Consider the following 144,179-nt stretch of genomic DNA (forward strand, 5'->3'; position numbering starts at 1 on the left):
ATAAATTATAATTAAACAAGCAAATCAAAGTTCATATATTCAAATAAGTGAATTGCAACAAACTTAGTAGAATTAACAACAATCAACTCAGCAAAATTAATTCAGAAAATAATTAACCTAGACAATAATAAACTCGGAGAATTAATAACAATCAACAATAAATCAATAATTAACTTAAAAATTAACAAATTAAAATTATTTCAAAAATTCAAAGAATTAACAACAATCAACAATAATTAACTCAGAAAAAATTAACTCAGACAACAATTGTAAAGCCCGTAAAATTAACGAATAATTAGTCAATAAATTAATTTCTAATAAAATAAATTAGAAATGTGAATTTTATAGTATAATAAGATAGATCTAATTAAAATAAGAATTTTGACACTAATTTTAAAGAATTTGGTCCAAGATTGGGCCAACAGGCCGAACCGATCGAACTGGGCCCAAACCGGGCCCGTGAGCCCAACCCACTCACTTAAACAAATGAGTTCAGTTTGGATGCAAAACGCAGAACTCAGCCAAGGAGGGGGAAGAACACTCTTTCATAGCCAAACCCTCACTCACATAATCAAACCCACATAACTCTTCACTCCGAGCTCCGATCGCCGCACCGTTTACGGCCACGCGACTGCAGCGTCGAGCTCTACAAAACCCGGTCAATAATTAGGTAAGAAAAACACTTCTATGTTCTAATTTCTTCCTTCCCAATTTCAAAATTTATGAACAATTATGTTGAAAATTATTTAATTCTGGTGTTTAGCCTCGAATTAGCTTGAGGAAAATACTTAATCTTGCTTCATTGGTGCTTGAATAAGGTGAGAATCCTAGAACCCTAAGGTGAATGCTTGGTAATTGTATTGGTATTATTGAAAATCTTGGATTGAAGTAATTTACATTGAAGTGAGGGGTTAGTTGTGGTAGAATGTGAGTTGTGGTGACTTTGCTTGGTATGTTTGGTGTAGGGTTTAAATTGTATTCATGTGAACAATGAGTTGTGTTTTGTGAAAATAGAGGTTTGAAAGATTTTGTGAAAATTTGATTTTTAGCCGAGATTTGACGAGTCATAACTCGGCTTCTGGAACCCTAAATTGTTTCAAACTTATTTCATATGAAAATTGGGTCCGTGAAGTTTATGTCGTTTGAAGAACGAATGAAAAATGTTTTAAAACGAGAAAGTTATGTGTGTCGAAAGTTCGGTATGTAAAACTAAAATTCCGCAGACTTAGCCATTTTTGACTAATCTGTAATGCATGCGTACACGAACCCTCCATACGCGGATGGGCGTTTCTGTTTGGCATGTATGCGTACGCATCATGGGCAAAAAGAGACCCTTGCGTACGCGAGCATGGGGCTTCATACGCGGACGGTTGATTCTGTCCAGCGTACATGCATACGCGAACGAGGTAATGCGTACGCGTGATGGATAAAATGCACTCCCACATGTATACGTGGCTCCTGTTTTAGCAAACATAAATTTTTTATTTTAAAGCTTAATTTCGAACCTCTAAACATCTATTTTTACTCTTTTATCCCCTAGATCTTAGGGTTACGCCTAGTAATGGATGAAGCTAGGAAAATGTGGTAACTTGGAAATGAAGAAAGCTTGAGAAGTGACGAATTAGGTATGAGGAGATAGGGTGAACATATAGTACGACCCCTATAGATGGTGGAAGATGAGGATCCCCTACTTTGTTCTTCCTGGTATTATAAAATCGCCCCCAACGAGATGGTGGGAGGTTAAGATCCCCTCCTTTATTCCTCTTGGGCATATAAAAACATACCTCCTGAGTAGACACAAGGGTTGTAGTTTCACCCCACTTGCTCTAGGTTGGTTAGTATAGAGGCTCCCCGGGGAGATGCAATAGTGTGGTTTGCCCCACTTGCTCCGGGTTATGATAAATGATGTATGAAAAGTGAAAAGACATGATGCATAAGTGATATTATGGCTATGATGAATGATAATGAAATTTTTATGAACAGATATGAATGCTTAAATGGCTTATACACTTATTTTATCTGAGATACGAGTTTTCCTGGGTAGAGTATCGTGGCTTGCCACCACGTGTTTCAGGTTGAGACTCGATACTCTGTTGACCCTACGATGTAAGAGGTGACCGGGCACTTATAAATTCCTGGGAAGGTTAACCCCCATTGAGCAATTTTATATATATGAGAAAAATCTATGCATAGACTCTTGGGAATGCACGTTGGGGGACAGTCCAGGGTTTAGCAGTCGGACTTGTCGGGTTGGGTTGATAACCGATAGATGAGACTCATCAGCCATATGACAGGCATGCATCATATGCATATTGTTTGAATTGCTTGCTTGTGCATTAATTATGATTTCCTAAGTGATTATAATACGCTATTTGTTTTATTTGCTATCTGTATTACTTGTATTTTACCTGTGTTTGCCATTGTCTGCTTCTTTGTCTTTGTAATTTCACCGGAGATGGAAGAACGGAGGAAAGGCGGATTGGTTTAGGGTTCTAGTTAAGTTTTAGTTAGGTTTAGGAATTCCTAGAGGACCACTCATTCATGGTTTCTGTTTTAGTTCTTTATGCTTTTTTATCTAAGTGTTGGCATTCTAGGATTGCCTCTGGATTTCCCAAGACCTTATGTCTTATGTACGTGGCACCATTACCATGTTAAGAACCTCCGGTTCTCATCCCATACAATATTGTTATTTTTTAGATGCAGGTCAAGAGACACCTCGCTAGGCGTCTGTAGCTCTGCAACGAAGTGGATCATTTTGGGGACTTTATTTTGGTGTTTAGTTTATATATATGATTATATCTATAGAACTCTCCTGATAACTCGTTTTATTGTTGTGCCTCTTAGAGGTGTATGGAGAAGTAGGACCTCTTTTGTGTATTTTGGGTTATGGGATTTGTATATATAATTATATATGTATGTAAATATTCTCCGTCCATCCTTAGCTTCACAGGCTGAGTTAAGAGCTTGTTATCTTGTACCCTTGACCATCTGTTCTTACTTTCTGTATATATATGTTCATGAACCTTAGCTTTCTTTGTACGCAAGTAATCTTTTCCCAAGCATTACGCTTTTAATTTTGCAATTTTGTTTTATCTATTTTTCAAGGCTCCTAGTATACTACATTCTTTCTACTATTATACGTATTTATATTTTATTTTTAGAGGTCGTAGCGCCTTTGCACATCTGTTTTACATCCTAGGTGTAAAGCTCTATGTGGTAGAGTGTTACAACAATAAACTCAAAAAATTAACAACAATCAATAATATGTTAATAATTAACTTTAAAATTTAATAAGCTAACATTAGTTTAGAGAATTAACAACAATTAACACTAATTAACTCATAAAACAATTACCTCAGACAACAATCAACACAGAAAATTAACAACAATCAACAATAAGTCAATAATTAACTTAAAAAATTAACAAGCTAAAATTAATTCAGACACAATAAAAAAAATTTTAAAATGGCATTTATATTACGGCAATTTTAAAGAACCGCCATAATATTCGAGTATTATGGCATTTTATGATGTTGCCATAATTAATTTTCCTAACATGGCACTTCTTTTGTGATTTTGGTGGTTTTCAACTGCCATATCAAAGCCATTATCAAAAAGAAAAGGCCAAAAACCAAGGGAAACCCTAACGCTTATATGGTAAAAATGAAACCCGAAAAAATAAATTTGCTCCAGCGATCTTCTCAGCAGCATTCTCCAACGATTGAAACCCGAAACGACAATCTGTGTGATGATTTCTCCAGCGACGGCTCTGGTGACGATCTTCTCAGCGGCTTTCTCCGACGATCTTCTAAGTGGCATTCTCTAAAATGAAGGTATGACATCTTGCGTTCTTCGACGATCTCCACCAAATATGATCTTTTTCAGTGACATCTCCTCCAGCAACAACTTCTCTAGAGGTGATCTCCTTCTGCATTCGCCTCTTGTAATGATATCTTCCAACGACGATCTTCTCTGACGACATCTCCCCTAGTGACGATCTTCTCCGAACGACACCTTATCCAGCGGTGATCTTCTTCGGCAACATCTCCTCCAGTCGCAATCTTTTTCGACGACTTCTCCTCTAGTGACGATATCCTTTGGCTTCTTCCTTCCCGTCCTCTGTGTCTTCTTCTTTAAAATCCTCAGTGCCTCCTTTTCGCTCTATATTGGCATGTCAATTTTCTATTTTTTTACATTCTACGGTTTAAAAGTGCGTTTATCTGCTTTTTGATATAGTAATGATCTCTTCTTTAATATGAATATCGCTAAGTTGAACCAGAAGTATATTATTTAGATTTTCTTTATTTAAAAAAATAAATGTATTCTCGTTGTTGTGCGAATGAATTCTTATATTATGTTTGATAAAATGATAGGGTTCAGTTATAGCTATTACTATAGTTATTATTATACTAAGCAAGGACCTAGATTTTACTTGGAAAAACACACTTGTTCGCAAGCTCACGTAAACTCTGCTCGAAGACTTGTACATGCATTGAACTTGTTATGTTAACAATTTCATCACAAATATAGTTGTTTCATCACAAATATAGTTGTTATTATGCTCAACTTGTAAAATAAGAGAAATTCTCCACATACAAGCGTTTTTTATACAAGTCTTTACAAGTGCACCTTCTTCTTCTTTTTGCGCACATTCTTCTTCCTCTTCCTCTTCTTCTTCTTCTTTTCTTTCATTTCTTGCCTTCTCTTTCTCCTTCTTCAACCATTACTGCACATTTTTACTGCACCTTCTTCTTCTTCTTGCTGCATGTTCTTCTTCCTCTTCCTCTTCTTCTTCTTCTTTTCTTTCGTTTCTTGTCTTCTCTTTCTCCTTCTTCAACCATTACTCACTGCACCTTCTTCTTACTGCACGTTCTTCTCCTCCTTCTTCTCCTTCTTCTTCTTCTTCTTCTTCTTCTTCTTCTTCTTCTTCTTCTTCTTCTTCTTCTTCTTCTTCTTCTTCTTCTTCTTCTTCTTCTTCTTTTCTTTCGTTTCTTGCCTTCTCTTTCTCCTTCTTCATTTACGTGCTTTTCTCTCTGTTTTCTTTCTTCATTATTCTCGATTTTCATTATTTTTTTACATCAAGCTCTGAAATCATTTTTGAAGAAGAAGAAGAAGTAGTAGAAGATGAGGAGGAGAAAGAGAAAGAGTTCTGAATTATGCATAAGGTGTACTTCAACGAATTTTGGGTGTATTTCTTAAATCCTTTGGGTGTAGTTTTTGTAATCCTTTGGGTGTATTTCTGTAATCCTTTGGGTGTATTTTTATAATCGTTTGGGTGAATTCCTGTAATCATTTGGGTGTATTTCTGTAATCTTTTAGGTGTATTTCTGTAATTATTTGAGTGTATTTCTGTAATCGTTTGGGTGTATTTCTAAAGTTTCATTATCTTCAAATTTGGCAAGAAACTCGTTTTCATAGAGGAAGAAGAAGAGTCATTTATAATGCATGGTGAGTAGCGCGCTTTGAAAACAGAAAGTGGTTGAATAACGTGCGTTTATTTACTCTTAAATGTGGGAGTGTAATGCGTGTTTTTTGTTGGGCTTGTACCAACTTGTAAGACTTGTAAGCCAAAAAAAACTTATATGTGTAGCAGACCTCATAAAATAATGATGATGCACTTGATTTTTCTATATTTTTTAATTCACATTTATATTGTTTTGATAAGTTTTTTTATATAGGGCATGTGTCTTCAAATTTAATTATAAGTTCTTTTTTAATCTTATGGCAAGATTCTACTACTAGTAATGTCTTTCCTCCCTACTACTTCCATTTTGTAATTACTTTAAGGATCATATGGTATAAAATAAATAATATGATGGTTAGTGTTACTAATTTTTCATTGAGTTTGAAAGCAATCCTATAAAGTATATAAAAAAAAGTAGATGCTAGTCAAATTAAAGACATTATATATAAAATAAGTTTAAGCAAAGCAAATAGTTATCAACTGTATTAAGAATAGATGTTTGTTAGTTAACTATATGACCATCATTAGTTAAAATATCATGCTTATTTTTCTCATTTCTGTCCATTATTGTGGTGTGTCAACCTTTCTAAATCTTAGCAGGACTAAATTATGGTGTTTGCTACGGTACGATGATAAATTTATACGTATCGATACGTTTAAAATATAGACAAATAATAATAAGACATGTGAAATTTATTTTCCACGTCAGCATTTTATTTTTCTTTTTTAAATATATAGTATATCACTACTTTTACTAAAACACCCTTTTAATTAAATAAAAATAAAAAATATTTATTTATTTAATTTTATAAAAAGACTTAAACATCTTTTCTTTATTTGATTAGACAAAAATATCCTTTTAAATTATTCAAATTTTAAAATTCAATTAATCCTAATTTTATAGTTTCAAATAATTAAAACAACAAAACAAAAACATATTAAAAAAATAAAAAATTAAAATTATTTTTCATATGTGTTAAATATATTAAAAAAAAAACTAAAATTGTTCTTCATCTAGGTTTAGAAACCTTCTCGTCTCTCTGCTCCCCAATCTCTCTCAGCTGTCTCATTGTGCTTCGCACGACGTAATGGTTTTGGATTAAACTATGTCGTTTTGGTTCCTGCACGGATGACCTTCCTTCCCCTTACCTTCAATCTTCATTCCAAACCCCTATCTTAACAGCTTCTCCCCAAATCAAAAAAGAAAGTTGAAACAGGAAACCCTAGCTTCTCCACCACTGCCGCAAGGACTGCCGCCGTCCGTCGCTCTCAGGCACTACCATCGTCGTCTGGTTGTCCGTGCTTCTTCCTCCTTCAAGAATCGCAGCTTTTTCTTCCTCGAGCTCGGCGCGTCAATTTCTGGTATTCATCTGCTCTATCGCGCTCCTGCCGCCGTCTGTCGGGCGCTCAGTCACCATCGTCTTTGTCTGGTCGTCGCAGATTCTTCTAACCCACCACCGTCTTCTGAGTTGTGTTCGTCGCCTGGCCTCTGTCTCTGTCACGATTCTGCCTCCCTCTTCTCAGACTGCTCAGAAGAAAAACCCATCTCCATTCCAGTTTCCTTCCTTCGAGTTCCGAGAGCAGAAGCTCAACCAAGAAAAAAACCTTAGACTTCGACGGTCAGTTCACTGCTAACTTCTTCTGCATTTTTTATTTATGCCATGTTTAATGATTATTTGATTACTGAATATTTGAATGTTCTGTGTTTTAATTTTTTATTGAATGATTATTTGATTACTAATGAGCTCTAGTTCTGTTCTGTTGCTATTTTTTTGTGTTGTGATATTTTTTGAATGAGCTTCTACTGTGGTGCTGTTTTGTGTGTTGCTGTGTTGCTTTTTTATGTGTTCTTTATTTTTTATTGACATGCATCTGAGTGATATCACCACTGTAACTTAACTACTTGCTCTGTTGATGTGCTTTTGATTTCTGAATGTCATGCCACTTGTTATGTTGCTGCTGCTGTTTTAGTGTTTTTTAACTTTTGAATCTGCTGTTTTTGAATTTTTGTTGATAGATTTATTGATTTTAGGATTTAGGGTGATTATATGTTGCTGTATTCTAATCTTAGTTGCTGATTGTTGTTGATTTCTGGCTCTGTTTAGTATGTTGTGCTGATTGTTCTTGATTTTTGGCTCTGTGAGTGTTGTTCTATTTTTGGTCTGTATTTGATCTTGCTCAAATTTCATGATTTTGTTACTGTCTCCTGAAAGTTGGGTTTCTTTTTCTAATATGCTTAACATCAGAAAGATTTGAAAAAATTTGTTACTCTTTGTTAAGAATGTGCTGAAACTTTGTTAAAAATTTGGCTGAAAATTTTGTTATAAGATAGATAGATAGATAGATAGCTTTTGATATGAATATCCAGTGGTTCCTCTTAATCTTGTATGTTTATTACCAGATCTTTCGGTATCATTTTGTCAAGATTACATTGCTTCAGTATATGAATTAATTTAGTACTATATTTTTTATAACGGTTGCATGCTATGTTCGAATAAGATAGAGGTTTCTTAGTGTTGCAGTTGCTGATTGTAGATTTACTTGCACTTTCTGATTATATGTTGTTTATGTGTAGGTTGCGGTATTGTACTTTCATGATAAATTTACATGGGTGAAAGGACTCGGTCTCTGCACTATTCTGTTTGGTGTCAGTTTATTCAACTAGTACAAGTAAGTCATCAACAAACTTGTCTTCCAAAATTCTTTTTCCTTTAATTCTATTATGCTTGTTTATATGTTTTTCGGTCTATTTTTCTATTTTAGATATCTGAAGCTTCAGAAGGCCATTTTGGTGAAGGCGACGTGGCAGTGCTTCACACAACAGATTCTGATGGCAAATATGTTATTCTTGAGGAGATGGATGAGCAGGATATCTGAAACCTTCATAGCAACATCTTCAAAGTAAGTCCCTCAGTTGGACTGTTGTTAAGTGATGCATGAAGCTGTAATAACTTATTTATCTACAGATATATATAAATTGACTTTTCCTTTTTAATCATAAGATCATTAGTGCTTGTCTTGGTCATCTCAGGGCTTGAATGTTGATGTTATCAACTACTACTACTATATGGCACTCATTAATACTTTGTCAATGGAGAAATGTACCACATTTATTGTGCACCTTTCTTGTACACCTTTCGTTTATGATATAAAAGAGGAATTTTTTTATCTTTTCTCACTTTTTATCAATCACTTTTAATAGGTATATAAGAGAAGTGTATACTAACTACTAAGTAGTGCATATAAGATCTCTCAATTGCTATATTTGTGTAGCTCCTACGACTCGCCTGTTGACCAACTTCATGTCATGTTTTCAGCAGTTATTATACTTATTCATCCTTATACTTTTTATGGCAGGGTTGGAGAAGGGACCTTCTCAGTTTCTTAGTTGATTACACCAACAAAAACGGAGACATGGATATTATTTGAACTTGTATCTGTGTGTTGTTGTCACATATCTTTTAAGGTTGCTATACCTTGATATACATTGAGATGGCGTATCCACTTTTGAAAATTCTTTTTTGTTCTAATCAAATCTCTGTTCCCCAAAAAAAGTGGATTTGTTATAGATAAATCTTTTGTTTTTTGGTTTTACTTTTGTATAGGGGAATGCTTATCCCCAATTTGTATTTTCCTTCTCCTCATCTTAATGAAATTGTTTTTATCTATTAGATCCCCAGTTGGATTTACTTTTATTTATTTATGTTTCTACTAGAGGGACAAAATTGAAGAAGCTTTAAGGCTGGCAGATTTATCAGCTGAGAAGCCTCATTTTTCACATTGTCTAGAGTGGCTTCTTTTTACGGTATTTGAAGCAGATATATCCAGGTACTTCTCAGAAAGGTTAATAATGGTATCTGTCTAATTTGTGAATTTCAACCTGTGGTTGTGCTTATGATTATATGGATCAAACAATGCATGTGCTCTCGTGAACCATATTGTTACTTCAAACAAACTTTATGCCAAATTTTATTAGGGGAATCTCTTGTTCTTGCTGCTTCATTGAACCGACTCTTTGCATATAACAACTCTGTTAAGCTGCACTTAAGAGTGGCATGAGCTCATTACAAGTGAAATGAGGTTCTTCTCTCATTTAAAATGACAAAATGGGTGACATTTGGGCAAAATGTTGGGAAAAATTCTTAAAGCGTAATTTTATACACTTCCTAGATCAAGATTTTAGTTTTCTTTCCAAACCAAACACAAAATTAGATGCAGAAGTGTACATCATCAATGGGATCTCTTCACGGTTCTATATTCACAATATGAAACTGAATATTTATCTGATGTTGAAACAACCTGGTATTTGCCTGTAGTTTCTTTGTCATTTTCCTTTGAAATTTCATGGTGCTTAAACTTGATATTTTAGTGTTAGAATCACATTTGTATATGAGTTTATTACCATTAGTAAGAGTTAGCTAGGAGTACTTGGTTACAATGGTTTAGTCATTTGATTAGTATAAATAGAAGTGATAGGATACAGAGAAGGGTTTCAAATTCTCTGAGTAATTGTGATTGTTTTGAGAATTGAGAGGTCTCTTTAATATCCTCTCTATCATTTTAATTCAGCAACAAATACAACTTTCTGCGTCCATTTCTAATGTTTATTCTGGCTGTTTATTTTTCATGCTGATTACCCCAGGCCTAATGCAAACAAGAACCAGCTCTCAGTTCCCAAACATGCCAAAAGATCGCTTTTGGAGAAAACATGTGATCTTATCAGGAATTTTTCGGAGTACCTTGATGTTGTTGTAAGTGTTGCAAGAAAAACTGATGGTTGTCATTGGACAGATTTGCTTTGAGCATTGGGATGGCTGAGAAGCGAAATTTGTGGTGAATAGGGAGAGGAAGTATCTAGGGTTTAAAGACAATCGACTGAAAACTGCATAATGAAATTTCAGGGTTTGCATATGAAGTTTAGGAAGGAGAATGTTCCAATTTTGCATAATTGACATTTGACAGTGACACTTTTAAGGATAATGATATACCCAGTCGTACTGCACTTTTAAGGATCACACTCACATGTATTTTTATGGACTAAATAGCGAGCTTATTATCGACAGTATTTATTTATTTATGTACTTTAAATCGTCTAACAGTTTTTGGATGGAAGTTCAAAACACAACAATAATAAAAGGTTGAGTCCTTACATATTGGACTAAAATCCTCCCTACTTGTAAAGCTCACAAGATCACAACGTTTTCTTAATTTTCAATGTATAACAAGGCACCAAAGCCATGATAATGATACATTAAAATAACATAAACAGTAATGGCAACTGAACATGCTTCAAATATACAACCAAATTTCTAGGAGGCTACTCAGTTCAATAGAATGAGACGCATGATCAAAATATGTATCTCAACTCTAGAAGCAGACAAGACCCCAAATAGTATGAAAATAACTATAACTATAACCATAACCATCATATGGCAATTTTTTGCCTTATTTGAAGATCCACTGATGAGCAACATACTAATTGTATCCAATATGGTCTGCTCTTGGCTTTCCTCTTTTCTCTCTTCATTTCCGTAGGATATCTTGCCGGTAAGTTCCATTCTTTTGCAGCATCGTTTATCAGAGCTTGAGCTGAAGGCGATTCTTCAGTTCTATCAACACTTGTAGGAAGGATATTAGAATTAGTATTTTCTTCTTCCTTTTCAAGTAAAGTCTGAGCATCACTAGAATTAGAAAACTGAACATGAGCAGACTCTAACTATACATCACGTATTGAAGCATTTGTTATTACAACAGAATTTGAACCAAGTGGGGAATCATCTTGGCCAAGCACAGAAGGGAAAAACGCAAAGTTCTGAAATATTAAAAACGAATTGGAACACTCAGCTCACCACCTTTTATCTTATGTCTTTCATAATCAAGAAGTGCATGCAGTAGTACATCAGAAATATTAAAAACGAATAACACATTTGAAAAAGAGCATGCCTACATTTATATGCACAATATCTGGTAAATCTTTCAGAAATCTTGAAAATGGAATAGCTAATAACAAAATAAGCATATATGTCTAAGGTATTAAATAGATTATATAGAAATTTGGACAATGCCACTACTTAAGAGCCAAAATTTTCTCTAATAAGGCCATAACTTGAACACTCATCATCTTGACATCTTACAGATCATCCGGTATGCTAACATGAAAATTTCCAGGAAAGTGACATTATCTAAAATAAACCAAATGTTAATAATAGTAATGTCCACACAAATAGCCTAAACAGAGGCTTCAAAGAAACACTAAGCATGCATAGACATTTCAACAATTTGAAAACATAATTTATTTCATAAAATATTTTTTTTCAAAAGATGAAGTCTAACATTAATCTAAAACCACCTTCTCATAAAACCCAGGGAAAGTCCATGAAACTGTGGTACATGTCCTGCATGTGTTAAAAACAGAACATTATAATCAGTCATAAGCAAGCAATTCATCCAAAAAGCTATAAGAATTTGGTAGCCCTTCTCCCCACACATACCCTCCAACCCCCTAAAACAACCAAAAAAATATCACTTATTATATAATGAAAATAATAGCTTGAAAAGTATACTTTCCCATGCATAAGAAAATCGAGAAACCATTCATAATACATGAAAACAGTTAATTGGTCTCATCATCATAACCAATACACACTACCATTACCATGACATTACTTAGAAAATTAGAACGAATGCATATCACAGATTTGAAATCTAATAACACAGAGATACAAAGTACTATAACTTGTCCATTTGAAGAGACTCTTCAATGAGCCATGAACACAATCAAGACAAGATAGGGGACGTTGGTTCTTACTTAGGAGGTTTGAAAGATTCTCCCACTTGCCGCCATAGCTTACACGAGGTTACCTATTCATAAATATAAGCCAGTTAGGAGTATGTCCTGGCAGCAATGAAAACAACTGATTCAAATACACTCAATTTTCAAAATGCACATATAACTTCATAGGTGAAATAGCAGCCATATTTGCACCATGACCAATTGTTCATCCAGTTAATTAATTATTCGACAGCAGATTTCACAATCGTTGATGGAGAATTCAGCAGGTTAGTAATTTCATTTTCTTCAGTTTGCAACATGAACATCATAAGAATTAGCATATCTGTGGAAGCATAGACATTTACAATCTTGCATGTTCCATGTATAATTTGAATTGTGTAAATTGTCATAGTACTCAAGCAATCTTAAACACCTAGGTATTTGATTACAGAGTATCTGAGAATAAACATATACTAGATTAATCATAGACGTTTAAATATCTAGGTAGTCTCTCCCACTAGTTTGTATATGTATATGAGTTTATGACGAACCCAAAAGCAAGTTTTTAATGCATTTTGCTACAAGGCCCTTCAGTTGACTAACATTAAGTGTAATCAAATACACAAACCAGTTTACCTAATTCTTCACAAAGCAACATGCAAAAATGAACAGCGAGGAATTGATGTTTACCTGCTCTAAAACTGACAGAGATCAGCTTGCCTTCTTTATACAAAAATTCTCTCAGTCCAGTAACTTGAATCCTCTATAGAACCTCTAACCACATCTCTTCAATACCTTTATGGTTTTTACTCAATATCTATTTATTCAATATCTGCCTTTCATTCGTTCTACTCTTGTTGGCCATATGGGAATAAGTTTGTTGAGTGGTAGAACCAGACACACTGGGAGAGGCGCCAGAAAGGGAGAGGTGCTGGACGACAACGGCTGGACGGGGCTCGACGATGGAGGGCGAAGGGGTATTTAAAGAACTTCCATAGAGGAGAAAGACGCCGCATTTTCAGAGTTGAGTGGTTTAGGGTTTAGGGTTTAGGTTCTTTAAATTTCGTGGGTGGCTAGCTACAGAGATCAATGCAGTCAATTATTGCTAGAGTTTTGCAGTTTTGGTGTGTTTCAGAGAGGAGGGGGCACGAATGATATTAGGAGAAGATGAAGAACAGATTAATTTTTTATTTTTTTGATATGTTTTGCTTTGCTTCAGAGAGGGGATGAATGATTAGGGGAATTGGAGAATACCAAGAACGATTGATTTTTGTTTTTTTATATGTTTTTGTTTTGTTGTTTAAATTAATTGAAACTATAAAATTAGAATTAATTGAATTCTAAAATTTGATTAATTTAAAAGGATATTTTTGTCTAATCAAATAAAATAAGAATGTTTAAGACTTTTTATAAAATTAAATAAAAAATATATTTTTATTTTTATTTAATTAAAGGGTATATATGTAAAAGTGGTGATATAATATATATTTAAAAAAGAAAAAATTAAATGTTGATGTGGAAAATAAATTCCACGTGACTTGTTACTACTTGTCCATATTTTAAACGTATTGGTACGTATGAATTTATCATCGTACCATAGCAAACACCTTAAATTATTTATTTGAAACTCAGATTCTATGCTCTTGTAAGAATTAAAATATTTTTAGTCTTTTTTTAGTGTCTTCTTTTTTATTTGCTTGATAATCTTCAATTGCCAATTATAAAATTGCAGAAATGATGCATACGACACATCAATGGCAACATGAATTTGATTCACAAATATTTAGTAATAATTCACTCTATGTTTTTGTTATTTTGCTTCTTACAAATTTTAATAATTTAATTACTTCCAATTTAGTGTTTCAATAACTCTCTTTCATTCTTTGTATATTGAAGAATTACTACTCAATTACTATCATGAAATAATTTACATATCTGATTTATTACTTCTCCACTTTTGCCCATTTTCTTGAATTTTATGATTATGCTTTAATTTTATACATTACTATTTTGGTTCAGTTTAAGCGCTGCGCGAGGATGTGATTTGTTGTCATTTAGTTAAGGGTTACATTTCTAGTAGAATGGATGTTAAAACTTTCGACGGTATGTACTTCTCTCTATCTCTTTCTTTTTGTGTTCGCTTTCTTGCTCGAAAATTTGTGGTAACGGTGAAAATGTAATCTAAATTTTGATAATGACAATGTTTGATGATGAAAACCAAGCACAGGAAAATAGCTTCATATATGTGAGTGTTATTTCTTCTTTTTACAGCTTCAATTTGAAAATTATAGCTTAAATCTTTCAAATCGCTACATGCTTAGTTATACTCGCTTCTGCTTTTGCTCGATATAAGTAGGAATTTTGCTTTTCTTCTATTTTAAAATTGATTTAATATCATTTTAAAAATCGATTACGTATTTTAAACAATAATTCAAGAAAGTCACCAAAAAAAAACAATAATTCAAAAAATAGGGTAAAATCACATGAGTATGGAGTAGCTTACCATTTTCACTATCTCATTTTTGTTTATCATGCCATATATATAGTGTTTACATCAAGGAGTAGAAGAGTATCAAGAAAGTTCACTTTTGTTAAAAGTATAATTAATATAATAAAGTTCATCAATTAATTATTAACTTGAGTTGATAATAATAATTACTAGTCTCTATGTTCCTGTCACAAATGTATGTATTTTTTATTAACAAAGTGGTTAATTTTTCGTATCATAAAATTTATCGATAATAGAATTTGTGTCAAATTTTTCAGAAATTTTCTTTTTAATATAACTAAAAGACAATTAGCAAGAAATTCATCTTTTATTTTGTTTCTGAGTTATTCTTCACAACATTTATAGTTGAAATAGATCTCTCAATTGTAGTAATTGTATTGAAACATAGAGAATTAATACCAAATAAATCAAAAAAGACACTCACAAGAAGAAAAAAAAATCTACTTGATGAGATTTGAAAAATTTTGTTTAATTTAAAAATATTAGTAATAATATATTTTTAGATTTTTTTAATATTGTTACTTATTTTTTAAATATTAAAAATTATTAATATTTAAGTTAAATTAGAATTTCATTTATATTAAACTAAATACTAAATAAAATTTTTAAAAAATTAAATCATACTTAATAACTTATTACTATTAATCTTTTTTTAAAAAAGTTGCCCTATGTCTGTCCCTGCATATATGTCAACTTTGGTTAATAGTTTGCCCATATTTTGTAATTTAACGGCTGGTGGAGTGGAGCATTTGGATATAGACTATGAATTGGAATCTTAGTTGCTTCAGAATTTTCCAATGTTCTGGTGCCATCTTTTACTTAAAAAGCAAAATTTGATTCTATGATTTGAAATTATTTTTGCTCATGCTCCAACATTTGGTTTAGTTTCTATAATTGTTTGTGCCAAATTGATTCAATGCTTTTCATATTTTTTATGATGTTTTTCAAATTGATTCAATGATATTATGAATCTCTGACCTTTGAGTATCAATCAATAGAGAAGCTATTGTCTACAGCAACTGGCACCTCAGCAAAGGTGACATCTTATGCCTTTTTCTCTCATTTTTTCCGGTAAATAACTTCACGGTATTAAGCAACACATGGAAAAACGGGTAATAACCATCGAAAACTGTATTTGGTGGATTAAACCATCAATTATGACGAACCGAAAGAAATTATTATTATTATGATTTGTCCTCTTTATGAGCCGTAATATAGTTCAATTTTGAAAAAAAGGAAAATACATTCCTATGACAGAAGCAAATCGGGAAAGGGAATAGGGTTGATTCAGCTTAAATAAATACTGAATTGGCAACAAGGAGAGAGATCTTGGAAGATCTGTAATGGGAAAAGGAAATGGAATAGTAGGCAGAATATTGAATGGACTTGGATGATAGTGGCCTACATGTATTCCTTATTCTTCTTTTTCTTGAATGGACCCTTTTTTTGGTTGCATCCTTTCTTTCTTCATCGTGTAGGTACACTAAAATGGATACATACATGCTTGACAAAATTACCTGAGGTGAGTGACATTAGATAAGTTAGTGGCACTGGCGGCGAATTGGCGAAATAGCCCGAGAGAACAACTGCAATTCTCCCAGAGGGAATCTCCTCCACATGAAAGCTTACTGGGAAATATCCTGCGAATAGACTTTCTAACTGCTATTAAACTAATCAATGTTCCTTTTTTGTGTGTTTCTGTTTCATTTTAAATTTTGTTCCTTTTACTTCATCTTCCTCTCAAAAGGCATTACTATGTTATACAACTGATTTCATAAAACTGCTTTGTGCTATGGTTTCTGCTTTTATTTATTTATTTATTAGTGGTTTTGTCCGCAATAATATTATAGGAATATAAATTTTTTGAAACTACATTGGTTTTGTTTTGATATTATAGACTATAACAGAAATTAAAAAAATTATATAATCAAACTACTTTTACAAAAAAAATCATATGAAAAAAAAGTTTCTATCAATTAAATTATATGTAATAAATATTTGAAAAAAATAAAAATATAGATTAAAAAGATAAGTAGTAAAAATTTAAAACTAAATTAAAAAACTAAAAAAATTATGCATATAATAATAATAATAACATATTTTTATGTGAATAATATTAAAAAATTATTTTTTAATTATATTTAATTATAAATTTAATATATTTTTTATAATTTTATGAATTTATTTGAATTATATTGTTTTATTAATTTTATTTTTTGTAGAACAAAAATATAAAAAAAAAAGAATGAGAGAGAAAAGAGAGAGAACCATCAAGAAAAAGGAGACAGAGGGTTTATTAAGTTTGGAGAAAAGATTTTATTATAATTGTAATGAAAGAATATTTTGCAACACATTTTGATTTATCAAATTAGTAATATAAAATATAAACTATAAGTTATATACAGAATAGGAAGGGTAAATAAGAGGATGGAAGAAGGGAGTTTATTAATTTTGAAAAAAATATTCATTTTAATTTTAATGAGTGTTATGTGATATATTTTAGTTGTTAAATTAGTAATATAATATAGTTATATTTTAATTTTAATTTTATCTTTAATTTAATTTTAAATACAATTAGAGAATATCATATTGCACATTTTGATTGTCAAATTTGTAATTAGTCATTGATAATGATATATAAAAGAGATAAAATAGGTATAAGAATAAGAGAGATAGAATGGGTGCAAAAATGAGAGAGATAGAAAAAAGAGAGAGAGGGAGAAGAGGAGAAAATTTTTTAATTTTGGAAAAAAAATTGATTTTAATTGCAATGAAAGAGTAAAATGTAGTATATTTTGATTGTAAGATTAGTAATACATAATATAGTTATATTTTAATTTTAATTTTGATATTTTAATTTAATTTTAATTATAATTAGTGAATATTATGTTGTACATTTTGATTGTCAAATTTGTAATTAATCATTCATAATGATATATAAAAGAAATAATGTGGGTATAAAAATAAGAGAGATAGAGCAGGTAAGGAATGAGAGTAGAGCTAGAAAGAGAGAGAGAGGAGGAGATGAGAAAATTTTTTAATTTTAAAAAGAAAGATTTAATTTTAATTGTAATAAAAAAAGTGACATATAATACATTTTAATTATAAAATTAGTAAGATATAATAAATATTATACGAGATGGTATTACTTCTCAATTTCCTAAAATTACTTATAACAAGTCAACAATGCATTAGAGACGCTTGGCCCAACTTATCCAAAATTTATTATATGTGGGACTTTGAGTTGAAAGCTTCAGAATGAGTGCAATCACATTTTCAATCATTTTCCGTTGAAAACTCCAAAATTATAATAATAGATTAGATTATTGCGATGATTAATGATCGAATGAAAATTAATTATTTTAATTTAAATGTTGGAGATAATTAAGTTTGGATAATAAAGTTGGAGTGTCGGAGCAAAAAATAAAAATATTGGAACAAATTTTTAGAATGAAACTCATACAAGAGGCTAAGAAATTAAGACAGATTTGTTTTAAAACTAATTGCAAAAGGAGAAAATTTTTGGCCTCCAAATCCTATTTATCATTATTTAACTAAGCAATTTATTTTGTATATTCATATTTTAAGTAGTAAAAATAACACTAATTAAATGGTTTAAATACATTTTAGATATTAACATAGTTTAGGCAAATAAATAGTAAATTTGACTGATTAATGCTTATTATAATGCTTGTATTTTGGTTAGTTTAGTAAGACAAATTTTTTTATAAGAATTATTACTTTTAATTTTTAACACTAAAAAATTGTATATTATATTTAATACTTTATTTATGAGTTATATAATATTTTATTTATGGATTGTGATTTTTTGTTATTGTGACATTTTAATCAAAAAAATATTTAATGCAACAAAACGATAGTAAAAACTGTCCTTTTAAACGATAAAAAAATGTCACTTTTACTCGGTAAAAACGACAGTTTCAAATGCCGTTTTAATCAATAAAAAATTTACTGTCAGAGTAAAAATGGGAGTTCAAAAATGTCGTTTTAACTAACTAAAAATATCATTTTAACCTAGTAAAAACAACGATTTTAAATACATTTTAACTAATCAAAACGCCACTTTGTCAGGGTAAAAAATGGTGGTTCAAAAATATCGTTTTTCATTTTAACCAACCAAAAACGTCATTTTTACCTTGGAAATGACGATGATGGTTTTAACCACCGTTTTAAATAATCAGAAAATTAACTTGACAATAATAAACTCAAAAAATTAACAATCATCCAAAATACCATCAACTCAAAACAAATCCTAAATTACACCTTACTTAACCTAATATTATTTAATTTTTAATTACACTAAATTAATATAACAAATCCTAATCACAGACTTCATTAAAAGTTTTAGTCAATAATTTAATAAAATACCTAACAAAATCCTAAACAAAAAATCTAAAAAATACAAAAACTATAAGAAAATTACGTCTGATGTTAGATGCAAAATGGTGGAAGCGTGGTGGTGACTGGAGGCAGTAGTGAAACCTACAGTAGTGGAGTTAGGATTTAGTAACATAACAAATAACCAAAAGAAAAAATAGAAAACAACCTTACCTTAGCGCGATGGACCTCAGCCACGGTGATGGCGATAACCTCCGATTGATGGCAAGGGACACCAACAGCGGTGGCACAATGGAGGCTCCATGGAGATTCCAGTAGCAGTAATGACGACGATCTACGATGACAATGTTGTTTACCGATGGTGGCGACAACTCTAGGTGATGGTGGCGCATCCTTTACTGTCGGATTTATCAATAGAAAAATCTGACGGTAAAGTGTTCGTCATTGTCTAAATGATGTGTTTTGCTAAATCTTATTCACAGTAAATTTGGCGCTAAATTTAGCGATGAAATTTTAAATTCGACGATAACTTATTCGAGAGACAAATTTTTATTCTATCCGTCGGAAAATCTGCCACTAAATTCGATGGTAACGTTCATTACTAAATTCGATGGTACTTAGCATTTTTTTTATAACGAAAAAGAAAAAAGAAGGTAAGGATTTCGGTGAGTTTTTTTTTAATTATGAAAGAAAAAATTTTGGAATAATAGTTGATTATAATTAGCTGATACTCTAATTGATTATTACTTAACTAGCATAATTGTTTTGAGATTTATCTTTTATTTTCAACGCTTTTAAAAATGGTTTTCTAAAATATAAACTTAAGTCCTTTATAAAATCAAGATATGTATTTTGATGTCGTAAATCCAAAAACTTGATTATTTTTTAAACTTACTTCAAATGTAAAAAAAAAATTCCAAGCTCAATTCATCTCATTCTTGTTCGTTTTCTGGCCATTTCAATTAAGATATTCACTTTCATTACTAAAAAACTAGTTATTACAGACGGATATTTCTGACGGATTTTATTCTACGGAAATACAGAGAAAATTTCAGAGGGATTTTTTGTCGGAAAACAAAAAAAATGGATTAGCATAAATTACAGACAGAAAAGAGAATCCGTCTATAATTCCATTGAAAAAATTAATTTTTTTCCGTAAAAAATAGTTACAGAAGAAAAATCCGTTTGTAATTAAATAGACAAAACGCTGCGTTTTATTAAATTATTACAAACGAAAATCCGTCTGAAATTTAAATTTTCCGTCAGAAATATTAGATTAACCCTAGCTCAGATCTTACCCTCTCTCGATCCATTCACACTCCACACAAGTTTAGCAGGAGCTTCTTCCTCTCTCCATCCACACTCTCTCCATTGCTCCGTCCCGCTCTCCCCATCGCAGGAACTTCTTTCACCACCGCCGCTCTCCCATCGCTCCGTCCACGAAGAAGCTCCATCGCTTACGAGCTTCATTTTCCTGCTTCTGTTTGAGTTGTGTTTCAGTCCCCTCCATTTAGATCTGCGCTTCTGAATTTTAGATCGCGTTCCGGTAATCTCTATTTCTCTTTTTTTCTGTATTCTCTCTTCGAGTTCTTCATTCACTTGCCCTCACTGCACATTCTTCTCGTCTCACGATCTGATCTCATGGCTCCTAACACTGTTACAGATTTTGTTTTCTTGTCAGATTCAATTTGAGACAATAATCACTTCCGTCATTTAAAAGATCGAATGCAGACATGGTAATCCTTTTGTTTCCTCACAATCCCGCACTTCGATATTTATTTTAGGCTTCTCTTCAGCTACAATTTTGATATGTGCATGTAATTTGAATCTGTGATACATTTACTTGGGCTTCGTGTTGTGTAATTGTACACACTTGCCTTATAATTGAGATCTATTCATGGTGAGGTTTGTATTTGAATGTTCTTCAAGATTACTGTTGGATCTTCTGATTTAGCTTATGATACCCAGTGTTATTTCTCTTTCTCCTCAAATTTAGCTATGATAGGTTGCTGTAAATTCTATTTCGTACAAAATTGGTGATGAATTAGATTATATGCAAGTTACTTTCCCATTGAGCGTAGCCAAAATTGTGAGGTTGGGGCAGTGCTGGATTCCTTTGCAAAATGATGCATTTAACTGGGTTGGGGAATACTTCAGTCTTTCTTTCTATTTGCTTGAATTATCTTATACAACTTTGAATTTATGTTCTAAATTTTTTTTACCTATATAGGTTGTACTTGCTGCATCCATTGTGGGCAAATCTGGTAAAGGTGAGACGTCTTGAATTGATGCTCAGTTAAATGGTGCCTAAATCAAAATGGATTAGAAATTGCTGTTGCACTGACAAGGGCTTCTTTCTTTTGGATGCAATTCTGATTTCTAGGCAGTTTATTGATAATGTTGCGCAGATATGTGTACTAGAGGTATATTGTATTCGCATCTAGTTGTAATTGCTTTGCCTAGTTCAATTTATGTATCCTTATTTATCTTAAATTTTCTCTCCTTTATTAATTATTTAGTAGTTCTGTGAAGATAGTTTACCTCTCCAAATTTATGTGAAGACAGAAAGTTATGAGAAGATAGCTTACCTCTCCAAATTTTTGGATATGAATTGTAGCATTTCTCAAGGTGATAAACTCTTTTCTTGTTAAATGTGTATGGATTTGTCTCTTTTCATCATTATCCGTATATATATTGCCAACTTCTCTTCGTATCCCTCACTCACTTACTATATCCCTTGCTTCATCAATTCTCTCTCTCATCACTCATCATCATCTCCATGGCTTGTTGCAACTACTTCTTCAACCCTCAACAAATAGATGAATATCCTTTCCCACTTCCCATTCAATTTTCCTTATATGATTATGATTATTACTATTATTTCAGGTAATCTAATTAGATTAACTTGTTACAACACTCTATATATACTTTTTTTGTGAATTATTTGCCACTGAGTTGCATTTATTTATGTTCAATCTATATTTCAGTAGAAACAGTAATGAACATCCACCACTGGAATGTTGGGCACACGAGTTTTCAATACAAGATATGGAGTGTTACCCTTCACTTCCTTTTTATGAAACTCTCTCCATTGAACCAATTTCAACTATTAAAGGTATATATATCATGATGATGACTGATGAATTTCTTAAAGTTTTTATTTGCTTATTAGATTCTTATATTACTATAGCTACATATATTATACCTTGTCCTTAAATACATGTAGACTATGACTTTTATGATATTAATAAATGGTTTTCTATCTGGAACGAAGTGGATGCCGGCTTTGATTGTTCGGAAAAAGTAGTTTCGTCATCATCATTAAGAAAGGCTTTGATTGTTAAATGTGTATGGATTTGTCTCTGTATTTCGCTGACAAATCAGAGGTACCGTTTTGTTTTTTCACAAGTTTTCTTCTTCAAATTGAACTCAAGTTTGGTTTTTTTGAAGCTTTTCATTGGGTGTCTTCTTGATGTTTGATAAAATGCCTGAACTAAAAATGAGAGTTTTTTTCAGGTGAAAACTGATGGAGCAAACTTGGTGGACGAAATTGTGATCACATTAATGTAGTATTTTTTGTTGTTGTATGGAATCATTATTATGGCACTTATGTGTGGACACAACTCCGTTCAACTAACCAGCAAGTGTACTGGGTCGTCCAAGTAATACCTTACGTGAGTAAGGGTCGATCCCACAGAGATTGTTGGTATGAAGCAAGCTATGGTCACCTTGCAAATCTCAGTTAGGCAGATTAAATTGGTTTATGGGTTTTCGAAAATAGAAATAAGAAAATAAATTATAAAAGGGATAGAATACTCATGCAGATTCATTGGTGGGAATTTCATATTAGCGAATGGAGATACTGTATGGCTCAAGGACGCCTGCTCTCCCATTGCTTCAACTCAATCCTTCTTACTCCTCTCCATGGCAAGCTGTATGTAGGGCATCACCGTTGTCAATGGCTACATCCCATCCTCTCAGTGAAAACGTTCCTATGCTCTGTCACAGCACGGCTAATCATCTGTCGGTTCTCAATCAGGTTGGAATAGAATCCCTTGATTCTTTTGCGCTTGTCATCACGCCCAGCCTTCAGGAGTTTGAAGCTCGTCACAGTCATTCAATCATAGAATCCTACTCAGAATACCACAGACAAGGTTTAGACCTTCCGGATCCTCATGAATGCCGCCATCTATCTAACTTATACCACGAAGATTCTGTTGGGGAATCTAAGAGATACACATTCAAGCTCTTGTTGCATGTAGAACGGAAGTGGTTGTCAATCACGTGCGTTCATAAGTGAGAATGATAATGAGGGTTACTTATCATCACATTCATCATGTTCTTGGGTACGAATGAATATCTTGGAATAAGAATAAAAGAGAATTGAATAAAAGACAATGGAATTGCATTAATACTTGAGGTACAGCAGAGCTCCACACCCTTAATCTATGGTGTGCAGAAACTCCACCGTTGAAAATACATAAGTAAAAGAGGTTTAGGCATGGCCGAATGGCCAGCCCCCATGTGGTCACAAGACCGAATGATCAAAGACCCCTAATACAATAGATAAATGTTCTATTTATAATAAACTAGCTCCTAGGGTTTACATGAGTAAGTAATTGATGCATAAATCCACTTCCGGGGCCCACTTGGTGTATGTTTGGGCTGAGATTGATTAATCCACGAGCTGAGGCTTCTCTTGGAGTTGAACTCCGAGTTATGACGTGTTTTGGGCGTTCAACTCCGGATCATGACGTTTTTCTGGCGTTTAACTCCAGACAGCAGCATGTACTTGGCGTTCAACGCCAAGTTACGTCGTCATTCTTCGAATAAAGTATGGACTATTATATATTGCTGGAAAGCTCTGGATGTCTACTTTCCAACATCGTTGAGAGCGCGCCAATTGGAGTTCTGTAGCTCAAGAAAATCCATTTCGAGTGCAGGGAGGTCAGATTCCAACAGCATCAGCAGTCCTTTTGTCAGCCTTTTTCAGAGTTTTGCTCAAGTCCCTCAATTTCAGCCAGAATTTACCTGAAATCATAGAAAAACACACAAACTCATAGTAAAGTCCAGAAATGTGAATTTAACATAAAAACTAGTGAAAACATCCCTAAAAGTAGCTTTAAACTTACTAAAAACTACCTAAAAACAATGCCAAAAAGCGTATAAATTATCCGCTCATCACAACACCAAACTTAAATTGTTGCTTGTCCCCAAGCAACTGAAAATCAAATAGGATAAAAGAAGAGAATATACTATAAATTCTAAAATATCAATGAATATTAATTTAATTAGATGAGCGGGACTTGTAGCTTTTTGCTTCTGAACAGTTTTGGCATCTCACTTTTTCCTTTGTAGTTCAGAGAGATTGGCGTCTCTGGGAACTTAGAATTTTGGATAGTGTTATTGACTTTCCTAGTTAAGCATGTTGATTCTTGAATACAGCTACTTATGAGTCTTGGCCGTGGCCCTAAGCATTTTGTTTTCCAGTATTACCACCGGATACATAAATGCCACAGACACATAACTGGGTGAACCTTTTCAGATTGTGACTTAGCTTTGCTAAAGTCCCCAGTTAGAGGTGTCCAGAGCTCTTAAGCACACTCTTTTGCTTTGGATCACGACTTTAACCACTCAGTCTCAAGCTTTTCACTTGGACCTTCATGACACAAGCATATGGTTAGGGACAACTTGCTTTAGCCGCTTAGGCCTGGATTTTATTTCCTTGGGCCCTCCTATCCATTGATGCTCAAAGCCTTGGATCCTTTTTACCCTTGCCTTTTGGTTTTAAGGGCTATTGGCTTTTTCTGCTTGCTTTTTCTTTTTCTTTCTATTTTTTTTTTCGCCACTTTTTTTTTTCGCAAGCTTTCTTTTTCACTGCTTTTTCTTGCTTCAAGAATCAATTTCATGATTTTTCAGATCATCAATAACATTTCTCTTTGTTCATCATTCTTTCAAGAGCCAACAATTTTAACACTCATAAACAACAATATCAAAAGACATATGCACTGTTCAATCATTCATTCAGAAAACAAAATGTATTGTCACCACATCAATATAATTAAATTAAATTCAAGGATAAATTCGAATTTCATGTACTTCTTGTTCTTTTGAATTAAAACATTTTTCATTTAAGAGAGGTGAAGGATTCATGGAATTATTCATAATCTTTAAGGCATAGTTACTACATACTAATGATCATGAAGTAGATAAACAAAAAAAAAACGAAAAGTAGGAAAAAAAATTTAGAACAAGGAATGAGTCCACCTGAGTGAGGGTGGCGCCTTCTTGAAGATCCAATGGTGCTTTTTGAGCTCCTTTATGCCTCTTCCTTGCTTCTGTTGCATGATCCCTAGCGATTTTGGTGTTTTTATCATTATTTGCTCCCAATAGTTGTGTGGAGGACAATTTATCCCCTGAGGTATCTCAGGGATCTCTTGATTTGCAGCCACATGTTCTACCACTGAGCTATGACGGCTTATATTAGTCTTTCCATCTCCCATGACTCAGAGGTGGAAGCTTTTGTCTTTTTCCTTGTTCCTGCTCATATAGGGAAGAAGAGAACAAGAAAAGAAAGTGGAATCATCTATGTCACAGTATAGAGATTCCTTTATGTTAGTAGAAGAAGAAAGGGGTAGAAGAATGAAGAAGAGCTCGGATTTTTAGATGAAGAGGGGTGAAGAGTAGTGTTAGTAAATAAATAATTGAATAGAAGAAGAGAAGAGAAGAGAATTTTCGAAAATAATTTTTGAAAAAGAGGTTAGTAATTTTCGAAAATCAAAGACAAAATATAATTAAAATTAAAATTTAAAACAAAAAGAATTTTTGAAAAAGAGAGGGAGAATTTTCGAAATTTAGAGAGGGATAGGTAGTTAGTTGGTTTTGAAAAAGATAAGAAACAAACAAAAAGTTAGTTAGTTGATTTGAAAAAGATTTGAAATCAAATTTTGAAAAAGATAAGAAGATAAGAAGTTAGATAAGATATTTTGAAATCAAATTTTGAAAAAGATAAAGTTTTTGAAAAAGATAAGATAAAAAGATAAAAAGATTTTTAAGAAAAAGATATTTTGAAAAAGATTTAATTTTTAAAAGTACTTAACTAACAAGAAACTACATGATAAGATTCTAGAACTTAAAGATTGAACCTTTCTTAACAAGAAAGTAACAAACTTCAAATTTTTGAACCAATCACATTACTTGTTAGTTAATTTTCGAAAATTAGATATAAAAGATAAGAAAAAGATTTTGAAAATATTTTGAAAAATAATTTTTGAAATTTTCGAAAATTATATAAAAATGAAAAAGATATGATTTTTGAAAAAGATTTTGAAAAGATAAGATTTTTAAAATTGAAATTTTGACTTGACTTGTAAGAAACAACTAATTTAAAAAAATTTTTGACCAAGTCAACCCAAAATTTCGAAAATTTGGAGGAAAATAAGGAAAAGATATTTTTTTGATTTTTTGAATATTTTAATTATGAGAAAGAAAAACAACAAAAATACTCAATGCATGAAATTTTTAGATCAAAACAATGAATGCATGCAAGAATGCTATGAATGTCAAGATGAACACCAAGAACACTTTGAAGATCATGATGAACATCAAGAACATTATTTTGAAAAATCTTTGATGCAAAGAAAACATGCAAGACACCAAACTTAGAAATCTTTAATGCATGGAAAATATGAATGCAAAAGTGCACAAGAAAAACAAGGAAAGACACAAAATAAGAAAACATCAAGATCAAACAAGAGGACTTATCAAGAACAACTTGAAGATCATGAAGAACACTATGAATGCATGAGATTTTCGAAAAAATGCAAGAAAAATTTTAAAAGCATGCAATTGACACCAAACTTAAAAATTGACTCAAGACTCAAACAAGAAACGCAAAATATTTTTGATTTTTATGATTTTCTAATTTTTTTTTGTATTTTTATTAATTTTTTCGAAAATATTTTTTTGGAAAAACGAAAAATAAAAGAAAAATTTTTGAAAAAGATTTTTGGAAAGAAAATTACCTAATCTGAGCAACAAGATGAACCGTCAGTTGTCCAAACTCGAACAATCCCCGGCAACGGCGCCAAAAACTTGGTGGACGAAATTGTGATCACATTAATGTAGTATTTTTTGTTGTTGTATGGAATCATTATTATGGCACTTATGTGTGGACACAACTCCGTTCAACTAACCAGCAAGTGTACTGGGTCGTCCAAGTAATACCTTACGTGAGTAAGGGTCGATCCCACAGAGATTGTTGGTATGAAGCAAGCTATGGTCACCTTGCAAATCTCAGTTAGGCAGATTAAATTGGTTTATGGGTTTTCGAAAATAGAAATAAGAAAATAAATTATAAAAGGGATAGAATACTCATGCAGATTCATTGGTGGGAATTTCATATTAGCGAATGGAGATACTGTATGGCTCAAGGACGCCTGCTCTCCCATTGCTTCAACTCAATCCTTCTTACTCCTCTCCATGGCAAGCTGTATGTAGGGCATCACCGTTGTCAATGGCTACATCCCATCCTCTCAGTGAAAACGTTCCTATGCTCTGTCACAGCACGGCTAATCATCTGTCGGTTCTCAATCAGGTTGGAATAGAATCCCTTGATTCTTTTGCGCTTGTCATCACGCCCAGCCTTCAGGAGTTTGAAGCTCGTCACAGTCATTCAATCATAGAATCCTACTCAGAATACCACAGACAAGGTTTAGACCTTCCGGATCCTCATGAATGCCGCCATCTATCTAACTTATACCACGAAGATTCTGTTGGGGAATCTAAGAGATACACATTCAAGCTCTTGTTGCATGTAGAACGGAAGTGGTTGTCAATCACGTGCGTTCATAAGTGAGAATGATAATGAGGGTTACTTATCATCACATTCATCATGTTCTTGGGTACGAATGAATATCTTGGAATAAGAATAAAAGAGAATTGAATAAAAGACAATGGAATTGCATTAATACTTGAGGTACAGCAGAGCTCCACACCCTTAATCTATGGTGTGCAGAAACTCCACCGTTGAAAATACATAAGTAAAAGAGGTTTAGGCATGGCCGAATGGCCAGCCCCCATGTGGTCACAAGACCGAATGATCAAAGACCCCTAATACAATAGATAAATGTTCTATTTATAATAAACTAGCTCCTAGGGTTTACATGAGTAAGTAATTGATGCATAAATCCACTTCCGGGGCCCACTTGGTGTATGTTTGGGCTGAGATTGATTAATCCACGAGCTGAGGCTTCTCTTGGAGTTGAACTCCGAGTTATGACGTGTTTTGGGCGTTCAACTCCGGATCATGACGTTTTTCTGGCGTTTAACTCCAGACAGCAGCATGTACTTGGCGTTCAACGCCAAGTTACGTCGTCATTCTTCGAATAAAGTATGGACTATTATATATTGCTGGAAAGCTCTGGATGTCTACTTTCCAAAATCGTTGAGAGCGCGTCAATTGGAGTTCTGTAGCTCAAGAAAATCCATTTCGAGTGCAGGGAGGTCAGATTCCAACAGCATCAGCAGTCCTTTTGTCAGCCTTTTTCAGAGTTTTGCTCAAGTCCCTCAATTTCAGCCAGAATTTACCTGAAATCATAGAAAAACACACAAACTCATAGTAAAGTCCAGAAATGTGAATTTAACATAAAAACTAGTGAAAACATCCCTAAAAGTAGCTTTAAACTTACTAAAAACTACCTAAAAACAATGCCAAAAAGCGTATAAATTATCCGCTCATCAAAACTCTAAGGGAAGAAGATGCAGCTAACTAGGTTTACAGGGGTGAAGGAGCTGTTAATCTTATTCTTGCTTACAATGGATCAAATCCTTCTTTTGTGAGTTATTTTTTCTTCACTAATTGGGGTTTAACTACATGGATTGAATGATACAATTGCATGCCATGATAATAAATGCTAATGTTGGTACGCTTAATAATATACAGATTTACTAATATTTTAATTTGTGGTTCTTTGGAGTAAGGAGCACCATGTAAAAACTAGTGCCTGAGCTTTTGTAGTCTTCTATAACCGTGACTTCATTGTCGTGAGTTTTTTGACATTTTCTAATTGTAGTTAGTCTTTTTGAATTATGGTCCATTTTTTCTTTCCTTATAAATATCCAAGACTGGGACATGAAAAACTAAAACAAATTGCTTGTTGTGATTCACTATCTAGTTGTTGGGTATCCACAACCATAAAGTAGCTTCACCGTTGCTGAACTATATATATATATATATATATATATATATATATATATATATATATATATATATATATATATATATATAGTAACACCATCCCATCCATTTTACACTACCCAATCCTCATTTATCTTTCTTCACTTCACTCAAACTCATACCATAGCCACAACTAATTACTTTCAAAATGGCAAAATCTTCCTTCTTACTTCCATGCTTGATTCTCTTATTCCTCGTAGCCGCTGAAACTGGTATTCTCTTCTCTCTATTTTTTATTTTCTTTTTCATTGTATCTGTTATATAATTTTTTCTTTCTTTCTTCTATTCATCCATTTATATTGGTTATTGTTCAGAGTATGGGCAGCACCTCTTAGTCTATGAGTTTCATAGAAATGGATCACTGCATGAGTTTCATATGAGTTTTAACACATGCATTAGTTAGTTTATTCCTGTCTAATGAAATAAAAGCTTTTGCTTATTCTCGAGTTAACTTTTCCGCAATTAGTATATTCACAATATATACACATTGTGTTACAAATGGGAAAGTTCTGTTATCATGTTTGACACTTCATGACCTTATTTGATACGAGAATTTTTCTCCGCATTGAATCGAATCAAATCCTAACAAGTGGTAATAGGATCTATTTCATTTCATACATTATGCGAAAGAATAGGTTAAGGAACTATAGAAACCACAAGAGAAACTATAACTACATATACTTAATTCACTTGAATGACAATTGGTTCTGTTGTGGAAAATAGTTGTAAGTGTTTGGGGTCTAGTAGCATTATGGCTACAGGTAATGCCTCTCTTGACCAACATGTGAACTTAGTTAGTCGTGCTGAGACTGATTAATTTAAATTGGTAGAAACTCGCTTAATTTTTGAATCAAAGCAAGATAATTATATGTGGTATAAAAGCCAGCAACATCTTATTGGATTGGTTTACCTGCATGAAAATTCAAAAACTAGGATAATTCAAAGAGGTATAAAAGCCAGCAACATCTTATTGGATACTAAACTTCGCGCCAAAATTATATGTGGTAATAAATCTTGTTTCTTTTTATTTTCTTATGATTATGGAATGTCATAAAATACTAAAGAATTTTTCATTGAGGTGCAGAAGTGTGGCAGCATTCCAATTAAGTCATGAAACAGTATCTATGCACAGATACAAACTATGAAATAGTGTATACTAATCCGAATAGTTCCAATTTAATCCTTTTCTCTTCCAAATTGATGGTTTCAGTGGCTAAGATAAGGGGGGTTGAATCTTAGCCCCTTTTCACTTCAGAACACTTGTTTGTCTTTGAAACAACTTCTGGAGATTTTTGTCTCGTCCCTAGTCACGAGATTTTTCTTTTTGTCTCGTCACTTGGCACGAGAAATTTTGCGGTTTTATCTCATGTGCAGCAGAAACAGAAAATAGAGTAAAGGAGAAGGAAAATAACACCCAGATATATCCTGGTTCAGCTGCTAAGTGCAGTGCAGCCTACATCCAGTCTCCATCATAACAATGATGGAATTTCACTATAATCATCTTTGATTACATACACCAATTCTCCCTAGGAACTACCCTTCCTATCTGGGACAAGTCCAGTATTCTAAACCCAATCCTGAACTTGACTTGGTCACTGCCAAGCTTTCAACTGTAAAGTGCTAACCTAACTTACAATGGGATTCCCACAGAATCATGAAACACAACACATATGTACAAAGGAACTCTAAGGACATCTATGACTTTTTCTTTTAATTTTGCACTCTTTGCCTTTTTCTGCTCTATGGCTTTTTTCATACAAACCTCACTGTTTGCCCTTTTTTTCCATGAGACTCAAGACATAACAAAATTAAACAGAAAAATACAAAACAGAATACATTGAGGGAGAAGAAAATTTGTTAGCTTAGGTAGCTCTGAGATTTCGGTGCCTTGCACTCTCACTCTTCTTCCTTGAATCAAGTCGTGGCTGTTCTCCCTTTTTATAGAAGGGGGAAGCCTCCACAGTTGAAACCAAAAACCAAGCCAACTTCTTCTTCTTCAAGAAGCAGAACCGGTTCGGCCAGAGAGAGAGAGAAAAGATAACCCATGCAAAACCCAACATGCAATTATCTCTAGTCCTTCCTTGGTCATCAATCTTCATCAATCCGAGCCCTTCATCTTTTTTTGCTCTCCAAGATGAACTCCTGGCCCTTGATGCTTCATGATGATGATAGCTTCATCTGCTCCTATCTCTGCCTCTTCCATCACGTAGCCACTGTAGCTACCTCCTGTGGTGGTTGAGTAAGATCAGAGACAAGCCATCTCTCTAAATATCTTCTCCTTGCTGGCCAAGATCTTCTCTACCATTTTTGGTATGAAGAAGTCAAGATCTCTTCACAAAATCTTACCACAAGTGAATGAGAATCTTAGCCACAGCATACTTTATGTTTTCTTTTTCTTGCCATCATGGTGATGGTCTTGTTACTTGCTTCTCCTTCTTTTCGGTGTCTAGCCATAGCCTCCATGCTTTCTCTGATACAACCGAAGAAGAAGAGAGATGAGAGAGTAGATAGAGTAAAAGAAAAACAATTGAATAAAGTTGAATTAATTAAAGGAGAGTTGCTTTTACTTTCCTCTATACTGAGTAGCGTGTAGCATTAATGCAATCAATCAAATCAATTACACTTTCTCTCTCATGGTTCCCAATGTAAGCTAAATTCAAATTAATTGAATTTTGAAATTCATCACTACTTGAAATGTGGGATCCATTGGAAGCACTGGAACTTTGCTTTCTTTGCTTAATGGATTCGGACCAAGCTTTGGTCTATTTAGCAAAGATTATAATTGGGCTTGTAGTAACAATAATTCAATCTGGCCCAACAAAGCAAAACAATTTAGCCATTCATTCATAAGATAATTTTGCACAAGGCTGAAGGTTGATTTTATTGGGCTTGGGATTTTTCCTATACTCTTCGGCCCAATTGGCATCACCATTCAACCATAAGGAACAAAATAATTTGTAACAATACTGAATATTTTTAATCAAATTGGGCTTGCTGTATATTTCTTTTATTTTCGGCCCATTAGCAAAATCTGCACCAACAAAATTATTAATTAATACATACGAATTAAAATCAAGTTGACAATTTTGTAATTTAATTAAATTAATAATGTTTGATCATCATCAAATTAAATTAAAGTTTTCCAAACTCATCAATCTCCCCCTTGATGACAAACATTATTAAAATTGAAATGGAAAGAAATTACAGATTAGAGTATAGAATACTCCCTTTGAATATCTGAATTTCTCCCCCTTTCCAATTATCACATGGCTCCCCCTAAATATATGCTATTTTACCAAGGGAAGCTTTATGCCTGTAACAATTTATCAAGCCTAAGGCAACAATGTTATTCAACATATATGATTTTGTAATGTTGAATGGCTTGATTTATGAGCAGAATTGAATGATAATCAAAACTCATTTGTTATCAATAATTTGATTTTCTGCTCGAACTCATACAAAACAATTTGATGCAAACAAAAATTGATGTTTCCTGAAGTTGCTTTTCAAGCTATTTTGAAAATATTTTCCAATTAATAAATCAGAGCAAATTAATCATAGCAAGGAAAATATTTCTGATCAAGCATGATCATCTCAAATCATAGCAACTATCAAGCTTTATATATCACAAATTAAAGGAACTGCCAAAAAATAATTACTAATCCATGATGCAGCAAACAAATCCACAAAAGTAAATTAAATGCATCAAATGTATCAGGCAGATCATCATAGCAAATAATTGAAATAAGGGTGATCATGAATCCACAAAGGATTTCATCCCCTGTTTTCTCTCAATTTCAATTTTTCGATCATTCCTCCCCCTTTTGTCATCAAAGGGGTCTTGCAAAAAAATGAAAACAACACACAAAAGGCAGAATAATTGTTTTTCACCAAAATACAATGGTCCAGTCAGCACACATGCATTTGAACAAATGACAATCAAAATTCAACTCAAAATTAATCCACTAATACAAAGTGCTCAAAATAGAGCCAGATCAAAGCATAAAACAGAGCAAAACAGGTCTGGAAAACAGTGCAACGAATCAATGAAACATAACAGTTTCAATTCAACCTTTTTTTCTCCTCTCCCTTTTTGTCATCAAGGAGGGACCTTGCAAAAAATCAGAGAAAAGCAATGCAGTCCATACTAATTCAAGACAAGTGAAAATAGTTCCTAGAATCAAGGGATGAGGGAAGAATAAAGCTTTGATTTGACAACTTTCCAAAAGTATAATTTAAAAAAATGAGGAACGGGTCAGAGTGAGATCAAAGAGATTTGGTGGGGCCCAAAATAATTAACTTTAGTTCAGTCTCCCCCTGTATCATAGCCCATTCAACACATCTTGAAAATTTTCTCTTGCTTTCCTACGAGACAAAACCAAACAGAATCAAAAAGTTCATAAATTTTCAACAGAACTTAATTCTATCATTCCCAAGCTTTTTCTTAAAGAGCAGAATCTGTCTTCACAAAGGGGTTTTGTAAAATTGTCAGCAAGTTAGTCTTCAGATTTTACAAATTGAATATCAATAGTACCCTTTTTGCACATGTTCTCTAATGAAATGATATTTAATTTCAATGTGCTTGGTTCTTGAGTGCAGAACAGGATTTTTTGAAATGTTTATAGCACTCATATTATCACAAAATAAGGGTATACTATTGATCTTTAATTTGTAATCTTCCAACTGCGTTTTTAACCAAATTAATTGAGAACAACATGCAAATGCAGAAATATATTCAGCTTCAGCTGTGGATAGGGCCACGGTTGCTTGTTTTTTGCTTGACCACATGTTGAGTGATCTCCCAAGGAAGCAACACATGACGCATGTGCTCCTTCTATCCACCCTATCTCCCGCATAATCTGCATCACAAAATCCTACTGCACAAAAATCATCAGATTTTGGATACCATAAGCCATAATCACTAGTTTCCTTAATGTATCTAATGATGCGCTTAACGGCTGAAAGATGAAATTCTTTTGGGTGAGATTGAAACCTTGAGCATACACCCACACTTTGAACAATATCCAGTCTAAAGGAGGTTAAATACATGAGTGAGCCAATCATTCCTCTATACCTTGTTTCATCCACATCTTTCTCATTATCATCCTTTTCAAGTTTAGTGTTAGGATGCATTGGTGTTCCCATAGGTTTAGAATTTTCTAGGCCAAATTTCTTGATTAGTTCTAGTGCATATTTTTCTTGGTGAATAAAAGTACCACTAGGAGTTTGTTTAATTTGGAGGCCAAGAAAGAAAGTTAGCTCTCCCATTAAACTCATTTCAAACTCACTAGTCATGAGTTTTCCAAACTCTTCACACAAGGACTCATTGGCCGATCCAAACACAATGTCATCCACATAAACTTGAACTAGGAGAATATCATCATTAGATGCTTTAATAAATAAAGTAGTATCCGTGGTATCCCTTTGAAATTGATTTTCCAATAAGAAGGCACTAAGCCTTTCATACCAAGCTCTTGGAGCTTGTCTAAGACCATAAAAAGCCTTAGAGAGTTTGAAAATATGGTTTGGAAATTCTTTATCTTCAAAACCGGGGGGTTGTGCCACAAACACTTCTCTATCAATAAAATCATTAAGGAAAGCACATTTTACATCCATTTGAAACATTTTAAAACCTTTATGGGCAGCATAGGCAAGAAGTAACCTAATTGCTTCCATTCTAGCTACCGAAGCAAAAGACTCATCAAAATCTATACCCTCTTCTTGATCGTAACCTTGGGCCACTAATCTAGCCTTGTTACGAACAACTTGTCCATCCTCACTAAGTTTATTTTTAAAAACTCACTTAGTACCCGTTACCTTCTTACCATCCGGATGAGGTACTAGTGTCCAAACCTCATTCTTGTCGAATTGAGCAAGCTCTTCTTGCATGGCTTTGACCCATGATGGATCTTCAAGAGCTTGTTTCACATTATTGGGCTCCATTTGTGACAAGAGTGCAAGATTGCTTGGTTCGGATAACCCCTCATGGACTTCCATTCTCAAGGCTTCCGGAGTGGTGTTGAACTTTGATGAGCTCATGTGGGTCTCACTGTTTCAATTTCTCATGCTGGCTCAGGAGATAAAATGGAAATATCTCCTCCAATCTGACGAGACAAAACTGGACTGGTAGATTCTTCATTTTGAGCAGACTTGGGATTTTCACCACTGGTTTCCTTGACAACTTCTTCATAATCTGTGTCATCATCTATCGCAGTACTGGGAATTGAATTAGAATCACAAAAAGTCACATGTATGGATTCCTCTATGGTCATATGTTCTTTGAGATAAATCCTATAGGCCTTGCTAGTGGTGGAATACCCAACAAACATTTCCTCATATGATTTTGGATCAAATTTACCAATATTTTCTTTGTTGTTTAGCACAAAACATTTGCATCCAAAAACATGAAAATACTTAAGATTTGGAGGGGTTCATTTCCATAGCTCATAAGAAGTTTTCTTTAACCCTTTTCTAATAATGGTCCTATTCAAAATGTAGCATGCTGTATTTACAGCTTCAGCCCATAAGAATTTTGGAACCTCATTTTCACATAACATAGCCCTAGTCATCTCTTGAAGGCTTCTATTCCTTCTTTCAACAACCCCATTTTGTTGTGGTGTTCTAGGGCATGAAAAATGATGAGCAATTCCAAAGTCATCACAGAATTTTTCAAAGTCTTTGTTTTCAAATTCCTTTCCGTGATCACTTCTCAAATGAGCCACTTTTAAATCTTTCTCATTTTGAATTTTCTTGCAAAGGGTTGAGAAAGCATGAAAAGCATCATTTTTTTTAGCAAGAAAAAGTACCCAACCAAATCTAGAGTAATCATCCACTACCACTAGACCATAGTGTTTACCTCCTAAACTTTGAGTTCTTTTTGGACCAAAAAGATCAATGTGTAACATCTCTAAAGGCCTTTTAGTTGAAATTCCATCTTTTGGTTTAAAAGAAGATTTTACTTGTTTGCCTAATTGACAAGCATCACAAGTAAGATCCTTATCAAATTTGATATTTGGAATTCCTCACACCAAATTTTTCTTGACTAGCTTAGAAATTTGGTACATGCTAGCATGACCCAACTTTCTATGCCATAGCCATTTTTCAGATTCAAGAGAAGTAAAACATGTTACATTTTGCTCTTTCAACTCCTCAAGAGTCAATCCATACACATTATTGCATCTTTTAGCCTCAAATAAAATATCCTCAGTTTTTTCACAAACAACCAAACACACAAACTTTCTAAAAACAACTTCAAAACCTAGATCACACAATTGGCTTACACTAAGTAAATTATGTTTCAAACCATTTACAAGAAGAACATCATTTATATAAGATGAAAAGCTTTTACCAACTTTTCCAACGGTCACTATCTTTTCTTTTCCATCATCATCGAAAGTGACAAGTCCTCCATCATACTCATCGAGCTTTATGAAGAAGGTTGTCTTTCCAGTTATGTGCCTAGAACATCCGCTGTCCATGTACCACATATTCTACTTCTGTTTGGATGCTAGGCACACCTACAAAACAAGCTCAAGTGACCTTAGGTATCCAAATCTTCTTGGATCCTTTCACGTTAAACCATCTCTTATGTCCTAATCCATTATAATCAAAAACAACTTTGTAAACCTTATCACCAATCATCCTTTCACCAAAAAACATTGAATGGTGGCCATTTCAGTTGCATAGTCTACAAAACCTTGGAGTTGTTGTTTTGTTAAAGTAGGTTGGGTTTTGGAACCTTGTGTCATTAGAAGATGAAGCAATATTTCGAAAATAGGATTTTTCAACAGATTTGAAAATCTTTTGAAACCCCAAGCCAGCTTTATCAAAAAGTGGTTTTTGACTAGCCAAAATTTGATTTAAATTTTCAGAACTTTGAATGAACTTGGCTAGGTCATTTTCAAGGTTTTTGATCTTTTTCAACAACTCTTCATTCTCTTTAAAACAGTTTACATATGCAACAACAGAATGGTTACTCTCACAGCTTTTAAGTTGAGCTTTTAACTGCTTATTTTCTTCAACAAGTTCAGTAGCAGTTTCGGCCTCCCTTAGCTTTTCTTTGAGAAAATCATTTTCAGCTTTAAGGATGGTGATTTGTTGTTCAAGATCTTGGTTATCAAGCAAGAAACATCTTATTTTTTTAGAAAGGTGGTCTATCATAAGATGAAGATCTTCAGTGTTTGGATTATGAAAGACTACCTGTTCAATGTTATCTGCCATGAGACATGGTTGTGACTTGGTCTCGGATTCTTCATCACAGTCTGAGTCATTTTCCAAGTCCTCCCATGATGCCATCAGCCCCTTTTTCTTTCTTCTTTTTGGCTTTTCTTCTTTCTTCAACTTAGGGCAATCTGACTTGAAATGCCCGGTTTCTTTACAGTTGTAGCATATAACCTTGCTGAGATCCTTTCTTTGTTTCCTAAAGCTGCTTCCTTTACCTCTCTCCTTGGATTTCATCATTTTCCTGAATTTCTTGGCAAACAACACAAACTCATTTTCAGAAGAATTATCACTGGATTCATCATCCAGGGGGTTAGTCACAGATGTAAAAGCAATTTCTTTCTTTTTTGAATCTTTTTTTAAATAAGTATTTTCAAAAGCAAGTAAGTTTCCTCTCAAATCATCATATGTCATGGAATCTAAACTACTGCTCTCAGAAATGATTAATCATTTTGTTTCCCATTCTTTTGTAAGGCATCTTAGAACTCTCCTCACAAGCACAGAATCAGAATGTGTTATTCCCATAGCATCCAAGCCAACAATGATGATGTTGAACCGTTCAAACAGTTCATCGATAGATTCTCCTTCATTCATTGCAAACATTTTATACTATCTATTCAACATGTCTATCCGGGTCTTCTTCACTATTGTGGTTCCTTCATGGGTAATTTAAAGTTTATCCCAGATTTTCTTTGCCGTTGTGCATCGTGATAACCGTCGGTATTCCACGAAGCTGATAGCACAGTTGAGTAAGTTGACAACCTTGGCATTAAGTTCCACCTTCTTTCTGTCTTCTTCGGTCCAGCTTGCTTCGGGTTTGAGAGAGACTATTCCTTCAGCACTTGTGGTGGTTGGGAATTGAGGACCTTCCAGGATAATCTTCCACAATCTGTAATCCACTGCTTGTATAAAGATCTTCATTCTCTCTTTCCAATAGGTATAGTTTTTCCCATTGAAAAGAGTAGGTCTATTGCTTGACTGTCCTTCTGTAAGGTTGTAGGACACCATATTTGAGCCACTGCTTTCTGCCATCTGGATCTTTTTTCTAAGCTACAAAGCTTGATCTCTTTAAGACCAAGCTCTGATACCAATTGATGGTTTCAGTGGCTAAGAGAAGGGGGTTGAATCTTAGCCCCTTTTCACTTCAGAACACTTGCTTGTCTTTGAAACAACTTCTAGAGATTTTTGTCTCGTCCCTAGTCATGAGACTTTTCTTTTTGTCCCATCACTTGGTACTAGAAATTTTGCGGTTTTATCTCCTGTGCAGCAGAAATGGAAAATGGAGTAGAGGAGAAGGAAAATAACACCGAGATATATCCTGGTTTAGCTGCTAAGTGCAGTGCAGCTTACATCCAGTCTCCATCACAACAATGATGGAATTTCACTATAATCATCTTTGATTACATACACCAATTCTCCCTAGGAACTACCCTTCCTATTTGGGACAAGTTCAGTATTCTAAACCCAATCCTGAACTTGACTTGGTCACTGCCAAGCTTTCAACTGTAAAGTGCTAACCCAACTTACAAGGGGATTCCCACAGAATCATGAAACACAACACATATGTACAAAGGAACTCTAAGGACATCTATGGCTTTTTCTTTTAATTTTGCACTCTGTGTCTTTTTTCGATCTATGGCTTTTTTTCATACAAACCTCACTGTTTGCCTTTTTTCCATGAGACTCAAGACATGACAAAATTAAACAGAAAAATACAAAAATAGAATACATTGAAGGAGAAGAAAATTTGTTAGCTTAGGTAGCTCTGAGATTTCTGTGCCTTGCACTCTCACTCTTCTTCCTTGATTCAAGCCGTGGTTGTTCTCCCTTTTTATAGAAGGGGGAAGCCTCCACATTTGAAACCAAAAATCAAGCCAACTTCTTCTTCTTCAAGAAGCAGAATCGGTTCAGCCAGAGAGAGAAAAAAGATAACCCATGCAAAACCCAACATGCAATTACCTCTAGTCCTTCCTTGGTCACCAATCTTCATCAATCCGAGCCCTTCATCTTTTCTTGCTCTCCAAGATAAACTCCTGGCCCTTGATGCTTCTTGATGTTGATAGCTTCATCTGCTCCTATCTCTGCCTCTTCCATCACGTAGCCACTGTAGCTACCTCCTGTGGTGGTTAAGCAAGATCAGAGACAAGCCATCTCTCCAAAGATCTTCTCCTTGCTGGCCGAGATCTTCTCTACTATTTTTGGTATGAAGAAGTCAAGATCTCTTCACAAAATCTTACCACAAGTGAATGAGAATCTTAGCCACAGCATACTTTATGTTTTCTTTTTCTTGCTATCATGGTGATGGTCCCTTTACTTGCTTCTCCTTCTTTTCGGTATCTAGCCATAGCCTCCATGCTTTCTCTGATATGAACGAAGAAGAAGAGAGATGAGAGAGTAGATAGAGTAAAAGAAAAATAATTAAATAAAGTTGAATTAATTAAAGGAGAGTTGCTTTTACTTCCCTCTATACTGAGTAGCATGTAGCATTAATGCAATCAATCAAATCAATTACACTTTCTCTTTCATGGTTCCCAATGTAAGCTAAATTCAAATTAATTGAATTTTGAAATCCATCACTACTTGAAATGTGGGATCCATTGGAAGCACTGGAACTTTCCTTTCTTTGCTTAATGAATTCGGACCAAGCTTTGGTCTATGTAGCAAAGATTATAATTGGGCTTGTAGCAATAATAATTCAATCTAGCCCAGCAAAGCAAAACAATTTAGCCACTCATTCATAAGATAAGTTTGCACAAGGCTGAAGCTTGATTTTATTGGGCTTGAAATTTTTTCTTTACTCTTCGGCCCAATTGGCATAACCATTCAGCCATAAGGAACAAAATAATTTGTAACAATACTTAATATTTTTAATCAAATTGGGCTTGCTGTATATTTCTTTTATTTTCGGCCCATTAGCAAAATCTGCACCAACAGAATTATTAATTAATACATATGAATTAAAATCAAGTTGACAATTTTGTAATTTAATTAAATTAATAATGTTTGATCATCATCAAATTAAATTAGAGTTTTCCAAACTCATCACAAATAATTTAGGCGGAGAGAAAGCACATATGTTGGAAGACTTGTTCATAGCTCACATTGTTGGAATGGACACAATGGCTCGTAGATTCAAGAATGCTGCTAAGTTAATTAAGGTACCATTGCTTACACCTATTTATGAATATTTTTCTAATTTAGATCTAGAGACTCCATGTCAAAATTTCACTCATAAATTATACTAATTTTTTCTTTTTAATTTCCATTATATGATACTGGACCAAAGGATGGTTCCCTTGCTCAGTTTGTTAAAAGCGATACCAGATTTTTGACACTAACCTAGGTGCTCAGATAGATGTTCAAATTTTTATTCTACTTTTTGTTGGTTCATTTTTTTGAAATTTGGTGAAGGAAAACATAAATGGATTTGATAAGCTTTAACCTGTGATAAAGGGCTTTTAGTTTCCAATTTTCAAGTTAGTGTTGAGCATCATAATCAGCCCTTAACATGATTTTGATATCTGCAGAAAAGAGCAACTCAACAGGTATTGTCATTGTAGTGATTTAATGCTTAATTAACTACAAATATGTCATCAATGGTCATGTTTGAATCTAATCATTATTTCCTACACGTTAATACTACGGAAGTTACTTGTATATTATATATGCACATTGTGATAATAAGAAACATATTATGATGGTCTTCATCTTACTTAACGGCAAAAAAGTGTAAAGGTGTTCATATATAGGCGTTTTGAGGTTATCAATAAAGTTACATAGTCTTAAGTGGATTCTCTTAAGTGAATTCAGGTGTAGGTTATCAAGTGTAAAAGGGAACTGTAGAAATAAATGGTCATGGTTTATAATTGCTGTTGTTTATACATAAATATTTCTTTTTTATAGTCTAACAATATTTATTACTGATGTTCATATACCTTCTTAAAAGGATTCTGTTGATCTTAAATCAAAGAAGGCAAAGGTCCTTGTTGAGGTAAATCTATATTGCACCCTTCAATTAAAAGGCAAATTCAGTTGCCAAATATTAGTATAGTTGTGATGTGTGTGTTAAGAACATTTAGAAGGATGAATTTTTAAAACTCTGCTTTGTGATAGCTTTTATATCAGCAAACTCTATAAATAAAGAAGAGAGCTGTGTCAATACATACTGTGTTTTCTTCCCTTTGCTGATTAAAATAAATAGAATATATAGAATATTATCTCAGTATTTCCATTAATCAATGTCACAAGGATTTGGTTTTTAAGATTTCGCGAGTTGCCTTATAAGGCATGAAAGTAATTAGGTACCTTGAAATATATTCTTTTTCTAGTTAAATAAGTCATTAGATTTTCTTTGTGCCAGAATTTCTTGTGCCAAAAAGGGAAGCATTAGTGAGAATTTCTTTGTGCCAGAATTTTTTGTATATCAAGAATGATGTTGTATCATCAAACTTAACTCCTTGAGGCACCAAATTTAAGAGAACAATGGTTTTCTCTAGTTGATGATTTGCTGCATTAGCTCCAACAATGCGAACCTAGTTGCGACTCAACAAAAGACTAGTTGCAATTTCCTCAGCTAGCTTGAAAACCAAAGGGAAGAACTTGTATATTGCAATGCTGATGTGGAGTTTAACTTGAAGTGGCCACACACAACCACAAAGAGATCTAGGAGGTGTATTTGTCAATTGCTCTGAGAAAGTCACCATCATGCAATCTAAAAGGAATAGGATCAATATAAAATCTTGTTTGTTTAAATTGTTGAAAATGAAGGAACTAGTAGTGTCAATGAGTAATGTAAATAGTTATAGTTCTGTCAATGATTTATTTTTTTGGGTATCTTTTTATTGAGATAGTGAGATATTGGCCAATGATGTTGAAAAATAACATCCAATTTTATAGGTATCATGTAATGAATATTATGTTTATCTATATGATTTTTGGTCTCTTTTTTTTTCAATTTACAGTGTGTTTGATGGAGGAAATTTAAAAAATAAACCTAAAGTATTCATTTTGCAATGGAAAAATTTAAAAAATTTTCTATTTTACTTAATCATAGTGTGAGATGATTTTCCAAGGTTCAAATTATAGACGGAAAATCCGTCGAAAAATCCGTCTGTAATTACAGACGAAAAATCTGTCTGTGATTACAGACGAAAAATCTGTCGAAAAGTTCGTCGCCTTTGGAAAATGGATAGAAAATTTACAGAGGGAAAATCCGTCGGTAACTGGTAAAAATTCGTCTGTAATTTTTCGACGGAAAAAAATTTGTCGGTAAATAATTTTCAACGAGGCTTTTACAGAGGGACAAAATCCGTCGGTAACCAAAAATTCGTCTGTAATAAAGACTAAATCTGTCTATAAATTTATCTATATTAATCCATTTTCTAGTTGTGTTTACGAAAAGCCAAAAAGGATTATTAGTGGTGTAAATGGGTTATAATCTCATCATCAAAGATGGCACTCCTTTCCTTAGTTGAGTTGACATTGTCGTGGCTTCCACTACTTTATACCATTCTCGGGAATGAAATGAAATGTATCATGATAATGATAACTATATATAACAATAACTTTTTGTTGTTAGGTATTTATCTTCTGTTTTTGCATTTTTATTCTATTTTATGACAAAAATTATGGTAGGGATCATATTCATTTGTATATCCATGATAGGAAAGTTTGCGAGTTTTCCAGTTAAGAACGATTAACACACTCAAAGGAAGGACACTTTATAAAATTATATATGAACTAAAATAATTATGCTAATTGATTATAATCAAACCTTACATTATATTAATTTGCATGTCATGAGAGCAAATATACCCCTTTTAGAAAAGAATACCTTTTACACACAAAAAAAGTTAACCCAATGACCTAAATCAACTAAACCCACAACAATACAATTTAGATTAGTTCCATTTGATTCATATTTATAAGAGTAAGTATTTTCTTATTTCCGACCATTTATCCAAAAAACAAAGTATTTTTTACAATTTAAAAAATTTTTAATCGATCTCCAACCATTCAAATAATTAGTCTAACTGACCCTGATACATCAGTAGGTCACTGTTTAATTTAGATGATCAATGACCGATTAAAAATATTTGAATTATAGAGGTATATTTTGTTCTTCTCAAACAAATGGTTAGAGATAAAAAAAATTATATATTATTTATAATTAAGAAAAAAATGAAATAAAATAAAATAAAATAAAATAAACCAATCACCAAATTTAATCGATTAATTTTGATTTATTTATGGTCAGTTGCAATTCAAATCAACTCAATGACACCCCTAATATTACAATCTCATCATAGTATACCTTTCAGGTAGCTCTATCTAACTACTGTTGCAGGGTTCTTCGTTCTCTTCGATTATAGTCCATTTGTTAACACGATTTCGAGCTATCTCTACCTGCAAATCCGAATTATATATATAGGAAACTCATTTTAATATATAGGTAAGCATTCAAAACAAACTTTACAATAATCTTGGACCTAACAAATTTAAAATGTTAAATTAATTACGTACTTGCTTGTCCCAATCTGTTTTCATTGTGATTGTAATAAGCATTATCGTTTGCACAACTGTTCCAAACAGCATTCCGATCCAAATACCCTGCAAAACAGCCAGATTTATTTGTATATATATGATATGATACATAAATAACTTCCTTTTGCACTCTTCTTCACTGCATGAAATTAATTACTATTGATTGTGGACCATAAAACTTGTATACTTATTTAATATTAAATATTTTTTTAAAAATTATGTGTTCAATAACATTTTCTATTTTTCTTCATCTGAAAGACTCAAATTCCTTGCCATTTAAAAACCCTAATATGTTTCAAAGTCAACGTATTTAACAACAAGCATATTTATATTTAGATACATTAATTTTTGAGTTTTTTTTTTTAAAAGTCATGTTTTTTATGATGACTAAAAATGGAGGTAGTAAATTGTAATAAGGTTACTCATTGTATAGAAATAAACACCTGCCTTAAATTAATTATTGCAAAATATAATAGATCATTTTTCTTTACCTTGATTTTCAAATGGAGAAAATTACCAAGCAGCACTCCAACAGGAATACCAATTAGGTAATAGCAACCTATGTTTACATATGCTACAACACTCTGCCACCCAGCTCCAACAGAAACTCCTGTTTCATAATTTTTAATATTCAGTCTCTCAAGCATGAAAAAAGAAAAGCCATTTGAATCATTTTTCTTTGAGTGAGTTTTATAAGTTGGGATTTCAGAGAAGAAAGGGGGAAGAGAACGAGTTAATGCGTATCAAATTTATTTTAGGTTTAATTATTCGGTTGATTTTTAAAATTTTTAAATTTTTTTAATTGAATTTATACATTGCATAATATTTTAAATCAAGTCCCAATTAGTTATTTTCTTTTAAAAACAACACAATAATATTAATATATTTATTTTTATAATATTCTACCAGTTATCCGTCATCAAACACAAAAACAAATATTTTATAAGAATATTTTATATTATTTAAAAAAATTAACAATGGCTTAATTCAAAATATTTAATTAATATATAATTCAATTACAAACTTTTAAAAATAAAAAGTTAATTAAAAATTGATTAAATTATAAAACAAATAAAATAAGTTTTTTCTTTGTAAATCTTAACTAAATAAATTAAAAATAATTAATGCTAAAAAAATCCTAAATAAATATAGGTCTGGATTTATATAATTCATCATAAACAACTGAGTTGGCATCAAACGAAACTGAGACTTTGAGAGAATCTATTATCACTGGCTACACACATGTCAACAGGAAAGTAGATGTGATTTTTCACGGATTGAAAGACAAGGATTTTTGTCTTAGAATAAAACAGAAATTGACTAAAATGAATTTTAAAATATATTAAGAATATAATAATAGAAATATTTAAAACATTTAATATATCTGATAGATTAAAAATGTGTAGAACTTTTTTTTTTTAATGTTAAACATTTTTTATAATATTTTTAAAATATATTATTAAGACAAATGTTAGCAAGTAGACTAGTATAAATAATTTGTGTACTATTGTCCCTTTCTCAATATTCAATAATAGAGGGTTCACCATTGTAGTGTGTTTGTCTTTTGGTCATCAGTGTAGTATTGAATAATGTTTACTCTTTCATCGGTTTAAGGCATTACTAAACATTTTTTTAAGAAATGTAATATCACTATTAAAATTTATTTTTAATTAATAATTGGTCCATAAATATATTTTTATATTAAATTATAAGTTTTAAATAAAAAATTTTAATAATATAAAAATAAAATATTAATAAAAAATATTAGTCTTCTAATCTTTTTCCTTTTCTTTTCCTACGTGTTTTTTTTAGGTGAACAAAGTAGCGTTAAATTTTTTTTTAATTAGGAGTGAAATTAGAATTCGAAATCTCTAATTTAAGAAGATGAAAAAATTATGTCATTTGAGTAATAGTTTGTTGGCAAAATAATGTTACTTTATTTGATGCTTTTCTTTTGGTCTGATATTTGAAAACTCAGTTGTATTTCTTTTAACAAACAACTTTTAGTCAAGCCCTTACCACGACGCTATAGGCCCTAATTAAAGGCCGAAGAAAGATTGTTGACCATAAAAAAAAAGCACAAAGGAAGATCATCAGAAAAAAAAATAGTTGAAAAGAAAAAAGAAATAATGATGATAATGATAACAATACCCAAAAAAAAAAAAGACCATGATAATAAATTAATAATATCACAAATCACAATAATTCTAAGATAAATGTAAGGCTGAATCATTCTATAAATTCTTGATCATAATTTTACTAAATTTTAGTTAGAGCTTTACCGTTTAAAAGTTAATAATTAAATATGTGTGTTAAATAAAAAATGAGAGTTAAAAATGTTAGACATATGTGAATATTAATTATTACCGGAGAGCACAGGTTGGAGACTGTTCAAGAAGATAGAGAAAGCGAGTAAAGGTGATAATTCCCCAACTGCTTCAGCCACCATTGGATTTGGAGTGAAAACGTATGCAACTCTTTCTCTCAGCAAAAGGAATACAAAGAATAGCACAATGCCAATGCAAAATGATGTCACTGCTGTCACTACAATGGAGAATTTTGCACCCTCTGAACTCCCTCTTCCAAGTTCATTTGCCACCCTCACACTGCAAATTACATCATATTAATATCATTTTGTCTTAAAATAATTGTTTAAAAAATATATGATATTAATATTTAGATTTTAATTTTATTGTTAATTTGGCAATGGAAGTTTTTGTAATAATATGACAAGGAAGTACCCAGCTGCAGCAAAGAAACCAAGGGCTATCACCATTTCCCATCCATTGATGTTGAGGCTGCAAAATAATTCCGAAGATTTAATTATTTCAATATGAAGAAGCAGGTTGAGCATATATAATAAAAATTAATGTCCCATACCATATGGATAGTGCATCAATGTAAACCTCAGCATTTTTCATGTTCCCTGTTAGAAGGATCAAGACTGCATTGTACCATATCTCAAGGCTGCAACATTATTGAAACGGAACCATAGCTTTAAGCTTAATCTCCCTTGAATTTTCTTACTTATTTGGTAAAATGTAATGCAACATTAGATACTAAAACTTTCCTCTGCTTTTTGACTTTGTAAACATGATTTAATTTTATTCCTCCTTGTTTGAAATTAGCACTTAGGTTCTTTTCACGTTTTTATCCATATCCGTTCCTAAATATACACCGGGTCCATTTTTTAGACTCTAACTCGGTCTTAAACCCGATGAAACCTAAACATTTTCGGGTCATAATTATATCGGATAAAAATCAGATCTTTAAAACATTAACAATAATTTATAAAAAAACTTATTTATAAAAAAAATTATTTATGATGCATTTATTCATAAAGAAGAAAGTTATTATCGAAAAGTTGATATCCATATTTGAATTTGAATTTGTCCATAAATTCTAATTTGATGCTTCTTTGATCTATTTTCTAATTCAACAAGTGTGACTAAAAATAAAACAATAAGCTTATAATTAATATAACATAATATTAAAATTAATTTAAAACATATATATATATATATATATATCTTTTTTAGTTCTCTTAAGATGCACATGAGTCGAGTGAAGATGGGTTCACTTTGACTCAGATCCGGTCTGAAATAATAATTGGATCTATTTTTAAAATTTTTACTCAATTTTAGATTCGATAAAATCATACAAAATTAGTCCTTAAAATATTCGAGACCGGATCGAATCTTGAATCTTTAGGCGGGGCCATGAACACCCCCCTAGATTTGAGTGATGCATACTATATAATATATATATCCTGACCACATGATATTACTACTCAATGTGTGTCACTTAGTATGTTATTGTTAACACCTTCCGCACATGTACCATATATTACTACTCACATGACCTGGCTCCTTTAACATGTGTCATATTAATCAAATCCATAACAACAGATTAAAATAATCAACAGAATATCATTTCAGAGAGTTTGTCTTTAAAAAAATAAAAAAAAAGTGAAATCTGAATGACAAAATAATAATTTCAAAATGTTAAATATTAAATTGTATGCATACAAAGTCAATACAAAACTAGTACATATGGGCTTTAGTTGATATAGCCATCAATGGATATATATGAGTAATGATAGAAAATCAGCAGTTTTTAGTAAATATCATTCAATTTTTTTAACATTATTTTATTTTAAATTTTAGACCCTGAATCATAAATTGTTAATTATAATTCTTAAATTATAAACCTAAATCTTAAAATTGGCTAATGTTGATTAATTTAAAGTTGGTTTTTCATTTTTTTTTCTTAATATATATATAGATATAGATATAGATATTATTTGAGTTTTGCTAACCAATGCTTGTATTGATTCAAAAAAATAAAAAAATGAAAACTTAATTTAAAAAAGTTAAGCAAGAGCCTTAGAATTTTAATCCATTGGGGACATAACAATATTAATTGAGTAATGATTAGGAATACTAAACTTTCTTTGTTTAGAAGTTAGGAGGATAATTAGGAGAATAAATTAGGACTCTCAATCATTTTTCATGTTAATTCATTAGACTTTATATTTTATGTCATTCATAATCTTTGATGAAAGAAGAGAGGATGGGGAATTAGATTAATGAATTTCTTAAACCGATCCAGACCGAACTAAACCGACAGACTGAACCGAAATAACTGAAAACCGAATAAATCAAAAACCGAAAAAATTTTATTTTGCTATTTTTTGCGGTTCGGTTCGGTTTTCGGTTTTGACCATGAAAACCCTAACCGAACCGAACCGAACCGAACCGGTTTGGCAAAACACTAAAAATTACTAACCCCATCCTCCCAGACCCTCACCCCCAGACGAATGAAACGAGTGCTGCTGCAGTGCTGCGCGAGTGTGCATCCAGCGCCCTAACCCCCAAATCCCCAATCCAAACCTAGCTCAGTAGCTCTCTCTTCTCCAAATCTCCCCTCTGCGTGACCCACGTCCTTGAGTCTCCACACCTGCGAGGCTGCGACACCTACGTTCCTCCCAAGTCTCACCACCGCGAAGCCTTCCTCCAAATCCCAACGCCGAAGCCTTCCTCTTCGCGGACAGAGCAGAGATCCTCCCAAGTCCCACCACCGCGAAGCCTTCCTCTTCAAGCCAGCACGCCACCCTCTGACCCAGCAGGCCAGCAACACGCCACCACCCACTGACTCAACAGGGCAGAGCACCACGCTAGTGAGACGCCACGAACTAGTAGCGTTTCTCTCCTTCTATGTATCTGAAGCTAATTAGACATATTGGGTTTATAATTATGAAATAGTTAGGGTTTTATTTTGTTAATTATAATTTCTGTGATTCTGAGTTGCTGGATTTGTTTAGGGTTTTGTTAGTTTCTTGTTAATAACTTTGATTCTATGCTTCTGAGTTGCTGGGTTCAAATTTGCTTGTTTTGCTTAGTTCAAATTCTATGATTCTCTGATTCTGTGATTCTGATTCTGTGATTATGTGATTCTGAATTGATTTTTGGTTTTCTGCATTTATTTTGCTTGTTTTGAAATTTTGTTAATCATACTGATGAGTTACTACGTAATTTCACTAATTTTTGTTCAATAATCATTGATTTATTGTTGCTGTTTGTTGATTTCAATGTTATGATTTTGTGAAATAGTATGGTAGTATTTTTTGAATTGATTAAAAAAACCGAACAAACCGAACCAAACCAAACCGATTTTAATTGGTTTGGTTTAGTTTGGATGGCCTCAATAAAAAAACCGAACCAAACCGAACCGCAGTTTAATTAGACGATCGGATCGGATGACTTTTCTCTCAAAAACCGAACCAAACCGCACTGCGGACACCCCTAATTGTTAACACCTTCCGCACATGTACCATAAATTACTACTCACATGACCTGGCTCCTTTAACATGTGTCATATTAATCAAATCCATAACAACAGATTAAAATAATCAACAGAATATCATTTCAGAGAGTTTGTCTTTAAAAAAATAAAAAAAAAGGTGAAATCTGAATGACAAAATAATAATTTCAAAATGTTAAATATTAAATTGTATGCATACAAAGTCAATACAAAACTAGTACATATGGGCTTTAGTTGATATAGCCATCAATGGATATATATGAGTAATGATAGAAAATCAGCAGTTTTTAGTAAATATCATTCAATTTTTTTAACATTATTTTATTTTAAATTTTAGACCCTAAATCATAAATTGTTAATTATAATTCTTAAATTATAAACCTAAATCTTAAAATTGGCTAATGTTGATTAATTTAAAGTTGGTTTTTCATTTTTTTTTCTTAATATATATATAGATATAGATATAGATATTATTTGAGTTTTGCTAACCAATGCTTGTATTGGTTCAAAAAAATAAAAAAATGAAAACTTAATTTAAAAAAGTTAAGCAAGAGCCTTAGAATTTTAATCCATTGGGGACATAACAATATTAATTGAGTAATGATTAGGAATACTAAACTTTCTTTGTTTAGAAGTTAGGAGGATAATTAGGAGAATAAATTAGGACTCTCAATCATTTTTCATGTTAATTCATTAGACTTTATATTTTATGTCATTCATAATCTTTGATGAAAGAAGAGAGGATGGGGAATTAGGTTAATGAATTTCTTAAACCGATCCAGACCGAACTAAACCGACAGACTGAACCGAAATAACTGAAAACCGAATAAACCAAAAACCGAAAAAATTTTATTTTGCTGTTTTTTGCGGTTCGGTTCGGTTTTCGGTTATGACCATGAAAACCCTAACCGAACCGAACCGAACCAAACCGGTTTGGCAAAACACTAAAAATTACTAACCCCATCCTCCCAGACCCTCACCCCCAGACGAATGAAACGAGTGCTGCTGCAGTGCTGCGCGAGTGTGCATCCAGCGCCCTAACCCCCAAATCCCCAATCCAAACCTAGCTCAGTAGCTCTCTCTTCTCCAAATCTCCCCTCTGCGTGACCCACGTCCTTGAGTCTCCACACCTGCGAGGCTGCGACACCTACGTTCCTCCCAAGTCTCACCACCGCGAAGCCTTCCTCCAAATCCCAACGCCGAAGCCTTCCTCTTCGCGGACAGAGCAGAGATCCTCCCAAGTCCCACCACCGCGAAGCCTTCCTCTTCAAGCCAGCACGCCACCCTCTGACCCAGCAGGCCAGCAACACGCCACCACCCACTGACTCAACAGGGCAGAGCACCACGCTAGTGAGACGCCACGAACTAGTAGCGTTTCTCTCCTTCTATGTATCTGAAGCTAATTAGACATATTGGGTTTATAATTATGAAATAGTTAGGGTTTTATTTTGTTAATTATAATTTCTGTGATTCTGAGTTGCTGGATTTGTTTAGGGTTTTGTTAGTTTCTTGTTAATAACTTTGATTCTATGCTTCTGAGTTGCTGGGTTCAAATTTGCTTGTTTTGCTTAGTTCAAATTCTATGATTCTCTGATTCTGTGATTCTGATTCTGTGATTATGTGATTCTGAATTGATTTTTGGTTTTCTGCATTTATTTTGCTTGTTTTGAAATTTTGTTAATCATACTGATGAGTTACTACGTAATTTCACTAATTTTTGTTCAATAATCATTGATTCATTGTTGCTGTTTGTTGATTTCAATGTTATGATTTTGTGAAATAGTATGGTAGTATTTTTTGAATTGATTAAAAAAACCGAACAAACCGAACCAAACCAAACCGATTTTAATTGGTTTGGTTTAGTTTGGATGGCCTCAATAAAAAAACCGAACCAAACCGAACCGCAGTTTAATTAGACGATCGGATCGGATGACTTTTCTCTCAAAAATCGAACCAAACCGCATCGCGGACACCCCTAATTGTTAACACCTTCCGCACATGTACCATATATTACTACTCACATGACCTGGCTCCTTTAACATGTGTCATATTAATCAAATCCATAACAACAGATTAAAATAATCAACAGAATATCATTTCAGAGAGTTTGTCTTTAAAAAAATAAAAAAAAAGGTGAAATCTGAATGACAAAAATAATAATTTCAAAATGTTAAATATTAAAGTGTATGCATACAAAGTCAATACAAAACTAGTACATATGGGCTTTAGTTGATATAGCCATCAATGGATATATATGAGTAATGATAGAAAATCAGCAGTTTTTAGTAAATATCATTCAATTTTTTTAACATTATTTTATTTTAAATTTTAGACCCTAAATCATAAATTGTTAATTATAATTCTTAAATTATAAACCTAAATCTTAAAATTGGCTAATGTTGATTAATTTAAAGTTGGTTTTTCATTTTTTTTCTTAATATATATATAGATATAGATATTATTTGAGTTTTGCTAACCAATGCTTGTATTGGTTCAAAAAAATAAAAAAATGAAAACTTAATTTAAAAAAGTTAAGCAAGAGCCTTAGAATTTTAATCCATTGGGGACATAACAATATTAATTGAGTAATGATTAGGAATACTAAACTTTCTTTGTTTAGAAGTTAGGAGGATAATTAGGAGAATAAATTAGGACTCTCAATCATTTTTCATGTTAATTCATTAGACTTTATATTTTATGTCATTCATAATCTTTGATGAAAGAAGAGAGGATGGGGAATTAGGTTAATGAATTTCTTAAACCGATCCAGACCGAACTAAACCGACAGACTGAATCGAAATAACTGAAAACCGAATAAACCAAAAACCGAAAAAATTTTATTTTGCTGTTTTTTGGGATTCGGTTCGGTTTTCGGTTTTGACCATGAAAACCCTAACCGAACCGAACCGAACCGAACCGGTTTGGCAAAACACTAAAAATTACTAACCCCATCCTCCCAGACCCTCACCCCCAGACGAATGAAACGAGTGCTGCTGCAGTACTGCGCGAGTGTGCATCCAGCGCCCTAACCCCCAAATCCCCAATCCAAACCTAGCTCAGTAGCTCTCTCTTCTCCAAATCTCCCCTCTGCGTGACCCACGTCCTTGAGTCTCGACACCTGCGAGGCTGCGACACCTACGTTCCTCCCAAGTCTCACCACCGCGAAGCCTTCCTCCGAATCCCAACGCCGAAGCCTTCCTCTTCGCGGACAGAGCAGAGATCCTCCCAAGTACCACCACCGCGAAGCCTTCCTCTTCAAGCCAGCACGCCACCCTCTGACCCAGCAGGCCAGCAACACGCCACCACCTACTGACTCAACAGGGCAGAGCACCACGCTAGTGAGACGCCACGAACTAGTAGCGTTTCTCTCCTTCTATGTATCTGAAGCTAATTAGACATATTGGGTTTATAATTATGAAATAGTTAGGGTTTTATTTTGTTAATTATAATTTCTGTGATTCTGAGTTGCTGGATTTGTTTACGGTTTTGTTAGTTTCTTATTAATAACTTTGATTCTATGCTTCTGAGTTGCTGGGTTCAAATTTGCTTGTTTTGCTTAGTTCAAATTCTATGATTCTCTGATTCTGTGATTCTGATTCTGTGATTATGTGATTCTGAATTGATCTTTGGTTTTCTGCATTTATTTTGCTTGTTTTGAAATTTTGTTAATCATACTGATGAATTACTACGTAATTTCACTAATTTTTTTTCAATAATCATTGATTCATTGTTGCTGTTTGTTGATTTCAATGTTATGATTTTGTGAAATAGTATGGTAGTATTTTTTGAATTGATTAAAAAAACCGAACAAACCGAACCAAACCAAACCGATTTTAATTGGTTTGGTTTAGTTCGGATGGCCTCAATAAAAAAACCGAACCAAACCGAACCGCAGTTTAATTAGACGATCGGATCGGATGACTTTTCTCTCAAAAACCGAACCAAACCGCACCGCGGACACCCCTAATTGTTAACACCTTCCGCACATGTACCATATATTACTACTCACATGACCTGGCTCCTTTAACATGTGTCATAATAATCAAATCCATAACAACAGATTAAAATAATCAACAGAATATCATTTCAGAGAGTTTGTCTTTAAAAAAATAAAAAAAAAGGTGAAATCTGAATGACAAAATAATAATTTCAAAATGTTAAATATTAAATTGTATGCATACAAAGTCAATACAAAACTAGTACATATGGGCTTTAGTTGATATAGCCATCAATGGATATATATGAGTAATGATAGAAAATCAGCAGTTTTTAGTAAATATCATTCAATTTTTTTAACATTATTTTATTTTAAATTTTAGACCCTGAATCATAAATTGTTAATTATAATTCTTAAATTATAAACCTAAATCTTAAAATTGGCTAATGTTGATTAATTTAAAGTTGGTTTTTCATTTTTTTTTCTTAATATATATATAGATATAGATATAGATATTATTTGAGTTTTGCTAACCAATGCTTGTATTGGTTCAAAAAAATAAAAAAATGAAAACTTAATTTAAAAAAGTTAAGCAAGAGCCTTAGAATTTTAATCCATTGGGGACATAACAATATTAATTGAGTAATGATTAGGAATACTAAACTTTCTTTGTTTAGAAGTTAGGAGGATAATTAGGAGAATAAATTAGGACTCTCAATCATTTTTCATGTTAATTCATTAGACTTTATATTTTATGTCATTCATAATCTTTGATGAAAGAAGAGAGGATGGGGAATTAGGTTAATGAATTTCTTAAACCGATCCAGACCGAACTAAACCGACAGACTGAACCGAAATAACTGAAAACCGAATAAACCAAAAACCGAAAAAATTTTATTTTGCTGTTTTTTGCGGTTCGGTTCGGTTTTCGGTTTTGACCATGAAAACCCTAACCGAACCGAACCGAACCGAACCGGTTTGGCAAAACACTAAAAATTACTAACCCCATCCTCCCAGACCCTCACCCCCAGACGAATGAAACGAGTGCTGCTGCAGTGCTGCGCGAGTGTGCATCCAGCGCCCTAACCCCCAAATCCCCAATCCAAACCTAGCTCAGTAGCTCTCTCTTCTCCAAATCTCCCCTCTGCGTGACCCACGTCCTTGAGTCTCCACACCTGCGAGGCTGCGACACCCACGTTCCTCCCAAGTCTGACCACCGCGAAGCCTTCCTCCGAATCCCAACGCCGAAGCCTTCCTCTTCGCGGACAGAGCAGAGATCCTCCCAAGTCCCACCACCGCGAAGCCTTCCTCTTCAAGCCAGCACACCACCCTCTGACCCAGCAGGCCAGCAACACGCCACCACCCACTGACTCAACAGGGCAGAGCACCACGCTAGTGAGACGCCACGAACTAGTAGCGTTTCTCTCCTTCTATGTATCTGAAGCTAATTAGACATATTGGGTTTATAATTATGAAATAGTTAGGGTTTTATTTTGTTAATTATAATTTCTGTGATTCTGAGTTGCTGGATTTGTTTAGGGTTTTGTTAGTTTCTTGTTAATAACTTTGATTCTATGCTTCTGAGTTGCTGGGTTCAAATTTGCTTGTTTTGCTTAGTTCAAATTCTATGATTCTCTGATTCTGTGATTCTGATTCTGTGATTATGTGATTCTGAATTGATTTTTGGTTTTCTGCATTTATTTTGCTTGTTTTGAAATTTTGTTAATCATACTGATGAGTTACTACGTAATTTCACTAATTTTTGTTCAATAATCATTGATTCATTGTTGCTGTTTGTTGATTTCAATGTTATGATTTTGTGAAATAGTATGGTAGTATTTTTTGAATTGATTAAAAAAACCGAACAAACCGAACCAAACCAAACCGATTTTAATTGGTTTGGTTTGGTTCGGATGGCCTCAATAAAAAAACCGAACCAAACCGAACCGCAGTTTAATTAGACGATCGGATCGGATGACTTTTCTCTCAAAAACCGAACCAAACCGCACCGCGGACACTCCTAATTGTTAACACCTTCCGCACATGTACCATATATTACTACTCACATGACCTGGCTCCTTTAACATGTCAAATCCATAACAACAGATTAAAATAATCAACAGAATATCATTTCAGAGAGTTTGTCTTTAAAAAAATAAAAAAAAAAGGTTAAATCTGAATGACAAAAATAATAATTTCAAAATGTTAAATATTAAAGTGTATGTATACAAAGTCAATACAAAACTAGTACATATGGGCTTTATTTGATATAGCCATCAATGGATATATATGAGTAATGATAGAAAATCAGCAGTTTTTAGTAAATATCATTCAATTTTTTTAACATTATTTTATTTTAAATTTTAGACCCTAAATCATAAATTGTTAATTATAAATCTTAAATTATAAACCTAAATCTTAAAATTGGCTAATGTTGATTAATTTAAAGTTAGTTTTTCATTTTTTTTCTTAATATATATATAGATATAGATATAGATATTATTTGAGTTTTGCTAACCAATGCTTGTATTGGTCCAAAAAAATAAAAAAATGAAAACTTAATTTAAAAAAGTTAAGCAAGAGCCTTAGAATTTTAATCCATTGGGGACATAACAATATTAATTGAGTAATGATTAGGAATACTAAACTTTCTTTGTTTAGAAGTTAGGAGGATAATTACGAGAATAAATTAGGACTCTCAATCATTTTTCATGTTAATTTATTAGACTTTATATTTTATGTCATTCATAATCTTTGATGAAAGAAGAGAGGATTGGGGAATTAGGTTAATGAATTTCTTACCACATCATAGCCCCAGAAGAGAGAGAAAGCTTGACAAGAGGCCGAAGATCCTTAAATGCCAAAAATGAGAAACCTTTCCAAGTTTGAGGACAATTCCTCATGATGTAAACAAGCTGGCCCTAATTAGGTATCCAATATGCCAAAACTGTTGAAATCATTGCACCATTAAGCCCAAGCTTATACCTCACAGTCAAAAGCCATGATAGAAAAATATGAGTTGAGATTGAAAGTGCTGCAAGGTATGCAATGATCTTGTTCTTGCTCTGTGCTTGGAGGAACATTTGGCATGTGAATTTTTTTTTGGTGTCTAAACAAGGAAAGAAACAAAGCAAAAACTATCCTAAATCCGAGCGGATGATTCGTTGAAGATCAACACAAGGCTCAGACCAAATAACATGATTAGAGTTATTCTTGGCACTATATTTAGCCATCCAATCCGCAGCTCTATTTGCTTCTCGGGACACCCATTCAACGTGAACAAGCCAAGGACGAGATAAAAGCTCCTGAATCTTGTGAACCAAATCTGTTACTTCAGATGAATACCCACTTGTAAGCTCATGCATGATGGGCAGAATGTCAAGGCAATCCGTTTCACATATAATATCCCTCAAACCGCAATCCCAAGCTAAAACCAGCCCCCTCCAAGCAGCAAATAATTCACATCTGATTATAGACCAAGGGGGAATGCTTCCAGAGCAGCCCGAGATCCAATCTCCCTTAGAATCTCTAATAATACACCCAAATCCCGCTAAATTTGAATCCATATACAAGCTTGCATCACAATTAACTTTAAAACTATTACCTACCGGTGGTTCCCAACACAGGCAATTTCGGAGAGACCTAAAGGCATTGCTTCGATTCCTGTAAACCTGTAAGTCCTTGGCGGTAATTCTGGCCAAGGCAACAACCTTGTGGTCTGTCCAAGGGTTGTCAGTATTGAATATGTCATTGCACCTATGTCTCCATACCCACCAAAGTCCTGCACCAAAGGACGCCTCATTGTTAGCCAAGGCCTTCCGAAACCACTCTTCAAGAGCAGTACCAGTCGTCGAGTCCAGGATACTAGGATCCAACATATACCAAATTGCCTTTGATCGTTCACAGTCTCTAAGGCAATGCTCCATAGTCTCCTGCGCCTTGTTACATCTCTTACACATATCTGAAGAAGCTAAATGCCACTTGAATCGAAAGGTCTCAGTTGGTAGAGCATCATGTAAGCCAAGCCACATAGTAAATTTGAACTTCTCTGGAATGTTTGTGTTCCACAACCAGTTCCAATTACTATTGGCATTCCAATTTAATGCTTTCTTTAATAACCATCTGTAACCCTCCCTTGCACTATACTTTTTTGATGCTGCAGGCCACCACTCCCACTGTGGCTCCAACTCAGTCGAACTAGGATATCTCAGACCACAAATAAACTGCTTAATCTCATGCGGAATAGGCGTGGTAAGACTATCAACCTCCCAAGACACCCCTTTCCACAAGTCAGCCACCATGAAATCTGATTCAGAAATATGTACATAAGGAACAAGGTTGCAAAGTTTACCAAAAGGAGTCCACTCATCATACCAAACTGATTTGTGGACATCTCCAATATTCCAATGAAGCCCTTCCTTGAGATGCTCATAGGCACTAACAATGTTCTTCCAGGTAGCCGATGAAGAATTTCTACTGTTTCCGTTCATACCAGATTGATTCCTGAGATATTTATGCTTCAAAACCTGCACCCATAACTTCTCACTATTGTTTAGACAATCCCATACCAACTTTCCCAAAAGCGCCATGTTAGCACAGGAAGTATCCCTAATACCCAATCCTCCTGCCTTTTTAGGAGTTATGGCGACCTCCCACCTGACCAGAGGCAGCCCTTTTCCAGTCGCTTGGCCTTTCCACAAGAACTGTCTCATTAAGGAATCAATTTTATTACATGCATACTTCGGGAGAAGAGAAATTTGCATTTCATAAACTGGGATAGAGGTCATAACCGATTTAACAAGACAAAGCCTCCCTGCCTTATTTAGTAGGCGTCCTTTCCAACTGGAGAGCTTTCTCGAAATTTTTTCAATAACCTCCTGAGCCGTCTTCCTGGAAGCTCTGGCATGACCGATGTTAATTCCCAGATATTTACCCAAATCATTGCAGAAACGGATGTTAGAGACCCCTGAGAGAACCTCTTTTCTCCTCTCCGACACCCTCTTGGAACACTGGGCCTTTGACTTATGAAGATTTACCTTTAAACCTGACGCTCTAGAAAACAAGTCCAAACAATGCATGACCTCTATTACTTGAGCTTTTGATGCCTGACAGAAAAGCAAAAGATCATCTGCAAACATCAAATGAGAGAGTCGTGGTCCGTTCCTAGAAACCGCAACTGGGTTCCACAAACCTTGGGAAACTCTATGAGAGATAAAGCAAGCAAGCATTTCCATACAGAGTACAAATAGATAAGGAGACATAGGATCTCCTTGCCTCAACCCTCTCTTTGGATTGAAATTTTGGAGCCTGTTCCCATTCCACAAAACTGCCAATGAAGAGGAAGTCACACAATTCAATATAAGATTAATGGTAGCCTTTGGAAACCCAAACCGGACCAAAGTAGCTTCCAAAAAACGCCAGTCTACCCTGTCATAAGCTTTTTCCAAATCAATCTTGAATGCCATGGTCCCTTTTCGAGACTTGGTGTTCCTCATGAAGTGCATAATCTCCTGAGCAATGATAATATTCTCTGTGGTTCCTCTTCCTGGAATGAACCCTCCTTGCAAAGGACCAATGATCTCCGACAGGAAAGGTCTGAACCTGTTAACTAGAACCTTTGTGACAATTTTATAAATTACATTACATAAGCTAATAGGCCGAAACTCCCGTAAGGAAGAGGGAACTTCCACTTTAGGAATTAGAACAATTAGAGTATCGAAAATAGCCGCATTCATTGGCTCACCCTCAAAAGCTCGCTTGACCAGTCCACACACATCGTTGCTAAGAGAGTCCCAGAACTCTTTGTAGAAAATTGCTTGAAATCCATCTGGCCCTGGGGCTTTAAACGAACTCATGGTCATCACAGCTCTTTTAACCTCTTCAGACGTCACCGGTTCCACTAACTTTTGACAAGCCTCAGTACTAAGAGACGGACAAGGAAAAGGCCCCATGGCGTCCAGGTCAATATCCTCCCTTGTAGAAAAGAGCTTTTGAAAGAAAGAATTTGCCGCCATTTCTAGAGTCGTAGTCTCCGTGGCCCAAGACCCATCCTCCAAAAATAACCCATGGATTTTGTTCCTCTTTCTCCTGATAACTGTCTGCAGATGAAAAAATTTTGTATTTCTGTCTCCACATCTCACCCATTGTTCTCTAGATTTTTGATACCACAACAGCTCTTCTTGAAGAAGGACAGCATTCAGTTCCTGATGCAAAACTTGCTCTTTTATCCTAAGCTGTTGATCCTCCCGACTCTCTAGAGTAATCTGGACGTCATTCAAAAGCCTCTCCAACTCCCTTTTCTTAACAAAAATATTACCAAAAACCTTTTTATTGAAGCTAGTTGCCTCTTTTTGAACCTCCAACAAACATTTGACTACATCCGGAGCTCCTCTATTCCAAGCTGTATCAACAACATTCCTAAAAAGAGGATGAGTCATCCACGCAGCCTGGAATCTGAACGGACGATGGCCCTTGGTAGCCCTCTTTGCCATCTTGCACCTAGTGAATAATGGGCAATGATCAGAGTGAAGGCGCGCCAGCACCTCAGTATAAGCCTCCGGAAACATTAGTCGCCAGTCCTGGTTGATGACTGCTCTATCAAGCTTCTTAGCCACCTGCACCCCACCTTTCACCTTCCTGTACCAAGTGAATCTTCTCCCAATAGCCCCCATATCAAACAGCCCACAATCCTCTAATATTTCCGCAAATTGTTCTGCTCTGGCAAGTCTAAACTGCCCCCCTCTAACTTCACTCTGCCACAGAACATCATTAAAGTCCCCTAACACAATCCAAGGTCCGTGGATCATATTAGCAATCCTTGTCAAGTCACCCCACAGTTCTTTACGCCGATGTATATGCGGATTAGCATACACCGCACTGCAGTAACTAGATGTATTGCCCATAGTGATTTCAAAACTGATACATTGATCAACTACATCCAATACTCTCACAGAAATATTTGAATTTGAACATAAAACCCAGATACCCCCACTATGACCATTAGCCTCAACAATACCAACACCCTGGTAACCTAGATTATTCCAAAAAGATTTCATCCTCTCGAAAGCAATATGGGTTTCAAACAGAATGAAAAAAGTAGGGTGAAATTTATTCACTAACTCCTTACTATGAACCCGGGCCAATTTATTAGAGGCACCTCTAATATTCCAAAATAGAAAGCTTAAATCTAAATAATCCATAAAACAATTTGTATTGTAAAATGACCAACCTCAGCTGAAGTCCCTAACGAGATGATGAAGATCCACCATTATATCCCCCTGAGACTTGCTTGTCCTTGTCCAGTTGTTGCCCAGTTTGTCTGTGTCCCTCCACTAACAACCCTTCCAATTCACCGATTTGCTGCTTGCTGGTGTCGCCAAGGCAGTCCGGAGTCGACGGCGAATTCTATTTGGCATGTGAATGAAACTAAGAATGAAAATACCACAAGAATTGACCATAGTGAAATGCTTCCTGCCACCTCAGCAATGGTTTTTTCTTGGCCTAGAAACTTTAAGAGTGGTGCTGTGAAGATGAAAATTGGAAGAAGGAGTAGTGAGGTCATGAACAAGATTATCCATGATCTTTGGAGATATATTCCAAGCATCTCATATTTTTTGGCTCCATATGCTTGCCCACATAGAGTTTCCAATGCACTTGCCATACCTAGCTACAATTTTTCATACACAAAAGCTTATACAAATCTGATACATTATAAGAACACTCACAACAAAATTGACTGGTATTTTATTTTTTATTTTTTGTAGAAAACTATTATTATACTATAGAAAATAAATTCTAAAGAATAACTCTAATTGCGCTTTCAAAAAGCTCTAATTATATTCTAATTTTTTGTCATACTGCAGCATAGAAATAGAAACCAAATAGAATAACTATTCATTGGAGTTATTCTTAAAGATGTCAGATTCGAAAATAATGAAAGAAAAGAAAAATGATGTCTTTGTGTTTGTGTGAACGGTAACATCTCTAACATGCCTCTTCGCTCCAAAGCTCTTTTAGGATATAACTAAATTTTGCATAGTTTTTTTTTTATCTTGTACTAAAATTCTATTGTTTCTTCAGGATCAATGATAGAATTTTAGATCTTTTAGATCATCGAAGTTCTGATATCATATAAAAAACATTACTTATCTTAAAAGTGATAGAAGAAAATGAAAAAAATAGGTCTTACCAAAACACCATTTGCAAATTTGACTAGTAAAGTCATGACAAGTGCATAGGCAGCAAGGTCAGTGGATCCAATATGACCAATGAAGGATTGACTAACCACAGTTATACCAAATGTTGAGAACCTTGACATTATGGCTGGCCCTGCCACTACCCACATCTTCTTGCTCTCTTTCCATACCCTTTTCCCAACTGATGAATCCTTTTGCAAAAGCTTCTCGTTTATTTCCTCCTTTCCCATCTTCTTTTTCTGCCAATGTTTTAAATTTTCAATCAGCAATTCATGTCTTTGCATGCAGTAGTGCCTTAATTATTTCACAGATGTTGTTGATCAAGATAACTTAGTTATTGTTCATTTAGAGCCTCATTTTATCGAATACCTTTGATTCCAAAAATGCAAAATTTAGATCCTATTTATTTAACTATTTATCACTCAATTTTTTGTGCATTATATTTGGAAATAGTGCTTTGTATATCAAAATTAAATTTTTAATGTATTTAGTTGTAACTTACGCAAATTTTATTAGGGACATGCTATGGTGTCTAAAGATATAATAGTTACAATATTATAGAATTTTAGCGATATTTAAAAAGTGTTACTAAAATTAAAGTAATGTTTATGCCTCCTAATTTAAAAATAAAAAATATTATTGAATTTAAAAATATGACTTTTATTTTAACAATATTTTATAAATATTGTTAAAATTGATTAGCAATTATAATCCCCGTAACCATAAACATCATAAACTCTATTTTTTTTTATTAATGTGTATTCACATAATCAGTTGGAATAACAGATGCTTTTTCTCTTTTAATTAACTAATAATCTCACATTCCAACTTCGAATATAATACAAAAATACTCGAATAGAATTGCAATGAAAATGACAAGAGAAGAAAAATTCAAGGAAAGAATCTAACACCTGTGTTTAGAACTATCGGTTTGTCCTAGAATCATAATTTCTTTTACTTTATACATATGCGGACCACAATACCAAAAACAGAGTTTTGTTATGAATGTTATATTACACTCTGCTTCTAATTGCTATGCATGGCTAGTAGTATTAGCTAGTTTGTCTTTTAACCAGATTCCACTGTTCCATTATTAGAGAAAATTTTGTCCATTATTAATGTTAGAAAACCATAGAAACGACACCGCATTTATTATTGTTGCCACTAGTACTGGGAATACCTCCAAAGTTTGTCGTAATTATTCAATTTGAGAAATTACATGTACAACATTTTTCGGAATACCTTTTACTTTGAAATTAAAAATTTGTTTCTTTTATGACCTGAATAAGGAACGACCTGTACTATTTTAAGAGTGATGTAATACAACAAGGTAGTTTAATTTTAGAGGAAAAATGTCATCATTTTCTTCTCTTTTGAATGATAACTAAATAAAATAATTATTATATTTAAATGAATAAACTTAAGAGTGAATTCAATTTTACTGTATAAGATGATAGTACACATGTACCTCCACATCCATATCCAGTGAATGTGTACTTACATAAAAAAATAAAGAATCTTATGCAATATCAGAGTTAGTGTAATAATATATATGTATGTAGATATTTAATCTAATATATTGTTGTATTTGTAAAATTTGAGAAAATTATCCGTAATCAGTCGTCACATATTTTTTTCAAAAAAAAAAAGAAGGAAGGTTTACTGGTTTAGGAACAATTTAACAGAGCTATTTGAAGAATTTAACCACATACATTACAATAATACAATTTGAAGCATGTTGTATATATGAACACACAGGATATATACAAACATAAATTCGTTTCATTGAACAAAGTACATCATAAAATTCCAATTCCCCTCTTCCCTGATTCTAACCATAAAAGAAATTAAAACATAAATAGAAGAAATAATTTAGTAGCAACATGTAACGAACTATATATGAAAAATTAATGATGGTATTGGCAACTGGTTATTATATAAATTATTTCATTTTCTTAATTCTCGCCAACCTTTTTTTTTATTTTTGAAGGTTAATTCTCGCCAACTTTGTAATCGCATACTTGTGTAACCACCAGCAGAAAAGTAAGTATAAAAGCATATGATTATATATATATTTTCATATACAGGGATGAATGAACTACATACAATCATCATCAAGTTCCAAGTTTCATACCATATAATAATAATATTGAAGAGGGAACTAGAAGGAACTTACCCGGAGGAGTTGCAAAATGAAGTCAAAGTAACGATGGCAGAGGATGAGAATTTTGGCCTTATCACTTGCTCAGCCTTATGACATGTATATAATATGTTCAGACATTCAATAATTCATGTAATTAATTATGTATCTTCTCCTATTTTTGTTGCAAATACTTTGCATCGTTTTGTGGAAGTGTATTAATTGAGGGCGGGTTCAGTAAACTTTATTAAAAAGATGTTTGTGATTTTTAAAATTACAGATACTTTATTTTATTTAATTTTTAGTAATGAAGAAACCCATCAGCATGTGATTTTGGTTTTTTTTTTTTAATATTTAAAGATATTTTGTAAAATCAATTTATACTTTACAAAATTAAAAATTACTTTTATCTTTATGTTTATATCTATTATAGTATTTTATTATAAGATTCAGAGACAATTTTACCAAATGTTGTTGTCATTGTGCTTTTCAGGGGTGTTCGTGGTGCAGTTTGGATTGGTTTTGAGTCAAAAACTCATTCGATTCAAACACTAATTTTACTTGCGATGCGGTTTGGATTGGATGACTTAAAAAAAATAGATCCGATCTGATCCAATTTTAAGCGGTTTGGATTGGATTGGATTTGCGATTTTGTAAACTAAAAAAATTAAATACATATAACGAGTAGTAACATCAAATTTTAAATATTCAACAATGACATAACAAGTCTCAATAATATTTTAAAAAGCCAACGATAACATAATAATAGAAAGAAAATTATAAGTTAGTTAAAATAAATAAATAAATAATATTTTGAGCATAAAATATTTATTAAATAATAATAATACATGAATAATATAAAAATGTATAACAAATTGAACATGTTATAAGTATAATTGTAAATATAATAATAAAATAGTAATATTATAACACATTGTGCGGCTTGGATTGAATTGGATCGGTTATGAAAAGTAGATCCGAAATCCGATGCGATCCAACGGTTTGCAAAAAATATAACCCAATCAAATCTGAATTAATGCGGTTTTAATCAGTTTCGGGTTTGAATTGGATTGAAAGAGCGGTTTAATTTAAATCGGTTTGGATTTAAACACCCTAGTGCTTTTGTAGAAAGTATACTTTCTATTTTATTATGCCAAAGATACCTGCTATAATTTTTTATGAAAAGTAAAAGTTTTTTTCAAATTCATTTTTAATTAAATACTGAGTGAATTTCAGGTATGAACCCCAGCAAAAATATAAAATTAAAATTTAAGTTATTTTACTAAATTATTAATTAATATTTTAACAAATTAATAAATAGCAAATCATAAAATATTTGATATTATTTCAATACATATATGGTAAGTCATTTATAGTTGAATAATTATTAAGATACTGTTCTATTTTAATTAATATAATAATAATAAAGATATTATTTGAAACTTTAGAAATTAAGTCTTCTAGAATATATATGATATGCATATAACGTCACCAAAAAAAATATATGATATGCATATAAATTTAATATGAAAAAGTACAGAAAATTATTTTTTAATTAGTTAATATTTTTTATTATAAAATTATTTTTTAATTTTTATTTTTAAAAAATTTAGAATAAAAAATTTAAAATTTAAGATTTAAAATTTAAAATTTACGGTATAAAATTTAAAATAAAAAAAATTGGTTAATATTAGGTAAAAAAAAGTTAACTCTCTAATTGAATTTATTAAGTAAATGATAAAAATAGTTCCTCAAATATTGATTCTAAAATTTTTATAGTATAAATAAATAAAAATACATACGAAGGAGTCTGAAGTAAACAAAATTACACACCAAAATTTATAAATATCAAAGTGTATCCAAGATATTGTTTTCGATGGACAAAATTCGAATAGATGCCGTGGTGAGGTGAGAGATTAAGGTGATATTGCGATGGTGAGAAGAAGTGAATAGGGACTAGTGATGGGGGCACAATGATGGAGGTGGGATCAGAAAGGCAAAGGTGAAGGGTGAAGGTATAGTGTGTTCAATGGTGAAAAACGTGGAATTAGGGAGGTGAAGGTAGTGGGTTAAGTGGTTAACTATGCTAATGGGGATAAGGTGAATGTTTAGGATTTTGGTTGTGGAGCTCTAGTTAGAATGGAGTCAAGGTTGGAGTTTAAGGATTGAAGTTAGGATTTCAGGGTTGAGATAAAAAGGAAAAGTTGTTGAAAATTTGGGATTGAAGTTGACTAATTGTCATTGTTAAAAATTAAATAATAGAGATAAAATCAAAATTTATTGAAAATATTAAAGATAAAATTTAAGTAAATTAAATATTGGGCCATTTTTTTAAATTTGTTTTAAAATATTAAGGATAAAATGCAGATTTTACATTAATAATATTAAATGAATAAATTTGTAATCAAATTGAGTTTAATGTACGGGTAAAATACGTGTATAAACCAAACACATACTAATATTATACGAAAATCTCAAAATAAAAAATGTTATATATATGTATTTGTTTATATATCTATATAAATCGAATTTAATGATTTTGATTTAGATTTTTTAGTACTAAATTGAATCAAACAGATTTGAATTACTAGTGTTTTATATATCTACATAAATTGAATTAAGTGCTTGATTGGACGCTATTATTTTGATAAAAAAAAGATTTTTTTAATAAAAAAGATCTTTTTTTATTTTTTAGCGTGTTTAGCAAATTTATAGGAGTAAAAGTAAAAGCACTAGAAAAATAAAAAAGATCTTTTTTGAGAAGTTGTAATTTACATCTTTTTTTAAAAGATATTTTTTTCTTAAAAAAATATGTTTTCATGTAATAAATAAACAAAAAAGTACTTTTATATTGTTATACCCAAATATAATTGATAGATAAAAAGATTTTTTTGCATGAGATATCCAAACATAAAATTACTTTTACTTTTTCATAAGATCTTTTAAAAAAAGATAACTCAAAAAAAGATCTTTTCTTTGAAGTTTACCCAAACAAGCCCTAATTGAATTTGAATTAACCATTATAGTACTAAATCGAATCTAGTTTATTCGATTTACTACTAGTACACTAAAGTCTATGTTTCGCAGTAGCATTACAGCAACTCCTGGCTTCAAAGTCAACTTGTGATTAAGTAGTCCCGAATATTTGATATCATTTAGAAACTCTGGTGTGAACAACTCTTGTTGTACATCTTCATTCTCATTAGCTTGACATATTGTGTCATAACTGAAATACTCCTTTTCCATCCCTGGAAAGATTGTCAAGACAAAATTGTTTACCTTCTCGACACTCTCAAGCGTGGGTGCAAGAATTTTCCTACTCTGAAAATACCTATAATCTAACATGTTTTGTAACAAATTTGGATATGCAAAGTCTACCAAATGAGAGAGAGAGGGTCATCAATAGTTGTAATTAATAGATAATCTGGAATTTTAATTTCTGATTCATCACCAACAATAGAACCAATATTTCCATTTCCAACATCAAGTATCCAATTAGCAAATTTCTTCATTTCACCTTCATCTTGATCTGAAGAAGACATTAGAAGCCTCATGTTTGTATGTAGATTCAGAACCTTACAAAACGACCACAGATGGGATGAGTTAATAGCGGATGCCAATATATTGTGTCTACTCCCTTTCGGAATCACCGAAAGTATCTGTCTGAAATCACCTCCTCGAACAACAACCTTACCACCAAATGGTTGATGTGTCTTATATTGATCGGTAAATGACATTAGATCCCTGAGCGTCCAATCAAGTGCTTCAAAGCACATTTTATTGAGCATTGAAACTTCATCCCAAATTATTAAGCTACTTTGGATGAGCAGTTCAGCCTTCAAACTGCCATGCTTGATGTTGCAAGTAGATTCATCAGTAATTGTAATGGGTATTGAAAATCTAGAATGAGACGTTCTGCCACCAGGTAGGAGTAAAGACGCAATTCTACTGGATGCGACATTTAAAACAATCTTTCCTCTAGACCGAATAGCAGAAGAAAGTTCATTCCAAATAAATGTCTTATCACACCTACCATGCCCATAAACGAAGTAAAAACCACCAGAATCTGTAATAACAGCATTGAGTATCTCATTGAATAGTAACCTTTGCTCATGAGTCATCTTTTGTTCCGTATATAAGTTTGTATGAGTCAACTCATTTGCGTCATATGCTAACTCCTCCTCTATTATCTTATTCTAAAAAAGGCGAACATCAGACATCTCAGGATATGGCATTGATTGATAGTCTTTTAAAGATCTCGCATTGCTGTTAAGTATTTTCTCAATCTCAATAAGGCAAAGGCTTTTCAATTCATCATCAGTTATGTTTAGTCCTAGCAAAAGCATATGGTGGTTTTACAAAATATTTAATAAGTAATTCCAAAATAAAACTATTAATATTATTAATAAAAATAAAAATAATAAGAGAATACATTCTTGATATAAAAAAAGACATAGTAAAATACCTTGATTTTTCAAATCTTTTCTCCTCTCATATAGTATTCCATCAGCTAATAATGTCCAAGTTGCATTCCAAACACGCTCTGAGTTGCTAATGCTATTAGATATTAGTAGCATTGCAAATAGTTTTCTCAATTGATGACCAGATTCAAGTTCAGCTACCTCATTAATAGCTGCAATAAATTCCCTATCATCGCACAGTAATCCCATGAAATAGCAAGCATCTTGGAAGCTAGAATATGTAATTTTATTAACTGTCCTAATAGACTCATATGTTGTGCAACCTCTCTGAACAGCTAACAATATTCTCATATAGTAAATATCACTTGTACCCGGTAGAACATAATTTAACCTCCCGATAGAATATCCTCTTTTGCGTGGATGCCATTCCCTTGCTTCTCTATCATAAACAAATTGATTTGGAAACTCAGCATACGTCAAAGTTTGACCTGCTTCAAATTTTTTATTGGCCTCCATCTATGCTAAGAACATCGTACATTTTCTTTCCTCTTCTTCCATGATTTCTTCGAGATCATCATCGTCTTTAAAGATGATGTTTTGCTCTCCAGACAAATGAAAGGTTAATCTCATCACTGAAGGCCACCTCTGATGAATATCATAAGCTAAAGTTCTCTACACAGCCTTACATGCAGACAAATATCTGCAATCATAAAATTGTTTGATCTCATCAATAACCTGAGCATCCTGTCCACTGGAAGCTTCCTTTGTAATTCCAACTGCTACCTTGTCTGGACCTTTATTCACGTACTTGAACAAATATTTGATAGCATTCGACTTGTTATAGTACTCTACATTAACATGTGCTTGATAAGACATCCGCAGATATGTATTGTACGGAACCACATTCCTATTATCCATATGGACTCCCTTCTTCTCAGTAACCACCCCTGTGTCTCGTCTTCTATATGATGGGTATCTACTATTATTGATAACTGTGGTTCTACTGAATGTCTTGAGATAATATTTGGTACAGTACCTATCTTTCATGCAGGGAGATTTTGAGAATGCTCTACCACATGGTCCATGAATCATATATGTAGATACAGCTCTAAACAATTTTGGGTGCCGAACAGGATCTGGCAACTCTGAAGATAATAACCGATCAATTTGAATTGTCGTTGTTATCTTATGGTCTCCACTTAACCATAAAAGAATGTGAGCATGTGGTAGATCTCTTTTTTGGAATTCCACCGTATACATCCCTTATACCAAAAAGGCAAAAAAAAATATGCTATAAATAAACTATCTATTTTATATATGTGCTTTGATAAATTAAGGGTGATAATAGAAAATCAACAATAACAAATAAAACTAGATGATGAGCAATACCTGCATCTAGCACTCCAAATGGAATTTCTCACTTAAGATCCGAGATTATCATATCAAGCTTAATTTTGAACACTCTACACGATATATTCAGCCGGTCTTCAACCGTTAAGTTCCTTGGATTGTTAACCCTGCCAATCTCTTGCCAACTCGAGTTACATGTCATTGTGATGAAGAAGTCTGGATATTTATATTTCTTACAAATTGCCATAGCATCTTGACAATTATTAAACATGTATCTCATGCCACCAGTGAAGGATGCAAGTAGGATGATATGTTTACTTGCTTTGGAAGCACGCATCTCACTCCTAACAACTGCATCTTGAATCCTTTTGTATATATCACTCTTCATCTTGGTTTGGTTATTTCGATAGTAAGTCAGCCTTTGTGCTTCAATCATAGAAAAGCAATCAACCAAGAACTGCTGAAATAGTCTTCCACTATTGACAATGGTTGCATACTCGACCTTTCTCTCTTGTATTCTAAATGCTATGAGCTCCCTTAAACTCACACGTTGTCTCTTTCTATTTTCATCAGCCCTATGAAATTCTCGCAAAGGAATGTCTTCTTGGTAGCCATCTTCACCGTAAGGAAACATCATAGGATATTGAAGAGGAATAAATGCGGTGTGTGTCTCATGAATCCTTTGCAGATGTCTAGACTTTAATTGAACTATAATATCACGTCCTGCATCTTTAGAATCAAAATCTTCTACTATTAGAGCTGCGACCTCGTTAGAAGATGGTAAATTGTAGACTCTCGCGTCCTTTGCTCTTTTCCGGTACAACTGTAGCCTTATATTTGCGATATCTCCTTGATTCAGGTAGTTTCTCACTATCCTAAATGTGTAAGCAAGAACATTATGCTGATTGATCATGTCCTTGAGGTCTAGAACTAAGGAGTGGTCAATATTGTTGTTGGTTATTCTTGAACTGTATAAAACATTAAGTGAAAAATATTAGTATCCATAATTAACCAAAATCAAAGTACGAACTACCTTAATATATTTTTAATCAGTTTGGAATGCATGATACAAACTTGAAAATCTCTATTCTATTTGAGACCTCATTTTTTGTATCATAAATATATAACTGCGCGAATTTTGGTATTTGTCCCTCAATTGGTACCAAGCTTCCAATTCTATTATAGTTTTGTCCACTCACAATGAATTGGGAAAAACCTGTCCCATCATTGATGGAGGTCTCTATTTTACCTCCCAGGAACGTGAAGCAAAACATGCTATTATAAGCTCTTATATTATCCTTAAAGTGTTTGTTTATCTGGTCTGCTCCAGATATTAAACCTTGCAAAAGTTGAGGTGGACATTGCAAAAACGGCAGTTGTACCTTCTCTTGCATACAACATATTGAGAACTCAATATTGGATCCTGTTTTGGACTTCTCTGATCTCTCCTCATACCACATCATGGTGTCGCAATGCCGACAAAAAAATTCTAGGTTACCAATATCTATCACATCTAATAATCACCAAGATAATAAATTATGTTTCAGTTATATCTGCAACAAATACTTTATATAAAAATATACCTTTCTTTCACCATATTAAGTATAAAAATAATATTTATAAAAGATTACCGAAGATTTCAATTTATGGATTAAAAAGATGAGATCATATAATACGATTTTATTGTGCCAACCTCAAGGTTTAAGTTTTATATGCACGCTAATCAAACAATAAGAATTACAATAAATCAATGTTTAAAAATAAAAAATATAATATATAACCATATCTTTGTTAGAATTTTAAAAACTTAAACACTAAACGATGATTTTTTGTTTATAAAAAACATAACAATAGTATATAATAAAGTGCTGATATTGCTACTTCTTAGATTACCTATATTCTCAGCAACATCGAATATGGCTGGGTATTCAATTTGTACAGAATTATCTAATACAATCATGTTTTCAGTAATATCCTCAACTTCTTCAAAAAATTTTGAAAGATTTATAGCCAATTCCTTTAAAAATGTTTTTCTTTGTCTCAGGTGTCTTCTTTTTTTAGCTATGCACACTTCTTCTAATTCTTTAGTATCTAAATTTGAATCAGATGTACTTGCTCCTGTAATTATTAGAAATAATACATCAAGTACTTTATATTATAAAAAAAATTAATGAATATGTATTAAATTTTTGAATCAGCTGAATTATGAATATATATATATATATATATATATATATATATATATATATATATATATATATATATATATATATATATTATGAAGGTATTATTAAAGATAAATTAAAAAGTGAAATTTTAGCTTTGTGAAAATTACAATCTATCATGCTTATCTTACTATGTCTCTTTTGAAGTAGTATAGTTTTCCTATTCAGTCTTGCATCTCTTTGCAATCTATTCGATTTGTGTACTCCAATAAATTTATAATAATTATATAGCATATACCAAAGATTATTTTTAATAGACCAATTGAAAAATTAAATGTTTGGTCTTTAAGTAATAAAAGCATATTAACATACACTGGTTTTGCAATTGGTCGATATTGTTTGATGTTTGTTGAAACTATTGTTGACTTGTTTGATGACATGGGCTATCATATGCTCCACGTGTGATACCCGAATTACTAATATCACTAATATTGGCACATCATTCTTTTTCACCTATATAAAGTGCATGCATATTCACATAAGCTCATATCCAAAAAAAAATAAATTCATCCAAAAAGCAACCTATTGATATTGTTATTTGTAATGTCCAATAACACTGATTCAAAATGCACACCATTGGAACTATCACTCGAATTTTCTGTAATTTTTTCATAAGAAAATCTAGTAACATATTACAAAGACAATGTAAATTAATAATTTATTACTTGTTAATAGCTAAATAATATATAGAAAATATTATATTTATGGACTTTCATTCGACCAAAACATTCATGACATGTTAGTTATTTTGTATACCCAATAAAAACCCAATATATAGAGCTGACATACTTAAAAATATCAAATAAAAAAATATATTATTCTAACCTAAAAAAATATTAAAATAATTAATTTATTTTTTTGTATGAAATCTACTTTAAATTGGGCTCTGCTTTGTATTTTTTTTGTTTTTTAATATTAATTTTTTTTCAATCTTACTTCTCTTTGGACTTCTTGCATCGTTTAATATATACCTGAAAATACCAAATAAATAAATTTTTTTACCACATAAAAAATTATATACATTATACATAATACATTTTTATTATCAAATTTTTTATATTATTCAAAAAAAAATAAAGTCCTAAAAGTCTAGTGTTACGTTTTTAGTTACGCACACATTATTTTACGAAAAATAATATATATATATATATATATTTACAAAAATTTTTAAATAACTATAAGTTTAATCTCACCATCAATAAATTCAACTTATAATTAAATTTTTTTTCATTTTCTTAAATAAAGAGATTGAAAATGAATAGTTTTTAAGTAAAAAGAGAAAAAAAGATGAAAGTACTTCTACTGTTGTGCAGAGATAATCTAAAAAATAACAATGTAAATGAAATAAACAGAAAAAATTTATAAATGTGACAAATAAAAAAATTTAAATTTAAAAATCAAAATAGTTAAGAAGTAATTAGGAATTAGTATTGGAATTTTAAATTTTAAATTTTTAAATAGAGTTTTCTAATTAGCTAGTGCAAATTTTAAAATTTTAAATAAATTTTTCTAATTAAACGTTCGTTGTTCATTAGGAATATAGAAATTTGTTAATTTAAAAATAATTTTTATTAGTTTCATCATAAATAGTATCAATCTTATTATTTATCGATAAAAATAAATAAAATTAAATACAATCTAAAAATTAATAACCTTATAAATTATATAAAATTTAGAAAAAAATATTTAAAAAAAAGAGAAAAGGATGAAAGTACTTTTACTGTGGAGAGACAATCTAAAAGATAACAATAAAAGTTTATAAATGTGGCAAGTAAAAAAGTTTAAATTTAAAAATCGAAACGGTTAAGAAGTCACTTAATCTTTATCTTTATCTTTATAGTAATAGTAATAGTAATAGTAATAGTAATACAATACAAATGAGGAGCTCATATGCTGATGTGGGGCTCATACGTTGAGTTTGGGAGTTTAGGTGTCGTCATTAGAAATTTTTAGATTTATATTTATAAATTATAAATTATTATTTGTTTAGGTTGTTATTTTCAAATTTAAATTATTTGTTTGGATTGTTTTACTTAGATTGTTATTTTTTAAATTTCAAATTATTTTATTTAAGTTGTTATTTTTTAAATTTTAGATTATTGTACTTCGGTTGTTACATAGTAATATTACTATAAAGATTTACGTTAATTTAGAGTTTTAAAAATTGTTAATATATTTATTTACTTTGTCTGCAAATTTAATTTAAATTTAAATTAAATTCAATCAAATTTAAAAAAATTTAGTTATGAATCCACTGTAAAAATATAAGTTATGAGATATGTATATCATCAAAACTTAGAGTACATCAATTCCTTTCTTTACATATATCTAAAATCTCTCTACTTATTCCAATGGCTGTTATTTACAAAATTGAAAACATCAATCCTACAATCGACAATTTGTGTGTACGTATACGAGTGATACGGTTATAGACACCACCAAATTACAGAAATTCTCCATTGTCATACTCAATTGAGATAGTTTGGTTCGATGAAGACGTGAGTTTTCTACTAATATTTTTCTATTTTATTTTAAATTTATGTTATTTATATTTTAAATTTATTTATTTATTCCCATCTAATTTTCTTTGATTTTTGTCTATTAATTCTAGAAAGGAAAAATACACGCCTCAGTTAAGAGGGTTTTTGTGTCTCGATTCGTGAATTTGCTGGAGGAAGGAATATCTCACTAAATAAGATATTTTAGTGTTAGACTCAATAAGAGTTATTTCAAGACTACACATCATGAGTATGTGGTTAATTTAAACCAACATATCGATGTGTACAGACTTCCAGAATCGTCAAGTATCCATGATATGGATTTAAGTTTGTGAGTTTTGACACTCTCAATGCTCCTGGTACGCTTGCACCTATTTAGTTGGTAAGTTTATTATTTTAGAAAAAAAGTATAATTTATTTATAAATTTATTTATTTTATTGATAATTTTGGCTATTTTTTTTAACAAACTTATTAATAATAATTGTTTTTTTAAATAATTTTAGATATTATTAGATATCTTGTTGAAATTAGAAATAAAAGAACTCTTAAAAAAGATGACAAATCTACCAAGTATACCATTATTGAATTAGAGATTAATGATGAGTAATTATATATTTATTTTTATAAATATAAAAATTTTGATAATCTCATTTTTTTTAAATTGTTATTTTAACTTATTTTATTATAAATATTTTTATTAATATTATTAATAAGTAACAAATGTATCTTAATTTATGTTAAGCTAGTTATAATTTTTTAGATTCAAAGGCATCGTTTTTAAATGTCAAGTATTTAAATTTTTTGAAAAAATCACTTTGAATTGATTTAAAAAGGGTATTTAAATTAATTTTTTTTTCAAAATCAATCCGAAAATGATTTTTTTTAAAAATTTAAATACTTGATATTTAAAAATGGTGTCTTTGAATCTAAAAAATTATAACTAACCTTAAGGTTAGTTAAGATACATTTGTTACTTATTAATAATATTAATAAAAATATTTATAATAAAATAAGTTAAAATAACAATTTAAAAAATGAGATTATCAAAATTTTTATATTTATAAAAATAAATGTATAATTACCCATCATCAATCTCTAATTCAATAATAGTTTACTTGATAGATTTGTCATTTTTTTAAGAGTTTTTTCACTCTTAATTCCAGCAAGATATCCAATAACACCAAAATATCGTGGGATACTTTACGATTTTTGAAGTCTGTGCACATCAATACGTTAGTTTAAATTAATCACATACTCATGATGTGTAGTCTTGAGGTAACTCTTATTGGGTCTAACACCAAAATATCTTATTTGGTAACATATTTCTTTTTCCAACAAATTCACGAATCGAGACACAAAAGCCCTCTTAACTGAGGCGTGTATTTTTCCTCCCTAAAATTAATAAACAAAAATAAAAGAATGATTAGATGGGAATAAACAAATAAATTTAAAATAAAATAGAAAAATATGTAGAAAACTCACGTCTTCATCGAACCAAACTATTTCAATTGACTATGGCAATGGAAAATTTTCATAATTTGGTAGTGTCCATAACCGTATCACTCGTATACGTACACACAAATTGTTGATTGTAAGATTGATGTCTGCAATTTTGTGACCAGCTATTGGAATAAGTAGAGAGATTTTGGATATATGTAAAGAAAAGAATTGATGTACTCTAAATTGTAGTGCTATACATATCTCATAACTTATACTTTTATAGTTGACTCATAACTAAATTTTTTTAAATTTGATTGACTTAAATTTAAATTTAAATTAAATTTGCGGACAAAGTAAATAAATATATTAACAATTTTTAAAACTCTAAATTAACGTAAATCTTTATAGTAATATTAGTATGTAACAACCGAGGTACAATTAACATAAATCTTTTTAAAATTCTAAATTTCTTTAAAAGAACTATGTAGCTGCAATTTAAAAAAAATTAACAAAATTTTAAAAAATAATACTAAAAAGAATTAATAAATTTTTAAAAAATAATATTAAAATTTAAAAAATAATAACCTAAATAAAATAATTTAAAATTTTAAAAATAATAACTTAAGTAAAATAATTTAAAATTTTAAAAATAATAATTTAAATATAAAAACTCAAATAAATAATTTAAAATTTAAAAATAATAACCTAAGTAAATAATAATTTATAATTTATAAATATAATCTAAAAATTTCTAATAACGACATCTAATTAAATAAACTCCCAAGACTCAATATATAAACGCCACGTTAAGATATAAATTTTTCATTTGTATATGAACTCTTCATTTATATTACTATAAAAAAATAAAAAATTTTTAATTTTTAAAAACAAAAATATCGACAAAAAAAATTGGGATCTATTTGTCCTTTTCTATTTATTTTATTATGTTTCATCATAAGATTTAGGATTACACCTTTCTCTTGCCGTTGCACACACTAAAACCCTTCGCTTCTCAGTTCTCACCTCTGCCTCCCGTTCTCTCTCCCACCGTCGCCTCTGTTAGTGGCTGTTGTCTGTCTCTTCCGCTATCTCTCAGTATCTCGAGTTCTTCTCAGTTCGGCTTTGCATCTTCCTTGTTCGTCTCTGTTCGATGCCGACGGCTTGTGGTCATTCTTTGTTCTCTGACTTCCCTCTGTCATGTTCGTCTCTGTTCGTCGCTGACCGCTGTGTTCTCTCTCTCGTTCGACTCCGTTCATCGCCTCCGCCGTCTCTCTCTCTGACTCCCTGCTCTATCTCATCCACCCCACCAGTTCACAACTTCAGGTTGCCATTAATCATTATAATGCAAATCTGAACATATTTATTTGTTGTTAATGGTTATAGAGATTGTAGGCTGTGTTTATCTTGTATGGATGTGTGTTATTAGTTACTAATTAGGGATTTAGGATTCTGATATTAGAACTTGATGTTGATGATTTGATAATATGATATATTTTTCAGGATGTCTGATAATGTTGTATCTTCCTAGGTCTAGAAGGAAAAATGCATTCCGAAATGTAAGTGATCGTGTGTGGAAGCATGGGATTGATATTCAAGGCAATGATGATGTTGATAACATGTAAGAGGAACAAATGGATTTGAGTTTTAAGCTAATTGTCTGTAAAATTGTTAACTTCCCGCTAAGTGGACATGTTTGTTGATTTAGAATACTAAAAGTTTATTCTTTAGTAGAAGTTTATCTCTGTAAGACTCTCGAGTTTGACAACAACTTTGGTTCCCTGGGATATAAGGTCCGGATGTAAATGGAGTCATGTTGCAATGGCTAGGAGGAAAGCTTCTCTTGATTCTGATATAGGAAAGTCCAATGAAAATGATGCAGTGGTGGAAAAGAAGACTTCTAGATCATCTAAAACGAAGAGGGTGACAGCGAGGACGAAGAAAAAATCCACAGATGGGTCCCCTGAGGAGAACATTGATGCTTCCGCCAATGAAGGCTTAACTTCCTCTAGCGATGATTCCAAGAAGAGAACTCGAAGGACTCGAAAAAAAGGTGCCTTAGTCTTGATGCTGATGATTTATCTGTGACATATATGCTTTATTTTAAGTGTTGTCTAAACCTGCTATCATTTATAGTTACATCTGTATCTGCTGATTTGGAAGAAGATACGGAAGTCAAGGAAGAGAAAAAGGTTCGAAGACGAAGGAAACCTAAGGAGAAGGTAATTATAGAGGATAAGGCTAGCGAAGGTGAAACAAGTGACCAAGAGGAGACTTCCTTTATTGAAAATGTGGATGATGAAAGTGATGATGACTTAGAATGGGTAAATTATGATGAAGAAGATATTAGCTATACTTATGGTTGGCCTCCCCTTGTTTGTTGCTTTGGAGCCACACAGTATTCATTTGTTCCTTCGGGGAGGCCAGCCAATAGGCTTATAAATCATGACATTCATGAAACAATGAAGGATGCATTGTGGAGCCCTGAAAAATTTGTTAGGGCCCCTGGTACCTCGGCTGGTAGTGTTGCCATTGCTCTTGCCAGCTTGGGTGGTAAGGTTGCTTTCATGGGAAAGCTTGGGGATGACGATTATGGTCAAGCAATGTTGTATTATATGAATGTGAATAAAGTTCAAACCCGATCAGTCCGTGTTGATAGTAGAAGGTCTACTGCTGCGTCATCGATGAAGATTGGTAAAAGGAGTAAACTGAAAATGAGTTGCGTAAAACCCTGTGCTGAAGATTGTTTGACAAAGACAGAGATAAATGTTGATGTGCTGAAAGAGGTATTAACTTGAAGCCCGTTTAAGTTTGTATTTTATAGTGGTAGGTTATAGCCTTATAGGCTGATTATTGTTGATATAACACCATTATAGAGCTTGATAATGCCTTTTTTCATTTCTTGGAACCATCATCCATTGTTAGCAAAATCAGAACTTGGAAGATTAACCAACGAACTATTTCATTATCCTATTGTCTAATGTGTTGTTCTGTATTTTACAACACTTAGTCTGTTGATATGGTGCTTTGTTGATGGACATGTTAGTTACAGTAATTTGCATTTGAATGAAAAGTAAAAATATGAAATGTTGCCGCCATTACGGGAATGATTGCTTTCCTTATTGCATTTTAAGTCCTCTGATTGATGTTGATACTTTTTGTTTTTCACTGCTTGAATAATTTAATAACATCTCCTGCAGGCAAAAATGTTCTACTTTAGCACACATTCCTTGCTTGATCGTAACATGAGATCCACTACACTACAAGCGATAAAGATTGCGAAGAAATTTGGAGCAGTTGTTTTCTATGATCTGAACCTTCCTATGCCACTATGGCAATCTAGGGAAGAAACTAAAACTTTCATTCAGAAAGTATGGAATCTAGCAGACATTATTGAGGTCACTAAGCAAGAACTAGAATTTTTATGTGGGATCACACCAACAGAAGAATTTGACACCAAAAATAACGATTGGTCCAAGTTTGTCCATTATGAACGTGAAGTGGTAGCACCACTTTGGCATGAGAAGCTTAAGATTTTGTTTGTGACTAATGGAACTTCCAAGATACATTACTACACTCAGGAGTTTGATGGTGCTATTCTTGGTATGGAGGACCCTCCGATCACCCCATTCACTTGTGATATGTCAGCATCTGGAGATGGCATTGTTGCAGGTACTTTATAGTGAATTTACATTTAATAATGTCTTTGCCTTAAAAAAAGGACCAATAAATCTCTTTTAAGTCATGTCTGACATTGTTATGAAAGAATATTTGACATGAATAGCTTTCAAGTCAATAAATTTGCAAGGAACTTGTATATATAGCCTTTGGAAGTGTTTAAAAGCATGTTTGGTTAAAAGGACCTCTCTTGCTTCTTTTGGGGGGTGTTTGCGTCTTCTGAGTTCAGTTTTTGAGGGGGGAACGGAAGCAATTAAAAGGTTTGAAAAGTAAAATAGGTTCACTGATACTCTTCAAACCCTTTTCTTCCTTTCTCTTCAAAGATGAAGTAAATCAACATCATTATATATAGAGTTGCACATACATACTTTCTAGCATGAATTTCTAACTGTTAAGAGTGGCTTTAAGATGAAAATTCATGTTTATCCCAAAACTAATGGCGTCTTCTCTTTCTTTTCAGCTCTCATGCGAATGTTAACAGTTCAGCCTGATTTCATAACTGATAAAGAATACCTGGAGCGTAGCATCAAGTATGCAATTGATTGTGGGGTTGTAGACCAATGGATTCAAGGCCGAGTGCGTGGCTTTCCTCCACGCGAAGATATGGATGACGTGATTCCCGACGACAATGGTATACGCTCAATTACTGAAACCGAGTACCGCACGATAAAGAGTGACCGAGAATTAGAGCCTGAGGACGCATTAGAGCCTGTTAGTTGATCCATGCGCGTAGTAATATTATTTTTCCCCTTGTGTTTTCGCATAGAATCATAGTGAGGCTTTCATCCCGTGTACAGAAAACTGAGTGTTATTTATATATTTGCCCTTGCTGTTGTTTTTCCGTTGTTAGTTATAACATTAGGCATCTGTATTAACATTTTTTGGCTATATCAATGGCATCGTCATGATCAGATATCAAAGAAATTCCGTTCCACGAATCGTTGTTGGGAGTTTGAATTTTGTATTTTCTCCTATGTCCTCTAGTAAGATATTGTTTGTGATTTTTTCTTACAAGTTTTCACAAAATTTATGCATCTTTGCTAAATTACAAAAGGTTATGATCATGTCTAAACTGCATATAATTCCAATTTTTTTTTCCTCGGAATTAACCGAGATATGCCTTTTGCTGGATGAATCACGAGCATTTTTTCCGGAATTGAATGGTAAATTAATGTGTTATTGTCAGTTACCTATATAATTGAACGGATATTTTCCTTCTCTCTCTCATAAGTGCTTTCAATATCTTATTATTCATTAACAAACTAAGCACATACTCTTCTTAGTTCAGTTACAAGCGTTACAAAGACTGGTTTCTTTTTTTTTTTCTCCCATGAGTCAGGATAGCTTTTTTATTTTCCCAGATTTACCATGATAATCCATTTTGGTAGCTTAAGCTATTTATTAGAAGAAAGGAACACACTTAAGGCTATTTTCAAGAATTTTTAAATGACGGAATATCCTCTAATTTGTGCCATTCCTTCTCTCCTTTGCCTTTTCTACCATCACTCCCAAACAGACCCTATATATGGTCTCAAACCGTGGAAAGCTAAAAGCTAAATACCTTGACATTCACCTTTTTTTTTTCTTTTCCTCCTGGGATATAACAGATCCTTTTTTGAATTATGAACAAAAATATCTGTCAATCAAAAGCTACAAGTGAAATGTTGAAACAAATTTCAGAATCAAATACAAAGGAAGACTAAGGTTTATGGGAATTTCTTAGTTGAATAGAATTGGTAAAGAGTGAAGATAATGCACATGATAAATTTTATTGGTGGACTTTTTCTATTCTAAAGAAAAAAACGCAATCTTCACTCTTCATCTCAGCATTACCCAAAGTTTATTCAACACTGGTAAGGACATGCTGATTATTTTGCGTGTGTAAGCTTTATTCCCATTTGACATACACTTCCATTAATTGTACTCCATGCTTCTCTGCTCCAGTCAGCACTGGCAACATGGCAAACAAAATCAGCAATGGCTTCGTTGCATAAAGCCAAGTCCATGTATCAAACGGGAGTATTAAAAAGAATTCAACATCAAAGTTGGTGACAAATTCATTGTCTAGATTTCATGGCAGAATGTTTATGTTTTAGAATTGCATCGCACAGCTTCACAGCATCACAATTATCTTTGACATTATGCACCCTAACAATGTTAGCTCCAGCCAGAACACCCGCTGTTATAGAAGCAATGGTAGCAGGATCCCTCTCAACAGCAGAAGGTCTGGAACAAATGTCACCTAGAAATCTCTTTCTTGAGGGTCCAATAAGTATAGGAGCACGAGAGATGGCAAAGCTACTCTTGGCAATCTCAGCTCGGATTGCAGGAAGTCCTGTGAGGATATCCAAATTGTCTTCAGTTTTTTTCGAGAATCCAATACCAGGGTCAATAATAATCCTCCATGCTGGAATTCCTGACAGTTCTGCCTGTCTAACCCTTGAATATAACTCGGAGGACACCTCCTTGCAAACATCATCATATTTCAGGTTTTCACTGCTCTGCATAGTGCATGGGTCCCCCCTCATATGCATCGCAACATAAGGAACATCTAGATCTGCAATGACCTTGAACATATTAGGATCTAACTGCCCTGCAGATACATCATTTATAAGATGAGCCCCTCTACTAACTGCTTCTGAAGCAACATCAGAGTAGAAAGTATCAACAGATATGAGCTTTCCCTCTACCTCAGGCATTGACTTTACAGCTTCTAGGACAGGGATTAATCTACTTAATTCTTCTTCAACAGAGATCCTAGATGCCTTTGGTCGCGTAGACTGAGCACCAATATCAATTATATCTGCTCCCTCTGAAATCATTAATTGAACTTGCGATACAGCAGATTCCACAGACTGGAAATTCCCCCCATCACTAAAACTATCTGGGGTCAAATTAAGGATGCCCATAACGGAAGTTCTCAAGGACCAATCAAGTAAGCCATTTGCAACAGGCATTACCCTACATATACCTTCCTGTCCAATAAGTGATTCCCCACCTAATTTTTCCCATAATTCATATAGTCCACCAGAATGGCTCGAAAATGCATGCCAACTAGCAACTGTATCATTGTCAATAGCTGATCCCAGTAAATCCATCAAAGGGGCGATAACAAAAGGCCGCTCCCAAATTCTTTCATGAGGTATATTGAGAATATCAGATCTGACTTTATATTTACCGTAGAATAAAATGTCTAAGTCGATTGGCCTTGGACCATACCTTATTCCATCGGTTCGCCCGAGGTCCTTCTCAATTCTTTTGAGTGCAGCCAATAATTCATGTGGACCTAGTTTAGTAACAGCTCTAACTGCAGAGTTGATAAAGCAAGGTTGATCAGTAATGTATGCTGGTGCTGTCTCATACAAACAAGCATGCCTTGTGACCTGTATGCCTGACTTCTTCATCATTTTCAAGGCTTCCTTGAAGTTATGAACCCTATTACCTACATTACTTCCCAAAGCAATCACCACATCCTCATCTTGTGAGCGAGCTTCCACTGAGGAATTTTGTGCTGTGTGAAGACAGGAGAAGCTCGATACTGCATTCAAAATTAAAACAGATCAATGAGGACCACAAAATACATATACAGTTTAGAAACAGTCCAATTGAATAAAGCATACGAATAAAGGGGGGGGGGGGGAGGAGGGAATAATTCATTCATGCTCTACAACTTGATTTCGAAGTCTTATGATTAAGAATATTTGGCTTTTAAAACTTCAACTAATGAAAAGCCAGTCCAGTGACTAATACAGGAATAAGACCTTTTACAGTTACAAGATCTAATTCACAACACACATGGATCTGATTTGATTTTCGATATATGGTCATAGGAAATTCAATCACAAAAAAAGATTTGATGAAGCTTTACAAAAAGGCAGCTTGGTTGAGAAATTTAATTCTAAACATTACCATTGAGATACTTTCTGGCCGTGAAAACCTGATGCCTGGGCAGCCCCAGACACTTCAATATACCCATCTGAGCAGAGGCTTCCGTCTTGGAGTAACTTTGAAGTGAAATATGCTACCTCTCTGGTTTAGTGAATGAATTACACTACAAGAAGGCATGACAAGGAACCAATATCAAGAACCCTCAAAGCACATAGATAAATAGAAGAAAACCTTATATGCTTTCAAGGACTGATCAGCAGCCTCCTTTCTCTTATCAACATACTTGATTTTGGCTAGATACCGATAATAGTTCCCCTTCCTGCAAATGACAAAACAAAAACAATCAAATTCCAAATTCCTCAAACATAAAGACGTTAGAGAGAATGAAAAGAGAGAACAAAATCCCCTCACATCTTATAGAAGAAGACACTAGGTACACCACCAGAACAAGATGGAATAAGGTGTTCATCAATAAGAGCCATGATATCAGTGCAGATATTAGTCAACTCAGATTCAACTTTGTTCCTATAATCCTTAATCATATAAGTAGCCACCATCAAGACTTCAAGTTTAAATAGATACTAATTTTATTCTGCATGTGAAGTGTGTATGCTACACAAATCAGTTGCAAGTTCCCAATGATATCCAAAATGCCTCCTGTCACTATTTATCCAAGAGTGATTCTAATTCCATGTTGTTATAATTTCATTATATAGAATTACAGATTAAACCTCTGTGAAAATGTATGCAAAGAAAATTCCAGATATGTTAATGAGTAGAATAAAGTCAAAGGTTAGTACCTATTGCAAAGAAGACCAATGACAGTTATGTAGGTACCTAAGTGAGAAGCAATGTAGAACACAGTAGAGAAGAGGGCTATGCATAACTGGTAGATTAAAATTAATTTTAACACAAGATGCTAATTTAAGAATTTTACTCTAACTATATGATTTAAACAAAAGAAAAAGAAAATGACAAAGGCAATTACAAAACCCCAAGAACCCGAACTCCAAGGCAACAGATTGTGTATGAAGGAGCAAAAAACACCATACCCAGAAGAAAGATGAAGTGATGAACGGTGGTGGTGAAGCTTAAAGGGTTGCGCTAGCAGAGAAGACACCTACTACAGCGAAGGAAGCAACCTCATCGGAACACATACACAGAAGTGATTGGTGGTGCTGCGAGGTTGCCGATGTCCTTCCCCTAGAGGCGTAAGAGAGTCAGAGAGAGTTGAACACCAATGTGTTATGCGCCAGCTTGGAGAACTGGGAGTTCCAATTTGAGAGAAATTAGGAACTAGGTTTGGTCCTGGTTAACGACGGTTAAGAAAAATTGCATTTAAAAAAAATCAGTTATTTTAAATCAGATAAGATTTTTTAACCGGTTTGATCAATTTTTGGATTATAATGAACAGCTCTAGCTAAAATATCTACAAACAAATAACGAGCTAAGATTAACTGATTAATAACTTTGTGGTTGATTAGAACGTCAAATCTAAGGAAATTTAAATATCCAGTTTTTGATACAATGCAAAGCAATGTGACAAAAAAAACACACGGTTTCCTAAGGATCCAATTTTCTTTAACCAACATAGAAAAGGAAAAAAGAGGGAAAAAATCCATTCACACTAGTCCAATGAAACCTTTTTTTTGTTACAAAGATCCTTTGCCAACAAACATGGATCTGATTTGCTTTTTAGTATTTTGACGATGGTCATAGAAAATTCAGTCACAAAGCTTCAGGAAGATTTAAAAAACTGAGCACTCCATTAAAAAGAGCAGCTTGGTTGACAAAATTAATCTTAAACATTAACATTAAGACACTTCAGTATACTCATCTGAGCAGAGGCTTTCATGTTGAAGTGACTTTGAATTGAATATGCTAACTCCCTTCAATTGGGTGTTCTTAGTTTAATAAATAAAAAGATGTTTTATTTTATTTTTTTTCCAAAGGTGGTAATTCTTCATTGATTAGAAAGAAATTGGGCAAAAAAAAATCTGCAATTGGGGGAAACGGGGAATCAGACTTCCAAATTTTAGTTCAAGCACAGGGAAATCTCCAAGAGCAAATTGACGCCATCCTAAAAGGGTAATATATATCAGAATTTTGTTGCAAGAGCAGCAGGAGCTTGGAGTTACCTGGACACCAAGAGAGAGAAATGAACTTGCGAACAGAGTTGCGAGGTTGGCGGCAGAAGAGTCTGAGTCGTCACTGGACAACGACGCCTCCCGGAGCAGTAAGGTACATCTTCAAAGCAAATGCGGATAGAGTCTCTCCTCAGCAAACCACGGGTGGTTTCAATCATTCAATGTTTCATGGTTACCCAATTGTTTGGGGTAGGGTAGTCAAGGAAACCACGGTTGGGGAAGCAAGACGGAGAAGGAATCAGAGCTTCAGAGCGGCTTGGCACCTGGAAGCAATGGAGGAGGAAGGGGGAGTTGCAGATCAGATTCATTCATGTGTCTGGGGCAAGGTTCTAATTATTGATTTACTGGTTCATTGGTCTAATCGATCTAACCGTAATTCAACCAAAAAAATTCGTTTTAAAATAAAATAATAAATAAATTATAAGATGCTTTATGCAAGTAAGCTTATTAGAAATATGCAAAATTCTAAAAACTTGAGAAAGTACCCGTTGAAAGTTTCCAATTACAATTGTTACCAAATATATACGACCGTTATATATGGCTAAATTTTAATGGAAAAGCATCTTATGTGCAATACATCATAAAGGTCACATTCAATAATTTTATTGACCGGAAGCTCATTAAGAAAATAAATGAATATCCTTAAAAAAATAAATAAATTTTATTGATTTTTTGGCAACCAAATGATTGAAAAGATAAGTGAACATAGACCAAATATGCAGGATTGAGCACTAACATTTGGGGAATTAGCAACACTTAACATCTAAAACAGAAAAAATATTTGTACAAAACTAGATACTAAGAGTTTATAATTTGTGGAAGTATAGACATTTTGCTTATGCTATTGCTGTGAAACATGATCATTAATAACCTTCAAAACTTAGAATTCATGTAATTTGTTTATGCTACTGGTTATTAACAGTCTATATATTTTGCATAACTCATGACATTTGCTTATGTTTTTTTGCGGGAATTAATTCTTAATATTCTATAGTTTGTGGAAGCTTTCTTCTCCTTTTAGTCTCTTATTTCTTTTTTTCAATGGAAACAAGATTCAACAACAACAAAAATTCAACAACAATAAAAATTCCATCATTCATTTTAATCAGAAAAACTAGGAGGATTAGGATTAGCAGCATTATTCGAAATAAGAGGATTGGCAGGCAAGTTATTATTCACAAATGCATTGTTATCACCAATTGCTTCTTGATTAATACTATCATCCATAACTAAAATTAATATATCATTCACAAAATTAAAAACAGCAACAATACAGCCAGAAAACTAATAGCAGCACAAAGTTAATACTACCAACAGCATTCAACATTCAGCATTCAGCAACAAACAGTATTTGATTTGATTTCCATGTTAGCATTCAGCAACAAATATTACAAAACAGCAACAAGTAATCCCTAATCACACTAAACCTGAAATCAATAAAGCTAACAGAGCATAATCCCTAATTACAAAACAACAACAAGTAATCCCTAATCCATTTATAGCAGCAGCAAGAAAATTTCAACAAAAATTTCAGGAATTAAAAAAAGAGCAGCAGCACAAAATCAATTATTTGATTTCCATTAATCCATTCACAATTTCACATTCAAAACTCAGCAAACAGAGCATAAAAGGAAGAGTACTGAAGAAGTGAAAGCAGTGCTAACCTTCGACGGAGACACGGACGGCGAACGACGACCGGCGACACGGCGGCGAGCTGCTCCAAGCCTTGAACAGAGAAGCCAGGGATGACGGGGACAGGGGGAAGGAGGACGCCGATCTACAAGAGAGAACGTGGAGGCGCCGACAGCACGGACGGCGGCGGCACTGCGGCAGAACCGTTGCAGGGAGAACCTAGGGTTATGGTTGGGTGATTTTGAACTGCGCCGACAGCACGAGGGGGAGTGCTGGGGGAAGGGGGGTGAGTGAGTGCGGGCTGAACATTGTCAAAACGGAGCCGTTTAACAATAACCGGCCGGTTACCGATCCAATCCAACCGACCGGTTCAGCGGTTTCCAAGTGGTTTTTGAATGAGCGGTTATTAGCATCGGATCAGACCATTTTCATCGCTGGTCTCCGGTTTCAGTTCAACCTGCCGATCCGGTCCAGTTTTCAAAATCATGGTCTGAGGCGGGTTATGGCGAACCAGGGGCTGACGAGTGACGGGTACCAATTCCTCACCCAACCTCGGATCAGAGTGGATATCTATGGATTTTCAAAGAAAATTTAAAAAAAAAGGGACTTAAATATTCTTCAACCATATTACAAGCATAATATTCATTGTCGTCAAGACTTAAATCGAAATAAATATTGTCTTTATCCATAATTCAAACATAGTTTAAATAGTAATAAACAGAATTTCAGAAGACAAATTGTCATACCTGAGAAATAGACAAATTCATGTCAAAAAGTACACAATCTACCATTAACTAGTCTAATACAACATAATGCATATGCTAAAAAATAACAATCAAACTAAACCTAGCTGCCAACAGTTCATAAAAAGGTTAAGTATACTTTTTCTCCTGAAGTTTGTCAAAACTTTCAAAAATAATACTAAATTTTATTTTGTTTTAATTTTGTCTAAAAGTTTTCAATTTGCATCAAATTACCCCAATAGCTAAATTTTCAAGAAATTTATGACCAATTTAGCAATAATGTTTGACAATTAGGGGCCAGTTGCTTGTGTGAAAAGGTTACTTAAGAAATTGTTGCTGAATTAATCCTAAATTTCTTAAATGATTAGCTTCCTGGTACATTTCATGCAAATCAAAAACTTTTAGGAGAAAATTGAAATAAAATAAAAGCTGATATTTTTCAACCTTTTGACATACTTCAAGACAAAAATATACTTGACCCTTAAAAAAATACCTAACCTAAACCAAAATCACAGCTAAACTTGTATCAAAAAGACCCAACCTAAACCTAAAATCACATTATATCATCAAGAAAAAGAAAAAAGAGTAGAGGTAATGGCAACGGCCTACCTGTTGGCTGCAGATAGACCGTAAATTGGCCACGGAAAGGGAGGGGCAATGCAGTGGGACCGTGACGGACTGACGGCGACAGAGAGAGGCACGGCGAGTCGACAAGACGCGGAGGCTCAGAGGAAGAGGCGAGGCCACAAAACGAGTGGTGAGAGGCGATGTCGAGGGACAGTGGAGACGAGGCAGTGGCGGCGAGGAGGTCTGAGAGGCGAAGCAGAGACGCAGAGTGAGTGTGAGTGGATGAGAGAGTAAGGTTGCGAGAACTGAACCGGTCAAGTGACGGGTTCAAAGGTTTGTCCAACAGTGGCAAAAAGACGCTGGCGGCAGCGACATGGGCAAGCGGGAAGAGACGCTTGCAGCAGCCAAAGGGGGAGAGACGGGAGCGGCGACGCAAGAGGTGAACGGCGTAGGAGATGTGGAGAATAGAGAAACAATGCCGGCGGTGGTGCCTCTGCTGGTGTTGGAAGAGAGAAAAGGGGAAGGAAGGGGAGAAGAGGGAGGCGGCGACAGCGGGGTCAATGATTTAGGGTGAAATAAATACTGCAACTGTTTTAAGAGACCTGTATAAAAACCAAATTTTAATATGTAAAGGCGAACCGTGAAGTCGTGAACAAACTTTAAACAAATAGACTTTCCTCATTTTCAGACTCTAAAACTAAGGTGGGAGCCAACTTCCAATCACAGAAATATAGACACATGTCAAAAAATACATGGACAAAAAATATCTACTCTTTTAATTTTATGCAAATTTATATATAAAAAATATTATTTATACACTAAAATCAGTTATAAATGTATTATAAATATATGTGTAGTTTAATTTTATTTTAATGTGTATTTATTTTTGAACATATATTTTATACTGTGACTGACTTTGAAGACTAATTTTGATATACAGTAGCATTATTCTTTACAGATGTACATTATAATTGACCTTAAATTTTTTCCATTAAAAAAACACTTCCCCATGTATCACTTCTTACTCCCAAAACACAACCATGAAGATCTTTCTTTCTTTAAGGACATTGTCCTTTCCATGTTGCCTTCTCTTTGCTGCTAGTAACTTAGCATATGAATCACACGCTTCAGTAACTTCGCAGGAGTTCCAATACTTCTGTGATGAGCATAGCATTACCATAGACATCAAAGGCAACTACACAACCAATAGCACCTATCATACCAACCTCAACACTCTTATGTCAAATATTCTCAACAACAAAGAAATCGATTACAGTTTTTACAACGTCTCATACGGCGAGTACCCAAACAGAGTATACGCCATTGGACTATGTAGAGGAGACATTAAGCCAGAGCAGTGCCGAACTTGCCTAAACCAATCCAGAGCCAATCTCACGGCGGTTTGTCCGAATCGCAAGGTGCCGATCGGGTGGTACAACGACGAACTATGCATGCTGCGATACTCGAATCGCAGCATATTCGATCGGATGGACAATGGACCGGCTTATTACAAGAAAAGCGACAAAAACACCACGGATTTGAATGAGTTCAATACAAAATTGAACGATTTGTTGAATGGCTTGAAAAGAAAAGCTTCTTCTGGTGACTCTCGGTTAAAGTATACTGTGGGAAACTTTAGTCTTCCCAATTTTGATGATGCTTATGGTCTTGTTCAGTTCACGCCTGATTTGTCTGGAGAAGATTGTGATAACTGCATAGCTCAATCTATTGAAAGAATATCAAAAGATTGTTGTAAGGATAGCATGGGTGACAGGGTTGTTAGGCCAAGTTGTTTTATGAGATTTGAGACATCGTATCAATTCTATAGGCCAACGGCGTATACGCCACCTTCGCCGCCAGCATCTCCGCCGCCCACCACCACCTCTGTAACTAACCCGTCTTCAGGAAGTATTTACTATCCGTAATAAACATAAAAAAAGTAAAGTCCATAAAATGCATTATGTCCAAAGGAGTTGTTCTAGTATGTCATGCTGTGTTGGCTACCTTAATTATAGTATTTTAAAAAATATTTTTAAAATAAAAATAATATTCTTTTATTGTTAAAGAAAAAATTTAGGAGCCATCTATTACCTAAGCCAACTTAATTCAATCATTTATATTTCTAATTTTAAAATTTTAAAAATTAGAATGGTGAGAGATTTTTTTTATAACAGATTTCTTGTTTTTCAACTAGTTTATTCTAGTTGGCTATCCTCCTAATTAGTTTTCTAGCAAAACTCTATTGTTAAATAACACTTTGTATAGAAAGTATTGTTAAAAAAAGTGTTATTAAAATATAAAAAAATATTACTTTAATTTTAACAATACATATATAGTCACTTTAATCATGGTAGCATAATTTTACTCTTCTCTTCTGCTGTTAAATACTTGTTTATCAAGATAAATTCACTATGCTTTCTTTCTTTGTGACACTGTTCGAACTTCTTATCACTGTATCAACCCTAGTAGCTTAATGCACTTTTATTATTTTTTAAAAAAATATTAAACTTTATTACAAGTATCTAATTAAAAAATTGATGTTAATCTTATGTCCCACTAAGGATTATATATGAAATTTTGCAGGAAAGAGCCACACTTCAGTACCAGTCATCGCCATAACAGTATCTATAGTGGCTATGATTATGTTCATGTTTATTTTTATCCGCAGCACGTATCTAAGAAAGAGGAAGCAAAGGAAAAGCAATTCAAGTGAGTTGAAATGTTTAATTTGATCTATGACTTCATTCAATGTTTGATTTAATTCTTAATAGCAATTTTAACATGTAGGACAAATTTTTATTTGTGTTTTTTCTAGGTTTTTCTTTTCCATTATTTTCACTTTTTTATAAGACAGAAAATAAAAAATATTCTGCTTAAAATAGAAAACTTTTTATACATACTTCAACTACCAAACAAAATTATGTATTGTTTATCTCTAACTCTCTTTTAATTTGTGTTTGAAAAAGCAACTTCTAAACACTGCTTAATACTAAAAAAGTACAATGTATTCTTATAACATAAAAAGACTCACTTTTTTTCTTTCTATCAATTTTGGGAATTACCCGGTTAATTTAAATTGTCATCCATGTCAAACACCAGAGGATGATAACACTGAAGATATGGAAATTGTTGAGTCATTACAATTTAACTTGGAGAGTATACGAGACGCTACAAATGACTTTTCTGATGGTAATAAGTTTGGACAAGGTGAATTTGGGGCTGTTTACAAGGTCAGTTATAGTAGTAATATTAGATGGGTGAATTATAGGATCGCTATGATATGATTGTGGTGGCAATGAAAGTTTGATAAAGCACCAAAAAAAAAGTTTCAAAACTTAACATCACATTTTTTATTTGATCACACTTTTTTTTTCAAATTAAAAAATGTAGCCAAATAGTAAAAAAAATGTGACTTTAACTTTAACTATAATTTTTAAATGTTACTAAAGTGTCATAACTACTATAATAAGAGCCACGAGCCACCACAGAATTTCTTAATGATAAGTTGTTTATGTTTTGTATTCTTAAAATTTGCTATTATATTGTCAAATAATATGATTATCACTTTTGAGTGTGCCTGCATCTTATTTTGAAGAGATGATTTTCTAACTGAGCATACGGAAAATAGTCATCTACAAAATCTATATTTAAAAAAATAAAAAATAACAATATATATATATATATATATATATTCTTGACAAATAATTTCTGGCTATATGTATTGTATGTTTTTACTTGTTAGGGTATTCTCACTAATGGACAAGAAATTGCTGTAAAAAGGTTGGCAAGGAATTCTGATCAAGGAGACCTAGAATTTAAGAATGAAGTGTTGTTACTGGCTAAACTTCAACATCGAAATTTAGTTAGCCTACTTGGTTTTTGTTTGGAAGGAAGAGAAAGGTTACTCGTCTATGAATTTGTACCCAATAAAAGTCTTGATTACTTTATATTTGGTAGGTTTAAATACCTCTATTTTTTTTTCATTTTGGTTTCAAATTAAGTTTAATGAGATCATTTTAAATTTCATGTGCTTTGAATATATACATGTGTAGATCCCAGCAAGAGAGCAAATTTGGATTGGGAAAGCTGCCACAGAATCATTGGAGGTATTGCTCGAGGCCTTGTCTACCTTCATGAGGATTCTCGATTGCATATTATTCATCGTGATCTCAAAGCAGCAAATATTCTTAGATGAAAAAATGAATCCTAAGATATCAGATTTTGGTACTGTGAAACTATTTGCTACAAGTCAAACTCACTCTAATACAAATAGAATTGTTGGAACTTAGTAAGTATATATTAAAATCTACTTAGTTTTCCTTTAGTATTAATATCATTAAGCTTACTAATTGACACTATGTTACCTATCTTGTTATGTAGTGGATATATGGCACCTGAATATCAATTTTATGGACTATTTTCAATCAAGTCGGATGTATATAGTTTTGGTGTATTAGTTCTTGAGATTGTAAGTGGCAAGAAAAGCAGTGGCAATTGTCAGAGTAAGAATCCAGAGACTCTCATGAACTTTGTAAGTCATCACTGTTTTCTCATCATGCCTTCCTTATCTATTTGTACCTTAAGAGTTACCACACAGACCTAATAACAAGGGCTCGGAAGATTAATTGTTAGCACAAATTAATAAAAGGATACTAATCTGAGAAAATTCTTGCAGGCATGGAGAAATTGGAAGGATGGAACAATTTCAAACATTGTAGATACCACATTAAGAAATAGTTCACAGAATGAAATAATGAGATTCATCCACATTGCTTTACTATGTGTTCAAGCAAATGAAGCTGATAGACCAACCATGGCTACAGTTTTACTCATGCTTAATAATCATTCGGTCACACTCGCAGTACCTTTAGAACCTGCATTTTTTCTGAATACAGGATCAAACACATCGACAAAACGACCAGCATAAGAATCAGTCAATGAAGCCTCAATTACTGATCCATATCCTCGCTAGTTTCAAAATACTACGTTTAAAAATTGAAATACATTTTCCTTTAATTTTAGAAAATGTCATGTCAACTATGCTATATAGTATATAGGTACTATATTTGGGTTAATATACTACTTTATCAGACAAAGCTGAAAAATACATAAGGGAAATCACTCCATTCATGAAATTTATTGGTGACTATCTAAGTTTGCAACTTCATACCTATTTGAAACTACTACACTATTCATTTTGTTATCAGTTGCTGAATTTAATTTTGATATCAGTGTAAAATAGTTTTGTACTTACATCCAATTATATAACCCGATATCAGCAAAAATAATACTTTTCACATTAACCTTGTAAATGATCATTAAAAAAAAAAAACAAAAAATGAACAACTGCGTAAAACGTTTACACTGTCAATGCATCAAAATTAAACTCATCACTTGCTATAACTTGTAGTAGAAACACGGCTGTTTTGAAAATTAACAGATTGCATAAATTAACATATTGCATGGAAAATGGCTCTAAAAGTTAAAAACACTGAAATTTAGCAAGAGCATATCTGCCATTAAGGGCATAAATACATGCATAGCTCATTGAGGAGTTACCACTAAATTAACTCAGATATGGAAGCTGCTATTGTTTGATCTCAAACGTAAGCCAAAATCAAACAATATATTCCTACCCTAGATGTAAAAGATGCATTTTGATTCTTGCTGATATCATCTTAGTAAGTACATTCAACAATATACGCCAACTCATGCATCTAGTTCTCATAACCCCTTACCAGTTACCACACACCATCGAGTTCAGGAAAGCTCAACTATCCTTGCTCGTTTTTTGGAATTATGATTTCCCTTTCGTTTTTCATCATCAAGAGATGAAGGCTTTCTACCATCATTTCCAGCATCACCACTTCTGATTCCATCATCCTCGTTATCATCTTCAGCACTGCTTTCATCTGAATCTGTGTCTGTGTCTTTGCCATTAGCGGCCAATGAAATCGCAGGCTGACAACTGGAAATTGCTGATTCAGCAGCAGCCACAGCCTCAGGCGTATTAAGATCCGCAACACCAAGCATCAAATCCTTAAAAAGAAAAAGATTGAGCAAAAAAACTAATGCAATAATCAACTATTTGCAGGTCAGTAGCACGAATCATAGAAATATGACACGGATTAAACAATGAATTACCATTTCAATAACTTTGGATTCATTTCCAGTGAGCTCTTCAATATTGTAACTCTCAGGATGATCCTACAAATTTTCAAAACAAAGCAACAAGAAAATAGATATTCAGTGATTACAACTATAATATTCACTTGTACTAAGTATTAACTAGGTAGTTTCATTTGAACACCAAAGTCCGTAGTGAAATATTGTGAAAAAGAAAATCATTATCATGTATATCAACAATAAAAGCATTCAGTTATCTTCTACTGATAACATCAACAACTACTTAATTAAGAACAAGGGACTAACCCCATACTAAAAATGTAGAACAGTAAAACAACAAAACATGTGAACAAGCAGAGAAAATCTAATCAAGAAAATTCCACAGACCAATGAAACAGATTTTGCCATCAAATATTTAGGTTCTTATTTCATTGCCATCACTACAAATATAAGATTACAAATTTTGATTTCCCAGCCTAAACTAGTTCGCTTCTAAGTTATAACAATAGCTTGGAATATGCAGACAATCCTTTTGGCATTGCACTTGAAAGCGCCAACTAAGAACACAAATCAAAATAAATTAAGAATAAGACCACATCAAAGTCAGACACTGATACGAAACGAAGGATAAACAAAAAGATAAACACTGAAATTGAATAAAAAGATAAATTGAAATTAAAATAGAAAACAACAGAATAGGTTGAAATTGAATACAAAGGGAATTACGCTACTTTTTATCCAATTTTTTGATGCAACAACAAAAGGATTCTCTCAACTTAACTTGTCAACACTATAATTTGGGAATTGAATCGAAGGAAATCACTCAATCTTCTATCCAATTTTCCGATGCAACAAGAGAGTGACTCAGTCGACCTCACTTGTCCATGTCATGGTTTCAAAACCAAAAAAGTGGTTTTTCACACCTCTAATTTCTCAATGACGACTACAATAGTTTAGGAAATATTTATAACCTCATATTAGGTTAAAATAAAGAAAACCCTATGCCCACTGACATAAAACACAATCTACTAACTAAATAAATAAAATTAAAGTACATGAAATTATATTAAACACTCTAATATTTAAAAAATATAAACTAATAACTACTAAATAATACTTAAATTATTCATGACACAAACTTTTGAAGCACGTATCAGACACACTTATGGGCAACAACTCTGGCACTAGCAGAGAATAACTATATCCCTATTGAGATCCAAGTCCAACTGCAATGCTCATTAACTTATTCAAAATTATAAAGTATCATGATTCATCTCACTAGCAGGCAATGTAATTGGGGGTTATGAATGCCATATGCAGCAGCATGATTGTAAAACTTATAAAAGCATATCATATCATATTGAGTCTAATTAAGCAATTTGAATGAATAATAAAATAGGCTGAGACACTAGAAGCAAACAAGAGTAATGTGTTGAAATATGAAGAGAGATATCATTGTTAGATAGTGGTTAGTAATTTGGACAGTGCATTTATGGAGAGTAGTTGAGAAGGTACTCTAGATTTATCACTCTCCTCTCTATATATGTTGGCCTTTTCCCTTGTAACGATACATAACAATTCACACAATCAGTAATAATCTCTCTCCCTTGTCTAATTACTCTAATATTTCCAGCTGAGTAACCATGAATCTTAATATAACATCAAAGACATGGTATCCTCCTTGAAAAATGTTGCGGCGCTGCTGCCGTCCACCATTGTCAAATCTGACCAAAGACCACACCCTTGGCATCCAGCAATGCCCAACCTCTCCAACCTTGTCAACAGTGTTGCACTTCGACAAGCCACGTGTTGCCACATTCAACATATCTCTGACAAACAAGTCACCGACTTCACTTCCACTAGTGCCTGAGGGCACATCAACCACTGTATTCTGCTGCCAACTCCTGCAGCTACTGACACCTCAATGCTCACCTCTTTGTGCTATCTTTGCATATGTGTTTATCTCCTTGATCAAGCCGCTAGTCCACTGCAGTATCAAACTTGATTTATCCCAAATGGGTGCCATGACTATTTGAGTATTGATCTCCTGCTTCTAATAGTGCAAGTCTGACCCTTTTGTTGTCTGTGTAACCTCCTCCAGCATCTCCCTATTCTTACTTTTGGTATCTAATCCTCTTGGCACAATGGTTGCGTTTGTTTATAGGCACGGAACATTGAAGATACAAAGATACAAATTATGTTTGATAGATAAAACATAGACAGAGACAATGCGTGTAGGGACACTAAATTAGTGTATTTTGCGTCCTTTCTGTCAAGGACACAGAAACACTAACAAGAGACAATTTATTTTTCATTTTCTCTTTCAATATTTCTACCAAATTTTCAAAATTATGTTTTTCGTCATATTTTTCTTCCTAAATTTTTGTATGGAAAAAATAAGAGTAAATTAGACTTTTATATTTTGTTCTAGTTTATCACCAAACAAAATACAAGAACATTAATCTTTGTGTCTCTGTCCATTGTGTCTTGTTCTCAATGTTCTGTCTTATCTTGTTCTGTTCTCAGAACCAAACACAGCCAAAGTGATGAATATTGGGTTGTGTTTTCCTTCCAACCTCCCATTGTGAACCATACCAACGGTAATATTTGTCATTCACAGTCTTTGCCAGTTATATGCTATTTATGGCCTCTTTGAAAGACAATGACTGCTCAACCAAGTCGCTTTCCTAGGTTCCTTACCTCCTTACTGGCCCAAGCAGTTCTGGATAGTCCCAGCAAGTCATCAACAGTCCCAGCTACCCCTTGCACAACTCCAGAAGTCGCAACAGGCCCCTGCACATCTTCAACAGTTCTTGCTGGCCCTGACATGTTTCCAGCAGATACAGATGGCCTTTCTTTAGTCTTCATATTATATTTCCACAAGTATTATTGTAAAAAGCTTAGAGCTTAGTAACTTTAGCTTGAGGGTGAGTCTTAGAGAAGTAGTTTATTCTTAAATATCTCATAATATCAAATAATATCTTCTATAGGTTATTTATGTTCTAAGCTTGATAAATATTATCTATATGCTCAAGCTTGTGGGGAAGTGATGAAAGGAAAAGGAGAGGATGAGAGTAAAAACGGAGAGAATGCGAGGATAAGAGTTTGTTAGTTCACAACTGTCAAATAAACATGATGATAGAGCAAAGTAATAAATTTCAGAGCAATTGACACAATTAGTAATAATCTTTCTCTCATTTGTCCGGTTACTCTAATATTTCCAGCTGAATAACCAGGAATAACATAATCAAATTCAAAATCTAGAAAAGATAAAGCATTCACAATTTCAGAACAATATCATCTGATTCCATACTGCACAATGTTTCAAAAGAAAATTTCTTCAGGTAGAATATGGACTAATCTCAACTACTAATGAAAAGGCCGCATAGATCTACCAATTATTCACTTTTACTCAATTATATGATTTACTAACAATGAGAGATAACTATTATCAAATTATTAAACAATTAAAACTACCAATAATCAAATATTTCATTGAGATCTTTAATTATTTCTACCTTCAATAATAATAGTACTACTATTCAAAACCCAACATGAATAATTAAATACTTAAATAAATAAATACGACAAGAATAATAACAGCCAAGTGTTATTAAACAAAAATGAACTTAATTATTAGCATAGGTTCTACTTCCGCCATAAATAAATAAATAAAATTTAAAAATATAAGAACTTGAGATGAATTTGAAACAGTACGTTGGCTTTTGAGAATAGGAGAAGTAAGAGGAGTGCCATTAGGGGGAAGTATCTTAGCTTGAATGCATTGTTCTCTTTTGCCCTTACAAACAAGAAGTGTGGATTCTGCATAAAAGTGAAAAAAATAAAAAAAAATCAAACTTCAACAATAAGATATCTAAAGCAAAATACATATAAAATAAATAAAAAAGAAAAGGGAGAAAAAAATAGACCTAAGGATGAGAGGGGTGTGGCCTTGTGCTCCAAGTGAAGAAGCTCCTTGCTCCTTTCTGCCATGGACAGTGGCGGAGCTTGAAATACAATTTTGGGGGGCCAAATAAAAGATAATTGTCAAGATGTTTTTGATATGGATCTCATTTAAAATAAATTCGTCTAACCTCATCTCTCTGATTTGGGTGATATTGCCGAATTTGAAGTCGTTTTCTAGGGTTTCATTCCAAAGAATTAAGGTCAAACTCATCAGATGCAACTCTTTGAACTTTCGAAGGTTGTATTTCACTTTTTTCGTGATTCATTAAAGTCGAAGAATTATCTACAGGTGTTGATATTATAAAAGTTATATGTTCTCCTTCTTGAATATTAGCATTCCTCTTAAAAAATGCATTAAATCTTTGATTTTTTAAGATTATTTTATATAAAAATTTGAATATATATCCTATAAAATATATAAAAAAGAAGTTAGAAGGACAAATTTTAAAATTTATAATATTTATTGAATTTTTTTATCAATTTATACAAATATAATAATATCAATACTTATTGAATATTTTAATATTTTTTATCATATAAAAAATTAAATTAAATAAACAGTAAAATATAAAAATAATATTAAATTACATAAATAAAAAATACCTCATTTTTTCTATTTGAACTCAAAGGTAGAGGGAGTTTTGCTTATTGAATAGAAAGCTACGAAATGCGAAACACTCAGTTCAGTCCAAATTCAATATGTTTTGAATGTTTAAAAATAAAAACTATTATGTAATAAAAACAAGAGATGAAGATTGAACTTTGATATTTTAAGTCATAGTAAAGTATTTGAGTCAACTGAATTATTTTTTAATTTTTGAAGAAGTATTACTAATTTTTTTAACAAAAATTTGGGAACATAGTCTCCCCTTGTCTCAACTAAGCTCTGCCCCTGGCCATGGAGACTCTGGCAAGTTATGACTTGTGAGGAAAACAAAGGTTCATGATGAGACAAACACAGAGAATAAGGAAAAGAGTAAAACCAACATGGTCCCCGCCCCATCCCCCATTTTGCATAACTTCCCACTTCCCAGTCCCCACACCGTACCCTTGACGATTCAGGGCGGCTTTCGATGTATTGGGGGGTGGGTGGGTCTCTTTAGGCCGGTTTTTCTTCTTGTGTTGTGTTGTTGGGTTTGAAAAAAAAAACAACCTAAAGAAATGAAACCTTCCTAGTTCCTATACAATTTTACGCGGATTTGATAACCATTGGTTACACAATTTGACTAAATTTTGATCACCGAATGCACCTAATTTCATCAAGAAGGGGGCAGATGGGGATAGGGTCGCAGGCGGTGTCCAACATCGAGAAATGGGCTTGGCTTCAATTTGGTAGAGATTAATGTCAGTAAGCCCATTTATTCAATCTCTTTAGCTATCTGGATTATACCCAAAAAACTTAAAAATAAAAATAAAGATAAAAAGCATATCTGGCAAAATCATAATTTCACTCAATTATTTTGGAATAAAATATTTAATCCCTTATATACAATCCTTCGCCCGCAATTGTGTTACAAGCACTATAGATCGGTGACAAATAATGAAGAGAAGTAGAATTCAATTCAATAGATTAATATGGTGTTTCATTATTTTTTGGGCAAAAAATAGAAATAAGTCAAGGAAAAAAATAATTTACGTGAATCGGCCAAAACAAAAACTGTTTCATGAATCCACCAATGCACGTTTATATGTAGTTCGAACCAGCTTAGTTCGAATTCTATTTTTACATAATTCGAACTAGCTTGGTTCGAATTACACACAAACATGCACACACTAATTCGAACCAGCTTGGTTCGAATTACACACAGTAATTCATGGTATAATTCGAATTATGCTGTTAAAAAATTAATAATTTAAAAATTAAAAAAATATTTTTTATTTTATACGTTAAAAAAAACTAACAAAATATTTAATTATGAGACTTCTTTAAAATATTAATGAGCTATCAATTCGAATTTCATACAATACTTTTCTGTCCATTTTTAATAGCTCATGAACATTTTTTAATAATTTTTTTAATAATTTTTTTTAAATTATACTACAAAAAGTATTGTATGCCATGCAAAACAATTAAAAAAAATGGCTCAAAAAATGTTAAGAATACTATAAAAATTTGTAATGTTATAATAACTTAGGTAAATATATGCATGTACTCAAATTTTAAATAAAATATTCTACGTAGTTAATAATAATTTAGAAATAAAAGAAAATATTTTATTCCATATAAAATAATTAAAAAATATATTTTATTCTATACAAAATAATTTTAAAAAATGGCTTAAAAGATGTTATGAGTACTATAAAAGTTTATAATATTCCAGTGATTTAGGTAAATACATGATAAAAATATTTTTCTTTAATTTCTAAATTATTAGTGACTATGTAAAGTATTTCTTTAATATCCTAAGTCATTAGGACATTACAAATTTTTATAGTACTTCTAACATTTTTTAAGCCTTTTTTAAATTATTTTGCATAGAATAAAATATTTTTTGTGGTATAATTTAAATAAATTTATTAAAAAAATATTCATGAGCTATCAAGAATGGGCAGAAGAGTATTGTATAGAATTCGAATTGCTCACCATATAATTTGAATCAGAGTGATTTGAACTTCCCCATGCGTAATTCGAATCATGTAATATCTCACCATATAATTTAAATAATTTTATTAAAAAATTATCATGAATATTTTTTAATAAATTAATTTAAATTATACCACAAAAAATATTTTATTCTATGCAAAATAATTTAAAAAATGGCTTAAAAGATGTTAAAAGTACTATAAAAATTTGTAATGTCCTAATGACTTAGGACATTAAAGAAATACTCCACATAGTCACTAATAATTTAAAAATTAAGAAAAAAATATTTTTATCATGTATTTACCTAAATCACTAGAATATTACAAACTTTTATAGAATAAAATATATTTTTTTAATTTTTAAATTATTAATTTTTTAATAAATTTTTTTAATAAATTATTAATTTTTTAACAGCATAATTCGAATTATACCATGTAATTCGAATCAAGCTGGTTCGAATTAGTATATACGTGTGTTTGTGTGTAATTCGAACCAAGCTGGTTCGAATTATGTAGAGATGGAGTTCGAATCAAGCTGGTTCGAACTACATATAAATATGCATTGGTGGATTCATGAAGCAGTTTTCGTTTTGGCTGAGTTTTTGTTTTGGCTGATTTACGTAAATTATTTTCTCCCTTGCTTATTTCTGTTTTTTGTCCTTATTTAAATTTAACAAATAATAGGGTGTAATAAACATGATTTCGTCTTATTCCAACCGAACCTCTTTGTTCCCCCTCCTACTATGATATATGAACGGGATATAACCCGATTATGATATAGAATTGACTAATTATATGATTCTTAGTTTCTTGGATAATAAATAAAATAAAAAAGATAGACGCACCGGCACACACGGGGGTACACACAAACATTTTATAATTACCATCACTCGTTTCATATCATTAAAACGTCCCAATATTAACAGGAATTCAAATTCATACCACTACATCATGCAATATTTCTTTAGCTTTGAAATGTGCAACAGTAATGTGGTGAAAAAATGTCAAAAAATCATAATGACCTTTAATCGAATGATTTGAAAGTTCACGCTATTAAACTCCTAACAAATGGTATAAAGCACTTCATCAGTTGCAAATTTGTGACTTACTCAGGGTCCTTGCAGAAAAACAGTAACTCCGTAAAAAATTAGTCATCTCTACCAAGGCCATGAAAGCTGAAAAATCTGAAATATGAAATCACAATTCAAAACCTCACAGATAATACTTTCTTTGAAAGAAAAATTGGCTGAAACATTCCTTGAGTAACATCCAACATTATGTTCCTTTAAATTTAACCGACATACTTGTTCAAAACTGAATCCAGGCAAAAAGGTGACTTTTGAGCTTTCAAGAAGACTGTGTTTCTGTACTACCATTGTTTTCTTTAAGAGCCTCAGAATTTTCACTTGCGACTTGCTCCACTTGCTGAGCTTGCTCAGGCTTTGCAGGTCCCGGACCAGCTGATACCTTCACCATTGATGGTCGCAAAAGTCGGTCACCAAGTTTAAAACCTTTCCTAAATTCTTGGATTATGATGTCATCCTCAAACTCAGTTGAATCCTCGCGCATAATTGCTTCATGTAGCTTTTACAAGTAAATTGCAAATTATAATTTATCAGAAAAATTTATCATGAATATCAATCAGTCTTTCATACCTCTGAAGATCACTACATGAAATATTCAAAGAGACTAACGCATTGCGTTTCATTCAATGAAGTGGCTGATGCAAGCGATTTCAAAGTTCTATAATCTTACAGCAGCCAGCTAAAAATAGTTCTCTAAAAATATGTGTTGAGATTCACATACATAATTTGCTACAATGCTCTCCTTTTTTGGCAATTTTGTCGTACAGATTCAGACTCACCAAGTTGGCTCAAAATAATCAAGAATTGCCGAGTTAAAAACGAATCCAGGTCTTCATGAAACCTGAATAAGCTTGATTAAGTGTTTGAAAAAGTTGATTGAATTTCGAGCCAACTGGTTTCCGTGCCTGCATCAATCATGTATGACATCATTATGCCAAAATGCAGAAGAAAGGATAGGGCCAACAATATACTTCTAAAAACATTGAGATAATTTTCATATAAGGAGAAAAGGACTTCAAAATCACAGTGATAATCCAAGGAAGACAAATCATATTGAACAATGGAATCGGGAGGAAATAATTCCATCACTAACCATTCCATCCTACTAAAATTTAAGCAATTCAAACAATGGAAGCTATTAAAATACCTTGGACTCCATTTTCATCTCAAACCAACAAACCAGACAGAATAAGAGCAAAGTGTTCCCAAATGAAATTGACAATTACACTGGCAAGTGTATGGGTATTTTTTACTAAACTACTAACACAACTTAAATAAATACTAACTGTTTTAAAAATATCCTACTATTAAAAATCTAAAGAAAAAAAAAAGGGGGTGGGAGGGGTTCTATTTTTGGACAAAACATTATCACCTACATGATAATAAGAGTTTCTTCTCAATTTAAAAGTCAAATTTGTTTGACATCCTGGAAATAAAAATAAAATAAAATAAAATAAACTGATCACCAACTTACCAATGGATCAAAGGGTTTTCCAACTGTCTCAACTGGTTCAACTCCAAGTGCAGTAAGAATTTCCATGAACTGTTTATATATGCTCTGATAGCTGTTGTTTATTTTCTCCTCTCCTTCTGTCTCCACCTTGATCTGAGTTTTTGCTCTCTCAAAATTATCCAATACAGGCAACAAGCTCTCCATAACTTCCCCCTGTGCATTAGTGACCAGAGAAAGGCGATCTCTCTCGGTTCTCTTCCGGAAATTGTCAAAGTCTGCACTAATCCTTAGAATCCTATCCTTCTCTATTGATAACTCTGCAGATATCGAAGCTATTTTCCTTTCAAGACCTATTTTCTCATCTTCAATGGACTTCAAATATGATTCCAGCTCAGCAACTATGGCTTCATTATTATTAGCTACCGCTTCTTTGTAAGTTTGCAGTACCTCTTGCAAGGGTGAAGATTCCTCACTTTCATCAGCCTCGCTAACCTCATTATGGCCAGCACTATCCTCTACATCAACAGCACCATCCTGTTACAAGAGTTCACCGGAAAATTGAGCTAGAACATGGAAAATCAACTAATCCTAAAAACTCTTGACTCATCATTTTCTTTATCCGAGATAGTCAAAGTTGCAAATATCAAAGATAGGTATGCATTGTGTGTGATTCTTAGATAAGCTTCTTAAAAGAACAAAACCAGAATATTTTTGTTTTCCTTTTTCAAAATAATCTATCCAACCACAATCTAAAGTTCATAATTTCAGAGTCACAGTTTGCCCAAAATAAATTTGTATTCTGGAACTGTCCAAAATTATAGCTTTCCTCAGGTATCATAAACAATTAATATAAAACTATCATATATTATCAATATACCATTGAATATCGCCTCAATTTTATATAGCATCACAAAATGCAAAGTATGATACACACTACTTCAAAGTAAGTCAACATAAAAGTCTCTCATTCCAGTACAGTCCTCAAACCAAGAAATTTTGCAATCAGAAATTCAACTGGGTTCCAATTTCACCCAACCGCACAAAATTTGAAAGGAAAGAAAAAAAAGAACTTAAATTTAATTCCAAATTGAAACTCACCTCAAGCTGAACCTCAGGCTCTTGAACTTGAGGCGAGAACTCGGTGTCTCCTTCGAAAGCGGAAGGGGCGAACTTCGTGAAGCGCAGGGAAGGAATTGAAGGGAACCGCAAAGTGGTGAGGGGCAAAGTGGTCCTTCTGCGGGTAGCAGTTTGTCTGAAAGAGGGAAAGGCAACGCATGAGGGCTTGGTGGCGGCGGCGGCAGAAGAGGAGGAGGAGCGGGGCGGCAGGATAGGTGGCCGGAGAATGAGGGTTCTAAAGACAGTGGCCATTTTGGAGAGGAAAATGAAGATTGAAGAGAGGAAGATAAGGGGAGGGAAGTGAGAAGTGGAACTGTGGAAGGGGAAGTGTTAGCTGTCAGGTGGCGAGTGGAACTGTGGAAGGGCAAGTTTATGGTCAAATCGAAACTCAATCAAGGATTGTTCAATGCTTAAAAATAACATACAAGATAACACAAGCAAAGAGATTAAGGAATTGACCAAGACTTGTAAGGAGACTCTTGAGGAAATTTCCAAAACCCTTAAGCAAACAAGATTCTTTTTGACACACAATTCCGTCAATTAGAATCTTGTTGCACAAAGTAAAACAATATCATTTAATAAAATAGGTTTAGGAAAAATCCGGCAGCATTTCAGTAGTAAATTGGCCTATTTCCCAATTTCAATCAATCAATTTAAATTTCCTATGAATGCATTAACACTTAAATACACAAAAATCATATATGGCTTCATAGGAAATCAGAAAGTGAGCCAAAATACAGCAAGAACAAAGAATACAGCACCAAAACACTGAACTATTTAACAAGCAGGCAAGCTGAATTCAAACATTCAAGTGCAAAATTGAAAGAAAACTTCAGCGGCAATCAATCTTGAAGCAAGAACAGACTGGAAAATTGAAATGGAGCAATTGACAATTTAATTCAAATTCAAGAAAAGCAGCATCACTCCAACAGCCATGAACCAGTCAATAAGCAAGCAATCTGAATTCAAACACTTACACATAAATGAATCTAACGACTAGGTTCAAATCGGAACAAAAATACAGTAGTAGTGACAACCTAGACTCAGAAATTACTCAAAGTTATCATTACTGCACAAACAGTTCAGAATTTGTTCACTCCAGCAAAAGCCTTCAACAAGAATAAGGCAGTAATACAACTATGCAGCAGCATCAAACAAGCCAGTTTAGCACAAAAGTAAATCAATGAAACAGCAACATAGCATCAATAACAATTTAAACCAAACCAACAGCATCAAGCAGCATTCTTTCTTTGAACAATGAACAAAAGTAATGGCCTAAAAGAAACAACAATATACTAGCGACAGCAGCATTCTTTTTGTTGGACAATTAACAGAAAAATAATGGCCTAAAAACACAGCACCAAACAGCAACAAGGAACAATCCAGCAGCATTCCTTCATTGAATTCAGCAATCAATTACAAGTAATAAAAATTCAAACAATTACACATTGCTCAATCCAAGAATGAAGTTCAATTTGAAATAAGGACTCAGCAGCAATGAGCAAATAATGCCCCAAGATACAGCCTCAAAACAGCAATAATGAACAATCCAGCAGCAATAACAACTCAAATTCAGAAATTTATCAAAATCATCATCACTGCAACAGCCATATCTAGGAATTGTTTGTTTCAAAACCAGCCACCAACAAGAAAAAGCAACAATTAACAACCAGGCAGCATTCTGCTCCTTGAATTTAACAACCAATCACAAGTATTCAACATGAATTCAGACAATTAAGCATCCTGAATCAAGTGATTGAGTTCAAATTGGAACAAAACAGCAGCAAAAACAACTTAAATTCATACATTAAGCAAAATTGTCATCATTGCAAACACAATCCAGAATTTGTGTATTCCAAAGAACAGCCAGCAGCATCAACAAATCAATTAAGCAGAGGGGCAAATCACCAGCACAAACAAAGAAGAATTAACCATTCCCAAACAGCAGCAGTAAACAAAACAAGACCTAAATCCACTATCCACGCCAGATTCTCTAACAACCTAATCAACTAACATGCATTTCTAACTAACTTAATCAACAAAAATTAAACTAAGCTAACAGAAAACAGAAAAGGGAATAGAAAAACAGAATAGAGAATGGAACCTGGAAAGGCAGAAACAGAACAGAACAGAGCAGAAGGGAAAGGGATATAGGGGTTGCAGCAGCGGTGGACGTCGGACGTATGGTAGCCGGTGACAGGAAGCTCGCTGCAAGGGATGGAGAACAGGGGAAAGAGAGGCGCGGCGGAAGCAGGGCAGCGGCGATTAGGGTTGCTGGCGGCGCTGCGGTCCTGGGCTCGCGGAGAAAGGAGAAGAAGGTTGGTGGTTTTGGTTCAGTTCTGCGCTGGAGGAGGGGACAGGGTCGCACAGAGGGGCTGGAGCTTCTGTTCTGTTCAGTGAGAGAGCTGAGGCAGAACAGGGATGGACGGCTGGGCTTCAACGGCGGCACTGGCGCGAGCGGTGGTTGGCGGAGGTGAGGCGTCGAAAGGGAGAAGACGAAGAAAGAGAGAAGGAAGAAGAGAAGAGGTGAGGGGCGGCGCTCGGTGGTCACCGACGGTGGTTACGCGGAGGTCGGGTGGCAATGCCGGCACTGAGGGGCGCGGCGTCTGTTCAGTGGCAGAGGAGAGGAGAGTTGGGCAAGGGAAAAGAGAAGAGATGAGGGAAGAGAAAGAAGAAAAGGGAAAAAGGGGCGGCGGTTGGTTCGTTGGTGGGCAATGGTGGTGGTGGGAACTGAAGCGCGAAGGTTCTTAGAGCTCGCACCTAGGGGGCTCTGCGGACGCACATAACGTGGGGGTGCTCCCAACAGAGGAGGGTAAGACAAGCGTGTGTACGCACAAGCGAGTGCGTATGTAAGATTGGGGAAAATTTTGATGCGACGTATACACGTGGTATGCACCACGTGTACGCATGACAGGCATGTTCTAGAAGAAGTATGCATATTCACTTAATTAATTAAAAGTTTTAAACATGTAATTCAAGTCAAAAATACAATTTAAACAAGATTACTAATTATTTATATATGCATTTTAAAACAAAAATTTATTAAAACAAGCATATTTACAAGCAAAAACAAACAACCAATCAAAAATAAACTATTCATATATTCTCATATTAACAATAGCCAACAAGAAAGAGAGAGAATAATTATAGCAGTTCTATTAAAAGCGCACTACTCTCGCTGATTCTCTCTCTCTCTCTCTCTCTCTCCCGTTGAGGTAAACCCTAAAACTTCTTTTGAGGGCCGCCGTCGCTGCCTCAATCTAGGCTGCGGTGGCCCTCCGATGCTTCTATCTCCCCCTACCTCTTTTTTCTTTGCTCTTGTTTTCTTAACTTTTCTCCTTTTTCGTCTCCTCCGTCTCTCCTTCTTCCTCCTCCTTTCTCCTTTTCCTCTGGTTCTGTTCTCCATTCACTACCACCCATTCTGCTCCGTCACCTCTTCAACTTCTCCTCTCTTTTCTCTTTGCCTTCCTAGTTCTTGCTTTAATTTCTGTTTTCTGCTTTTCTTTTAGAGATTTAGATTTGAGATCCAGATCTAGATTTAAAATAATTTTCTTCGGACCTGAGCTTAGCTCTGTGTTCCTGTTTGTATAACCCATCTGTGGTTTTCTCCCTTGTTTGTGGTGGCATTTTGGTTCCTGTTATGGTTGTTGGTGGTGTTCTGATGATACAGATCTTTTCAAATCTTGAAGGAAAACTCGATGAAGAAATGATTTCGTTTACAGGAAAACTTTCAGATTCAAAAAATATTCAGATTTATATGGAGAAGAAGAAGATGTATCTTATTGGCTTGCAGCATATATGTGTAGATTTAGAAACAAAAGAGATTCTGTTTGATCTCTGTTTCTTCTTTTTAAGATTTTTAGGAATCGAATGTTGGGCTTGCTATCAGATTTTAGTTCAATACATAGGATATTTGTCTTCTTGTTATTTATGTAGAATTGATATTTTTTTGAAATTTGTAAGTGCCGTTTGGCTTTCCGATAATTGAGAAATGTTTCTTTCTGTAAAAAAAAAAATAATACCCAACAATGTAACACCATTGCAAATCTCCAGCAACGACACCAAAAACTTGATGGAAGGCCAAAAGTAGGTTTGGAATTTCTCAAGATAGAATATCTCCGTTGCAAGTATAGTCCAAACCCAACAATTGACTAACATCAAATTTTAATTCAAATATGTCATAATTCAAAACGAATATAAACCGGGAGTTTTAAGTCCCGGGTTATCTTCTCTAGGAATTACAATGAAATGCTCAATTATTAGCTATGGGGAATTTGGGGGTTTTAGGATAGCAAGTGACAAGAAATTAAAGTGCCAGAAAGCAAATAAGCATGCGAGAAAATTAAAACTCAAAGCAAGTAAAGCAAAAGGGAAATCAAGTGGCAAAAGGGACTCTTAGCAAGGATTGGGGAATTGAGGATTTCTATCCTAGTCATGGACCACAAATATGGTAATTGCATAGAATTCATCCCAATTAGTCTATCCTATCATCGAGGATAAGTCAAAAAGGCATAATTGATCTCAATCCATAAGTCCTAGTCAACTCACTAATTACTTAGTGAAAGACTAGCGTCAATGGAAACGAAACCAATTAACAATCCTAACACAATGTGAAATGGACGTCTATAACTCAAGTTCACCTAATTACTCAATTCTAAGTCAAGAGTGTGAAAAACTATACAAAAACTAAAAGAGACATTTTATCAAATACCTAGCATGCATAAAAGAAAAAATATCATAAATTGCAATAAAAATAAATTCTATAACTATCAATTGCAATAAAATGATAATAACAACTCAAATAAGCATTAAAGAAACATAAAACATCAAAATTACATTAAATGAAATTAAAAGTAACAACAGGTTCATAAATATAAAAATGGCAAAATTGAGAAATTAACAAAAGAAATGAAGATGATCAAGACAAGAGAGCAAGAAACATAAATGAAACAACATTAAAACAAGAATTAAATGCTGAAATTAAAGAGAAAGTAAACTAAAAACCCTAATTACAGAGAAAAGGGGGAGCTTCTCTCTAGAAAAACTAAACAAAACATGTAAAAACATAAACCTAAGTGCTCCCCTTTCATTCTTCTTCAATTTGGCTTGAAATAGCTTTAGAAATGAGTTGAATTGGGCTCTGGAAGCCCAAAAATTGCTGCTAGCGTTTTGTATTTAATGAGGTCTGATAAATCACTATTTTATGGTTTATCTTGTGCTAAATTGAGTGGCTTTTATCAGATCTTTGCACACTTATTCATACAAACTGCATGGTTTTACAAATCCTTCCCAATCTTGTTCTATGATGGAAAACTTGCTTCCTAAGCCTTTAAATTATGTATTTTCAATTCTCCTTTATACCATTCGATGCCGTGATTCGTGTGTTAAGTGTTTTCAGGCTTTATAAGGCAGGAATGACTTAGAGGACGGAAAGGAAGCTTGCAAAAATAGAAGGAACACAAGAAATTAAGGAGCTGACCAGCGAGAATCGACACGCATGCGTACCTAACGCGTACGCGCAACTTGGCGCATCCCACAACAACGCGGAAGCGTACTTGACGCATACGCGTGCCGTGCACATAAGACCATCGACACGTACGCGTACCTGACATGCGCCACGTGCAGAATTTGCAGAAAACGCTGGGGGCGATTTTGGGCTGAGTTTGGACCCAGTTTTCGGCCCAGAAACACAGACTAAAGCTAGGGGACAGTAGAGACTCAGAACACATTCACACATTCTCATTCATTAGTTTTAGTTTTAGTTTTTTTGAATCTTGGAGAGACTTTACCACTTCTTCTAGGGTTCTTCATAGATTTATAGATTTTCTAGTTTTATACTTTTGAGTTGGATATTAAGAAGAGTTTTTACCTCCGTGAAGTTTCTATCATTCTAGTTTATTTTCTATTCCTTTACTCTTTTATTTCCCATTTATCTTGGTTAGAGTTATATGGATACCTTCGATTTTGGAATTAATTAATGCAAGGATATTTTTCTGTTTAATTTCTTTATTTGTTGATTATTTTCAATTAAGTTTAATTATCATGTCTTCCTCTTACTCCTTTTACATGCATGCAAAAATGGCATCCATGTCAATAGAGTAGGTTCTCAACTTGACTTTGGAGTTGATTAATAGGAGACCCTTGAGTTGGAATACTCAAGAGTTAACTGGTAGCTGGAAGTTGTTGGCTGTCTCTCTAGTCACTAACGCTAATTCTTCCCAAAGGAGAGGATTATGACTTGTGAATAAGAGTTAGCTCAATTACTTGACTTTTTCTTATTCGGTAAGGGTTAACTAAGTAAAAACAATAACCTGTCACCATTACTCTTGGGAAAATCCAAGGATAGAACTTCCGATTAATCTTCTCTTAGTCAAGACTTTTATTGTAATTACATAAAATCCCTTTTCAATTTCCACTTCTTTAATTTATAATCATTTATTTGCCCATTCTCCAAACTCCAAATTTCTTGAAAAATTCCTAATCAATAAATAGCACTCTTTCAGCAACTCGTTGGGAGACGACCTGGAAATTCTACTCCCAGTATTTTATTCTTAATTTTGTGACAAACCCCTTTTAAGTTGATACATGGAATTTTCATCGATTAAGGACTGTACTTGCAACGCTGGTTTTCGATATAAAATTCTTAATCGGTAATTTTTCGCACGTCAAGGTCACATGCACACAGGTGTGTGCGTACGCACACTTGCTAATTTTCTGACTTGTGCGTACGCACAAATTGTGTGCTTACTCACACTTAAACTTATGTCCAATATAGCAAATTGTATATCGTTTTGAAGCCCCAGATGTTAGCTTTCTAATGTCACTAAATCCGCCTCATTTGGATCTCTATAACTCAAGTTATGATCAATTTAGTGCGAAGAGGTTACGATTGACAGCTTTACAAATCCTTCATTTCTTGAATTCTTCCACTTTGTATGCTTTCCTTCCACTTTCTCAAGTCATTCTTGCATTCAAAACCTTAAATCACTCAAACAAACATATCAAGACATCGAATGGGAGAAAAGTGAATTAAAATTAGCAATTTAAGCATGAAAAGCATGTTTTTACAATTAAGCACAATTAGGAAAAATTCACAAAAGCATGCTATTTCAATAAATGCAAGAAAAGTCAATGAAATCCACCTAATTAGCGCAAATAAATACCATAAAATGTGGATTCATCACGTAGCCCAAGGTGGTATGCGACATCCTGCAGGGTGATGGTGCACTCACCCCATGGCAGGTGGAAGGTGTGAGTCTCTGAACGCCAGCGCTCCATAAATACCATGATCAGAGACTTGTCAAACACAAAATTCTTGAGTGGCACCACGTTGCTAAAGTCAGCCTCCCACAGGTAGGGGACAATGGCATCCGGTAGTAGGAGTGTGTGACTCACTCTCTTGAAAAGAAATAGGTGAGGCCTCTGGTAAACAATAAAAAGCTCGAATTAGAAATCTGTAAACCTATAAAGCTATAAACATTTCAAAGTAAAAAATTCTACTAACAATCGTTTACATAATAAATTAATTTGAATTATAAGTAAACTATTTTAACAAATGACTACAAACATTAACATTATAAATTCATTTAAATAAAAATATTTACTTAAATAATTAATAACTAAATTAATAAACATCTATATAATTTAATTTAAATAAAATGATTTTGTTAAATAATTAATAACAACATTCATTTTCTATCTCCTTTATAAGTTAGATTAAGCAAAACATTTACTTAAATAACTAACAGCAAGTGCACCATCAACTTAATAACTTAATTTAAATACTAAAAAATAAAAAAATCCATTTACTTAAATATTTAGTAAATAAAAATATAAACATCTTGTTAGTTAATTAGGTTTACTATAACTTTTCAATAACCCTAATTAATAACTAAAGTAGTAAACATATGCTTAATAACTTATATTAAAGAAAAACAAAGCTAACTAAACATGTAACTAACAAAATCGATTTCAAATTATGCCTAACATTATATTCTATCATTTAAATCATTCCTAACAATATATTCATTCGTCTAACATATACTGCATACTACTTTTGTAAAAGTACCCTAAGTATGACAACACATCTATGCTTTATCATAAACATAAAACGAAAAACAACAGCAACGTCAAAATCAGCTACCTCAGTAATGTGTCACGTCGCGTTCAGCGGTTGATGTTCGCATCGTGATTATAGACGCACGCCATAATCTTGAATTAATTCAAAAATTTGATTAGAAAATGGTAAAAATGAGAGAAAAGTTGAAATAGTTGTGAGAAACTATAAACAACCACTGTGGACGAAATGCATATATATAGGCCTTCTCCAGTGTTAGCTTGTTTACAGTGTAAACGAGATAATATTACACGTATCTCGTTTACAGTGATAAGGGTGTTACACACCACGTATACAAACATGATATGGCCACGTCATCTCGTGCCTTTTGACGTAGGGAAATTGTCGGTTCGAAATTTTTACAAAATAATTCCGTTGAAGTATAGATCCAAACCAACAATTAACCCTCAATTAAATTTTAATTTTGTTTGTCACAATACAAACCAATAATAACCGAGAGTATTTAAACCTCGAGTCATCGTCTCTCAAAGAAATTACAGGGAAGTATGCAGGCGATTGGTTATGAGAATTTTTGGAGTTTTTAGATTAATGAACAAGAAAGCAAAGCTAACAACTAAGATAATATAAGTGCTAAAAGACACTCATGGCAAGGATTAAGAGTCAAGGTTTTCTATCATAATTCATAGATCATTGACCACAACATGGTAATTACAAAGGGTTAATTTCACTTAGTCATCCTCTAACATCGGAGGGTTAAGTCAAGTGAATATAATTGATCCTAAAACCAACTAACAACCCTAAACTATCAATCACACTGGACATTATAATGAGACTACTAGAAATAGGAATTTTTTCAAACGAAAATTGAGACAAAATTGACATAAATTTTGAACAAATTAGAGACAAAATTTTTGTTTCGAACAAAATGGAGACGATTTTTTTGTCTCAAAAACCCTTGTTGCTAATTATTTTTTGTCTGAAATTTCGTCCGAAATTTTGTTCAGAAGATTTTGTGACAGATTTCGAATTGACATTTATCTACTATATTTCTAACTATTATGATGTATTTTTGACAGATTAGCCAACATAAAAGTAATGTATTTCAGACAAATTTCAAACATAAAAATATTTCATTTTAGACAAATTTCAAACAAAAAATATACTTCATTTCAGACAAATTTTTAACGAATTTAGTTAAATATAACAGATTTTTTTTGAACAAATTTTAGACAAATCAAATATTTTTTATCGATTAAATTTCAGACAGATTTAATTTAATATAATTTACGTATTTGAACAAATCTCATACAAAACAAAAAATTATTTTTGCACAAATTTTCTACAAATTTACTATAATATTTCAAACAATTCTCATACAAAATAATTTATTATTTAATATATAAATATTTTAGAAAATAAATTGTATACGATCTGCTTTCTATATTAAGACCATTATAATAAAAAAAATTTTCATATTTCATCATTGAAATTATAAATACATAATAAAGTCATGAAAAAGTTAATTACCATAAAAGAATTACAAAAATATTTATTATTAAAATACTTTTGTCCATAAATATAATCAAACTAAAATTAAAAAAAATAATTATACTAAAATAAAGAAAGAAAGCCTTTAAAAATATCACAAATCATGAATAAATTAAAATGTACTAACTAATTCACCTAAAAATTTCTTAATCTAAATAAAAAAAACATATACTCCATATATGTTGAAAGAAGTAGGAGATTCAACTTTTTTATATAAAGTATGAAGTGTCTTTTCAATAGAATCAATTCTTTTCTGTTTAATTTTTAGTTGACGTCCTTGATCTTTTAACTTGTACTTAGTATCATTCAACTTAACCTTTTGTCATTCGTTGATCATTTCTTGCTCCTATCTTTTCTTTCCACATGTGAAATTCTTGCCAATATTTAGATCGTCTTTAGATGTGTTTGAGCAATTTTTGAAACTCAACCTTAAAAGAGAAATCTAAATCCAAAGAACTTAAACAAAAAACAACTTTTTTTTACCACAACTTTGTTCCAAATAATATAATTATTTATTAAATAATGTTAAATCATACATATATATTTATAAATATATATGCATGGTTTAACATTATTGACTACTTCAACTTAATTTGGCAATGAAATTATAGTAAAGGATGAATATACTAAAAAAGTAAAAATATATAATAACTAGAGTTAAGTAAGAAAAGACAAAAGAGACAAAGACATATATAACTAAGAGAATTAAATCAGAATCAAAACTTGGTCATGTCACATTTATGTTTTTTTAATTAATTTGTTATGATCAAAAGTTCAATTATATCTCGGCCAATGAATATGGGATGGTCAAGTTCATATATCGATAAAAGATCACACCAAGGAAACTACAATTTAAAATGAAATCTTTTATTATAATGAAAAAACTACCATTTGTACCCATGAACTTTACGAACGCTGACAAAAGTACCCATGGAAAAAGAAAAGTGACTTTGTACCCATGAAAGGCTGGATTCGTATGTCGATAGTACCCGAACGTCATTAAAACGTTAGCTCCGTTAAGTTAAAAGCCAACGTGGAACGTTAACTGCTTACCTGGCATTGAATCAGCAGTCTAATGTGTCCAAGCATAAATATACGGTTATAACATCACCCATTCCCCTAATTTATCTTCAACTGATTCCCCAATTTCAATTTCAAAACCCTAGAATGTCTAGGAGAAGCAGAGGTAAGCAATGTTCTTCGAATGGAAGCATCAGCGAAGAAGGGACTTCGTCTTCCAAGAGGGGTGAAGAGAAGACTTTGTCTGGGAGATGCTTTTGTGGACAGGGTGTGGTGTTGCTACAATCTGGAACCTTAACAAATCCTGGGAGATGGTTCATAAGGTGTTCTCTATGGAAGGTAAGTCTTTTTGTTTTTGTGCTTCTGATCAGATTAACTTATTTTGAATGATTCCTTATTCCTCCCTTTCACACTACAGACGATGGATTGCAAGTATTTTGTATGGGTGGATGAGATTGACGGAGGATGGGAAGGACTGGCAAGAGCCCTTGTTAGAAAAAATCAAGATAGCTCCTGTAGTAACCATGAGGTCAATCTCACTGGGCAAAGAAGAGAGATTGAAGAGAACAGTGTGAAGATCTTGTTAAAGATAGGGAAGCTCCAGGGTGAAATTAGAAGTATTAGGTCATGGATTATAACTATTTTTTTGAGTTTACTGATTTGTGTAGGGCTGAATCTACTCCAATTAATCAATATGTAACTGTGCTTATGGTGTATGTTGTCCTGGGTTCTTTTTGTGCACCTTTTTTGTTTCAATGATGATGAATTTAGAAGCTGGTTGGTCTCGATGATGATGAACTTTGAAACTCTGTTACTATCTTCACTTGTTGTGAAAAAAGTCAAGTTGTGTAATGACATTAATCTCCATGATTGTTAATGTATTTGATATCTGTTAGATTGGAGTTAACTCAATTTTGACAAAAAAAAAATATAAATGTCGTGATCTGTCTTAATCTAGCCAGAAACATGGTATTGTAAAATACATAGCAAAGTTGTAACCTGAAAATAGAACTAAATATTCATTCCATAAGATATAATAAACCCTGAAGTAATTTACTCATATGCAGTTATCAACAAAAGCCTCAAAAGGAGGATATGAGTTTGATGTAGCAGTAACAAATCAAATGTACCTAATAGAACATTTACAAACCATGAACATGAAAGCATCAAGTTGTGTTGTTTAATTACTAGGCATAAGTTACAAAAAAAACCATAATATAAGAGTTCATAGAGCTCTCATTACAGTAAGTACTTCATCAAAAAACAAATTCACACAAGAAAATCTTATTTGTTGGGTGTGGAGTTGCTGCTGCCACTAGAAACTCCGTTGTTGTTGCCACTTGAAGATGCTCCTGTTGGTGGACGGAACCCCGGTACTGGCCATCTGCCTGGTGTTTGAATTGTGGATGGTGGAGTTGGCATGAATTGCATAAATCGTGTAGTGGTACCTCGGCTTGCAGCATGCATTGTTTGTCTGGTAACTCTTGGAGGCGGTTGGTTAGTTGGTGATGTAGGCCTAACAACAGAAGGTTGTGGTGTGGTAGGTGTTATGGGAGTAGGTTGTGGTGGGGCAGGTCTGAGTGGAGAAGGTTGTGACGGTGGTGGCCTCTTAATATTTCTCCTCCTAATTGGTCTCTTGGACATGGTTGGTTTTATGATAGGTTTAGGTGGCACATATGCAGTAGAGGAGTTAGAAGGTGGAGGTCTTGCTGCCATAGGTTCTTCAGAAGGATTCACACAGCTTAGATCATCAACATTCACCTATAAATGTTGATAATTGCATTAGCTCAAATTTTAATGCAAGATAAATTTATCTTCATGCCAATAAGTATAAGAAGAGAGTGGATATAAATAACTTACACTGGGTGAATCTGAAGCTGATGCTTCAGCATCTGCTGCCTCCAAAGTCTCTTCCCAATATATCTCTTGCTCTCTGGCAGCATCCTCATCAAGATCATCAACACCCATACCTTCAGATCTCACTGCTGGACCCTGATGCTGACGACCAATAGGATAATGTTGCAGAACGAATTCCAACAAAAAATGCAAACATGACAAGTTCTTATAAAGTGAAATTTGAACAAACCTGCCAAGAGTTCCATATGGCCAGTTCCCGTAGCTCAATAAGCAACAAGATCGCCTAGTAATCGTGCCATTATTTGAAATTTTAACTAAACTTATTCATCAGCCCAATACATCCATTAATCCTTTCCATTATTTATTACATGAAAAATGGGGTTTCAATTATTGATTTATAGAATAATGTTTTGAGATATATATGTTATGATGTTTGGTGAGGAATACGTAATAGGCTATGCTTGCTGCCAACCCGTGTAAAATAAGAAGAATTTACCAAATTATATTTTGTTAGGTAGGTATCTCTTCATTGAGTGACAACAACATATAGATAACTTGGTGTAAAATAAGGACATTCACCTAGCGCATAACCAAAGTTTAATCACAATCATCATCACAAAGTTCAGAAAACTGCATATTTGTGAATTAAAATGCCTAATGAAAACAAAACTTAAGCCCTATGCTGATCAGATATAAGGTTTAAATAAAAAACTTCATTCAGGCGATATATCGAGCATATGGTGTGCAGCAAATTCAGACAGCATGTTTAGTTCTATGTTGGCGTCAAACAACCCAGAAAATTTAGCCACAGCAAACAAGTGAACAATAAAACACATAAATCATGTAACTTAACCTACCTAGGTCACTAAAACGGAATGAAAAAGCAACAAAATTAAAGAGAAGAAAGACAGGGAAGTAGTGAAAGGGAATTGAACCTGCGCTGATGAGAGGGAAGGACGAAGAAATTGGGCGACGTGGAGGAGCGGCGGTCACATCGGCACAAAAGTTCCCCGCCCTTGGTTCCTCGCCGGACTGGAAGATGCAGAGCAGGGGCTGTTCGCGCTGAGACAGAGTAACTACGCGCAAAGGAGAAGAAAATGGAAGAACGATTGGGTGATGCTGGTCACTGGTGGTGTTTTGGGCGGACGGAGGTGGTTGGGCGGCTTGGTTGGTGGCGTCGCTCCAGTACGTGGTTCGCGTCTCTCACTCTACTAGGGCATGCATAAGGGTGGTGAGGAAGAAGATGGAATAGCGCGAAGTGAATCTAACATTTCTCTCTCTCTCTCTTCTATATCCACCTGGAAAGTTCTTAAAAAAATTCAAATTAAAATTCAAAAGCCAGGTAAGCAGTTAACGTTCCACGTTGGCTTTTAACTTAACGGAGCTAACGTTTTAATGACGTTCGGTTACTATCGACAGACGGATCCAGCCTTTCATGGGTACAAAGTCACTTTTCTTCTTCCATGGATACTTTTGTCAGCGTTCGTAAAGTTCATGGGTACAAATGGTAGTTTTTCCTATTTCAAAACTTCTATTTACTACATGAAAACTAAGCATTTAGAGAATATAATGCTAGCTAATAATGAAAATTAGTAATCCTTGAATTTGGATTCCATAGATAATAGATAATACTAATTTATACACACATATATTCATGTATATATAAGTCTTATTGTCCACATACCTTTAGAACATATGAAAATTGAAAAGTGATCCACTTTAAAAATCTGTAAGATAACAAATGATAAGTATAGATGCCTGGTTTAATATTGTTGACTACTTCAACTTAATTTGGCAACAAAATTACAATAAATGATGAATAATTGAATATACTAAAATTATATGGTAATTAGAGTTAATTAAGAAAAGAATATTTCTTGTTGCTATGATCCTGATCCACACCACACCATAATATACATCTACTCTATGAATTTGAATTACAGCTATTTCACAGCAAGCTTCTTAATGTGAGGCGTATCATTGAACTTATTATTCAAACATGGTGTTCACTGTTAAACAAACAGAATTCTGACATCATTGATAAAATTTACAATTCTAATTTTAAATTGTAGTTGCGTTATGACTGTAAATATATTGTCACAATTATAATCATTTTAATTGTGGGTATTTCCATTTTTGTGATATGCATTGTGATTGTTATGGGTTTTTTGTTTTCACTAGTGCAACTTAAAAAGCGGTTTCATGTTGTTCACTATTGTCCTGGGTTATGGCTTAATGCGGCTAATGTTACCATTTTTTCCCCAATTATTCAACCATTAGCATTCAGACTCCATATATATAATTCTAAATTTAATTAATTTAATTTGACCTTACTAAACTTTCATACATATGAAAAATTTTAGAATGAACAAATAATGGCTAAAATTGCAATGAATACTAAAATGAAGACAATGAAATGTTACTGCAAAAGTGTAAAGACAAACAAGAAAAAGAATTTAAATGGTGAAAAATTTAAAAAAATGTATATACGAATGAAAATAATGATTAAGATGGTGATAGAAAAGGAGAAACAAGAATGAAATAAAAGACATCCAACAGATGCAAAATAGAAGAGAGTATCACTCGTATCCAAAGAGTTAAGAACAAACCCTAACTTTTTTAATAGGATTCTAATTTTATCCTTAGAAAGACCAAAGGACCATTAATAAAACTCCAAGCCATAATCTGATAACGAGAACTATCATTATAAAGCAAATTGACAAAGAAACAAACAAAAATCACATCACTACTCATAGAAAATTGGGATTTGACAGAGGTCGCACAAAGACGCAAAGTGGCAAGGATTGGAGGCTGGTGGCGGTGCGAGGTCCGAGATCGGAGGAGGCGGCCACATGCAGGAGGGAGAGCAGTGTGAGCAAGTGAGAGCTATTACTTGTGAACGCGAACCACGAGGGTGGTGGTCACCTAAGTTGCGAGGTCAGAGGTTGGCTAGAGTGCGACCCAGAAGATCAGCGGCACTAGCGGCCACAAGGCAGAGTAGGTGAGCGAGTTAGAGCTATGTAGTCTATGAGCGCGAAGTATTAGAATATCATAATTAGAGAACAAAATAAAAAAATATCAAAGATGATTAGAAAAAAAATAATGTAATTTATTAGGATATTATTCCATAACGAGCCTACTCTTAGCGTACTCTTGGTTTATATATTGGTAAGAACCTTGTAATCACAATAAAAAAATATGAATAATAAAAATAATACTTTTCTAAATAATTTTTCGTTTCTTTCCTAAACTCTTTGTACTATGATAACATGAAGAACGAGAAAAGGTAGAGGTTGCCTGAGTTGCAAGTGCGGAGGTTGGCTAAAGTGTGACCCAGAAGATCGATGGTGGCCATAGGTAGGAGTAAAGTGTGAGTGAGTGAAGACTCTCTGTGAACCGTAAGGAGGCATAGCAGTTTTTGAGAAGGAGATAAAAATTGAAACCAAAAGGGCGGGTATGAATAAAATTTGGCTTTTTGGCGCAAAATAAAGAGGTGATTTTGAAACAAGTATATATGTTAAAATTTTAAAATTAAATTATATCTAAACTTTACCAACAAATTAAAAAAATATGTTTATATCATTAGTATTTAAAAGATAAGTTTTGGAACATTGGTACCTAAAAGAAAAATATTTAATAAAATTAAATTTAAATTTAATTTTAAATTATTTGAATTTTAAGTTATATTTTTAAATCTTTATTATATAATAATTTTAAAAAATAAATATTTAGTAAAATTAAATTTAATATTAATGCTAGGTAAAGAAATTTATGATATATTTAAAAAATATATTTATAATTATTTAAAAAAGCATGAAGATATGGAAAATATATATATATATATATATATATATATATATATATATATATATATATATATATATTAATTGTGCATAAACGTTCTATTTGGTGATGAATGTCAATAGGTTTTAATTAAGATCATAAGTAATTTTTTTTCCAAATTCTTGAAGGTGTTTATATAGTTTCTATCTACGTGACACAATCATTAATCAATAGATAAATTCATATATGAAAACTACACTTTATATATATATATATATATATATATATATATATATATATATATAAAATCTTGCTGTAGGATTGCAATGAATTCTTCTTTTGAACTATGGTATTTGGATTAATTTGTTAAAGAGGTCTCTTGAAAGAAACTCTACATAAGTAAGTTCTTTTTTTAGTAACTATTATTGTGTGTATTAATGTTCATTTTTTTCTTTTATAAAAATCAATTTGTTAAAAATAAGTTTTTATGGTTCAATTTGATTTTAAACTAAATAAAACTGGTATATAATTTTACTACAATAATATTAGAACTAAGCATTTTTTCAATTGTTATATGAAAAAGTAATTTATTTCAGTTTCTAAAATATTTAAGATGTGTATGGTTTAGCATTAGAAACACAAGAAGCCCGCTCAATCTTGTTGAACACTAGAATTTTTTGTTTAGCAATTTTTTTTTCTCTAAACACAAACATCATTCTGGATTTTAACTTCCATTCATCAGAAGCAATAAATTGTAGCTTTTACATTTAGCGTTTACGTTCAATTGTTAAATTGAAAAATTAATTGAAAATTTTATTTTTTCGGTCAATTTTATCATTTAATCTCATTTATAATAAGAGATACTAAAAACAATTATTAGAGTTCTTAAATTTTTTTCATGGTTGTGTTTTACAAATAAATAAATTTTTAATATCATTGTTAGTATTCTTTGTTAAGTTTTGATTTTTTTCATCAATTTTTTATTTATTTTCTTGTTCATAGTATGGATATTTTTGTTTAAAGTATTTTTATGTTCACCTATGTATATTTTTGTATTTTTCAATAGAATTTTTATTGTTTGTTGTTCATATAAAATTTTTAATCATTTTTATTGGTACATATTTTTTTATAGAACTTTATTATTATTTTATTTGACTTTGTATCATTTTTACCATGCGTTTTTAAAATCAGTATATATTTTATTTACTATTGTTATTTTTTCATAATATAAATTATTGATCTTGGAACCTTGACTCGCATGATCTCCCACTAATGGATCTTCACCTCCAAGAGGGCTTTCCTTCCAATCTGTTCGATTGCTTCGCCTTTAGAGGTCGACTTCCAACCTTAAGAGCTTCCTTCCAGCTTTTTTCGTCGTCGTACCTCCCTTCGCAGTTCCCGTTCTGCTTTTCGTTGTCGTTCACCTTCTAGTTCGAGTTGCTCTAACTGTCCATGATGGCCGTGGACTAATCCTAATATCTCTGTTGGACGAGGAGGTTCTTCATTTTCGGGTGGATGGATCTCAGAACCTCTATCTGAATCCACCGCGACTGAGAGTTTCCTGATGTCCCTTTTCCGTGGAGAACATCCATTCTTTCTCAAGGTGGAAGTATTGCAAGCATGTGGTCATCACAATGGAGCTCTGGTTCTAACTCAGATGTCATGTGACCGTCCGCTATTATCAAGAGTTGAGCTCCAGATTCCCAGCAATAAAGCCAATGTTCGGAGGGTTACCTGAAACGATGATTTGGGCCTGAATGTGAGGTCTAAACTCCTTGCGAGGCAGCGTCCGACTTGTTCTTGCACCGAGGTGCCGCCGTCCAAGTTCTTCTTAAGGAAGTGGGAGTGGTACTTGCAAGAGACTCCGATTCTTAAGTTAGAAAGGGCTTTAGGCAGGTTTTTAGTAGATTAGAACATAAATATATTTGAGAAGTGTCAGGGTATTTATAGTTGAGTTGATAACTATCTTTTTGGAGTAGTTCTACATTTGTTGGTGGATGAATGTTCTCTTTATTTTAGAAGTTTCTTGGGATCTATCTTTTAGGTGAGATAGAGATAGTAGGAGAGATTTGTGGAAGCAGTTACTCGTTTGGATAAGTGAAACTGGACCTCCTTTGCTATGTCCGACCTCTTAGGAGTCGGGTAGAACGAGGTCATTGGTGGGCCTTTAAGCTTAATAGGTCTGGCTTAGTATTTTGGGTTAGGCTATGAACATGTATAATAATAAATGAGAAATTAATCAATACGTTGATTATTTCATATTTTGATCAAGAAGTTTTGGAATTGAGTTTTAGAAACAAAAAGTGTACTCTTTTATAAATTATATATAATTAAGATTATTTTAGGAAAAAGAAACTTTATTTTGGAATAGTAAAAATATTTGGGATAAATTATAGACAAATTTAAAATATAAACAATATATTTATACTAAATGTTATAATTTTTCAATGAACATATGAAATCCGTTTGAAAACTAATGCACTTTATACGGAATTTACAAATGATGCTATTTTTGTCCCAAATTTATGGGAAAAAAATTTTGACTATTTCGAAGGGTTAGTTATAGTAAAAGCATTTAAGACTAATTATAGACAAATTTGGGATAGAATGAACATTTTTCAAAATGTGTCCCAAATCTGTCTAAAGTTATTCAGATGGAATATAGACGAATTATAACTTTTATCTGAAATATGTTGCTAATATGTATGAAAATTTTGGCGCCATCCAAAAAAATTGGCGCCAAAATTTGAGACAAAATTTAGACAAATTTAGGACAGAATATATTATTCCAATGCCTCCACTAAAAGTTGTTCAACATTTGTCTCAAATTTGTCTGAAATGAAAAAGTCATTTAGACGGAATAAATTTTATTTGAAATTTTCGTCCGAAAAAGCCCTATTTCTAGTAGTATCAAGGAACCTAAGTTCTCAATCACAAGTCAAGAGTATAAAAATCTACTCTAAAACCAAACCAAGCATTTTATCAAACACTTAGAAAGCATAAAAATGAAAGCATGGTGAAATTGCAATAATAACAAATCTAAAGCTACCAAATATAAGATAATAATAATAACAACTCAATTAAATAACCATAAACATAAAAACATCAAATTGCTTTAATAAAAATCTAAATCAACAAGGGTTAATAAACATAAAAGTGACCAAATAAAGGAAATAATAAATGAAACTAAGAGAATAAATATGTAATAACAAGAAATTACAAGGAGAACCAAATCAAGACAAGTATCAAAACCTAATTCAAAAAGAAATTTAACTAATCTACCCTAAATTCTAGAGAGAAGAGAGAGCTTCTCTCTAGAAAAATGATCTAAAATATATTCTAAACTAAACCTAATTGCTCTTCCCTTGATCTTTCTTAAATTTGGCCTCAAATACTTCAGAAGTGAGTTGGAATTGGACTTGAAAATGTCTAAAAATCGCCAGCCACGTTTTTCTTAAGTGAGTCACATGATTGCGTTCATGCGTACGCATGCTTGACCATGTGTAGCATGGTTGTAAAAATGCAATTGTGCGTACACATCAATGCTTGTGCATACGCATGGCTGTAAAAATTGCGATTGTGCGCACGCATGAAAGCTTGTGCATACGCATGGTTGTCAAATACTCAAAACTCAATTTTTTCACGAATTTTTCACTTTTGCATGCTTTTTTCTCATTCCTTCAATCCATACTTGCCTTCTAAACCTGATATCACTCAAGAAACACATCAAGGCATCGAATGGAATTAAAGTGAATCAAAATTAACAAATTAAGGCTTAAAAAGTATGTTTTCACTCTTAAGTACAATTTAGGAAGAATTCACAAAACTATGCTATTTTAGTGAATAAAAGTGAGACAAGTTGATAAAATTCACCAAATTCAATACAAAATAAACCATCAAAATGTGATTTATCAATCTCCCCACACTTAAACAATAACATGTCCTCATGCTAAACTCAAGAAAGATAAGAAAGGGGTATCAATTATTCAATGCAAAATATCTAAATACAAACTATCTACCTAAATGCAACTATTCTAGTTAACACTAACAATCTATCTATATATAAGTTTAGTCAAAATAAATCAAATTTCAAGAAAACATATATACACAATCAAGGGCCAAAACAATCATAACCAAACCAAATTCACAATTGAATTGAGTCATCCAAAAGAATTTACAAACTTGCAAGATAAACAATGATCATAGGTAGAAATATGGAATTGAGCAATTGAACCCTCACCGGATGTGTATATGCACTCTAGTCGCTCCAGTGTTTAGGGTCAATCCACTCAATCCTCCTCTAATCATGCTTTCTAAGATTTGTTCTTCATCTAATCAAGCAACAAATATTTAATGTACATATGCAAATATCATGAGAACTTTTCAAGGTTGTAACGGGACTAAGGTAGAGGTAAGGATGCATATGGTCAAATTAAATGAGCTTGAAATTTGAATATTTGATTAACTTAAACTCTCACCCAACACATATAACAACCTATACAATTCAATTGCAAACCTAACTACTTATTATTTACTTTTTTACACACTCATGTATTCTTTTCAATTCACATCTCATATGTATCATTCTTATTACTTTTCTTTGGGACATTTTATCCCTTTCTTATTTCTTTTTTTCTCTCTTATTTTTATTTTTTTACCAAAAACATAATATATTTACCAAAACATCAATGAATATGGTTTCCATACTAATTCATGAGTATATATCTAACTTTCCAAGATTTTTCAACAAGAATAAAACACCCCCAATGTTTTCCGGCTTTTTCCACACTTAAAATTACATAATCTCACTAACTTAAACTAATCAAAGATTCAAATTAGGGACATTATTATTTTTCCGCTTATAGCTAGTGATGTGCTTAATCAAGAACAAAAGGGAAATTAATAGGATCAAAGTGGTGAACAAAGGTAAATGAAATAGTAGGCTATTTGGGTTAAGTAAGCTATAGTGAAGTGATGGTCTCAATCACATAAATGCATAAATATACATTAAACAATGGACATATAAAATTAAACAAACTAAATATTGCAATCATAGAGAAAAGAGCAACACACAAGAATAAAATAAGTGGTTAAATGATGTAACCACACAATTAGGCTCAAAAACTCATAGGTTGTGTGTTCTTTGCTCAAAACTATATTTCACAATGTATAAATCATGCAAGTTTCTATGAAGGATTTCAACTCAAATCAATTTGAATTTCAATGCCCTATATAAAAGGAAGTTTCTTGAAAATTTCATTAAATTGACTAACATTTATTATATATATATATATTAATGTGATTGGATAAAAAAAAATCAAAAATCCTAAATTCATTTCCTAATTTCAATCAAACTAAATCATCAAGTGTATAGGAAATCAACTAGGTGCAATTATCACATAATTCAAATCACAATTATAACTAAAGGTTAAAAGGTATATGCACAAGTCAAAATTAAAAGAGAATATAAAAATATGCATCACTACAATATAATACTAGGTTATGTACAAGTAAAGTTAAAAGGTGCAATAAACTAAGAAAGTGCAATAAACTAAGTAAAGAGTTTTCAAAATGATAAAATATGTACAAAGTAACTAAAAAGTTAAGAAAAACTAAACTAAAAGTGTTCGAAAATGAAAGTTGTCACCCAAAATACATTGCTAAAGTCAGACGACCTCCCCACACTTGAAAGGCAGCACCGTCCTCGGTGCTCAGAATCAGGCAGAGTGGAAGGAGTCGTCACTAGCATCACTTCTACCATCTCCTACTGGTGGGTCCCGAGCCTCCTCTGGCTCATCATGCTGGGCCTCGTTCTCATCAGAATGCTCTAATTGAGTATCAGACTCAGGTAGAATGTCAGTGCCGCCAGAGATCATGATCCTCCTCAAGTGCTCATAGCGTCGTTTGGAGCGGCGCTTCGAACGAGCTATGTCCTCGGTAAACCAGGGGATCAAGCGGTAGAGTGGCTGTAAGAATGATGGTGGTGCTGCTGAGTCTGAAGGTGTTGAAGCTGAAGGAGATAAGGCTGAAGGTCCTGCCTCTATAAAAGGTGCTGGCTGCTGTCTGCCTTATCGTCTAGTGAGCCCACCCCATATATCGTCTGACCAGGACACACCAGACCATGACCGCCATATCAGAACTAATCTTGGTCTCATGGGTGCTCCCCATCATGTAATTGGACAGAATCTGCCGCCAAATACGAGCCTCATCGGTCAAAGAGCAAACAAAAATCCCCTAGGGAGTCGTCTTTTCAGATCCAAATATCCACAGACTCCCAGGTTTGGCAATCACAGCCAACACTCTGTCCCAGTCAAAAGTCCTCATCTTCCTTTTAGTTTCTGCCTCTTCATATGCATCTTTTCCATTCGGTCCAGGCAAAAAGTGAAAGGTCTACTCAATGACCTCTTCAGTAATCAGAATCTTCTTGCCTCTCAAGTGAACTGCATCAAGGGCCCCAGTTTAGTAGTTAGCATAAAATTCTCAGACCCACAATGCATTCACTATCGAAAGTTTCTAACCTAGGAACCTCCAACCCCGCTGAGCAATCTTGTCATCGGTGTACACGCTAAGCTCATCCGTGATTTGGAATTTCTTCTCAACATGCAAGTTCCACTTTAGGAACTTGTTGAACTTCTGCTCGAAATATAGGCTGTTGAACTTATATGGATCAGTGGAAGGTGTATTCTAAGCAACTCTGTCACTCCCACTAATCTTTCTCTCGTGAAACGCAACATCCAATGTATCAGTGGTCTGTGAGGTCCGTTTTCTTTTTTTTGGATTTTGTGGCCTTACCCTTGCCCTTTCCATCAGCCATCTGAAAAACAACACAAAGGAAATGGGGATATGAACATGATATAAAGGCAAACAAAGCAAGAATATATAATAAACAGGCAAGAAGCAAAAAACTGAATCACAAAATAACATATATATGAAGTGAACAGAAATATAAGATTGAATGAAAGCATGCATGAAATTCAAGGTAAAAGTAAATAGCAGCAACTTTCAAAGCAATCAAACACATAAGAGCCACTCAACTTGTTTGTTTATCAAAAGTAAAGAGAAGAAAAAAGCATGGTTGCTATACACGTATAAAAAGAAAATAGTTAATTGAAAAAGAAAAAGAAAAGTTAAAGGTTATGTGCATAGGAAGAATGATCTTTAATTCTAAAAATTTCAACAATTTCCAAAACAAACAAGTCACATTCAACTTCATAAAAATATGCCTTATGCCAAAGTGAGTAATGCAAATAGATGTGTAGAGCACAGTAATCAAGTGAGTACTAGTCACAATCACTTGGCATAAGTTAAAACATTATAGTGTTGAAAAAGTTAAAATTGATGAACAAGGTAATCAAGGAAAATTCAAACACCAAAATGCCATGAAGCATGAAAGTCACAAGTTTGAAACAGGAATTGAAAATTTCTTGCTCTATGTGCTTAATGTAATTTAAGCATGGTGAAAATGAATCAAGTCAGTCACATAGGTTAAGAATCTTCAACCTTGTGAATTCATGCAAAAGAGGCTCTAATTCTCAAAAGAATCCAAATTTTGGCCAATTTGAAAAATTACTTTAAACTATCCAATGCATATAAGTGAATCAACATTGAAAACAAGCAAAGAATGTTATAAGCATGACCAAAACTTGCAAAGAATTTCTTGAGGCAATAAAAAATCATGTAACAAACAAGGGTCTATTTGACATAAAAATTCGTCAAACAAAGCCTTGTTGCCTAAATAACACAATGCAGCTTATTTGAGCAACAAAATAAGATAGCAACAAAATAATGAATAATAGAAATCTTAGCTTTTAGCAACCAAAACAGTGAAGCAAATAGCCAGAAAATTAATTAATTGAGCTTAGCACATTTGAAAACAAAAGCAACGAATTACCAACCCAATTAATCAATTGCATTAAGAATGAACAATTAAAACCAAACCAAATAATTTCTGATAGCAGTTCAGCAGTAAACTAGCATATTTCTCAAATTCACTCAATCAACTCAAGTTCCATATGAATGCAATAACAATTAGACACACATAAACCACATATGAATTCATATGAATTAAGCAACTAAGCAAACATTGATTGAGCAATAGCAGCAGTCATAGCTCAATTCAGAAAAGGATCAAAGCCATCATCATCCAAGGTAACATTCATGGAAAAGATAAATCCATTCTGAACCACAGTAACAATTAAAACAGACCTGAATCCACTAGAACTAAATTCAAATTGGTAACCACCTAAATCAACTAGAACATGCATTTCTAACTAACCTAATTTGAACAAAATTAACTAATTAGCAACATTAAACTGAACAGAAATTAAAAAGGGAAAAAATGGAAAAACCTAGAAAGCAGAAAATGGAACAGAAAGATGGAAAGGCTCTTGACAATAGTAATTTGGTGGAGGTTGGTTGTCACGAAAAGATCCACCATAACTATCGTCTTGGTAAGCATCATAGAATGGTTGTTGGTTATAGTGCATTGGAGGGGGTTGTTGCCAAAAGGGTTGATCAAATCCTTGTGGCTCCTCCCATCTTTGATTAATCCAACCTTGGTGCCTGTTCTCATTATAGCTTCCATTCCCTACATCAACATTGGAACCAAACTTATAGCGACAGGGGTGAGAATTCATAGTAGCTAATGAAAATTAAAAACAAAAATAAATAAACAAGCAAAAGAAAAATATTTACAATAACCAATAATAAGGCACATGTTTGCAATTCCCCGGCAACGGCGCGATTTTGACGAGAGGACTTTTGCCGATAAAGAATTTCACAAAAATAATCACGTTGTAAGTATAGTTCCTAAACCAACAGAGAATCCTTTCGTACAAACAACTTGTTTGTCACTAAAGCAAACCCAGTAAAATTTATAACCGAAGTATTTAAACGTTGGGTCGTTGATGAGCGGATAATTTATACGCTTTTTGGCATTGTTTTTATATAGTTTTTAGTAAGTTTGAGCTACTTTTAGGGATGTTTTCATTAGTTTTTATGTTAAATTCACATTTCTGGACTTTACTATGAGTTTGTGTGTTTTTCTGTGATTTCAGGTAAAATCTGGCTGAAATTGAGGGACTTGAGCAAAACTCTGAAGAAGGCTGACAAAAGGACTGCTGATGCTGTTGGAATCTGACCTCCCTGCACTCGAAATGGATTTTCTGGAGCTACAGAACTCCAATTGGCGCGCTCTCAACGACGTTGGAAAGTAGACATCCAGGGCTTTCCAGCAATATATAATAGTCCATACTTTATTTGAAGAATGACGACGTAACTTGGCGTTGAACGCCAAGTTCATGCTGCTGTCTGGAGTTAAACGCCAGAAAAACGTCATGATCCGGAGTTGAACGCCCAAAACACGTCATAACCTGGAGTTTGACGCCAAGAAATGCCTTAGCTCGTGGAATGATCAAGCTCAGCCCAAGCATACACCAAGTGGGCCCCGGAAGTGGATTTATGCATCAATTACTTACTCATGTAAACCCTAGTAGCTAGTCTAGTATATATAGGACATTTATCTATTGTATTAGACATCCTGGATTGTATTTTGAATCCTGTGATCACGTTTTGGGGGCTGGCCATTCGGCCATGCCTGAACCCTTTGCTTATGTATTTTCAACGGTGGAGTTTCTGCACACCATAGATTAAGGGTGTGGAGCTCTGCTGTACCTCAAGTATTAATGAAATTCTATTATCTTTTATTCAAATCTCTCTTATTCTTATTCCAAGATATTCATTCGTACCCAAGAACATGATGAATGTTATGAGTCAGATTACCCTCATTATCATTCTCACTTATGAACGCGCGTGATTGACAACCACTTCCGTTCTACATGCAACAGAGCTTGAATGCGCATCTCTTAGATTCCCCAACAGAATCTTCGTGGTATAAGCTAGATGGATGGCGGCATTTATGAGGATCCGGAAAGTCTCACCTTGTCTGTGGTATTCCGAGTAGGATCCTGGGAATCCGGAAAGTCTAACCTTGTCTGTGGTATTCCGAGTAGGATTCCGGTAATGAATGACTGTGACGTGCTTCAAACTTGTAACCTGCTGGGCGTTAGTGACAGACGCAAAAGAGGGATTCTATTCCAGTAGGGGAGGGAACCAACCGGTGATTAGCCGTACTGTGACAGAGTGCGTGAGCATTAGTTTTCACTGCGAGGATGGGATGTAGCCATCAGCCATGGGTGATGCCTCCAGACTGGTTAGCTGTGCGAGTGACAGCCGCATAGGATATTTCCCCGAGAGGAAGAAAGTAGCCACAGTTGATGGTGAACCCCTATACAAAGCTTGCCATGGAAAGGAGTAAGAAGGATTGAGTAGAAGCAGTAGGAGAGCAGGCGTCCCTGGGCTCTACAGCATCTCCATCCGCTTATCTGAAATTCCCACTAATGAATCTGCATAAGTATTCTATCCCTTTCTTTAATCTATTCTCTTATTTCTATTTTCGAAACCCATAAACTATTTTAATCTGCCTAACTGAGATTTGCAAGGTGACCATAGCTTGCTTCATACCAACAATCTCTGTGGATTCGACCCTTACTCACGTAAGGTTTATTACTTGGACGACCCAGTACACTTGCTGGTTAGTTGAACGGAGTTGTGAATTTAACCAAGAGACACAATAGTTTTTGTGTATATGCTAAAGCTCAAAAGATAGTAATCACAATTTCGTCCACCAAGTTTTTGGCGCCGTTGCCGGGGATTGTTCGAGTATGGACAACTGACGGTTCATCTTGTTGCTCAGATTAGGTAATTTTCTTTTCAAAAATCTTTTTCAAAATTTTTTCTTTTTATTTTTCGTTTTTCCAAACTATATTTTCGAAAAAATTAAAATAAAAATACAAAAAAATCATAAAATCATAAAAATAAAAAATATTTTGTGTTTCTTGTTTGAGTCTTGTGTTAATTTTTAAGTTTGGTGTCAATTGCATGCTTTTAAAATTTTTCTTGCATTTTTCGAAATTCCATGCATACATAGTGTTCTTCATGATCTTCAAGTTGTTCTTGACAAGTCTTCTTGTTTGATCTTGATGATTTCTTGTTTTGTGTCTTTTGTTGTTTTTCATGTGCACTTTTGCATTCATATTTTCCATGCATTAAAGATTTCTAAGTTTGGTGTCTTGCATGTTTTCTTTGCATCAAAAAATTTTTCAAAATAATGTTCTTGATGTTCATCATGATCTTCAAAGTGTTCTTGGTGTTCATCTTGACATTCATAGCATTCTTGCATGCATTCATTGTTTTGATCTAAAAATTTCATGCATTGAGTATTTTTGTTGTTTTTCTTTCTCATAATTAAAATATTCAAAAAAAAAAATATCTTTTCCTTATTTTCCTCCAAATTTTTGAAATTTTGGGTTGACTTGGTCAAAATTTTTTAAAATTAGTTGTTTCTTACAAGTCAAGTCAAAATTTCAATTTTAAAAATCTTATCTTTTCAAAATCTTTTTCAAAAATCATATCTTTTTCATTTTTTTATAATTTTCGAAAATTTCAAAAAAATCTTTTTCAAAATATTTTCAAAATCTTTTTCTTATCTTTTATATCTAATTTTCGAAAATTAACTAACAAGTAATGTGATTGGTTCAAAAATTTGAAGTTTGTTACTTTCTTGTTAAGAAAGGTTCAATCTTTAAGTTCTAGAATCTTATCTTGTAGTTTCTTGTTAGTTAAGTCAATTTTAAAATTAAATCTTTTTCAAAATATCTTTTTCAAATATATCTTTTTATCTTTTATCTTATCTTTTTCAAAAATTTTATCTTTTTCAAAATTTGATTTCAAAATATCTTATCTAATTTCTTATCTTCTTATCTTTTTCAATTTTGATTTCAAAATCTTTTTCAATCAACTAACTAACTTTTTGTTTGTTTCTTATCTTTTTCAAAACCACCTAACTACTTTTCCCTCTCTAATTTTCGAAAATTCTCCCTCTCTTTTTCAAAAATTCTTTTTGTTTTAATTTTTAATTTTAATCTTATCTTATCTTTAATTTTCGAAAATTACTAACCTCTTTTTCAAAAATTATTTTCGAAAATTTCTCTTCTCTTTTCTTCTTCTATTTAATTATTTAATTACTAACACTTCTCTTCACCTCTCTTCATCTAAAAATCCGAATTCTTCTTCATTCTTCTACCCCCCTTCTATTTTCTACTAACATAAAGGAATCTCTATACTGTGACATAGATGATTCCTCTTTCTTTTCTTGTTCTCTTCTTCCATATATGAGCAGGAACAAGGAAAAAGACAAAAGCTTCCACCTCTGAGTCATGGGAGATGGAAAGACTAATATAAGCCGTCATAGCTCAGTGGTAGAACATGTGGCTGCAAATCAAGAGATCCCTGAGATACCTCAGGGGATAAATTATCCTCCACACAACTATTGGGAGCAAATAATGATAAAAACACCAAAATCACTAGGGATCATGCAACAGAAGCAAGGAAGAGACATAAAGGAGCTCAAAAAGCACCATTGGATCTTCAAGAAGGCGCCACCCTCACTCAGGTGGACTCATTCCTTGTTCTAAATTTTTTCTTTCTTTTTCCTACTTTTCATTTTTTTATATGTTTATCTACTTCATGATCATTAGTATGTAGTAACTATGCCTTAAAGATTATGAATAATTCCATGAATCCTTCACCTTTCTTAAATGAAAAATGTTTTAATTCAAAAGAACAAGAAGTACATAAATTTCGAATTTATCCTTGAATTTAATTTAATTATATTGATGTGGTGACAATACTTTTTGTTTTCTGAATGAATGATTGAACAGTGCATATGTCTTTTGATATTGTTGTTTATGAGTGTTAAAATTGTTGGCTCTTGAAAGAATGATGAACAAAGAGAAATGTTATTGATGATCTGAAAAATCATGAAATTAATTCTTGAAGCAAGAAAAAGCAGTGAAAAAGAAAGCTTGCGGAAAAAAAAAAGAAAGTGGCGAAAAAAAATAGAAAGAAAAAGAAAAAGCAAGCAGAAAAAGCCAATAGCCCTTAAAACCAAAAGGCAAGGGTAAAAAGGATCCAAGGCTTTGAGCATCAATGGATAGGAGGGCCCAAGGAAATTAAATCCAGGCCTAAGCGGCTAAATCAAGCTGTCCCTAACCATGTGCTTGTGTCATGAAGGTCCAAGTAAAAAGCTTGAGACTGAGTGGTTAAAGTCGTGATCCAAAGCAAAAGAGTGTGCTTAAGAGCTCTGGACACCACTAACTGGGGACTCTAGCAAAGCTAAGTCACAATCTGAAAAGGTTCACCCAGTTATGTGTCTGTGGCATTTATGTATCCGGTGGTAATACTGAAAAACAAAGTGCTTAGGGCCACGGCCAAGACTCATAAGTAGCTGTGTTCAAGAATCAACATGCTTAACTAGGAGAGTCAATAACACTATCCCAAATTCTAAGTTCCCAGAGACGCCAATCACTCTGAACTTCAAAGGAAAAAGTGAGATGCCAAAACTGTTCAGAAGCAAAAAGCTACAAGTCCCGCTCATCTAATTAAATTAATATTCATTGATATTCTGAAATTTATAGTATATTCTCTTCTTTTATCCTATTTGATTTTCAGTTGCTTGGGGACAAGCAACAATTTAAGTTTGGTGTTGTGATGAGCGGATAATTTATACGCTTTTTGGCATTGTTTTTATATAGTTTTTAGTAAGTTTGAGCTACTTTTAGGGATGTTTTCATTAGTTTTTATGTTAAATTCACATTTCTGGACTTTACTATGAGTTTGTGTGTTTTTCTGTGATTTCAGGTAAAATCTGGCTGAAATTGAGGGACTTGAGCAAAACTCTGAAGAAGGCTGACAAAAGGACTGCTGATGCTGTTGGAATCTGACCTCCCTGCACTCGAAATGGAGTTTCTGGAGCTACAGAACTCCAATTGGCGCGCTCTCAACGACGTTGGAAAGTAGACATCCAGGGCTTTCCAGAAATATATAATAGTCCATACTTTATTCGAAGAATGACGACGTAACTTGGCGTTGAACGCCAAGTTCATGCTGCTGTCTAGAGTTAAACGCCAGAAAAACGTCATGATCCGGAGTTGAACGCCCAAAACACGTCATAACCTGGAGTTTGACGCCAAGAAATGCCTTAGCTCGTGGAATGATCAAGCTCAGCCCAAGCATACACCAAGTGGGCCCCGGAAGTGGATTTATGCATCAATTACTTACTCATGTAAACCCTAGTAGCTAGTCTAGTATATATAGGACATTTATCTATTGTATTAGACATCCTGGATTGTATTTTGAATCCTGTGATCACGTTTTGGGGGCTGGCCATTCGGCCATGCCTGAACCCTTTGCTTATGTATTTTCAACGGTGGAGTTTCTGCACACCATAGATTAAGGGTGTGGAGCTCTGCTGTACCTCAAGTATTAATGAAATTCTATTATCTTTTATTCAAATCTCTCTTATTCTTATTCCAAGATATTCATTCGTACCCAAGAACATGATGAATGTTATGAGTCAGATTACCCTCATTATCATTCTCACTTATGAACGCGCGTGATTGACAACCACTTCCGTTCTACATGCAACAGAGCTTGAATGCGCATCTCTTAGATTCCCCAACAGAATCTTCGTGGTATAAGCTAGATGGATGGCGGCATTTATGAGGATCCGGAAAGTCTCACCTTGTCTGTGGTATTCCGAGTAGGATCCTGGGAATCCGGAAAGTCTAACCTTGTCTGTGGTATTCCGAGTAGGATTCCGGTAATGAATGACTGTGACGTGCTTCAAACTTGTAACCTGCTGGGCGTTAGTGACAGACGCAAAAGAGGGATTCTATTCCAGTAGGGGAGGGAACCAACCGGTGATTAGCCGTACTGTGACAGAGTGCGTGAGCATTAGTTTTCACTGCGAGGATGGGATGTAGCCATCAGCCATGGGTGATGCCTCCAGACTGGTTAGCTGTGCGAGTGACAGCCGCATAGGATATTTCCCCGAGAGGAAGAAAGTAGCCACAGTTGATGGTGAACCCCTATACAAAGCTTGCCATGGAAAGGAGTAAGAAGGATTGAGTAGAAGCAGTAGGAGAGCAGGCGTCCCTGGGCTCTACAGCATCTCCATCCGCTTATCTGAAATTCCCACTAATGAATCTGCATAAGTATTCTATCCCTTTCTTTAATCTATTCTCTTATTTCTATTTTCGAAACCCATAAACTATTTTAATCTGCCTAACTGAGATTTGCAAGGTGACCATAGCTTGCTTCATACCAACAATCTCTGTGGATTCGACCCTTACTCACGTAAGGTTTATTACTTGGACGACCCAGTACACTTGCTGGTTAGTTGAACGGAGTTGTGAATTTAACCAAGAGACACAATAGTTTTTGTGTATATGCTAAAGCTCAAAAGATAGTAATCACAATTTCGTCCACCAGTCGTCTCTCAAGGAATTGCAGGGAGATATAATTTATTATTGGTTATGGAAAAAATATATTTTGGGTTTTTCTGAAATAGGGAACAAGATAAATAAATTGGCAAGAGAATAAATTATTAATTAGAAAAAAAACTCTTGGCAATGTATGAGAACTGGAAATCCCATCCTAGTTATCCTTATCAGGTGTGATGAGAATTGTTTATTGCTCCCACTTAGTTAACCCTTACTGAATAAAAGAAAGTTAAGTGGACTAATCAATTTGATTCCTCAAGTCCTAGTCAACTCCTATGGAAAGACTAGCTTTAGAGGGATCCAAATCAATCATCAAATTCCAATTTCCAATCAACAGCTGAGTTTGATAACTCAAGTGTCACCAATTACTCAACGAAAGCAAAGGGAGGAAAAATCTAAATTATTTGTATCATAAATAGAAGAAAGCAATCATAAATCTGAAATACCTCAAATTGCATTAAATAAAGAAAATCAAATCTAACATGGAGTTCATAAATCAAATTGGGAAAATAAACGAACTAAAGTCATAGAATAGATAAAAGTAGAAGAGAAACTAAATTAAAGGAACATTGAACTTGGAATGAAGAAGAAGTAAACCTAACCTAAGAGAAATCCTAAATCCTAAAAACTAAGAGAGAGGAGAGAGCCTCTCCATCTAGAAAAACTACATCTAAAACCTAAAATTGTGTGAATAATGAATGTATTTTTTATGAATAGATGCATTCCCCCACTTTGTAGCCTCTAATCTGTATTTTCTGGGCCGAAAACTGGGCCAAAAATAGCTCAGAAATTTCCCCCAGTGATTTCTGATACGTTCAGCACGCGGCAAAGTCACGCGTACGCATCGTCCACACGTGAGCGTGGATTGGATTTTTGCCAGGTCACGCGTGCGCGTCGCCTATCTTTGGGGCAGCTATGACAAATTATATATCGATGCGAAGCCCCGGATGTTAGCTTTCCAACGCTACTAAAAACACCTCATTTAGACCTCTATAGATTAAGTTATGATCGATTGAGTGCGAAGAGGTCAGGCTGGACAACTTTAGCAGTTCCTTCAGTTTCTTGTATTCCTTCACTTTTGCATGCTTCCTTTCCATTTTCTAAGTCATTCCTACCCTATAAACTCTAAAATCACTTAACACACATATCAAGGAATCGAAAGTGAGAGAGGATTAAACATAGAAAATTTAAGGCCAAAGGAGCATATTTTCAATCATAGCACAAAATTAGGAAGGAAAATGTAAACATGCGATTTCTATGAATAAGTGTGAGATTAGTGGATAAAATCCACTCAATTAAGCACGATGTACCACAAAATAATGGTGCATCAAATCTCCCCACACTTAAACATTAGCATGTCCTAATGCTATGCTCAGGAGAAGAGGAATGGTAGGATGTATGAAATGTAACCTATTTATATGAATGCAACTAAATGCAAAATGTTTCTACCTACTTGGTTAAAAGTAAACAAATCCTTCAAGAAGAAATATGAATTGGATTTCACTAATTCAAATTATAAAAATGAAGTACAAATAGACTTGCAAGAAGAAGATAGCTCACGAAAGCCGGGAACAAAGAATCGAGCGTCGAACCCTCACCGGAAGTGTATACACTCTAATCGCTCAAGTGTTTAAGGTTCGATTCTCTCTATTCTCTACTAATCTTGCTTTCTAAGGCTTGCTCTTCATCTAACAATCAATAAAAATTTAATGCACAGATACACATATCAAGAGGTCTTTTAAGGGTTGTAATGGGGTTATGGTCAAGGTAGGATTGTATTTGGTTAAGTGGACTAAAATCTGAATCCTTAATTAACCTAAAATTCTCACCTAACTTAGGACAATCCATGTAATTACAATACAAGATCTAACTGCCCATTAACTATGTTTACCACACAATCATGCATCCTTAACTTTGAGTACAATACATATGCATTGCTATTACCATTTACTTTGGGGTATTTTGTCCCCTTTTTTTATTGTTTGCTCTTTTCTTTTTTTATTATATATTTTTTTCTATTTTTCTTTTCTTTTGTTTTTTTTCTCAATGCATATGATTAAATTATTGTATGCATAAACATGTTCTCACATTCTTTTTCACATTTTCTCAAGAATATACAACACCCAATTCTCAAGCCAAATTTTAATCATCCCAACTTCCCCACACTTAATTCATGAGCACTTTTACTAGTCTAAGCTAATCAAGGATTCGAATTAAGGACATTATTATTTTACGCTTAGAGTTAGTGATGTGCTAAAGTAAAGAACAAAGGGGTAAAATAAGCTCAAAATTGGTTTGCAAAGGATAGTGAAAGGGTAAGGCCATATGGGTATGTAAGCTAAGCGAAATAAGGCCTCAATCATATAAGTATATGCATACATTAAACAATGGAAATATAGAATTAAGCAAGACAAATATCACAATTTTAGAGAGACAACACACATAAAAAAATATTGGTTGATAAAATGCAACTAATCAAATAGGCTCACAATTTCACTGGTTTTGTGTGTTCAAGCTCTAAACCATGTTTCAAAGTAAAATTTTTCAAACAAGTTTATCAAAAATTTAATTCAAATTAGTGAAATACTCTAAAAATTTTCTTGAAAAAGAAAATATTACTTCAACCAAGTAGTGGTAAAATATGCACAAAATCAAATAAACATGCAATCAAACATGCAAATGCAACAACTAACTACAAAGAAGAGTAAGAATTGGTGTTGAAAAGGAAGTAGCTAACCCACGGAAGTCGGTATTGACCTCCCCACACTTAAAGATTACACCATTTTCGGTGCATGTAGAGACGTACAAGTGGATGGGTGTGGTGGTTCCTCAGCTAGTGCTCTTTTTATTCCTCTCCTTGCTGGTGGGTTAGAAGCAGCTTTCTCCTTATCCTTCTTGGTGGCCATCTTGAAAAGGGGAAAAAGAAAGGTGTATGAATTCAAAGGGATAGACCAAGGAAGGAGACAGTACGAGTGATAATCTTACCAAGGTAAAGGTAATGAGCTAAATACATAGTCGCGACTACATGCAATTAGTTCATCAATGGTAATATAGCAAGTACAGATTATGGCAATTAGATGTAAGATGTTCATTGGCATGTCGACAAAGGCATGAGTAGCATAGCTCAAGCATCAATAACTAAAATGTATTATCACTCGTAACAAACTAACAATCACGTTTGTATTGACAATTATTTTCAATTAATAAAAAGGATTGTAAGGGTTTAGTGAAAGACATGCATTAGAGTAGAGGAATAGAACAATTAAAAATGCAAAATGCCATACAGGATTTTTTACAAACACTTAGTATGCATGTTTAATATGATAGGGAAAGAATTAAAATTGAAAACATGCAAGCAACCCAAAAATAATTAATAATAATTGTCAAACAATTTTTTAATAATCCACAAGCAATTATAGGAGCATAATCACCCAATTTAGATTTCTAACACCAATTAGAATAATGCAAAAAGAAATAAATAAAAAGAAGAAGAAAGAAGAGAGAAAGAAATTAGGATTTGGAAAGATAAGATAAGAAAACAGGGCTGCACAGGGTTCTGTGTGTGATGTGCGCACAATGCGTACGCGTGGTCCACGCGTACGAGTGGATTGCGCAGAGAGGGAGGTGATGCGGATGCGTGACCGTGTTTGTGCTACTCGCGTGAAGGCATCTTTGTGCGCACACAACTCTCTGTTTGTCTTGGGATGTGTGCCAAAATAACATGTGACGTGTGCGCGTCATTGACGCGTACGCGTGAGTGGTCAGAATTTGAAAATGGCGCGCACGGGTCAGGGATGCGTACGCGTGGGTGAATTTGTGCCTTGGGCACAGTGCTCGCACCAGGCCAGCACAACTTTCGGCCTGACACCTCTTTACGCCGATTTTTCTAGGTCACGCGTGCGCGTTATTGACGCGTACGCGTGAAGTGCCAAATGTTCAAAATGACGCGCACGCGCGAGGGACACGTGTGTGTGGTGATGCTTGTGCGATTGGCACACTTTTTGCATTGCTCCCACGTAACTCTCTGCCACTTTTTTTTATGCAATATGCAAATGCAAATGCAGAATGTAGGTGAATATGCAGAAATTATGAATGAACACTAGTAAAAATAAAATAAAATAAGTTTAAGAATAAAAAGGAACGATTATACCATGGTGGGTTGTCTCCCACCTATCACTTTTAGTTATAGTCCTTAAGTTGGACATTCGATGAGCTCCTTGTCATGGTGGCTTGTGCTTGAACTCATCTTGAAATTTTCACCAATGCTTGGACTTCCATAAAGCTTTATCTATTCCAAGTAAATTCCTCAAGCTTTGATGGAGTTCTTCACAAGTTTTGAGCTCCCAAAACTGATCATCATATATTCCAGGATCTCAAATCTTGATTCTACACCCATATTCATATTGATCATCAGTGTTCCATCCGGGTGGCAAGTAGTCTGAATTCTCACTGAAGTGGCCAAACAACATCCTAGACCCATTCAATCATGCTCTACACCAACCTTTGCATCTCAACTTAGAGCATACAACCATATTGAACCTTGCATGACAACTCCTACCACTAACCATTTTCCTTTTACTCTTGAAGGCATAAAGAGCTCTAAGTTGACCATCCATCTCTAGTGGCCCATATTCAAGTGGGAAAGTAAAGGTTAAGGATAGGAATTTTACCCACTTGAATGTTGTATTGGATGGTAATGGCTTTGGGGGAGGTGCTTCTGATAATCTTGCAAGCTCCACTCCCTTGTGCTCTTCTTTAACAACTTCCATCTCTTTGCAAGCTTCTTCAATATCAACCTCTTTCTCTTGGAAGCTTTCTTCCACTTCAATTTCTTGTTCATTGCTCACCAAGGGCATGGGAGGTTGTGCTTCTTCTTCTTTAATCTCCATCTCTTGATTAACCTCTTCCAAGTCTTCAACCATGACATGTCTTGGAGGTTGTACACCCTCCTCAACATCAAATGCAACTGTCTTGGAGGGAGGCTCTATGACTTGACCTTTCCATGGAGGTTCCGCATCTCTGAAGTTCTCAACCACTTCCTCTTTAACTATTGCGGCTTCGTCCAGTTGTTTTAGCATAAAATCGTACTTCTCCTTGATGATTTCCTTTCTATGACAAATCCCTTCAACTACTCCTTCATCTGCAAAGGTCTCTCCTACCTTCACCTTTAGGGCCTCCTTTAGCTTTTTATGAAGTATGGATTTACGAAGATGATCCATTCTCTCATGTTCTATGTCAATAGCATCATTGGGATCATGTTGCTCTTGGATTGATGGATGTGGGTGCTCTTCTATGGAGGGTGGTGATGGGATGGGTGGATCATTATGTGGTTGAAATGGGAGTGTACTAGAGCTTGAGGGTTGATTGTTGGAGGTATTCGATGATCCAATCTGGGAGATGAGGACTTGTATAATGGAGGTCAGACCAGTAAGTACGCTTTCCATGGTATTTTGTCCTTGTGCAAAAGATTGAAGCATCTCGTCAGAGGAAGACGAATGGGGCAATTATTTTGGAATTGGGGTGGTTCTATGTATGGTTCAGATGGTGGTTGGTATGGTGGATAAGGATTAGGGTCATATGGGGGTGTTTGATGATAAGGGGCTTGTGAGTAAGGTGGTTCAAAGTTATGTTGAGGGGGTGGTTCATAAGTATATGGTGGGGCTTGTTGGTAACCACAAGGGGGTCCACCATATCTATCATCTTGGTATGCACCTCGAAATGGCTCTTGACAATAGTAATTTCGTGGAGGTTGGTTGTCACGAAAAGATCCACCATAACTATCGTCTTGGTATGCATCATAGAATGGTTGTTGGTTATAGTGCATTAGAGGGGGTTGTTGCCAAGAGGGTTGATCAAATCCTTGTGGCACCTCCTATCTTTGATTATTCCAACCTTGATGCCTGTTTTCATTATAGTTTCCATTCCCTACATCAACATTGGAACCAAACTCATAGCGACAAGGGTGAGAATTCATAGTAGCTAATGAAAATTAAAAACAAAAACAAATAAACAAGCAAAAGAAAAATATTTACAATAACCAATCATAAGGCACATGTTTGCAATTTTCCAGCAACGACGCCATTTTGACGAGAGGACTTTTGCCGGTAAAGAATTTCACAAAAATAATCACGTTGTAAGTATAGTTCCTAAACCAACAGAGAATTCTTTCGTACAAAAAACTTGTTTGTCACTAAAGCAAACACAGTAAAATTTATAACCGAAGTATTTAAACCTCGGGTCATCTCTCAAAGAATTACAGGGAGGTATGATTTATTATTGGTTATGGAAAAAGTGTATTTTGGGTTTTTTTGAAATAGGGAACAAGATAAATAAATTGGCAAGAGAATAAATTATTAATTAGAAAAAAAACTCTTGGCAAGGTATGAGAATTGGAAATCCCATCCTAGTTATCCTTATCAAGTGTGATGAGAATTATTTATTGCTCCCACTTAGTTAACCCTTACTAAATAAAGAAAAGTCAAGTGGACTAATCAATTTGATTCCTCAGGTCCTAGTCAACTCCTATGGAAAGATTAGCTTTAGAGGGATCCAAATCAATCATCAAATTCCAATTTCCAATCAACAGCTGAGTTTGATAACTCAAGTGTCACCAATTACTTAACGAAAGCAAAGGGAGGAAAAATCTAAATTATTTATATCATAAATCTGAAATACCTCAAATTGCATTAAATAAAGAAAATCAAATCTAACATGGAGTTCATAAATCAAATTGGGAAAATAAACGAACTAAAGTCATAGAATAGATAAAAGTAGAAGTGAAACTAAATTAAATGAACATTGAACCTGGAATGAAGAAGAAGTAAACCTAACCTAAGAGAAATTCTAAATCCTAAAAACTAAGAGAGAGGAGAGAGGCTCTCTCTCTCTAGAAAAACTACGTCTAAAACCTAAAATTGTGTGAATAATGAATGTATTTTTTATGAATGGAAGCATTCCCCACTTTGTAGCCTCTAATCTATGTTTTCTGAGGCAAAAACGGGGTCAAAAACAACCCAGAAATTTCCCCCAGCGATTGATAAACCCCATTTGTAGGGTTTATCTTGTGCTTGATTTAAGGGATTTTACGACCTTTTATCCACATTTATTCAATGAAATAGCATGGTTTTATAACTTCTCCCTTAATTGTGCTTAAGAGTGAAAACATGCTTTTTAGGACTTAAAATAGCTAAATCTAATTCTCCTTGATTCCATTAGATGCCTTGATATGTTTGTTAAGTGATTTAAGGTTTAGGAGGCAAAGATTGGATCAAGGGAATGAAGAAAGAAGCATGAAAAGTTGGAGAACTCATGAAGAAATGAAAGAACCGGAAAGCTGTCAAGCCGACCTCTTCGCACTTAATCGACCATAACTTGAGCT

The 144,179-nt window shown here is 33.5% G+C and overlaps 7 protein-coding genes, 2 long non-coding RNA genes and 1 pseudogene across 39 annotated transcripts; 3 read left to right on the forward strand and 7 right to left on the reverse strand.

Moving 5' to 3' along the window:
* The first annotated feature begins 6,449 nt into the window (after positions 1–6,449).
* On the forward strand, positions 6,450–10,479 carry LOC112696844 (uncharacterized). 2 transcript variants are annotated; one of them, XR_003150949.3, is made up of 6 exons: positions 6,450–7,083; positions 8,040–8,134; positions 8,228–8,365; positions 8,822–8,930; positions 9,180–9,292; positions 10,107–10,479. It is a non-coding gene; the product is annotated as an uncharacterized lncRNA (long non-coding RNA). The 2 variants fall into 2 exon arrangements; XR_003150950.3 differs by lacking the exon at positions 8,822–8,930 and having other exon boundaries at positions 6,464–7,083.
* Positions 10,480–10,635: 156 nt separating this feature from the next.
* LOC112696845 (uncharacterized) lies at positions 10,636–13,307 on the reverse strand. 2 transcript variants are annotated; one of them, XR_011862419.1, is made up of 4 exons: positions 12,927–13,307; positions 12,273–12,325; positions 11,814–11,859; positions 10,636–11,073 (listed from the first exon to the last, which is right to left on the reverse strand). It is a non-coding gene; the product is annotated as an uncharacterized lncRNA (long non-coding RNA). The 2 variants fall into 2 exon arrangements; XR_003150951.3 differs by having other exon boundaries at positions 10,636–11,276.
* A 30,460-nt stretch (positions 13,308–43,767) lies between these two features.
* Positions 43,768–62,280, reverse strand: LOC112696846 (protein DETOXIFICATION 21-like). Its single transcript, XM_025749745.3, has 8 exons — positions 62,053–62,280; positions 61,093–61,530; positions 46,985–47,071; positions 46,846–46,902; positions 46,472–46,710; positions 44,596–44,714; positions 44,084–44,170; positions 43,768–43,966 (listed from the first exon to the last, which is right to left on the reverse strand). Exons 3-8 carry the CDS (start codon positions 47,023–47,025, stop codon positions 43,892–43,894), a joined length of 618 nt encoding a protein of 205 aa, XP_025605530.1. The 5' UTR covers positions 47,026–47,071; positions 61,093–61,530; positions 62,053–62,280; the 3' UTR covers positions 43,768–43,891.
* A 7,012-nt stretch (positions 62,281–69,292) lies between these two features.
* LOC140173707 (uncharacterized) lies at positions 69,293–69,880 on the reverse strand. The gene has a single exon (XM_072198228.1). It carries the CDS (start codon positions 69,878–69,880, stop codon positions 69,293–69,295), a length of 588 nt encoding a protein of 195 aa, XP_072054329.1.
* Positions 69,881–70,037: 157 nt separating this feature from the next.
* On the reverse strand, positions 70,038–71,433 carry LOC140173708 (uncharacterized). Its single transcript, XM_072198229.1, has 2 exons — positions 71,045–71,433; positions 70,038–70,938 (listed from the first exon to the last, which is right to left on the reverse strand). The coding sequence occupies exons 1-2, from the start codon at positions 71,431–71,433 to the stop codon at positions 70,038–70,040; spliced, it is 1,290 nt and encodes a 429-aa protein (XP_072054330.1).
* A 5,652-nt stretch (positions 71,434–77,085) lies between these two features.
* Positions 77,086–80,747, forward strand: LOC112696847 (fructokinase-like 2, chloroplastic). 2 transcript variants are annotated; one of them, XM_025749748.3, is made up of 6 exons: positions 77,086–77,457; positions 77,635–77,752; positions 77,925–78,184; positions 78,268–78,917; positions 79,332–79,803; positions 80,270–80,747. In XM_025749748.3, the coding sequence occupies exons 2-6, from the start codon at positions 77,646–77,648 to the stop codon at positions 80,527–80,529; spliced, it is 1,749 nt and encodes a 582-aa protein (XP_025605533.1). In that variant the 5' UTR covers positions 77,086–77,457; positions 77,635–77,645; the 3' UTR covers positions 80,530–80,747. The 2 variants fall into 2 exon arrangements, with proteins under 2 accessions (XP_025605533.1, XP_025605532.1); XM_025749747.2 differs by having other exon boundaries at positions 77,663–77,752.
* A 767-nt stretch (positions 80,748–81,514) lies between these two features.
* On the reverse strand, positions 81,515–89,540 carry LOC112696848 (folate synthesis bifunctional protein, mitochondrial). 25 transcript variants are annotated; one of them, XM_072197235.1, is made up of 8 exons: positions 88,829–89,451; positions 87,509–88,046; positions 85,836–86,107; positions 84,750–84,962; positions 84,109–84,222; positions 83,981–84,016; positions 83,719–83,860; positions 81,515–83,347 (listed from the first exon to the last, which is right to left on the reverse strand). In XM_072197235.1, the coding sequence occupies exons 7-8, from the start codon at positions 83,783–83,785 to the stop codon at positions 81,867–81,869; spliced, it is 1,548 nt and encodes a 515-aa protein (XP_072053336.1). In that variant the 5' UTR covers positions 83,786–83,860; positions 83,981–84,016; positions 84,109–84,222; positions 84,750–84,962; positions 85,836–86,107; positions 87,509–88,046; positions 88,829–89,451; the 3' UTR covers positions 81,515–81,866. The 25 variants fall into 25 exon arrangements, with proteins under 25 accessions (XP_072053336.1, XP_072053341.1, XP_072053342.1 ...); XM_072197240.1 differs by having other exon boundaries at positions 83,719–83,838; positions 83,929–84,016; XM_072197241.1 differs by having other exon boundaries at positions 83,719–83,838; positions 83,929–84,016; positions 84,109–84,230.
* Positions 89,541–89,792: 252 nt separating this feature from the next.
* Positions 89,793–93,915, forward strand: LOC112696852 (cysteine-rich receptor-like protein kinase 26; annotated as a pseudogene).
* Positions 93,916–94,256: 341 nt separating this feature from the next.
* On the reverse strand, positions 94,257–98,961 carry LOC112696851 (uncharacterized). The gene is made up of 4 exons (XM_025749764.3): positions 98,842–98,961; positions 98,630–98,734; positions 94,931–94,993; positions 94,257–94,825 (listed from the first exon to the last, which is right to left on the reverse strand). The coding sequence occupies exons 2-4, from the start codon at positions 98,666–98,668 to the stop codon at positions 94,547–94,549; spliced, it is 381 nt and encodes a 126-aa protein (XP_025605549.1). The 5' UTR covers positions 98,669–98,734; positions 98,842–98,961; the 3' UTR covers positions 94,257–94,546.
* A 3,372-nt stretch (positions 98,962–102,333) lies between these two features.
* On the reverse strand, positions 102,334–107,966 carry LOC112696850 (uncharacterized). 4 transcript variants are annotated; one of them, XR_011862420.1, is made up of 5 exons: positions 107,220–107,966; positions 105,098–105,469; positions 104,021–104,533; positions 102,766–103,451; positions 102,334–102,645 (listed from the first exon to the last, which is right to left on the reverse strand). XR_011862420.1 is itself a non-coding variant. In XM_025749762.3 (5 exons), exons 2-4 carry the CDS (start codon positions 105,365–105,367, stop codon positions 102,809–102,811), a joined length of 1,020 nt encoding a protein of 339 aa, XP_025605547.1. In that variant the 5' UTR covers positions 105,368–105,469; positions 107,220–107,966; the 3' UTR covers positions 102,334–102,645; positions 102,766–102,808. The 4 variants fall into 4 exon arrangements, 3 of the variants coding, with proteins under 3 accessions (XP_025605547.1, XP_025605546.1, XP_025605548.1); XM_025749762.3 differs by having other exon boundaries at positions 102,766–103,045; XM_025749761.3 differs by having other exon boundaries at positions 102,334–103,045.
* Positions 107,967–144,179: the final 36,213 nt, after the last annotated feature.

Source organism: Arachis hypogaea, chromosome 6 (assembly GCF_003086295.3).
Source record: "Arachis hypogaea cultivar Tifrunner chromosome 6, arahy.Tifrunner.gnm2.J5K5, whole genome shotgun sequence".
NCBI classification, from domain to species: Eukaryota; Viridiplantae; Streptophyta; class Magnoliopsida; order Fabales; family Fabaceae; genus Arachis; species Arachis hypogaea.

Coding starts and splice junctions, on each gene's coding strand:
- LOC112696846 (XM_025749745.3), bottom strand. CDS start 47,025: ATGAAAAATGCTGAGGTTTACATTGATGCACTATCCATATG. Junction 46,903..46,984: donor ATTGATGCACTATCCATATG/GTATGGGACATT, acceptor ATTATTTTGCAG/CCTCAACATCAATGGATGGG. Junction 44,715..46,471: donor TCTCCAACCTGTGCTCTCCG/GTAATAATTAAT, acceptor ATTATGAAACAG/GAGTTTCTGTTGGAGCTGGG.
- LOC140173707 (XM_072198228.1), bottom strand. CDS start 69,880: ATGTATACGGTGGAATTCCAAAAAAGAGATCTACCACATGCTCACATT.
- LOC140173708 (XM_072198229.1), bottom strand. CDS start 71,433: ATGATGTGGTATGAGGAGAGATCAGAGAAGTCCAAAACAGGATCCAAT. Junction 70,939..71,044: donor AATAGAATAGAGATTTTCAA/GTTTGTATCATG, acceptor TGTTTTATACAG/TTCAAGAATAACCAACAACA.
- LOC112696847 (XM_025749747.2), top strand. CDS start 77,285: ATGCCGACGGCTTGTGGTCATTCTTTGTTCTCTGACTTCCCTCTGTCA. Junction 77,753..77,924: donor AATGATGATGTTGATAACAT/GTAAGAGGAACA, acceptor CTGGGATATAAG/GTCCGGATGTAAATGGAGTC. Junction 78,185..78,267: donor TCGAAGGACTCGAAAAAAAG/GTGCCTTAGTCT, acceptor TATCATTTATAG/TTACATCTGTATCTGCTGAT.
- LOC112696848 (XM_025749758.3), bottom strand. CDS start 83,785: ATGGGTATATTGAAGTGTCTGGGGCTGCCCAGGCATCAGGTTTTCACG. Junction 83,348..83,718: donor GGCCAGAAAGTATCTCAATG/GTAATGTTTAGA, acceptor TTTTGAATGCAG/TATCGAGCTTCTCCTGTCTT.
- LOC112696851 (XM_025749764.3), bottom strand. CDS start 98,668: ATGGCACTCCTCTTACTTCTCCTATTCTCAAAAGCCAAC. Junction 94,994..98,629: donor TCCTATTCTCAAAAGCCAAC/GTACTGTTTCAA, acceptor GAAAATTTGTAG/GATCATCCTGAGAGTTACAA. Junction 94,826..94,930: donor AATCCAAAGTTATTGAAATG/GTAATTCATTGT, acceptor TTTCTTTTTAAG/GATTTGATGCTTGGTGTTGC.
- LOC112696850 (XM_025749762.3), bottom strand. CDS start 105,367: ATGGCCACTGTCTTTAGAACCCTCATTCTCCGGCCACCTATCCTGCCG. Junction 104,534..105,097: donor AGCCTGAGGTTCAGCTTGAG/GTGAGTTTCAAT, acceptor CTCTTGTAACAG/GATGGTGCTGTTGATGTAGA. Junction 103,046..104,020: donor GAAAACCCTTTGATCCATTG/GTAAGTTGGTGA, acceptor TACTTGTAAAAG/CTACATGAAGCAATTATGCG.